This window comes from Hyperoodon ampullatus (assembly GCF_949752795.1).
Source record: "Hyperoodon ampullatus genome assembly, chromosome: 10".
In the NCBI taxonomy this organism is placed as follows: domain Eukaryota; kingdom Metazoa; phylum Chordata; class Mammalia; order Artiodactyla; family Ziphiidae; genus Hyperoodon; species Hyperoodon ampullatus.
This window is the reverse complement of record NC_136923.1, coordinates 100,368,911-100,513,089: the sequence shown is the minus strand read 5'-3', so window position 1 is coordinate 100,513,089 and position 144,179 is coordinate 100,368,911. Positions and strand designations below refer to the sequence as shown.

The window sequence follows — 144,179 nt, the reverse complement described above, 5'->3', positions numbered from 1 at the left end:
GGAGAGAGGACAGCCTGGTAGGTGTAAGTGATGTGAGGCAGGGAGATGACAACAAAATCCAAGACACAGTGGAAATGAGTTTAATGCCTCTGTGAATCAAGAAGGATCTGTTCTAGTGTAACCCACCCATCCTAGAGAGGAGAGAGCACCCAGCTGCAGAGCCAGGGCGGGGCTAAACAAACTGAGAGGGCCTTGAATCAAAAGAAATTGTCTGGAATCATTGGTGTCTCCGGACTTATGAGCTCACCTTACATGGCTTTGGTAACCGCTGCCTTTCCAGTTTCTAGAGGACTCATTGTTCTCAAGGTGAAGGTGGAATGTGGTCCTCACAGTTGCATCAGCTGGTGCAGTGCCTGGAACAACCACCAGGCACACCCATCCGTCTCCAGCTTTTATTTTGTGGTCACCACCCTGGTCAAGGCCCTTGTGACCCCACACCTGGAATGACTGAATTAGCCTCTCATCTGACCTCCCTGCCTCCAGCCTCACCTCTGCTCCGAGCCACAAGGCAAGCCAGCGCCTTCTAATGTGCTTGCAACAGTATCAACCACCAGGCATTCCTTTGCTCCAGTGTCTTAGAGCTTGAGCTGGACTTCTCTCTCCAGTGCTCAAGGCCCTCCATGATCTTTCCTACTGTAAGTGTCCCACTAACTTCCCACCGTTTCCGCAAACAAAGCAAACACAATTTGCTTCACTCATTCAGTTTTTCAACCATTTTCTCAACATTTATTACACTTCAGGTGTAGGCAGTGTGGTGGGCTGAACTGTATCCCTTCAAAATTCATATAGTAAAGTCTTAACCCCCAGGACCTCAGAATGTGACTGTATTTGGAATTAGGGTCTTTAGAGAGGTAAGTAAGTTGAAACGAGGTCAGTAGGAGAGACTCTAATCCAATAAGACTGGTGTCTGTAGAAGAAGAGGAAGTGAGGTCAGGACACAGACACACACAGAGGGAAGAGGCCTCAGGGGAAACCAACCCTGCCCACACCTTGACCTTGGACTTCCAGCCCCCGGAACTGTGAGAAAATACTTTCCTGTTGTTAAAGCCACCAAGTCTGAGGTACTTTATTACGGCAGCCCCCGTAGACTAACACGGGCACCTTTGCCAGGCCTTGGTCAATGGCAGCCACCTCCCCTCACACGCTCACTCCCCCCGATTCCCTCATGCATCTGCTCCTCCAGCCTGACCCACTCAGCCTTTTGTGCCTCTTCTCTGACCATCCAGCCGTCAGGATTCTCTCTCTTCCAATTATGACGTCTAGGCCAATTATTCACTAATCTGCTTTTGTGCATTGTCATGTTTCCCCAGATCATAAGACTTTTTAAAATAAATTTATTTATTTTATTTATGTATTTTTGGCTGCTTTGGGTCTTCCTTGCTGCACACGGGCTTTCTCTAGTTGTGGTGAGTGGGGGCTACTCTTCATTGCAGTGTGCGGACTTCGCATTGCAGTGGCTTCTCTTGTTGCAGAGCACGGGCTCTAGGCACATGGGCTTCAGTAGTTGTGTCTCATGGGCCCAGTAGTTGTGGCTCGCGGGCTCTAGAGCGCAGGCTCAGTAGTTGTGGCACACGGGATTAGTTGCTCCACGGCATGTGGGATCCTCCCCGACCAGGGCTTGAACCCGCGTCCCCTGCATTGGCAGGTGGATTCTTAACCACTGTGCCACCAGGGAAGCCCCATAAGACTTCTCAAGAGCGAATTCCATGTGGCTTCTCCCCTGTGTCCTGTGAAGAGAGGGAGGTAAGGTGTGAAGGAAAAGAAGGAACCAGGATGACTGATCCTTGTGTTTTTTGCCTTGAGCAGCTGAGTAGATTGTGGTGCATAGTGAGATGGGAAAGACTGAGAGAGAAGATCTGGGTATGTATAGGCATGTGCACACATTGTTTTCTTGTAAAAAATGATATTGTACTATACAAATGGTTTTGAAACTCAGTTTATTTAACTTAGCAATACTCATGGGACATCTTCCATGTCAGTATTTATAAATCTACTGCATTCTTTTTAACACATACATAGTATTATTATTCCATGTACTTCCCTCAGTCTTTTTAACAGAAAAACATTAATGACATTAATTTTATTAAAACTCCTAGAATCTATAATGTGAGTGAATATAGGTTGCCTTCAGAAAGTGAAGATGGGTTGGAACTCACACTTTCTTTTTTTTTTTTTTTTTTTTTTTTTTTGTGGTATGCGGGCCTCTCACTGTTGTGGCCTCTCCCGTTGCGGAGCACAGGCTCCGGATGCGCAGGCTCAGCAGCCATGGCTCACGGGCCCAGCCGCTCCGCGGCATATGGGATCCTCCCAGACCGGGGCACGAACCCGTATCCCCTGCATCGGCAGGCGGACTCTCAACCACTGCGCCACCAGGGAGGCCCTGGAACTCACACTTTCTATGGGAAGGACCACAGAAGGCTCCTCCTGGAACTCCCAGATTTTAGAGACGCAAAAACAAAGGCCTGGGGACTTCCCTAGTGGCGCAGCGGATAAGACTCCATGCTCCCAATGCAGGGGGCCTGGGTTTGATCCCTGGTCAGGGAACTAGGTCCCACATGCATGCTGCAACTAAGAGATCGCATGCCACAACTAAGTTGTTGGTGAGCTGCAACTAAGGAGTCCACCTGCCGCAACTAAGGAGCCCATGTGCTGCAACTAAGGAGCCCATGTCCTGCAACTAAGGAGCTGGTAAGGCTCAACTAAAAGAGCCTGTGAGCCGCAACTAAGGAGCTGACCTATTGCAACTAAGAAGACCTGGTGCAACCAAATAAATAAGTAAATAAATAAATAAATAAACAAAGGCCTGGAGGATTTAATGACCCCTAAGATCATTCCCAAGGTAAATGCTCAAACCAGCAGAAGAATCCAAACCTCCAGGGTCATCCCCACTCTATCTCAGTGCCGCTGAAATGGAGGGACCAGCATACCCTCCCCGGGGATTCCTATATGGGTTCTCTTCCATCAGCCTATCTAACAGTCATTTTTATAAATAAGGAATCAAAAAACAGAACTAAATATGACTTTAGAGGTCAGTTGATCTAACCTTATCTTACAGATGAGAAAACCGAGGACCCGCATTGACTGGGTAGAGTTCTCATTGTAATCAATATTTCATGTAAATGGAATCACACTACATGTGGCCTTTTGTGTCTGGCTTTTTATAAAACATCAGTCCAATCGTATTCATCTCCTTCAGCCCGTATCACACTTGCAGTGATGACCACACCCCTTCCCACAGCTGAAAGCCCCTTCCCAGCTGCCCCTGCAGCTCATCTTATTCTCCCCCTGCTCACTGTGCTTCTGCCACCCTGTCCTCTGTGCTGTTCCTTAAACAGCCAGATTTTTTTTGTTTTAAATTTATTTTTATCATTAGTGCATACAAATTATTTCAGTTTAGTTTATTGAGGTATATAGTTGATTTACAATGATTCTGCTGTACAGCAAAGTGATTCAGCTGTACATACAAATATGTATCTATTTTTTTCAGATTCTTTTCCATTATAGGTTATTACAAGATATTGAACATAGTTCCCTGTGCTATACAGTAGGTCCTTGTTGTTTATTTTACATACAGTACTGTGTATCTGTTAATCCCAAATTCTCAGTTCATCCCTCTCCACCTTTCCCCTTTAGTAACCATAAGTTTCTTTTCTATGTCAGACAGCCAGATATTGATTGAAAATCTATTCCACGTAAAACCAACTGGCAGATGTTAGAAGAAATTTAACCTTGGTCTTTGATGTGCTTATAATATATTGCGGGGGGCGGTGAGTAGGATTCATTCTTTCAGTCAGTCATTCAATACAATATTCTTATCCATGGATACATTTTCGGTCCCAAGCTGGGCACTGGGGACACCAAGTCCAGCAAGACCATGACCTTGGGTCCAGCAGGGAGGGCAGCCACGTAAGGCAGTAGTAAAAGAGCAATCACTATGTGCTGGGGCGACTGGACATCTGAGGAGAGGTCCTTAACGCTCCAAGGAGGCTTCTCAGAGGAGGTGACAGCTGAGCCGTGTCTTGAAGAACTATTGGGAGTTAGTAGGTCGACGTAGGAGGCAGTGGGGTTTGGGGGGGCGGCGCGGGTGGACCGGGAGGATTAGAGGCCTGAGAACAGCACGTGCAAGGCTTGGGCGAGTGCGCATGCGCCGGCGAGTGCGCATGCGCAGGTGTCTGCATTTGGCGGGCTGCTCGCTGTTCTATCCTGGAGGTATATCTTAGCGGTAGGAGGTGCAGCTGGGCCTCGGCCTGCATGGCCTTACAAGCTTAAAAAAAAAATTATTCTGAGAGTTATTGGCTTTAAACGAAAAGTTCTATGTGGGAACATGTGTGTCTTTTATAAGCCCATTGGTGGCATAGTGAGCACTGGATTTTCTTCTTTTCTTTCTTTTTTTTTTTTTTTTTGCGGTACGCGGGCCTCTCGCTGTTGTGGCCTCTCCCGTTGCGGAGCACAGGCTCCGGACGCGCAGGCTCAGCGGCCATGGCTCACGGGCCCAGCCGCTCCGTGGCATGTGGGATCCTCCCAGACAGGGGCACAAACCCGTGTCCCCTGCATCGGCAGGCGGACTCCCAACCACTGCACCACCAGGGAAGCCCCAATGTTTATTTTATATAGTGGTGTGTATCTGTTAATCCCAAACTCCTAATTTATCCCCCCTCCGCCTTTCCCCTTCGGTAACCACAAATCTGTTTTCTATGTCTGTACACCTGTTTCTGTTTTGTAAGTAAGTTCATTTGTATCATTTTTTTAGATTTGACATATAAGTGATATATGATATTTGTCTTTGTCTGACTTACTTCACTTAGTATGTTTATCTCTAGGTCCATCCATGTTGCTTCAAATGGCATTATTTCATCCTTTTATGGCTGAGTAGTATTCCATTGTATATATGTGCCACATCTTCTTTATCCATTCATCTGTCGATGGACTTTTAGGTTGCTTCCATGTCTTGGCTACTGTAAATAGTGGTGCTGTGAACATAGGGGTGCATGTATCTTTTCAAATTTGAATTTTGTCCAGATACATGCCCAGGGGTAGGATCGCTGGAACATATGGTAACTCTATTTTTAGTTTTTTAAGGATGCTGCATGCTGTTCTCTACAGTGGCTGCACCAATTTCTTTCCCAACAACCAACTGTGGGTGATTTTTCACTTGTCGGCATACACCTAAGCCTGATTGACTGCACTTGCTGAGCACATTAAGCCCATCGGCATCCTGATTACAGCTGGCTTTGGTCCAGGTTGGGAGTGGTCCTCCGTCTTGAGCGAGCAGCTCTGGTCAGGAGAGCTTTGAACAATAATTTGCTCTGAAACTGTCGCGGCTTCTGAGCTGGGAGCTTGGGTCCTGATTCTCCACGAGTCATTCTGGAGCTGCTGCTGCCTTCCCTGGAGTGGTCAGAGGGGCTGTGATTCATCACCATGTTTTTCCAGCCCCAGCTTCCCAGGAAGCCTGGAAGCAAGGAAGGCCTGGGAGGCTGAAGCCGGGAGAGGGAAGACGGGGAGGAGGACAGCACGGCACGCCCAGGGTGGAGCCCCCGCCACTGAGAGGTGAGCCGGTGTGAGTCACACTCCTGTCCGCCTGGGAGCCACACCCTCTGCCCAGGTTCTGAAGAGCGGGCGGAGAATTTGCCTACACCAAGCTCCCGTGATCAAGTCCGAGCAGGTTTCCTGAATTAGCATTCCCATTCAAATGAATGGAATTAAAATAGGCTGATCTCTCCTGAAACATGATTTATTTTCTTTTCTAAATGTTTCCGGAGTGTTTACAGAGAATCCTGAGAGTGTAGAAAAGAGAAAAGAGGAGGAAGCATACTTTGACATCAAGGAGGCTGGGGGCTAGAGCAAGGGGGAGACTTTATATGATTCCATGCTGCCAACCTAAAGAGACCAAGCTGAGGGCAGAGAGGGATGGAATGGGCGTGGATCCTCACGCATTCCTGCATCGTGATCAAGATCTTTCCGTTGTGTGTGTGCTACTGCTACTGAATTAAGAAGAAAAGTTCTAGAAGGGAAAGACTTGGTATAGGTTTCAGGGACACACCTCACATCCATCAGGAGGGCTGCTATCAAAAAAATCCCAAACCCCAAAACAAGTATTGGCAGGCATGTGGATAATTGGAACCCCGGCGCACTGTTAGTGGGAGTGTAAAATGGTTCAGCCCCTGCGGAAAACAGTATGGCGGTTCCTCAAAAACTTAAACATGGGGGGCTTCCCTGGTGGCGCAGTGGTTGAGAGTCCGCCTGCCGATGCAGGGGACACGGATTCGTGCCCCGGTCCGGGAGGATCCCACATGCCGCGGAGCGGCTGGGCCTGTGAGCCATGGCCGCTGAGCCTGCGCGTCCGGAACCTGTGCTCCGCAACGGGAGAGGCCACAGCAGTGAGAGGCCCGCGTACAGCAAAAAAAAAAAAGAAAAACAAACAAACAAACAAAATTAAACATGGAATTACCGTATGACCCAACAATTCCATTGCTGGATATATACCCCAAAGAAAGCAGGATCTCAAAGAGAGATTTGTACTCCCATGCTCACAGCAGCATTATTCACAATAGCCAAAAGGTGGATGTATCCCAAGTGGCCATCACTAGGTGAATGGATAAACAAAATGTGGTCTATATGTACTATGGAATATTATTTGGCCTTAAAAAGGAAGGACATTCTGACACAGGCCACAACACAGATGGGCCTTGACAACATTCCTCTAAGTGAAGTAAACCAGTCACAAAAAGATAAATACTGCATGATTCCATTTTTTTTTTTTTTTTTTTTTTTTTTTTGTGGTACGCGGGCCTCTCACTGTTGTGGCCTCTCCCGTTGCGGAGCACAGGCTCCGGATGTGCAAGCTCAGCGGCCATGGCTCACGGGCCCAGCCACTCCACGGCATGTGGGATCTTCCCAGACCAGGGCACGAACCCGTGTCCCCTGCATCGGCAGGCGGACTCTCAACCACTGCGCCGCCAAGGAAGCCCTGCATGATTCCATTTATATGAAGTGTCCAGAGTAGTCAAAGTCACAGAGACAGAAAGAAGAAGGGCTGGGGGAGGGAGAGCGGGAGTTAGTGTTTAAAGGGGACAGAGGTTCAGTTCGGGAAGATGAAGAAGTTCTGGAGAGGATGGTGGTGACGGCTGCACAACAGTGTGAAGGTACTTGTTGCTGCTGAACTGGACACTTAGGAACGGTTAAAGTGGACAATTTTATGATATCTGTGTTTTACCATAATTAATCTATTCGCACACACACTCACACACACACACAAACCTTGGGGACAGACCTATGGGTCTGAATCCCTGTTTCATGGTTTGCCAGAAATATGAGCATGGTCAAATTACTTGACCAGCGTGAGGTTTTGTCATCTGTAAAATGGAGTTGATAATGACGCACTTCTAGGGCTGCTGGAAGGTTTGAATGAGACAACTCAGGTAGGGCACTTGGCACAGAATTTGGCGGATACTAAGTGCTCAATAGTGGTAGCTATTGTATTGTTGAAGCTTCGGGCATCATGGTGGAAGGTCAACTAGAAGCTGGCCATGGGCAGTCTTGTTTAACGTGTCCTTTTTAACTTGATCTCAAAAATAAAACAATAATTGCCCACCACACGTATTTACATTCGTAAATACACGCACCATTAAGACCCACGTGGAGTACAGACAAGCTGACATCTCTAGTCAGCATATTTATTTCATGTATTCTAAATTTGTCTTTTCTGTTAATATATCGGAGTCTTGCTTTACCCTCAGGCAGACTGCGTTTAAGGCAGAGATGTTTTGCGTTCACTGACACCGTCAGACATTTGTTTTCTATGAGGAACTGCTGGAATCGCGTCGGAGGTGTTACAGTGGTGTCCACGTGAGCCTCAGAGCAAGGCCTGCAGGAGTGAGTCAGGTCTGTAGTTAGGGCAGCAGCAACGGCAGAGCCCCTCCAGCCCCACACCCCACGAATCACAGGAACCCTCTAAGTCCGTCCTGTGCTCCCTGCTGCAGCCGCCCGCATGCTGCCCCCTGTGGAGTGCCTGGGAAGTGATCTCACGAAGGCCCAGGAAGGCAAGGGCAAGGAGAAAAGCAGGTGAAAATGCTGGGAAGAGCTACCCTGGAGGCTTGAGATCTTTGAGATGGTATTTAGGGATGAAGTATGGCAAAATATGCGTGTGTGGTATTGCAGTTCCAGCGAATAGTTCCAGAATAGTTGTTCTTAATGGGGGGGGGCGGTGAGGTGGGGATTTAACCCTTCTGCTCTGCACCCCCAGGGGACGTGCAACCACATCTGAAAACATTTCTGTTTGTCACAGTTGGTGCCAGGGTGTTGGGGGTGTACAGGAGGGTGGAGGTGCTACCGGCATCTGGTGGGTAGACCAGGGATGCTGCTAAACATCCTACAATGTTCAGGACAGCCTCACCACAAAGGGTTCTCCAGGCTAAAATGTCAACAGGGCCAAGGCTGGGAAATCCTGCTCCAGAATAGCCAGAAGGGGTTAAAAGAAATCATTTCCTAGCTGAGAGGAGGAGGAAAGAAAAGAGCCATTAAGAGTGGATGGTCATAGGGACTTCCCTGGTGGTCCAGTGGTTAGGACTCCGTGCTTTCACTGCCGAGGACCGGGGTTCAATCCCTGGTCAGGGAACTAAGATCCTACAAGCCGCGTGGTGCAGCCAAAAAAAAAAAAGTATGGTTATAGAGGAAGCCCAGAGAAGAAGGATGCCTTTTGTATACAATTTGGCATTTTTAAACATTCTTACCTTTAACTTTACACACACACACTGCTGACTAGAAGCTACATCTATTACATTTATCTTCTTTTTTGTAATAGAGATATTAACATGTAAAATTGCATTTCGTTAGGAGGGGAAAGTTTCTTTATAAACCATTCAAGGCTTCTTTATTTACACCTTCACCATATTAGTCAGAACTTGTTTCTTATCTTGTTCAACCTTCAAAAGAAATTTGCCCAAACATGAAATCCTTTTAAACTTCACAACGAGTTATACCTGGGAAACAGCTTTATAAGCCACAGATTGAAGTGTGAAAAAGGTTCAGAAAAAGATGCACTCAATTATCGGTGGAAAATTCTGACAGAATGAGAGGCTCCCCCATGTGCTGGGATCCTAAGCCATGTCATCACATGGCTTAGAACAAGAACAAACACCGCCCTCCACAGAACAAACAGCAGAACAGTTACTAGCAGGTTCTGAGTCTGACTGCCTGGGTTTCCATCCTGTGGTCAGGAGACAAACTGGGTGACCCTGGGTAAGTTACTGAACTTCTTTGTGCTGCTAGTTTCTCATCAAAAAGTAGGGATAACAATAGAATGTACCTCGAGACTTCCCTGGTGGTCCAGTGGTTAGGACTACGCGCTTCCACTGCAGGGGGCACAGGCTCCACCCCTGGTCCGGGAACTAAGATCCCGCATGCCTGCGGTGAGGCCAAAAATTAACAGAAACAAAGACAAAAAACAAAACACAGTAGAACGTGCCTCATAGTGCTGTTGGGTAGATTAACTGAGATGATTAACACAGTTAATACACGGAGCACAGTGCCAGGGACATTGCAAGCCCTCTGTTAGCTGTTACAGTTAGGATGAGAAAACAGGACACTGATACATTTATAAAGGCTAAAGGACAGAATAGAGTTCCTTTTAAATACAATCAGCTTTTGATGTCTCTGTGGCTCAAAATAATCCTTAAGTTGTTTTTTTCTAACTGTTCATTTTATTTTATTTTATTGAAGTACGGTTGATTTACAATGTTGTGTTAATTTCAGGTGTACAGCCCAGTGATTCAGTTTTATATATATATGTGTATGTATGTATATATATATATATATATATATATATACACATACATACACATATATAGAGAGAGATTCTTTTCCCTTATAGGCTATTACAAAATACTGAGTATAGCTCCCTGTGCCATACAGTAGGTCCTTGTTGGTTATCTATTTTATATATAGTAGTGTGTATATATGCTTAAGTTGTTTTAAAACTGGACAAAACATAATTAATTTTCTTTTCCTGTTGCAGGAAATAATAACCCATAGTTATAGTGGCACCAATGAATGCTTACAAAATTAGAAAAGAGGATTCAGGGACTTCCCTGGTGGTGCAGTGGTTAAGAATCCGCTTGCCAAAGCAGGCGGCACAGGTTCGAGCCCTGGTCTGGGAAGATCCCACATGCCGCGGAGCAACTAAGCCTGTGTGCCACAACTACTGAGCCTGCACTCTAGAGCCCACGAGCCACAACTATTGAGCCCACGTGCCTAGAGCTTGTGCTCCACAACAAGGAGAAGCCCCCGCAGTGAGAAGCCCGCACACAGCAACAAAGAGTAGCCCCCGCTCGCTGCAACTAGAGAAAGCCCCTGCACAGCAATGAAGATCCAATGCAGCCAATAAACAAATACATAAATTTATTTTTTAAAAAAAGAGGATTCATGAAGAATGAGCCCAAGAAAGAGCATTTAGATAATTTACTACAGAAGGAAGTTTAAGAACAGGTTTTGTGTTTATGCAAATTCTAGATGCTCAATAAACATGTATTGACAAAGGAAACTAGGAGGTATTTTCTGGAAGAGGAAAAGTAATACGATAAGGGAAGGTTGAGTAGAGAAATCACTGTGTAGGTGAGACACTGGCTTACAAAATACTGCAGGAGTTTTGAAGCTCTCAAGCAAGGATGCTGAGCAAATGGTTCTTATCCCTGGCTGCACACTGGGGGCATTTTTAAGAATCCTGGTTCTCAGACTGATTAAATCAGACTCTTGGGGGCTGGAACCCAGGCATCTGTATTTTGGAGTCCCCATTGATTCCTGAAGTGCAGCCAAGGTTGAGGGACGATGCTCTAGACCAATTCTTCTCAAAATTGAACGGCATGAGAGTTGCCTGGGGATTTTATTAAAACTGATTCAGGGGCTTCCCTGGTGGCGCGGTGGTTGAGAGTCCACCTGCCGATGCAGGGGACACGGGTTCGTGCCCCGGTCCGCGAAGATCCCACATGCTGCGGAGCGGCTGGGCCCGTGAGCCATGGCCGCTGAGTCTGCGCGTCCGGAGCCTGTGCTCCGCAACGGGAGAGGCCACAACAGTGAGAGGCCCGCGTACCGCAAAAAAAAAAAAAAAAAAACTGACTCAGTGGGGTGTGTGTAGGGGGAGGGAACAGAGGGAGGAAGCAGGAGGCTAAGATACTGAATTTCTAAGAAATTCCCAGGAGATGTCAGTTCTGCCGTTCTGGGGATCCCATTTGGAGCTGCAAGTTTCACATGCTTTGAAAATGGCTCCATGTAAATAAACATATGTTATCGTTATAAAGTGCTACCGTTCTTCTTTGAGAGGAAATTCACTTGTTCATCAAATGTATAAAAACCTACTATAGGGGACTTCCCTGGTGGTGCAGTGGTTGAGAATCTGCCTTCCAATGCAGGGGACGTGGGTTCAATCCCTGGTCAGGCAACTAAGATCCCACATGCCATGGGGCAACTAAGCCCATGTGCCACAACTAGAGAGAAGCCCGCGCACCACAACAAAAGATCCCTCATGCTGCAGCGAAGATCGCACATGCTGCAACTAAGAACTGATGCAGCCAAAAATAAATAAGTAAATATTTTTTTAAAAGAGTAATACTTGTACTTGATAAAACATTTAGGAAAGATAGAAAAATATAAAGGAGACAATAAAAATCACCATAGTCCCTCCATGCCAAGATAGGCCCTGTTAATATAGGCTGATAAATGTCTTCCCCACCATGTTTATTCCAGATGTGGCTTGTGCAGCCTGGACAGCTCTGCTAGCCTACTTGCTCACTTATCATTCTTGCTAAATAACGTTTAATGGAGAAATCAGTTTTCTTAGTCATTCAGGAAAATAGCTCTTCTATGGTATGAATTCCCATTGGTGGGTCATATCCTTCATTATAACATCCTTTGTTGCTCACCTATGGGGCACAGCATCTGGTAAATGAATTATCCTGTTCTCCAGAGCCTTGTGGCAGGATTGCCATTAGACTCGGTCGAGAGTGATTCTGTCTGTGATAGGAATTAGTTAAGGTAGGTAGAATTTGCTCATTTCCACTCGAAATATCCTCGGAAATAAGGAGATGCCAGGCTTTGGAGAGTAGCCTTTACTGCCCCCAAAAGTGCCACCTGTGCGTTTGTAAAATAACGTCTTAATATTTGCTTGACTGACTACATCATCTACCCTCGGGACCTTTTCATACTAAATGCTCGTTATTTCTTAAGCTTGCCCTTTCCTTCTCACCTGTCCATTAACATCGAGCCTCCTTAGACAAGTCCATCAGAAAGCCTTTATTGTGCTTTGACAGCTCTGGAATTTTAGGAATGGAAATGATCAGGTCCCTAAAGCTTCCTTGGGAGATAACTTAGACTAGAGCTTCATGGTTCAAGGAGCCCATGAGCACTGGTTCTCGTCCCTGGCTACACGATGGAGTCACCTGCTTTTGTGCAGAGGCTGAGCCTCAGACTAGGTGAATCAGCCTCTCTGAAGATGGGACTCAGGCATGTAGCTTTTAAAGCTCCCCCGAGTGACTCCAGTGGGTGCCCAGGGTGGAGAACCAGAGCCATGGAGCACTGATTTTCATCTAATCAGCTGCACCTGAGGACGTTTCTTTAAAAATTAAAATGCCTGGGCCCCACCCGAGAACGAATGAGTCAGATTCTCCGGAAAAGGAGTCCGAGAAACTGTATTTTTTTCAGAGCTCCTTCAGATGACCTGATACACAGTTTGGGTTGGGAATCATTGCCATCGGCAATCTAGCGAATGAGAAAATCTAGATTTGAACCCATTTTTGGCTCTTTGGCTTTGCAAGCCATACATGACTGTACGATGATGAGTTGCCTCAAGGAGACCATGTGGGGTAGTGGACACAACCCTGGGCTGGGCGGGAAGGACCCTGAAAGCATGACTCATGTCTTGCTCTGTGATGTCAGACAAGTTACAGAACCTCTCTGGGTCAGGAGCCCCTATCTCTCTACCTGTGATTTCTACCAGGCCTTGTGTTTTCAGACTTTCTTTCCTCTTTAATTGATGTTTTACTGGTTTTCATTTGGTGATCAGTATATACACATGATGATCAATTTTTATACAGTTCTTAATGCAAGCACTGAAAAATTTAAAAGCTATATAATTTTTTTCCAAACAGTTATTCTATTGACTTTCCAGCTTAAAATTTGGAGACAAATTGTTCTTAAAAAGAGGTTCTGCAAAGACTTTGAGGGCATTCTGCTAAGTGCAATAAGTCAGACAGACAAATATTGTATCATCTCACTTATTGTGGAATCTTAAAAAAACAGACTTATAGAAACAGAGCAGAGAGGTGATTACCAGGGGCTAAGGAGTGGGGGTAATGGGGAGATGTTAGTCAAAGAGTACAAACTGCAGTTATAAGATGAATACGTTCTGGGGATGTAATGTACACATAGTGACTATAGTTAACAATACTGTATTGTATACTTGAAAGTTAAGAGACTAGATCTTCAGTGTTCTTACCACACACACACACACACACACACAATTATACGAAGTGATAGAGGTGTTAACTAACCCTACTGTGATAATCATTTTGATACATATGCATGTATCAAATCACCACATTGTACACCTTAAACTCACACAGTGTTATCCCTCAGTTATATCTCAATACAGCTGGAAAAATATAGACCATGATTTTAAAACATTGATAACTTGTTAACTAAAATTCTACTAGGTCATCATTTACACTACATGCTCAAAATTTTCCAATTTTTCACAGCACTTTAATAGCATTATTAGGAAAAGCTGGGCTACTGAGAACAAAGTTGTCACAGAGAGCGCCCAATTCTATTAGGAAGAGCAAGGATCAGGGAACAGTTTTATAAATAATTCTACCAAAAGACAACAGGGAGATAAAGTAAGTCATAGAAAATGTTTACAACAAGTTAAATGCATGATTATGACTTCAAATTGCCATTTGGCTGTGCTTCTTGTTACATTAAAAACTGCCAACACACTCTCCCTCCAGCCCCAGCCTATGATCAAAGCCTCCTTTAAATTGATATTTCATTAATTTTTGGTGGTACTGAAAACAACCAACCAGCCGATGAACTCACTTCTTAAAAAATGTATTTATACTTATAAAAAAAATTTTAAGGCATAGAGTGGGTATCCTCCTTCTTAAAAGTGTATTTCTAGAACAATTAAAATCTTGCATTTACAAAATAGTTGATAGAACAATTCCTCTGGACTGTACAAGAAGGGGGGCACCAGGACAGCTGGTGAGACTCCCTTTATGTTGATCAGATTTGGCTTCTTTCTCCCCTGCTCCACAGAGGCTGGCCTTTCCTTAGCAGCTGTATTTCTGCAGGTGCGTCTTCTTTCATTTCCTGGTTGGTCACTTTGGCTCGTTTTCCTTTTGCATCCCCTTTTCCTTTTGTCTGCATGATTTTTTTTTTTTTTTCACATCACCGTTTGCAGGATCAGATTTGGATGACATTTGGTGGGTCTTTCCTTGGGCTCGGTATCAGGGAGATTCATTCCAGGACCCCTGGAGGTGCCAAAACCCACAGATGCTCAAGTCCCTTATGTAAAGTGGTATAGTATTTGCATATAACCTACGCATATCCCCCCCGTATACTTTAAATCATTTCTAGATGACTTTTTTTTTTTTTTTTTTTTTTTTGTCGTACGCAGGCCTCTCACTGTTGTGGCCTCTCCCGTTGCGGAGCACAGGCTCCGGACGCGCAGGCTCAGCGGCCGTGGCTCATGGGCCCAGCCGCTCCGCGGCATGTGGGATCTTCCCGGACCGGGGCACGAACCCGTGTCCCCTGCATCGGCAGGCGGACTCTCAACCACTGCGCCACCAGGGAAGCCCGATTTGCATATATTGAAGCATCCTTGCATTCCTGGGTTAAACCCCAGTTGGTCATGGTGTATTATCCTTTTAATGTGCTGCTGGATTCTGTTTGCTAGTATTTTGTTGAGGATTTTTGCATCTATGTTCATCAGTGATATTGGCCTGTAGTTTTCTTTCTTTGTGACATCTTTGTCTGGTTTTGGTATCATGGTGATGGTGGCCTCGTAGAATGTGTTTGGGAGTGTTCCTCCCTCTGCTATATTTTGGAAGAGTTTGAGAAGGATAGGTGTTAGCTCTTCTCTAAATATTTGATAGAATTCGCCTGTGAAGCCATCTGGTCCTGGGCTTTTGTTTGTTGGAAGATTTTAAATCACAGTTTCAATTTCAGTGCTTGTGATTGGTCTGTTTATATTTTCTATTTCTTCCTGGTTCAGTCTTGGAAGGTTGTGCTTTTCTAAGAATTTGTCAATTTCTTCCAGGTTGTCCATTTTATTGGCATAGAGTTGCTTATAGTAATCTCTCATGATCCTTTGTATTTCTGTAGTGTCAGTTGTTACTTCTCCTTTTTCATTTCTAATTCTATTGATTTTAGTCTTTTCCCTTTTTTTCTTGATGAGTCTGGCTAACGGTTTATCAATTTTGTTTATCTTCTCAAAGAACCAGCTTTTAGTTTTATTGATCTTTGCTATTATTTCCTCCATTTCTTTTTCATTTATTTCTGATCTGATCTTTATGATTTCTTTCCTTCTACTAACTTTGGGGTTTTTTTGTTCTTCTTTCTCTAATTGCTTTAGGGGTAAGGTTAGGTTGTTTATTTGAGATGTTTCTTGTTTCTTGAGGTAGGATTGTATTCCTATAAACTTCCTTCTTAGAACTGCTCTTGCTGCATCCCATAGGTTTTGGGTCGTCGTGTTTCCATTGTCATTTGTTTCTAGGTATTTTTTGATTTCCTCTTTGATTTCTTCAGTGATCTCTTGGTTATTTAGTAGTGTATTGTTTAGCCTCCATCGTTTGTATTTTTTACAGTTTTTTTCCTGTAATTGATATCTAGTCTCATAGCATTGTGGTTGGAAAATTTACTCAATACAATTTCAATTTTCTTAAGTTTACCAAGACTTGATTTGTGACCCAAGGTATGATCTATCCTGGAGAATGTTCCATGAGCACTTGAGAAGAAAGTGTATTCTGTTGTTTTTGGATGGAATGTCCTATAAATATCAATTAAGTCCATCTTGTTTAATGTGTCATTTAAAGCTTGTGTTTCCTTATTTATTTTCATTTTGGTTGATCTGTCCACTGGTGAAAGTGGGGTGTTAAAGTCCCCTACTGTTATTGTGTTACTGTCGATTTCCCCTTTTATGGTAAGATGTATTTAACATTAAGTCCCTCTTATAAGCCAAGTCCCTCTGTAGTTAAAAAGAGGTTTAAAAACCCTCCTTTTGTGTATTACATTTTTTCTCAGAGATACATTAAATAGGAATACTGATTTTTGTTTTAAGAGCACAGTAATTCCAGTTTTAACTCGTTAAATTTTTTTTTTCCTTATTCAGTAAAGAAAAATAAAAACTTGTTTAGAGATGATAGCTGACATCTCTTCTGAGTGCCTGGGTGGGAAAAGACTCCAGAGGCTTTCCTAGATTCTACCTGGAGCCAAACTGCTAAGCAGTTACAACTCCCAGGGGCCGTCAGGCAGGTTTAACGAGAATAGAGAATAACGTGTAGCTCTCCACACCCACCTCCGCAAGACAGAACAGCTTCAGCGTTTGCTGAAACTGCTTCGGAACTGTGCTGTAACTTTTTCCTGAATGTGAAACGTTTCTGGCTGATGTCAGCAAGGTTTAAATGTTTCAGTTTAAATTCTGCAAATCATTAAAAAAAAAAAAACACGCAAGAATCAAATCAAGTTAGATTTGTTGTCAAAGGCATTGATTTACGGCAGAAGAAACAATCCTCTATACTCTCCTCTTGGTTTTGCATGACTTTTTCTTGAACCCAGCTCTTGCTAAAGGGAAGCTAAGGCTAAGGAAGGATCGCTGGGAAGACCCTACAAGGACTTGCCTGCACGCTTTGAGGCAGGACTGTTTTCGTAAACACCGTTTGGTGATGGTTGTAGCTGCCTTCCGTGAAGGATTGCTCCCCCCGCTCCAGCCCTGCCTCGCCCTCACCCACTTGTTTCCCATCCACAGGGGCTGCTGTTTGCCATTAATGTGAAAATTCTAGAAGAGGGGTGGATTGCTTGTATGGAAACCTCCAGCATCTGCCCCTTGCCACTTTCACAAAGCCTTTTTAAAAAAACAAACAAAAAAACCCTAAAAAACAAACAAAACAACAAAAAAGTATGCTTTTTTTGTGTGTGTGTGGTACGCGGGCCTCTCACTGTTGTGGCCTCTCCCGTTGCGGAGCACAGGCTCCGGACGCGCAGGCTCAGCGGCCATGGCTCACGGGCCCAGCCCCTCCACGGCATGTGGGATCTTCCCGGACTGGGGCACGAACCCGTGTCCCCTGCATCGGCAGGCTGACTCTCAACCACTGCGCCACCAGGGTGCAGTATGCATTTTTTTTTTTTTTTTTTTTTTTTTGTTTTTTTTTTTTTTTTTTTTTTTTTTTTTGTGGTACGCGGGCCTCTCACCGTTGTGGCCTCTCCCGTTGCGGAGCACAGGCTCCGGACGCGCAGGCTCAGCAGCCATGGCTCACGGGCCCAGCCGCTCCGCGGCATATGGGATCCTCCCAGACCGGGGCACGAACCCGTATCCCCTGCATCGGCAGGCGGACTCTCAACCACCGCGCCACCAGGGAGGCCCCAGTATGCATTTTTTAAAGCAAAGCTAACAAGACCTTTTAAATGGGGTTGGAAAATACTCATGACATAATGCTAAATTAAGACGCTGGATACGGATCTGTATAGAGAGTCTGACATCAGTTAGGTGAAAAATTCATTGGAAAAAAAAAAAAACTGGAAGGAAATCTACAAAAAATGCTTAGTGTTAGTGCTCTTGTTTGGATGGTATATTATAGATAAAATTTTCTTACCTGTTTCTTACATTCCCTTCTACCTTTTCTGAGTATCCTACAGCAAACATACATACTTTTATAATCGGTTGGGGGGCAGACCCCAACTTTAGACTCATCCTTCTAAGCAAGTCTCCTACTTGATTTGCTAGCAAACTTTCAGCTCTAATTTAGGTTTGCCTCACAGGCTGAGACCTGGACAAGAAATGCAAATTCTCATGGCCTGTTTTCTCTGTGTACGGTGAGGAGTTTGAATAGTTTCTTCCTGTTGATCTGTAATCTTACCAAGTCTCTGACAAAATTAAACTATTGCAACCTTAGATTAGGAGAGTCAGTTGAAGCTGAGGATGGTTTTGTCATTTTTTCTCTCCTAGCTCCTGCTCTATTTAGATGCTCACTTTTTGTGTTTTTGTAACACTGCAAGTTGATTTATGTTTCATATTTTGTCTCCTGCTTTAGATGTCAACATAACTGAAGACAGGAGCTTATTCTTTAAACTCCCTTATGTGGACACTTCTCTCTGCATCAGGGAAACAATGTATGTGCAATAAATCTAATAAATCTTTCATGATGATAAAATGGCAATCTTATTTCTACCTTACTCTTCCATTTGTATAGAAGAGTATTTGTATGGAACTTGTTATTGCCTGTGAATGTCTACAATTTTGAAGGATGGTCACTTCAGACACTAGGTGACATTTGGTTTGCACTGCACTCTACCCAAAGTTAGATGTCAGATCACTTATGGCTTAATTTCCATTCTGATTTTATGTTGTTTGTATATGAATCTCTAGTTTCACTTTTTCTAAATGATGGAGGCTATATTAAAAACAAAATAAAACAAACAACCAAACCAAAACAAAAACATGCCCTGTGATTTGAGAATGCCAAGAAAGACAATCACCTCACCTATAGAAATATGGTTAAAAATAATAAGAGTAGTTTTTTTTGATGTACCTTCTGCAAAGCATGCTGATTACTTTATACTCACTGTGTTTCCAGACATCCTATGTGTCTAGTGTAGATAAATAACAATTGATCAGATAGTTTCTTGGTTTCAAGTTAATACCAACCATTAACTCAGGGAAGTTTATTAACCTTTGTGGGACTCGCTATTTTCTTTTATTAAAATGTGGCTTTTGGTTTATACGGCTCTTCCGTCAGGGAAATGCTCCAGAGCCTAGGTGCAGAGGGTGGGGACTGGGCTCCCAGCAGGGTACAACCAGTCTGCCCCCCGCCCCCCCATGATCTGTTTTAGCTACTGGGTTTCATTGGTAGAAGGAGTTCCAAGACCCTCAATGTTTTGAAAACAATTCGTATAAAAGTTCTTGAAGGCAGCTTTTGTTTCTGAAATTCTTTATGGAATATAAATTTTTAATTCTTTTGGTAAAGGATGAATAGCACTTCATAATTTTCTTCATGGAGCTCTTAGCACAATATACGTCCATGTGGTATTGGCTGGTAACAGGGTTTACCAGCAGTGATGTGTATCTGACTTCGTAGAAATTTGCGTACGTGTTCCAATCCCAACACGGTAGAAGGACAATCTACTCACAATGACAGTCCCTCACAAGCATAAGCTTAAAAAATTCCTTTGAGAGTATATTTTAAAGGCTAGCTTATTTGGCTCCTGTATTCTATTCAGTGACTGTGTGCTTGCCCAACAAAATTAAGGTGAGTTATTGTTTAGCTTGGTGGGTTAGAAGTCACTTGGCTAAGGGTGTAGGTGTCTTCTGTGTAGCCCATACCTATGCATGCCATGATCCACGCCCTTAACTTCCAGCCTCCCTCTCTTGCAAACTTGGGCTCTTAATGAAAAAGAAGATCTGGCAGGAAAGTATAGATGAATCTCCAATATCTATGCTATCCAATTAAATGTAGTCAAAAAACATACTCAAAACACAAAGGATGGGGCCTCCCTGGTGGCGCAGTGGTTGAGAATCTGCCTGCTAATGCAGGGGACACGGGTTCGAGCCCTGGTCTGGGAGGATCCCACATGCCATGGGGCAACTAGGCCCGTGAGCCACAACTACTGAGCCTGCACGTCTGGAGCCTGTGCTCCGCAACAAGAGAGGCCGCGATAGTGAGAGGCCCGCGCACCGCGATGAAGAGTGGCCCCCGCTTGCCACAACTAGAGAAAGCCCTTGCACAGAAACGAAGACCCAACACAGAAAAATTAATAAATAAATTAATAAACTACCCCCAACATCTTCTTAAAAAAAAAACACACACAAAGGATGGACTTCCCTGGTGGTGCAGTAGTTAAGAATCTGCCTGCCAATGCACATGTTGGAGCCCTGGTCCAGGAAGATCCCACATGCCGTGGAGCAACTAAGCCCGTGCGCCACAACTACTGAGCCCACGCACCGCAGCTACTGAAGCCCACTGTCTAGAGCCCGTGCTCTGCAACAAAGAGAAGCCACCGCAATGGGAAGCCAGTGCACCTCAACCAACGGCAGTCCCTGCTCGCGGCAACTAGAGAAAGTCTGCACGCAGCAACGAAGACCCAACTCAGCCAAAAATAAATTAAAAAAAAATTTTTTAAGTCTATTAAAAAAAAAAAAAAACAACGAAACACCACAGGGCTTCCCTGGTGGTGCAGTGGTTGAGAATCTGCCTGCCAATGCAGGGGACACGGGTTCGAGCCCTGGTCTGGGAAGATCCCACATGCCGCGGAGCCACTGGGCCCGTGAGCCACAACGACTGAGCCTGCGCGTCTGGAGCCTGTGCTCCGCAACAAGAGAGGCCGCGATAGTGAGGGGCCCGTGCACCGCGATGAAGAGTGGCCCCCGCTTGCCGCAACTAGAGAAAGCCCTCGCACAGAAACGAAGACCCAACACAGCAAAAATAAATATAAAAATAAATTAATTTAAAAAAAAAACAAAAACAAACAAAAAAAAACAACGAAACACCACAGGGCTTCCCTGGTGGTGCAGTGGTTGAGAATCCACCTGCCAATGCAGGGGACATGGGTTCGAGCCCTGGTCTGGGAAGATCCCACATGCCACGGAGCAACTAAGCCCGTGTGCCACAACTACTGAGCCTGTGCTCTAGAGCCCACGAGCCACAACTACTGAGCCCACGTGCCTCAACTGCTGAAGCCCACGCACCTAGAGCCCCTTCATGCTCCACAATGAGAAGCCACCACAATGAGAAGACCGCACACTGCAACGAAGGGTAGCCCCCACTCGCCGCAACTAGAGAAAGCCCGTGCGCAGCAGCAAAGACCCAACACAGCCGAAAATAAATAAATAAAATAAATAAATTTATTAAAAAAGAGAAAGAAAAAACCCCAAACAACTAACCACCCCATATTTAAAAAAACAAAAACAAAACAAAACCCACAAAGGATAGCATGATTTATTGGATATTATCTTTGCCGAAACAATGGGACAACTCATCAGTACAGAAACAGAAAATGTATTTGAGATGTTTCTCTCAGCTATTCAATTTCTGAAAAGTTAATCACCCTTCTCTGGCAAAAATGGAAAACTACTACAAACAGAAATTCTTCTGTCCCTGAAGGACACTTGAACCAAGGAAAATAAGGAGAGTTCTGGGCTAATGTATATATTTCACAAACACTTTCCCATTTCTGAAATGGAATTTCTGTGGTTTATGAAACTGCTTTCTTCATTCAAAGCTTTGAATAGTTTCAACAACTTTAGGAGAGATCAATCTTATTTTTATAATGTTGAGAACACAGATTTTATGATTTCTGGAAGATTCTAATTTATTCATACAAATGGAAAAATAAGGAAGTAAAAAATATATATATTTATTTATTTTTACAATTCCAATCCTAGTGTCTGTAGTTCTGATTTGTTAAAATACTACTTCCCTGGGAATTCCCTGGCAGTCCAGCGGTTAGAATTCGGCGCTTTCACTGCTGGGGCCTGTGTTCGATCCCTTAGTCGGGGAACTAAGATCCCGCAAGCTGCACGGTGAGGCCAAAAAAAAAAAGGTAAAAAAAAAAAAAAAATACTGGTTCCCTGGCAGGCAGAACAGATATTTTAGCTCATGGGCTGTAAATCTTTTCTATGGTAAAGCATTATCATTTACCAACAAAGCGATAGGAGAGAGTTCCCATAGGATTTTGAGCAAGTAAATGGTTCTTAATCTCACTGAAATCAAGGTGCTGTTTCATTTAAAAAATATGTTCAGGATACAACTGATGCCTCTTTCCTCACTGCAAGGTCATTTTTAAGTTCAGCCAGAGAGAAAGTGACTTGTCAGTGGTGTGGCTCTAAAAGTACAAGGGCAGGTATCTACAAGTGGTAGGGAAAAAATAGCTGACCTTAGGTCAGCTAGCGAGGACTTTGCCAGACCTTGCACTCTAAACTGTAGAAACCTAGTTGTAAGAAAAAAGCTACTTTTCAGCCCCTCTGCTGTGCCCCACAACTCTGAAGACCTACCTTTATAACAGCAGACCTAACATTATATTGCAATTATTTGTTTTCCTACAGATATCCTACAGAGAGTGACCAGCAGTGAGCCTGCTGTGTGACACAGTAGATGCTTAATAACTGCTTGAATGAATGTTAAATGTCTCCAAGGGGGAGTTATACTGAGTCACATGTGGGGTAAAGACAGAAGCACTAGAGCTAAAAATTTCACACCCAGCAAAGAGCTTTTGGTTTAATGAGTGGTGCCATTGCTTTATATGTTTCCAAGAATGTTCACATACTTTATCTCACTTGATCCTCACTGTAGGTCTGGAAAGTTGGCAGGACAAGTATTATTTCCATCTAGCACCTGAGGAGATGGAGCTCTTCCCAAGTAAATTGCAGCACTCATATCAGAGGATGGTCTTCTGATCCCCAGCCTTCACTGGGGGGCCTCTTGTGAGACAGTCAATTTAGACAACGAATGCATGTATGTCTGGATTCCATCTGTCATGTCGACCTTTTATTTCATCCTCCTATCTTCCCTAGAGAAAGGCAAATGAAAGTCATTGTCTTCCCAGACCCAGCATGTTTGGCTAGCTGGAAGTCGGTTCCCTTCTTGGGAACGTCTTAAGGAGAACAGGAAGCAGTAAGGTAGGCCGGGAAGCAACGGGCAGCCAGAAATGTGTAATCGGTGGGCTGTGTTCTTCACCTCTACCCCTGTTTTGTAAACAGCTCTGCGAGTCTGGGTGATGTTTAGGTCTGTGAGTAGCTGGGCTCCTGACTACCCAGTGGGAGCTCTCAGAGGGACCCCTTGGCTGAGCACAGCTTTCGCCACCACTGGGAGGTGGCTCATAGATGTGTGCTGTGTTTAAGGAGAATTCTACTGTGCAATTGTATGACCTTCTATTTACACATCAGTGGACTGAAGGAATCCCTGAATTTTTAAAATTGAAGTTTTACTATAATGTTTTCAAGGACATTCTGTGTATATTCCAAAGTCTAGCATTGGTCCTTCTGTATAGGAGGTTATAACTACTTGCTGAACAAATGAGTTGCATAGAAGTATTTTGCACATTATGGACTGACACCCCAAAAGACTTCCCCTCTGCCGACCCATGAATATCTGGGCCACTTGTGCTGATGCTGACTTCCAGCCATTGATTCAATTTCAGAAGAAACACCATTCTTGTCTATACATCAGTGTTTGTTGAAATCATTTGAACACTTTATCACATTTGCCTTTACTAGAAGAGGAAACTGAGAAAATGATGGGAATTATTGAGTGCTAACAGTGGTAAACTTTCATCTCATGCTATCTTTGACTCCTTGGATTTAGGCTGGTCAACTCTGTGGACCATTGTAGAGAAAAAGGACATTTTGTCAAAGATTTCTGCTTAAAATTTGAGGTGTAACTTGGGGTGCTATAATCTGGGACCTTTTAGAGAACTCCCTCCACTCCCTTTACAACATGCAAATATAGTTTGATTTTTGTTCTTTTCAGTTTATAAACATTTCAGAAATATACTGTATAAGAAAGTGAGTTAACTGTCATTGTTTAGGGAGATGACAAATGTTTATTATAAAGATCTTTAAATGGTGTTTATTAAAGAGTAATTGAACAGTTTTTCCAAATTATCAAAACAGCTTTTTACGGATGTTGTGACTGGGTCTGGATCTAAGCCCGAGTCACAGAGACTGTGGTGTTGTTTGCAGGCAGCCACTAATTGGGAGGGGCCCTAGATCAGGTGGCTGGAATGTTCTGGCTCTGAGTGACTCAGCTGTACCCAGTGGATGATCTCTGTTCAGGGTTCTCTGCTGCTCTCAGGTAGACTGAAGTCCCAGGAAGGCCACCACCACTGACTTTTGGGAAAAGCTGTTTCAAAGGGATGGGGCCGGGGAGAAGGTGCTCAGGGGCACGCAGAGAGGAGTGGTCCTAAGGTTTTTAAATAAAATTTGGAAGCGGTCTGGGGTGGAAGTCTTTGCCATTTCTCGTTTAAAATGACTGACCATCACCAGGCAAAATAAAAGACACTGCAATTTATAGTTTCATGGTACCCTATGGAAACTGACTGTAGTGGATTCCTCTTTCTCTTCATGCTAAAGAAATTAGTTATTTACGGTGAAGACTCCTCCAGAAAGCGGTGGTTCTGGGTAAAAATCGTTTTACACGTCGGAAAACATACTTCTGAGGCAATTTTCTGAATTACCGGAATAAAAGAAAATTCAGAAAGAGTCTCCGAAAACCTCATCATCTAAGCATTCTCTCCTCAACTGTTTCTAGCCAAAGCTTGGCTGGCACCGTTTTCAGGGATAAGCAGAAGTAAAAGTTTAATAAGTAACTGTCCAATGGAATGACTTATTTTTTAGCCTATTTCCACCCGGGGGCCGTAGAAATCCTCAAAAGCGGGGGCCCTGCTTTCCCGGCTACTGCGGCGACGCGCGGAGCGCACATCCACCCCTCGGCCGGCCGCGCGCTGGGGGCGCGCGGGTCCCGGGCCTCCGCCCCTTGCGCGTTACTCAGGCCCCGGCGCGGAGGGCGGAGCCGCGGGCCGGTGGCGCAGGTGGGGAGGAGCGGCCGGTGCGCGTCGGTGACACCCGATGGGGCGGGGAGGCGCGGCGGCCGCACCCCGCCCTGGGAAGAAACCGGCCAGGTGTGGCCTCGGCAGCGTCGGGTGCCAGCGGGGAGGAGACTCGAGCCCCCGCCGACCAACACCACCACCCCGCCACGGCCCTGCTCCTCTGCGCCCTCGCCGCCCTGAGAGCCGCAGCCCTCGCTCCCGCTTCCACTCCCGGCCCGTCGCTGTCCCCGGCGCCCGACGCCCGCCCGCCGTGCCGCGCTCGCAGTGTCCAGAACGGCCTCGGTGGAGAGGAGCGTCCTCGCGATCCTTCTGCGCCCCCAGCCCAGTACCCCGTTTGGGCCTTTCCTGGGAGCCCCTCGCCCTCTCCGAGCCGGCCCGCCCTCGCGTCCGCCTCGGCGCTGAGCGGCGCTCCGAGTGCCAACCAACATGAGCTGCAACGGAGGCTCCAACCCGCGGATCAACACGCTGGGCCGCATGACCCGCGCCGAGTCCGGCCCCGACCTGCGCTGCGAGATGACCGGCGGCGGGGGTGGTGGCGGCAGCAGCGGCGGCGGGGGCACCGGCAGGATGTACTACCGGCGCTGCACGGCCACCGACCAGAACTCGGACGGCTACTGGTGGGTACCGGGCCGACCCGGAGCGCGCGGTGTGCGTGGGCCGGTGGGCCGGTGCGGCGGGGTCTCTACACTCCCCTAGTACCCTGGGACCGGGAGGAACCGTCGACCTCTGACCGAGAGGAAGCTCAGGTCCAGAAAGGGGACAGTCTCTTTGTCCGAGGTCATGCACGCATTTCCTGTTCGCGCTGGGGCAAGACCGAGTGTCCCGGCGCACCGCGCAGACCGGGTGGGCACGTGCGCCAACCCGCAGAGGAGCGTCTCCTTCGCTGCCGGCGGGGACTCGGGCCCCCCTTCTCGCTTCCCGCGTGCCGGGGCCCGAGGCCAGCCAGCGAGGGTGCAGGCAGGGCGTGCTGGACGGCGGGGGTCCCGGCTGTACCCGGAACTGTCCCCAGCGAGGCATCGCCTTTGTCCCGGGCCGCAGGTGGGAGGTCAGGCGGGCGTGGCTGCGACCACTAAACCCAACCTCTCGAACTGTAACCAAAAGTAAAACAGCGAGGGGAGCGGGGGGGCTCCGGCCTGTCGGGTGGCCAGGGTGAACTCGGCTCTCGGCTGTGGCTAGTGGCTCATCGCAAGCTCGTGGTCACCCCGAGACCACGTCCGCAGCGGCGCCTGGGCTGCTCGGCCATCCGGGGGCTTTTGTGCGGAGGCTGCGCGTCCCGGCAGCTCGGGGTCGCGGGTCGAGAAGGCCCCGCCTCGGCCTCGCCTGCTACCCAAACCAGGTTTCCCGGCGGGGTTGGCCGCCTGTCCCCCCAGCCCGGATCAGCCGCGCGGCAGCCCCCGCCAGCGAGCACACCTGTGGCCCTGCGCCTGCGCCCTTTGTTTCCCGGTTTTTAAAAAGCATCCGAGGAACGGCCTCAGTGTCTCGGTGGCGGAGCGCGGGCGCAGGGTCTTGCGCTCTGAGCGGGATAGCGCGGGCAGGGGCCCGTGGAGGGGAGGCTCCGCGTACCATCCCGGCCGGCCCGCGATGCTGGGGGCGCCCTGGGAGGAGGGCGGGGTCTGCCTCTCCGAATCATCCGGGAAACCCAGCTTGGGGAGGGGGAGGTCAATCGGGTCCGGGTGGAGAAAGATAATCAACGTACGTTTACCCGGTCCCCGGAGCCGGACTCTCCCACGTGAGCCGTGAGAATTCTGCGGCTCTCACCCCCCTTTCCCGCCCCCTGCAAGTCCTTCCCTTGCAGGGCTTCGGGGGAAGAGGCCTGAGTTCCAGAACTTTGTCGATCTAGCCTTGTGGCCTTAGGCTGGGGAGGAACAAACTGAATACACTCCAGGGGGGGTTTGTTTTGCCAGCGGTTTTGGAGGCCGGGACGGACTACTCGAGTTGCAACCTGCTTTCTGCTTCGATTTATTCATTTCTTTATCTTCCCGGAGCACCTTGAAAATTTATTTTCTCTTTTTGAGCTAGCAAAGAATTTGTCTCAATCTTGGAGCTCTTTCTTTAATGAACAAAATGCACCTGGGGGTTTCCAGGAAAAAATATGCCGAACCATTAGGGAGACTGGGGAGAAATTTTGCTCATTTACACTTTGGTTTTTAAGTTTGTTTGAAAAGTTGGCCAACCGTTTAAATCCGAAACTTTACTTTTCCCTCCCAGTCTTGCAGTATTTGGAAAGCACATGCTTTTGAATCCACACATTTAAATCCAAGTCAGAATTTGCAAGGTTGCTTCTTTCCTGCATTTATGAACCAAGCGGTTTTTTGGGGTTTTTGTTCCTTTTTTATTGAATATGCTTCTGTTATCTTAGCGTCCCTATGTTTTAAGTTGACAGTAAACATGGCTGTTAATGGAATATTTCACTCCCTTGGCTTCTTGTAGAAGTAAATTTGTAATTAATATCTGGGTTAATGAACTGCATAAAGATACCCGGTTTATAAGGATTCTTCACCGAACGTTAAATTTGGGCGAGGCTCGATGTTTTCTCCTGGTATAGCATCATTTCTTGTGTTCGGTTTTTCCAACCTAAAGGCTGTTGATAAACCTGTCAAGTTTTAACATCTCCCCGGGAAGGGGAAAGAGACTCAAGTGAAAAGTGACCTGACTTGGAGGGAGGTTGTTTTTCTGCGCGTTGCTATCGCGCTGCCAGGGCCGCGGGGCGGCGGGCGGAGGGCTTGAGTCAGCGTGTGGCCGGCGTTCCTTCCGGATCCAGGTACTGGAGCTTCCTCAGGCCTGTCCCGGCTTGCGCTGGTGCTACTTGCCCTTAGACGCGAAGCGTTAGCACAATACACAGTAGCCCGCAAACGCTGAGGTCTGCATTGTAAAATAAAGGCGACTGACTGGAGACAGTCAGGGCCCGCACCGCACCTATTTTCCTGGAGTTTTTAGCGTCTTGTGCTGAAGGATTTGTTTGGCCCTGGCACGCACTTTGCAGAAGCAGGATGGCAGCTCTGACTCGACTGCCCTCTGCTAAGTGAATGATGATGAAGGATTTTAAAAGCACTTTTCTGACCGAAAGTTTTTCTAAATAGAGGTGTTTTGTTTTTAAAGCGACAAAACAAAACAAAAAAACCCCCTAAAAAACCAGTATGAGAGCGACTGGTTGCATCTAAACTCCTTTATTTCTAAAACTCCCACTTTATTGGCTGAATCAGATTGGCGATTTTTTTTAATGATCAATGTGTGTATTTAGCCCTTCCCCAAATAAGCTAATTTGAGTGTGTACAGAGCCCAAAGCTTATTTTTCCTTTGAAAGTGACTTTACAGCCTCTTGCCTTTGTCTGTCCTTTATTTAGTAACACTTATCACTGTTTAGGACCTGATATTTCTCACTCTGATTATCCCTCCTTCCCCCACCTGTCTTTTGTGTCTTTGTTTTACCCTGCATGGAATCTGCAACGACTTTATTTACCTTCATCCGCTGCTTTTCTTAATATTTTAAAGTTTGGTACATGTTACCTGCTTGATCATTTAAGATGTCTATTTTTGAAAATTTAAACTTTGGATTTTTCTTGTATAAGATGCTATATTCTTTTCAATGATGGCAGAATTACACTAGTCTTATTCCTGTAGTTAAAAGAAATGACAAATCTGTAGTGAAATTTGGTGGCCAAGTGACAAAGTCCCCCAGTTGGATCTTCCGCTGATCAAAGTGTGGAATTTGTAGGAGGATTACAAGCCAAATACAGTCACTAAGCCTCAGAAATATGTGCATAAAATGGTAATGCTTACATTTCTCCAGAACTCATGATTTCCAAAGCGAAATATAGTGATCACTATTTGATACCTATTTTAAAGTTTGCTTTAAACTACCTTTTAAAGAAGCCTGTTTCTCAGCATGAAGTTAAACAGGCGCATTTACATTTAATTTTAGAGCGGAAGGGGGTCCTGAGGGGGACAGAAACCTCACTTTTCCACTTTAGAGACAAATTAAGACTTGCCCCAAATCCCGGAGTCCACCATGGCCGAGCTGGCATGAGAATCAGGGGCTCCTCCCCCTGCCCTCTGGCATCCTGTGCGTTTACACCATGTACTTGTGTATGAGACTGGACAGCCCTGTACTTACAGGATGAAAGTACCTCAAGTCCATGTATTCATTCATTCATTCAGCCAGTATATCCTGAGCATCTGCTGTGTGTTAGATGTCGGGAAGATTCAAAGGTGAAAATACAAAGACTTCTGGAAGGGGGCAGATGCTCTTTAGAGGAAGATAAGTACATGAGTACTATAATACAAACAGGATAATGCACAGGAGCGGTGCCCATGACTCAGAGGCTTTGTAAGGGGACAAGATAACATCTGTAGTGGCGGCACTAGTAAGACTTTATTATAAAGGAAGTGGTGTTGACTTGGACTTGGGAGAATTTCAGTTGGTAAGGAGAGTGGGCAGAGAGTGCACCTGGAGGAGAGAAGAGCATGAGAAAAGTGTGAGAAGTGGAAAAACAGGTGCAGCTTCAAGGCCTAGAGAGTGGTCTCCTTTTGGAGCATTCGCTTAAGTGGGGAAACAGTAAGATAGAAGGAGGAAGGACGGGCTGGGGCCAGAACCTGGGAGACCTCGAATCCACGGTGGTGGGTTAGGGTTAGGCGGTGGGTTAGGGTTAGGCACAGGGGAACCCTTGCAGGTCTCATCCGAGCCAGTGAAGTTCTCCTTTGAAGGAGCAGAGAGATAAGACCGTCGCAGGGAGCCATAGGATTATTGCTGTGGCCAGCAGTGTGTGGGAGGGGTTGCCTTAAGGAAGCAGTTGTACCAGTGAAGGAGGGAGGTGATGAAAGTCTGGTCGAGGTTGGTGGCAGTGGGACAGGAGGTAGATGTGATGGAGTGACAGCTTCAGCCCAGAACTGGATCAGAGAAGCAAGGGAGAGTGAGAAAACAGGCTTAGAGTTGGCTGACTCAGAATGGTTATTCTAAATATTTTTCTGGGAAAGGATGGCAAAGTAAGATTCAGTGTAGCTTAATATATGGCAGATAGTAACACCTACATAGTGATTAAGTTTGAGTAGGTTACATATTTTATACAAACATCAGATCAGTGGTTAATAATAGTTACCATTGCCTGGCAGACACCCACCATGTGCCAGGTATATTGTTATCTCAAGCCTCACGACAAACTTCCCATTTCACAGGTGGGAAACTGAGGTTAAAGGAGTTTCATGACTTGGCTTAGGTCAAGCTGCTAAGTTAGTAATTGAGCTGCATTTGAAACCAGTATACCACGATGGTGCAAGAAAACATCTAACTTTAGTTATTAGAATTCACGTCTTCTTGTAAACTCTTCTATCCAATAGGAGTTTTTACTTCTTTTTAAATTGTTGCATTCCTGGGAAATATTTATTTCATAACCATTGTGTTCTTGCATTCACACCTCCTGTAGAGTTTCCATCTGCTGAGGAATGCAGCACAGTGTGATGCTGCGTTAAGCCCACTGAATGTCAGGCACATCTACAGAGCAGCTTTCAACAAGTAGTTAATCTTTTCTGTAAACATGGGCGTAATCTCATTGTTGTCCAGGTGCCTGAAAAGTCCTGGGAAAGACAAAAAAGTGCTGATGCCTCCACGCTGACTTCTTCGGGTGGAGCTGAGGAGGGATTGGGTGTGTCTTGGGGAGTCTTAACTCAGCCCTCGGCCAGCCAGTCTTTCCAGACTTTTCAAAGGTTCTGGAAGAAGTGCCTCAGTCCCGAGGCCTTGGTGCCTGGGGCCCTGCCGCCCCGCCCTTTGCTTTTCTCCGTCTCCCTCTGGCCCTCCTGGGAAAATGGGCAGGGGTGGTTCTGATGTTGAAGCCACTGCCCCATGGACCCCAAGCCTCAGCCTGCCTTAAAATGCCAGGGCAGCCCCATCACGTGCACCTTACCACCAACACCTTGGGCTGGGAGGGTCCAGGACCTTCAGAGACCTCAGGAATGTGAAATCTACATTTCATGAAAATGAGGACACCAGAGTGAGAGGCTGTAGGCCATAGGTCTGAGTTTTTGCCTGGAATTCAAATGTGTGACATGCAAATGTAATATCCCTTGCTTCATAAGTTACCTGAAAAAAATTTAAAAGGAGTTTGCCTCTTGGTGAATAACCAGGTAACTTGTAAACGATTTTTTTTAGGCATCAGAATGAATGTAAGTTTTCACATAGGGAAGGAATTCAAAACAGAAATCGCTATTTTGGCCTTGAATTTGTAAGGGTCAAATATTCATCCCCATTTAATAAAGGAAAGGAAAGCATCTTTTTCTGAATTTTCTTATCCTTCAAAAGATGTCTTTCGTGCAGTTAAAATGTCTCTCTGTCTTTGAATTGTCTCAAACCTTATTTTAGGTCTCGTAGATAATTTTAGGAATTAAAAATTACCTGAGAAAGTCTCAAATGCCTCACACCTAATACCCAGTCATCATTTCTTCTTCTTTCCTTTTTTTTCGCTTCTCACTCCACCTCCAGTGTGCTGCAGGATATCCTTAAAATTATGAACTGGGTGAACTGCAAAATCATGAACTGGGGCAAAAAACACAAAATGAAAAATAAAAGCAAAATCTAAGAATCATGTCACAACAGCAGTTTCCCCTGTACGAACGATCTCGCAGCGAGGATTTAGTTTCTGCCGGGCTTTACAGACCTCACTGGCTTCTCCTCTGAACATCAGGCCAGCCCCGGAGGTGACTGTGTTCCTGCAGAAACCCTAGGCCCCGCGAGTCTACTAACTTGCTCCAAGTCACAGGCTGTCCAGCCGCAAGTGGCTGAGAACGGGGTGGACCCCAAACTCTTTATGAAGTTAATGATCTGTGATCAGGTTGCCCTTCCCGGCCCCCCACCCCCAGCCACCAAAAACTGTGAAAATAGCAAACATGGAAAGGCAGTGGAACTTTATTAGAGTACCGCTTCCAAAGCTCCTGGGTGAGGACAAGATGAAGGCCCAGGGGAGGCCTTCTTCCTAAAATTGATAGAAAAAACCTTTTTTTTTTTTTTTGCCCACTGTTGGTGGGGAATTGGGGTGCAGTAGATGCACTACCTGACTGAGCTTTGGAAGTCAGGGTAATGAGTAGTAATATCTTCATATCAGTCTTTGATTTGCCTTTGTTTTTCTTCTACTTTCCTAAACCAAACAAACATACGTTAAGGACCTTCTGGGTGAGGAACTCTGTGTTGTTAGGTGCATGTAGGAGTCGAAAGTGACTAAGATGTGGGACTTTGCTCTCCAGGTGTGGGCAGACAGGTGTGTAAATAATTCGTGCAGAAGGAGGGCAGAGATGTGCCAGGAAAACTCTGTGGAGGCGAAAGCACTTGGTGTGTAACTTCTGATACGTGACATTTCCACTGATGTGTTTAGTGAGTCTTGGAGGTAGGGTATTGTCCTTAAATGAAGAAGTAAATTTTTTTTTTTTTTTTTTTTTTTACAAACTCCATGGATGTTTTTCTTTTTACTTAAGATCTTTTAAAGAAACTCAAAATAACGTATGGAACATGTTTTAAACATTGTAAGGAGCTCAACAGATAGGTTTTAGATCAATATGAATGCAAATAAGTTTTAAGATCAATATTAATGCGTTACATAATTATCATCATTTCCATCAAATCTTCATTGAGTTTTTCCAAGGTCATTATTCCATGAATCCGAATACACGTGAGACATAATTTCCGGCACACATCCAGGACCTTATGTTGATGGAATGCACAAAAAGAAGAGAAAGAGAGTGGGGGAGAGAGAGAGAGAGAGAAGGGACAAAGGAAAGAGGAAGGAAGGAAAGAAGGAACCCAATGGGAGAGAAAGTATTGGATTGGCCAAAAAGTTCGTTTGGGTTTTTCCGTAGGCTCTTACGAACTTTTTGGCCAACCCAGTGTATATACAAAAAGAAATCCAGAGTTACGTGGCACCAGCCAAGTGTCTAATAAACAGAATAGATGATTGTAAAATGACTTTTATAAAACAAGGAGAGTAACTATTTAAAAATATCTTGTAATGCTTCAAGACTCTCTTCAAAGTATTTGTCTTGTATTTTTGTCTATAATATTCTTGGGAAAAGTGTGAAACTAGTGGCTTCACAGTTAATTTTGAGGTCTTATTTTTTTAAGAAAAGGCTGTTATTTGGAGGTAGTAAAATAAAACATTGAAAGTTCTTTAATACTGTTCACACGTTCATGTGGCCCAGACCATGTTTTCCTTTTAGCCTCTGATGAAGGGATCTTTATGTAAACTCTTGGAACCCTTACTTGTTTAAACAAGTTTTAGAATGAATTTTCAAAAAAAGTGTAGGCAGGTTCTTTGTTGTACGAATAATTTGTCTTTGTAAGTTTGAAAATAAAAGAGGATTTCAGAAAAGTTAAAGACTTTTAAGGACAAATGTTATTTTTTTCAAGGCCAGCTATTAATTTTAGTTTAGAAGTCAATATTTTTTGATTGATTTGACCCAAATGAGCTTTCTTTTCTTTCTTTCTTCTTCTTTTTTTTTTTTTTTTTGCATGACTTCTTTCATCTTCCGTGACACGGAAATGGGACTTAAAAATTGAACTCTGACCTCATTAGTTCAATTCCTAACATGGTTTAAAATCTCTGCACCCCTAATACCAATACGTACCAGTGTTGAAAATGTCTTTGAGGCTAGGGATTTTTAAAGTCCTTATACGCTTGTTAAATAAGTATTTATTTTAAAATGATTTCTTCCTATATGATGGAATTTTGCATTTTCCCAAAATGCACTGTATGAAGAGGAAACTTCATTACCTTTACACAGAACATAGACTTTTGGATTATTTTCAACAGGAGGAATGAGTTTGGTGGTCTCATAAAATAAAGTTACAGAACAAAGGAGCTAAGGAAATCTTAGATAGCACCTAGCCCAAAAGATGAGAAAACTGAGATCTAGAATATTTCTGAGGTAAAAGACAAAAGACCTAAAATTATGTGGAAAAATATGATTTTTGACTTAAAAAGTTCTGAATGACACACAAAATGCCCGTGTTCCCTGAAGCAAGCTCTCCTGGCTCTCCTGCTGAAGGGTCCAGCACAGCATCTGAGTGAGTGTCTAGTGAGTCGAAATCCTCTCCACGGACACTTCCTCCTTGATTTAAGTACAGTCAGTTCTGTGTGGATCCCTCACTGGGCGGGGACAAGCAAGCTAAAATGTGAAGGTGGATTCTCTTTTCTCGTCAATAAACCTCAGGAGCCTGAGTTGTCCTTCCACCTGCTCGATTTGATGGTCTCTTTCCCAAGGATGTTCAGACTCAAGTGAGATTCTTACAGATGACAACCGGGATCTGTAGATCTTGCTTTAAGGACCAGACACAGTCTTGAAAAGTTGTGCCTAAGGAAATTTGGTTAATTAGGTCATACTTTCTCTACAGACAAATCACAATACCAAAGATTCTTCATTACATTGTTCTAACACTTTAGCGTTTCTTTCTTTTTACTTTCTTTTGACTTTTAAAAAGATTAGATTTTTGTGCAGACAGTTGTTAATCTATTCCTAAAATGCCAAGGCAAACACATAGGATTTTAGTGGCTATCAAGGGCGTGAACATATGGTGAACATAGGCAGGCCTTTTGGTGAAGCATGAATAATTCTTTTCAGTATCATTAACAGCATATGAAGTTACCGTTTTGGTGTTTTTTTGTTTTTGTTTTTTTACCTTTCTGTTTTTTAAGTGCAAGTCCACCAATATTTTAAGCCAGCGTTTAATTGCCTCACCTCTTTTTCCTTAGTTCATTTCTAAGTGTCATGTAACCGACTACTCTAGTAGCTGGGTAAAAAGAGCTGAAGAGTTTCATATTTTGTTGGCAAATGAATTTAGTGTCATAAATTCATTTTTAAAAGACTTGTATATACACTTTGGAACTTTCATTCACAAGTGAGTTTGGCCTCTCTGCTTCTTTTTTATTTTTTGTACATTTTTATCCTGGAATAATTTTAGGATTATAGAAAAGCTGCAGAGATAGAGGGAGTTCTCATACACCCTCACCCAGTTTCCCCATCTCCCTCTGTCTTAGTACTCACTGTGTTAGTTTTTACAGTAGCACACGTTATTAAATCATTTCAGAAACTCTTGACTTTCCACTGTGCTAAGAGAGAGCCCTTTCCTTTGTATGCAAGGGACTGGCATTATCTGTGGGAATCACCCTCTGAACCCAACTGCTGACCAGAATTACTAAATGTTTCAGAAGAAAGGGCCTCTCATGCCCCTTCCTTAAAGAAAACAAATCTAATTCCACAGGACCTCCCTAATTACTTACCCATCCTAGACTTCTCAGTGATGTTTCTGTATTTCTTCATTTCTCCCTTTGTCTCTCTTTTTTCTTTTTTTCCCTTTGTCTCTTGAATTTCTTTCCTCCCTGTTATAATGGGTGCATTTTGGAAAGTGTTCTAAGTCAAGTGGAATTTTGCACAAGTTTTGACAACGGATGGAGTCCTGTTAACATCTCAGCAATCCGAGAAGTGTGCCAGGTTTCCTGTCTGATTCTGAGTGGCAGGCAGAGAAGGGTAGCATTCACGCGGGGTGAGGGTGCAGTGCCCTGGTGTTGATGGGTGGGCAGTGCCAGGGCCTGCCTGGAGGAGCTGAGGCCTCCTCTGGCACTGGTTCCCAGGAGAGCTGGTTTCTCACCCACATACTTTCAGCCAGGGCTGGCTTGTAGGGAAGCCTGGCCGGCAGAGAGAGAAAGCGCCTCTCCGATGTGAAATGAGGCAGACTCAAGGGGCGGTGGGAGAGTTTCCCACATTCTTGTGATTTTACCCTATCTCTGCCTAGCACAGCCTGTGCTTTTCAAACACTTTTTTTAAACAGTGAAATTCTTTCTTCATTATTTATTTATTTAAAAAATTTATTAATTAATTTATTTATTTTTGGCTGCTTTGGGTCTTCGTTGCTGTGCGCGGGCTTTCTCTAGCTGTGGAGCACAGGCTCGGTAGTTGTGGCTCGCGGGCTCTAGAGCACAGGCTCAGTAGTTGTGGTGCACAGGTTTAGTTGCTCCGCCGCATGTGGGATCTTTCTGGACCAGGGCTCGAAGACCCCCAGGACCCGTGTCTCCTGCATTGGCAGGCAGATTCTTAACCACTGCGCCACCAGGGAAGTCTGGAAATTCTTTCTTTAAAACGCACACAAGACACCCTTCCCAACACAGACACACATAAAAGAAAGTTCAGTACGTTGAACAGGCGTCTGTTTTATCTGAAAGCTCAAGCCGGCCTGGCTGGTAGCTCAGAAGCCCTGGAGGAACTCAGGTTTCTTGTAGGACATTCATAAGGCCTTTCCTGAACGTTAATAATTTAATGTACTTTAAATCTCTCTTAAACTAAGCTGTAGCGGGCTGTGCTGTAGCATAATGTATCCTGGCAAATTAAAAAGTAAGACTTGTTTTATGATAGATTACTCTTTTTACTTGTATCTGGAGCAAACTGAATTTCTATAATCTCTTTCTTTAAAATGTAGAATATCTACAACATTCTTCTTAAATACCACCGTCGTTTTAAGGTTTCTGCTACCTGTCTTCCAGAATAGTGCTGCATTTGAAATACACATGTGGATGAGCATCATTGTACAGGATAATATTCTGGGGTCATCCTGAAAGGAAAAGTGGCTTCTTTTTGCATTAAAGATATTTAAATTTCCCATCACTTTCTTTACCCCATTCTTCCTTTACTATTATCAGCTTTTTCTGGTTGCAGAAAATATTTTTGCAGAATAAGCTTTTCTTTTGTCTCCTACAATTGTCCACAACCAGACTGGTCAATGAAACCCTGCAGCTCTGGGTCTGATGCCACCTTTCCCAGAAGGACTGGTGATGGCATTGATGTGGGATGAAGGGAGAGGGGTGACAGAGAAGATGCTGGAAATGTGTTTTCACAACTCAAAATAATATTTCTGGATTAGATTTTACACCAGAAAAAAAAAAAAAAAAACCTTGGTGTGAAGGTTAGTACAATTTGAAAAAGTTCTGTAGATTAGAAAATAGTATTCCATCATTTTTAAATGTCTTGATTTTGGTAATTGTACTGTGGTTATATAATGGAATGGCTTTGTTCTTAGGAAATACATGCTGGAATATTTTGGGATAAAGAAGGATAATTGCTCTCAAATGGCTCAGAAAAATGTATATATACTATAAATAGATATACACACATACAGGGGGGAGGGGAACAAAGAGACATGACCAATGTGAACAATTGGGCAGTTTGGGTGAAGGGCCTACAGAAGTGTTTTTGTCTCGTTTTTGCAGCTTTTTTGAAAGTTTAAAATTAGTTCAAAATTGAAAAAAATTTTTCATGTTCTCTTTCTTTGTGTTTGCTCATCAGTCCAACCGGAACGATGTCCAGGCAGAACCAGAACACCATCCAGGAGCTTCTGCAGAACTGCTCGGATTTTTTGATGCGGGCCGAGCTGATCGTGCAGCCGGTAAGCTTTCTTTTTCTCCTAAAGGACTGTCCACACCTGGTTTTGTACCTGGTTTTGCTCCTGGTTAACTTAGACTCATAGCCCTGACCTGTGCATTCTCATCCCCTGCCCTCCTAGTGTTTAGAGATGCTTTTTCTCAAAATAGACAAGAGCGGGATGTCTATCTTCCTAACCTACTTGCAATGTTGGCTTAACAATGGGAACCAGTTTTCACATAGTTTTTTTCCCAACAAATATTTACACTACGGATTGCCACCCTTTTACAGTTGCAACAACCTGTTGTCATTTCTCTGATTTTGTAATGCTTTCTTTTCCTAGAGATGCAACCTGACATGTTTATGTCACTGGATTGTCATGGGTTGTGATGTACACCATCAATTTAATGTCTTTCTTCAGGAAAAGTTACCATCTTGTGAGAACAATTCTACATGAGAAACATTACAAAATATGGATAAATAAGCAATTGAAAATTGAGGGAAAATGGTAACATTCGTGAAAGCCTCACAGTATTTCTTGATGTTACAGAGATAACTTAGGATCTTATTGAAACAGGCTTAGAAGGCACGAGATCCATGATATTTCCCGAGTACCCATCACCCAGCTCCCCCCAAAGGTGGCCGTCTCACTAAGTATCACCCATCATCAAAACCAGGAAATTGATTGGCCCAATACAATTAACTAGACAACTTTCTTTTTAAGAACCAAAAAGTTATCTCCCACAATTGCAGGAAGAGCTCAGTTTATGTGTAAAAAAGACCTCAGCTGGTACAGCATTCTTATCACCGTGAAGTTACAGTTAGATGAGTGTCCTGTGAAAATAAGAAAGATAGGTATTTAACACTGAAGCAAGGGAAAGGTCAGCACTCTGTGAATATGCTTTTAAAGGCGTCTGAAAATTTAAAATATAGTCTACAAATTTTGCTTCATGAATCTCCCTAATTTACCTTCCTATTTCAAATTAATAAGACAATTTTCAGTTAAAGATTTTTTGCACTTACGTGGAACGGGGTAGGGGACTTATAATATTTAAGTTTATAGCAGAAGCTTTTGCTTCTAGTAATATGCATGAAGCTTTTCTTTCCAGTATTATGTGTTTCCTTCATGTGACTTCTTTCTTGTAGGAACTGAAGTATGGAGATGGGATACAGCTGGCTCAGAGCAGAGAACTGGATGAGTGTTTTGCCCAGGCCAATGATCAGATGGAAATTATCGATAGCTTGATTAGAGAGATGCGGCAGATGGGCCAGCCCTGTGATATTTATCAGAAAAGGTATTGCCCGCAGAGCGAGCGTGGTGCCCGCAGGCCTCGTGGAGTTGCACTCAATCCCCTGACCCAGGTCTTCCCTGAAGAAAGCACAGATATTCCCCAGAAAGGGCTCCCTTGCTTGGTATTTTGCAGCTTTATGTGTCTCTAATACGAATTGACTAAACCCACTACCTTCATCTTTTGTGGAATCACAAAGCTACCATGCGAAGAACTAAACAGACCTGCCCGAGAGGGCGTGCTTCTTTTGAAGAGTTGAGTTTGCTGTGAGATGTTCAGTGTGCTTCCACTTAGGGGACAGCAAAGACCTTTGGCACAGCAATTGACTTTGAAGAGTCTAAAATTAAGTCCAGCTCAGTTTAATGCATACAGAAATGAGACTCACAGAGTTGAAAATGCCATTTAAAGCAGAGGTGTGTAGTCTGATTTTGAGATCACACTATCCAGGGCGCATGGTCCTAGGAAATTCCCAGGGTGGAGCTTGTGAGAAAGTACAGGATGCTGCCAGGTTGGGCAGAGGCATTTACACTTGCTGTGATGCTTCAGGCTTGGAGCGTCAGAATATTTAAGGCTTTGCATGTGATCAAGAATAAAAAATCTATGAGTGAAACATTGGTGATCTCTGTACTGACACAGAGGGGGCCGTTTGCCCAGGACATGTTTCATGGGCTGTTTTCCTGCAGTGGTGTGATTGTTTTCCTTTCCTTTCAGACTGCTGCAGCTCCAGGAGCAAATGCGAGCCCTTTACAAAGCCATCAGTATCCCTCGAGTCCGAAGGGCCAGCTCCAAGGGAGGTGGAGGGTACTCCTGCCAGAGTGGCTCCGGGTGGGATGAATTCACCAAGCACCTCACCAGCGAATGTCTGGGGTGGATGCGGCAGCAGAGGGTAAGCAGCTTCTGGTGGGAGGAGGTTGGTTCTCAGAGATCCTGGCCAGGTGTGCAGACCTGGCAGGATGGGGGTCGGGACGTCAGCTGGCAGCAACCACTTGCTGTTTTCGGCATTTCCTCATATTCTTTTACTTTGAAATAAGTGAAAAGTCAGGGATTTTTTTCTTCCCCGTGTGGCTTAGGGAACCAGCCTCATTGCTTTGTAGTCATACTTTATCACACAGGTAATATTTAACACGTATCACTGAATTGGTAGACTGTGAAAATCTAGTTCTTACCGTTCACAGCTGGAAGATCTGTTATGGGAGTTTATGCGCTAAAAAACTTCATCACTGGGGCTTCCCTGGTGGTGCAGTGGTTGAGAGTCCGCCTGCTGATGCAGGGGACACGGGTTCGTGCCCTAGTCCGGGAAGATCCCACATGCCGCGGAGCGGCTGGGCCCGTGAGCCACGGCCGCTGGGCCTGCTCATCCGGAGCCTGTGCTCCGCAACGGGAGAGGCCACAGCAGTGAGAGGCCCGCGTAAAAAAAAAAAAAAAAAAAAAATTCATCGCTGAGCTCCTCAGGTGTTACTGAGAGGTACTTAAGAGAAAAAAAGGGACCATTGTGGGGGTTCATTTAAAATTTTAACAAATTGGAGGAGCTGGACACGCAGTAAAACCGGATCTTCTGGTTTGGGCTCGTTGGTTGCCTAACGTTATATTTTTGAAGTGTCAGTTGTCTTGTGCAATCATGACATCACTGATGTGGGAGTGAAGTGAAATACTGGCACCAGAGGTGCTGAGCCTTTCCCTAGAACTGGAGTTTCTACAAAGGATGTTTCAGTGCTAATTATTGTTTTGTTGTTTTGTGTAGTAATTATGTGCTGTAATGAATGTAGAGGGGAATTTTGTAATGAAAACTCGATCCTGATGAGCTGTCCTTCTCGTGAGGAGGTGGGCGTGGTAGAATGATCAGTTGTGCAGAGATGCAGTTGTCGTTGTTGGAGATAGTGGTTTTATTACTTGTTGTTGGACCAATTTAGCAGCGGTTCTGAAGTTTCTCAGCCACTTACAGATTTTTGTAGGTGTTCTTTGGCAAGTGTGAGGGCGTATGCAACTGAACATACAGGTGTGCATTCATTCATTCAGTTAACCTTTTCTCCCACGTATTATAAAGACTTTATAACACTTACAAGAAGGTGGGGCTTATAGAGGAGGAGAGTCCGTTGTAATCCCAGAAACCTAAATACAAACCGATTTGCATGTTTCCCAAGTCCCTTCTAATCTTTGAACACACATTCCTGGAACAGTTACTATGTTTTGGCACCATGCCAGAAAATGAGGTTCAAAGCTTATGTCCCATAGCCCTGAAAAGGAATATTATTGAAGAAAACAAGATACGTACAGCCAAATGCCAAATTTTTCTGCATGAACTGTACTAAAACCCTGCTCAGATGGGAGTGGGGGAGGGCTGGCACTCCCATCCCTGTGGAATGGAGCCAGCAGACAAGGCTGGGCCAGGCTCATGAGGCTTGAACTGCGTGGGGAAGGGTCAGTGACCAGTGACAGACGTTAGGTGAAACAGCCTTTGAACCAGATTACTTACGAAATGGCAAATTCCCTCATTTCTTCTTAGTCACTCTGACAGTTCTATAACGTGACAGCTCATAATTTGTCATTTTCTGTATTCATGTCGGGTGTAGCTTTGTAAGAATCTTTTGTAGCTCAGCATTTTAAAATTTTGGAAAACGGCATTATCACGTGGACTCAGTTTTCTGTCATGGCAGGTGGTCGGGGAGAGGGAGTGGGGTGCACCCCTCTTATAGATGCAACTGATGAGCGTTGCTTTTCAGATCAGGCAGCCCCCAGGGCTTCAAAGGGATTAAAAGCAGTTTTATCACTGGCTGCTGGTTTGCTCTGGGGTTCTCTTATCCTTTCCTCTTATCCCTTCTTCCCCTAAGCATAGCCTGCATTCTTCCTCTCACTCCCAGGGGACTGAGCTGTAGGGCCAGCTGATAAGGGAGAAGTGTCCCCAGAGGCACAATCGTACGCAGTCACACAGCTCCTGGGCCAGGGTTGTGTTTCCCTGATTTGTGTTTCTGCTGATGGATGGGGCAGATACTGTACACCTGGCTGGTAATGAGGGGTGGGATCGGGAGCCTGGTCATCTCATTAATTTCCCAGCGCACTCGCTTGTTTCTGCTTTAAAGTTGCAATGAGCCACAGGAGAGAAAGGTCAGAGTCCTGGGTAACTTACAGTTGTCTGATGGCTGCCCTTTCTGAAGGCTCGCCAAGTACATGAGAACATGGATGTGGCTGGGAACAATGTGTGTTATGTTCTTGCTGCAATACCAGTCTCTGGAATGTTTGCCCTCAGCATGTCCGAGAGATGACACAGGTGATCTGGAAATTTACATGAGCTCATGCAAAAGAAAGACAATAGACTCGCCGCAGTATGAATCTTGTGAAATAATATGTTTGATTCTTACTATGTGGCATTCTTAAATTGAAGTAGTGGAGACTCAAATTAGAAAGTTAGATTTAATTTTTAAAAAGCTAACATAAATCCACAATCTTCATATTGCCATATTGATACTTTCAAACTTCATTGAAATGAAGGCATTGGGTATATATTGTAACTTCTCTTTGAAATGGGTCATAGGGAGTTTTGCATCCCGAAAGGCAATGCTAAATTCTGGATTTAAAGAGTCAAAAATTACATTGCTCAAAACAATGTAAAGAAATAAACAATGAAAAATTTTCTTGGGTCAACTGTTTAGCTTGGGAAGTAGTACCTGACTGAGCTTAATGAACTATTATTAATGCACATTTAAAAATAACTGAATATTGAAACTTCTATCCGTATCTTATAACATTGTATCATACGTAGGTGTGCACCCACAGCTGTATATACACACAGGCCATGTGCACAGGTAGGTATTTTTTCTTTAGAGGACATGATCTAGGTTTTAAGGATCTCATTTTGGCATCATCTCTCCTCGGCCCATCTTGAGCTAGGGACAAATAAGTTGAGGGGACCCCCAACTTACTGTGTTGGGCAGCCCTCACTAGCTTTTTGGGAATTCCAAGCCTTTACAAGTTTTTTTTTCATTTCAAAAATATTGACTGTTTACAGCTTCAGTTGTATCTGAGTGGAAGCTGTGTATGTCCCTGTGTACGTACCTGACCCCTGATGATGCTGTAGGTGAGGGGCGTCAGAAATGAAGGGCCCACTCTCTCTCCCTTGGCAGGCGGAGATGGACATGATAACCTGGGGCGTGGACCTGGCCTCGGTGGAGCAGCACATCAGCAGTCACAGGAGCATCCACAATGCCATCGGGGACTACCGCTGGCAGCTGGACAAGATTAAAGCCGACCTGGTATTTTGGAACATTTCATTGTAGAGTCTTCCAAGAGTGTACTGAAGGATGCTGTAGTTAGTTGATCCCAGGCAGTGTGGGCTGAAACATGAGTCTGTGATTTCTTCCCCAACAGACTGGAAAATTTTTTTTTTAATCTTGGCATTTTTTTTTAATTGAAGTGTAGTTGATTTACAGTGTTGTCTTAGTTTCAGGTGTACAGCAAAATGATTCAGTTATACATACATATATATCTGTTCTTTTTCAGATTCTTTTCCCTTATAGGTTACAAAATATTCAGCATAGTTCCCTGTGCTATACTGTAGGTCCTTGTTGGTTATCTCTTTTATATCTAGTAGTGTGTATCTGTTAATCCCAAACTGCTAATTTATCCTTCCCTGGAAATTTTTTAAAATCCCATTTCATAAATGGGGATGTGGAATCAGAAAGACCTACTAGGGATCGTGCTAACCCTCCAGGACTAAGGGCACACACACACACACACTCGTTTATGCCACTGGTAAATGCATGTTTTGAGGGGTGGTAGTTCTTTTCTGCAGGAAGCAGACCATCTCTTCAAATAGAGAAAATGTGACAGTCCTATAGTTTTATTTTGGTGAATCCTTGGTGAAGTCCTTGGTGAAGCCTTTCCTATGTGGTAATTAAACTGTATTTCTAATAAGGAAATCGTGTCTCGTCCTGACATTTTTCCTTTGCTGAAAGGACAGACTTGAAGCTGGGTCCAAGATTACAGCCTAAAATATTCATCTGATTTTAAGTACCTGGTTTCCACCCGATCTCTACAGTTTAAATCACTGACTTTTAAAAAATTGAAGTATAGTTGATTTACAATGTTGGGTTAATTTCTGCTGTACAGCAAAGTGACTCAGTTACACATATATATACATTCTTTTCCATTACAGTTTATCACAAGATGTTGAATATAGTTCCCTGTGCTCTATAGTAGGACCTTGTTTATCCATGCTGTATATACTAGTTTGCATCTGCTAATCCCAACTCCCCCTCCAGCCCTCCTCCACCCCTCTCCCTCTTGGCAACCACAAATCTGTTCTCTATGTCTGAGTCTGTTTCAGTTTCGTTGATAAGTTCATTTGTGCCATTTAAATCACTGACTTTTGTACATGGCCCGGAGATGCTCATCCTCACTTTTTCCACCTTTTTTTTTTTTTGCCTACTTTTGTATACCTGAGTATCTGATCAGATCTCTCCCTCTTTTCTCTAAGATCTGAGGAGTCCTAAATGATATTTTCAAACTTTTAAAAGTTTGTTTAACAGTGATTCTTTAAGTGACAGTGATGAGCCCTTTCCTTTTAGAGATGCCACCACCAGGCCAGTGAGGTTTGCCTCCAAATCAACTGAGAAAGGTCCCTGTGGGTGAAAGATTTCATAGAGCAAATTCTTCTTTCCACCAGGGAATCTGAAGTTAGTATGTATTTGACAGAAGGAGATTTAGAAGGGCTGTTCTTTCTATATAAACCCTCAAGGGGAATTAAATAATTACTCACTGTTGGTCTTCTTCTAGCGTGAGAAATCTGCAATCTACCAGTTGGAGGAGGAGTATGAAAACCTGCTGGTAAGACGACTTATTTCTGAAGGCTCCGTGCTCAGTGCAATTTGGTTGTATAAATGTGGACCCGGGGATAAAGCACCTGCTTGGCGTTATCCCTAAGGACCCAGGAAGTGCCTGGAAGTATACCAAGGGGCTTATAGATGCTAATTTTATTTCTACTGCTGTGTTCCCTTTAGAAGGAAATTTGAAAAGAATTTTTTCTGAAGACAGTACTTAGTTTTTGCAAGTTTAAGTGTCACATAATTAGCACTTGTTAAATACTTGCAGTTAAAGCCATAAAGCTTTTCCACTTGTGAACTGTAGCCTTTTTAGGAAGTATAAGCAAAAATAAGACTTGTTTTCCTTAGAGAGAGGTTTATCAGACCATCATCACCATTTTATGACAAACTGAATCAATTACTTGACTCATAAGAAGAGATATTTCCATTCTTCTGACTATTTGTGTCACCCTGTCTTCACTTTCTCAGTATTTCCTTGTTGGCAGTGATACTATTTAAATAACATGGCCAGTGGTGACACAACTATTTTCCAAGGTGATGGCACCTTGAATTTTGGGGATGTGGGAGAGGGCAGAAAAAGCTTGATTTATCTTTTTTAATAATCTATTTTCTCTATATAGTCTAAAACTAATTATTGAAGCCAAACACCAGTGTCTGAATCAAGACCCTTCTGGATTAGGCTATTTCTTTGAATCTAAAGTTGACCCCTTATTCATCCTAAGTTTGGGTGGGTCCTTTTCACCTACCAGCTGATCAGTGAATGCAAAAGATTAACATTTGACTGATTCTTGGGATTTTTGTTGGTAAAAGGGATCACCGAGGGTTTATCTGTGAAATCTGCTGGGAGCACCATTCATTTGCATATTGTTGTCCTAACGCTGCTTTGACCTTCCTGTGCAGAAAACATCCTTTGAGAGGATGGACCACCTGCGACAGCTGCAGAACATCATTCAGGCCACATCCCAAGAGATCATGTGGATCAATGATTGTGAAGAGGAGGAGCTGCTGTACGATTGGAGCGACAGGAACACCAACATCGCTCAGAAGCAGGAGACCTTCTCTGTAAGCCCCTGGGAGTCGTGCGGTGCTGATGAAAGCATTTGTGATCATTTAATTGGCCATCTGTGATGCAGCCTCAGTGGGGTGGTCATGAAAAACCATTCCTTTCTGAAAGCTTTTCCGTGACTTAAGAGAAGCAGTGCAGGGCTTAGCATCTCAGAAGACAGCAGACAGGGTGAGATGGGTTCGGTAAGACATCCTTGAGTGTGTGTACCGCAGAGTGTGGTGGCTTAGAACCGAGAATTCGAAAATCTCACTATGTGTTGTAGCTCGTCCCTCCACCTGGGTGAATTCAGACAAGCCGTGTCACCAGTCCGGCCTCAGCTGCTTACTGGATGATCTCAGACGTCCTTTCTGGTCTTAAAAATGCTAGAATTCTTGAGGAACACATAATACAATTCTTTGACATTGTTCATTTCCAAAATGCAGTTTTGTGTTTGACTTCCTTTAACAACGGTGGGAGGGATGGAAGGCTGCCGGTGACTTGTTTTACGGGACTTGTTTTTCTTTTATTTGCAGATACGCATGAGTCAGCTGGAAGTTAAGGAAAAAGAGCTCAATAAGCTGAAACAAGAAAGTGACCAACTTGTCCTCAGTCAGCATCCAGCTTCAGACAAAATTGAGGTGGGCTTCATGAGATTTATATTCTTATCAGGGGAAAAAAGGGGACACTTTTCAAAAAATAAGATTATACAGATGAGTGGTTCTTATCCACCATAAAGCCATGACAAGTTTATTTTATCAATACCCTAGACCAGGGGTTGGCAAGCTTTTTCTGGAAAGGACCAAATAATAAATATTTTAGACTGGCAGGCCATTTGGTCTCTGTTGAAATTAACGCTGCCATTGTAGTGTGAAAGCAACCATAGCAACATGTAGATGAACGGTTGTGGCCATGCACCAGTGAAACTTTATAAATGGAGGTGGTGGCCCTTGGGCTGTAGTTTGCTGACCTCTGCCCTAGACTGCCATCTGTGGACTGTGCTCAAGGCTGACATTAGCTGGTAGCACTGATATGACCATTTTGATTGTTGAAAGAAATCCAGCTTTTTCCGTATCAGTTGGTAAGCATTCACTGCCTTCGTCCCCCACAGGCCCTCTTCATGGCAGGTAACTTTGTAACTGAAAGTAGGGGCGGTCCAGCTGTTTGCTGCTCAAAAGCTAACAAAGGGGCTTCCCTGGTGGCGCAGTGGTTGAGAGTCCGCCTGCCGATGCAGGGGACAGGAGTTCGTGCCCCGGTCCGGGAAGATCCCACATGCCGCGGAGCGGCTGGGCCCGTGAGCCATGGCCGCTGAGCCTGTGCGTCCGGAGCTTGTGCTCCGCAACGGGAGAGGCCACAACAGTGAGAAGCCCGCGTACCCTAAAAAAAAAAAAAAAAGCTGACAAAGAGGCAAGGTCGGTGGAAAGGAAAGTGTCCTTTATTTTGGATGCCGGCAACCTGTCCAAAGGCCACCTCCCAAGAGCTTTTATCGATGGGGGTAGGGGGCTACCTGTAGAAACAGCACAGTCAGCTCTGACAGTCATCTTGAAATTAGTCATGCCGTGGTCTGATCAGCGTCATCTTGATTGTTTTAAGTGCAGTTAGTCTTTAGTTCCAGGGTCGGTTTGTCCCCATTTCTTTGAGGCCAGTTCTTAGAACTGTGGCAGCTTATGTCATGGCTACAGTCTGGTCATCATGTAGTTCACTTCTTCCACCTGGTGTGGGTTTCAGTATCTATTAGACAGCTCACAGGATATTGTTCAGAATATTATCTATAGCCCTTGAGGAGGAACTAAAGGTCCTTGACTTTGCTTAATGAATAAACTATTGTTATTTAGTCTTGTTGGAGTGTTCCTTTGTGTCTGCATTTTCTCACTTCTCTGATTAAACTTATGCTTTGGCTAAAGTTTTTCCACAGACAAAAGGCAGGTTGAGGACATGGGGGGCAAGGACCATTGTGTCCTGCTCTGTTTCACCTTGGACCTCCGCATGGTCTAGCAGTGGTACAGGAACAGGGCTTCATGCCCCAGGGCTGTCCCTGTTCTGATTGGTCTGTTTTGATTGGTCAGTAGCCATGCCATTTGGATGAATATTTTGACTAATACTCCTAATTATATCCATTTGTTAAAGTTGTTTTGGGGGGTTTTTTCTGTTTTTTTGGCCACCCAGCTTGCAGGATCTTAGTTCCCCGACCAGGGATTGAACCCGGGGCCACGGCAGTGAAAGCGCTGAGTCCTAACCACTGGACCACCAGGGAATTCCCAAAATTGGTTTTAAAATTTAATTTCTACCATACCAAGAGTTCCCTGTGGGGAAATTCTGGTTTCAATTTTTAGAAAAAAGTTTGCTTGATTTGGAATTAGATAAAAAATGCTTTATGGTTTTCATTCAGGTTCACCTATCTATGAAATAATGGATGCCTCTCTATGGCTGAATGGTAGAGAGACAGCTGCTGTTTTCTTGTTTCAGGCATATATGGATACTCTCCAGACACAGTGGAGCTGGATTCTTCAGATCACCAAATGCATTGATGTTCATCTCAAAGAAAATGCTGCCTACTTTCAGGTTTTTATACCTAGTAATCATTTAATTGTCTTTTGGGTCTTCACAGCTTCTCTTCCAAATGTGTTTGAAAAAGCACTGAAAACAATCTTCACGCTATGGCGTGAATACTATTTATTGGTTTTTAGTTTAGAGGAGCACAGATTGGTCACCGATCATTCAAGTAGCCTCTTGCTCTCACATAAGTTAATATACTTTCTGCCCAAATTCTTTCCTTTAACCACCTATCAGATAGACGCGTAGGGAAGATAATCCTTGAAGTTGAAATACTAGGTGATGCTGCGTATTGAGTTGCTTTTAATTGACACGGGGTTACCCGCATCCTTAACAGTTTTTTGAAGAGGCCCAGTCGACGGAAGCCTACCTGAAGGGCCTCCAAGACAGCGTCAGGAAGAAGTACCTGTGTGACAAGACCATGCCCCTGCAGGGTCTGCTGGAGCAGATCAAGGTGTTGGAGGTACTGTCTCAGACCCAGGCCCTTACCCGGGAATAAAACAAATGCGCCCACCGACTCAATTCAGATTATCTGCATTTGCATTGCTCTATAGAGCAACGAGTGCCCAAAGCTCAAGCAAGCATTGTCTTCATTTTCAGTGGCTTTTCTCAAAATACATCTCTTTGCACGATCAGCTGCTGTGGCACATTACTTCTGCTTCAGTAGTTATGGGTGCTCAGAACAAAACCAGAGAGAACACTGATGACTTAACGTGAAAATCCCTTCAGAAAAGCGTACTTCACATGTTGTCAGCATAGCCTTTTTGCAAAGTGATATTCTTTCCCGCCCACCTAATTCATGGCTGTGTTGCCTCTGTAGTGGCTTCTTATGAAAGGTACCTGTGGTCCCTGCAGACAGATGAATTGGTGGCTTTTTACAGCTAATGCAGCTACAGCGGTATCTAATTTGTAATGTCATGATAGCTATAGTAATGCCATCTGAAGGTCTTATCTCACTTTCAGAGAGTATCTGTGTTCGAGTATGATTTTATTTGCAATTGCAGAAAGATTGGGAGAAAATCCTTGAAAACAAGCGCCAGGTGCAGAACTTGGTAAACAAGTCCAAGAGGATTGTGCAGCTGAAGCCTCGGAACCCGGACTACAGAAGCAATAAACCCATTATTGTCAGGGCCCTCTGTGACTACAAACAGGACCAGGTGTGTACTCGGCTCGTCAGAATGCTGCCAAAGTTTTCCCTTTCTTTACCGATGGATTTTTGTCCAGGGCAGAATTTCATTTAGGTTTCAGTGAGCACCCTAGTAAATGTCTTTCTTTTGTATACAAAGTGGCAAGCTGTTGAAAAAATGCAGTGATTTTTGTTCTGAGTTGTTTCATAGTTGCAAATAAGTAGGACAATAGTTATTTTTAAACTATTCTAATTCTATTTTAAGACTTAAGCCTTCTTTTCTTCCAATATGCAATTAGCATCTGTGATCCCTCTTTAAATTTCTGAAACTAAAAAAAAAAAGAGAAACGTGGCCATTATGTAAAGGAAATGTCATTGCAGATTTTATGCATTAAATGAGCCACATCAGATCTGTAGGTTCAGTGGTAAATACAAACATTTATGTAGAAAGATGACTTGTTTTTAGTCATTATTCATGTAATTCCCACAGCTCTATTTTCTTATAAAAATTATGGAGGACTTAAGAAATAAAAAATGTGATGAGTTGGTAAGATGGATGTTATAAAACAATGGAGTTTATTCTACCATGCAGAAATGGTTTTAGAACTTGGGTGGAGAGAAGTAAGAAATCTAAAGGGAGATTGAAATACCTCCATGTCGAACTTGTTACATTTTAGTAGTTAAGATAGTTGGCATATTTTAAATACCCTTTTTTTTTTTTTTTTTTTTTTTGCGGTACACGGGCCTCTCACTGTTGTGGCCTCTCCCGTTGCGGAGCACAGGCTCTGGACGCGCAGGCTCAGCGGCCATGGCTCACGGGCCCAGCCGCTCCGCGGCATGTGGGATCTTCCCAGACCGGGGCACGAACCCGTGTCCCCTGCATCGCCAGGCAGACTCTCAACCACTGCGCCACCAAGGAAGCCCTAAATACCCATTTTAAGAAGCTATATAGAGTTAATTTAGAAAAGAAGCTATTTAGATGCTGGAGTTAATTTAGGAAGTTATTTTTCTGGGGGCCTGATACCAAAATTTTTTTGTTTTTATTTAACAATTTTAAGAGCAAATGAATGAGACAAGTGACTCCCACGCACTGAAATCTACGATATAAAACACAAATTCACAAAAATAGAAAAGCCAGGGGGTGAGTTTTTGCTTTACTGAAGGATTGCTCACTTCACCGGGGGACTCCCTTGGCTGTCCCCTGGAAAGTCACTCTACCTAATTTCCTTCAGACACACCTTGTAGGCTCACCTGTCTTATTTAAAGCATCAGTCATGTTGGGTTGTGTCAAGGTCAGCTTCAACTGAGGCAGAAAATACTAAGAGCAAAGCTGAAACAGCACATCATCACTGCTGCTGCTTCTGTTCTTGAGCAAAAAAGATAAAAATGTGGGCTTGTGGATAAAGCCAAAACACAGTGCTGTTTGCCTTGCAGAAAATCGTCCACAAAGGGGACGAGTGTATCCTGAAGGACAATAACGAACGGAGCAAGTGGCACGTGACTGGCCCAGGGGGCGTGGACATGATCGTGCCCTCCGTGGGCCTCATCATTCCTCCGCCCAACCCTCTGGCCGTGGACCTCTCAAGCAAGTACGTCTTGAACTTCCTTCTGGCCATGACATGAACACGGGTGGGGAGAAAATAGGGCAGACGCTGATACAAGACACTTAGACACACCGCTGCCTACTGCTGTCACCGCCCCCCAGAGGGGGACCCAGTGAAGGTCCCTTTGCATTGTCTTGAGGTTTTCTGTTGCAGATACTGTGGTTATCATGGGAAAATGAAAAAGAGTGTCTGACAGTAGAGGAGCTCCTTCTGGCCATGCACTTTAAAGACGTTGTTTTGAAATTCTTCTGCCTTTTAGACCATCAGTAGTTTGGCCTGTAGCCACAAATAGAAAATGCACTTAGCATCAGTATTTGACCATCAGTAGGTGGCACATTCATTTGACAGATTGTCCAGGGCACATTCTTCCAAATCTTTTATGATGGAAGTCTTCAGCCCGCTCGGGGTGGGGGTGAGAGTAGCCCAATGAGCCCGTGTCCAAGCTCCAGCAGGCGTTCTGTGACCCGAGACCCATTTCTCACTGTTGCCTGCACGGCGCCAGACCTCCGTCAATTAAAACGTTGTTGACAAACAACCCAACAACCACAAATTGTACTGCCTGTTTTGACCAAAATGATTCCAATGTATCGAAACCCATGTCGGTCGTTGAGGATGTACTTTTGGGTATTAGTCTAAATCCACTGAAATGTTGAATGTTTTGCAAATGCTCCATTCACCCATTGCTCTGTTAGTTCTCCTTTGAGTTTTCTGTGCCACTGGGGGAGCGTGGCCAGCTTTCCCGTTTGCGATGAACTTGCAGAGCCGGGCTAGCATGCTTTCCCTCTGCGCCTCCTAGGATCGAGCAGTACTATGAAGCCATCCTGGCCCTGTGGAACCAGCTCTACATCAACATGAAGAGCCTGGTGTCCTGGCACTACTGCATGATCGACATCGAGAAGATCAAGACCATGACCGTCGCCAAGGTACGTCCTCAGGAACCCCCGCTGCCTGGAGGGGCCCCCCGGCTGCTCCCTGAAGTGTAGTTTCTACCAGGCAAGCCTAGCTGTGCAGCTGATGCTTTTGTGTGTCAACAAGAGAGTCGGCTGAGCCTTCCCTAGAGGTTCTAGTCCGTCCAACACAGGATGGGAGAGATTCGCACCCGGCCGGTTAAGAGACAAACAAAAGTACTAATTAAAGTTACCGGACAAGCCAGAAGTCCCTGTGGAAAAGGCATGAGGTCCTGTGATGCTCAGGGAAGTGAGGGCATAGTTATTGAGTGGATAGCACAGAAGTAAAAGGTGGGGTTGAATTCTTGGAAGCATTAGTTACCCTCGATCAGTGGTTTTCAGGTAGTGGCCCAAGAATCCAGGTGAGGGAGTCCTTTGGGATGACAGGGACAGCAGGGAGGAGAGGGGCAGGGAATGGGTACGTTTGGGGCTTCCCTTTACCCCTTTAACTCTTTTCAGTCAGAGCAGCTTTGCTGTGATCTGCTTGACATTTGGGGCTTCTGAGTCCTATTTCCTTTGAGGAAGAAAATTCCATAGGAAGAAGAAAATTGACAACCCACTGCTATGGTTCTTAGGCGCAAGCTCTAAATCATCAAAGACCTTTTCTGTCTTAATGGGTCTCTGAGGGGCGTTGCCTCAAGCGCCACCAGAGTAGTGCATTTCCCGGGAAGCTTTCTTGGCCACGCTCTGGGGCCAAGAAAACACTCCCCGCCTGGTTTATTTCCAGCTGAAGACCATGCGGCCGGAAGATTACGTGAAGACAATCTCTGACCTTGAGTTACGTTACCAAGACTTCATCAGAGACAGCCAAGGCTCGGAGATGTTTGGAGATGAAGACAAGAGGACAATACAGACCCAGTTCACGGACGCCCAGAAACACTACCAGACGCTGGTCATACAGCTCCCCGGCTGCTCCCAGCACCAGACAGGTAGGTTTAGAGCCACCTGTAGGTTTGCAGCCACCATACATGCCGTTTTCAAAAGAAAGTATGTCGTTTGCCAAAAACTAGTTGCAGAATCACTTCTTTGAAAGATCGTACATCAAAAGTCATTGAGATGCTAGGTTTCAGAACCAAATTCAAAGGAAGTAGCGACACTTCCATGCAGCATGGATGTGTTTTTGAGGCCTTGCGCCCTTGTAGCCAAGAAGTCTCTGATTTTTGTGGTCCTAACATTTTTGCAGTAACCACAACTGAAATCACGCATCTTGGTCCCTGCCAAGCTGCCAACCATAATAAAGTAATTGAAACCAACAGAGAAAATGACAAGCAGGAAACGTTGTTGCTGATGGAGCTCCAGAAGATTCGCAGGCAGATGGAGCTCTGTGAGAGCAAAATGACCCTTAAAAACGTCCTTCTGGCAGATCAAGGGTCTGCGCACCACATCACAGTGAAAATAAACGAGCTAAAGGTAGGTATCTGTTAATGTTTTGCTTGATTCTAGGTATATTTATATTGAACTGTGCAGTAGTAAAAAAAGACTTCCTGGTTTAAATATTTATAGGCAAGAAACCTTCATTTTCAAGAAAAGAGGCTTATGGCACAATTACCTTTTTTCTTTCCCATGCTGCCGAATCTGTGGAAAGATACCAGGCTGGGGATTAAACCACCTTTGCTGTTAGTTTGTGGGCCACTCAGTCTGGCTGTAGTGTTTTTCCTTTTCTGCAATGTAGTGCTTTGTAGATTTCAAAAGTTTTCACAAACATTAATTTGGCTTCTTCCTGAAACAACCTATGATGTGGGCTAGACAGGTAGAATGATCTTACTTGTAGACAGTAAGGGGTGGGCTAAGAGCTGCAAGCCATCTGCCAAGCTGGGACTGCAGCCCAGGTGTTTCAGTGTCAAGCTCAGTGATCTCTTCCGCTCAGCCAGGCCTGGGCACTGCACTGGAATCTCCGAGATATATATTCTAAGGAGGAGGGTCACATTTACCCAGTGCTGGTAAGGCCTCCCTGATGAAGGACATGAAAGGTCAACTCTCACTGGAGTCGTTCACATTTTGTGGGCCTTTTGAGGACATGAATGACGGTGAGGAGCATACAGCTAAATCAAAAGCGTTTCCCTTCTTTTTGGACAGGGCTTAGAGAATGATTCTCAAGCAATCGCTCAAGTTCTCAACCAGGTGAAGGACATGCTAGCTAACTTCAGAGGTTCGGAAAAATATTGCTATTTGCAGAATGAGGTATTTGGATTGTTTCAGAAACTGGAAAATATCAATGGCGTTACAGACGGCTACTTAAATAGGTAAATGCGACTGACACTGACCTCAGATATTTGGCTTTTCTCAAGCTTCGTTTTGTGAGACTTCATTTGCTTTACGTGCTGGTTGCTGGAGCTCTTGCCTTATGGTTCCTCTTTTCATTGGAGCCTCACTCACGTTCTTCTGTGCTTTTGAGAGAGGGTCCTCCAGCCTAGGGCGCCAATCCCATTGTTCTGAACTCCACTGTCTCTTCCAGCCAAGGCAGCCCCTAAAGGCCAGAACTTAGAATTCTTCCATTGATGCAAGATGGTGTTCTGAGTCATGAAAGAGGGAAAAAATGTATTGCTCCGTAACTTATAAAATAAGCAGAGTAAATTTTTATCTGCTTTCATATCGTTCCCTTTTATGAAGAGAGGCAAGAGCCTGAGAGAGTTTCCAAGTCTAATTATGTCGCCGACAATTTTATTTGCCTCTTTGGCCCCTGACAGCTTGTGTGTGTTGAGAGCACTCCTGCAGGCCATTCTCCAGGCAGAAGACATGCTGAAGGTTTACGAAGCCAAGCTTACTGAAGAGGAGACTGTTTGCCTGGATCTGGATAAAGTGGAAGCTTACCGCTGTGGACTGAAGGTAAGGAGAAGGGTTGAACAGCGAGCCGCCCGGTTGATGGGAAAGAATACAGGACTACCCAGTCCCCGGTGGTGGAGCTTCACTAAATCTTCATGAGTTTGGAGGATTACTGGATTTCGTTGGCCACACGTGGTTGACATCAGCCGTTATCTCTAGAGCACTGTTGTCCAGGGCGTGTTGGCAGGACGTACGTGAGAAAGTCGTTTGTGGTGAGATTAGTCTGGGGAACGCGAGTTGAACACAGTTAAGCTGGTACTGTAGTACTTCTCAGAACCTTTAATAGGTTAATAGATTTTATAATTTTTCAGGAACGGAATGGAGTATGATATGTAGCATTTCTTAAACTAATGTACACATCGAATCCTTTTTTAAAAAAAATTTTTTTAACCTAGTTGACGCAAGGAACTAGGTCACTGGCACAGACACAGGGAGATGCAATCAGTAGATACATTTTCCTTGCGGTGTAGCATCAAGTGGGAATGAGGTTAATTTGTACTTTTTCTTTTTTTTTTTCCTCCTGTGACAGAAAATTAAAAACGACTTGAACTTGAAGAAGTCCTTGTTGGCCACCATGAAGACAGAACTGCAGAAAGCCCAGCACATCTACTCCCAGACCTCACAGCAGTATCCACTGTACGACCTGGACCTGGGCAAGTTCAGTGAAAAAGTCACACAGCTGACAGATCGCTGGCAAAGAATCGATAAGCAGATAGACTACAGGTGTGCCAACCTCCTTCCACACTTTCTTCCCATTTGGTTGTTCTCAAGATAATGTCACTTGAAGTCTATCACTGTAAAAAACAGTGGTTTTGTTTTGTGTGTAAGTTCAGCATCCTGGGAACTCTCTTCACGCACTGGCAGCTTTGTTGACGACAGGAAGAGAGTACATCCAGTAGCCGAGCTTGAACCAACCTGTGTCAGAGGCACTTCAGGTTCTTAGGGAAATAATGGAAGCCATTGATCAAGTTCTTTCGTGCCCTGTAAACTCCTATTATGACTGTTGGAAGGAGTAGCTCCTTTGAGGGAGCATTTTCCAAAAGTTTGTGAAAATTAAATCTTACACCGAAGAAATGCCTTACTGCAAATGAGGGTTTAAAAACATCTCCTGAATCTTGCTTATAGTTTATTTTACTAGCAGTGCTTCTTAAAAACATCTCTATTGATATATAATTCACATGCTCTGTAACTCACCCGCCAAAAGTGTCCAAGTCACTGGTTTTTAGTATATTCAGAATGTGTAACCATCACCACAATCTAAGTTTAGAACACTTTCATCACCCTAAAAAAAGAAACCCCATATCCACTGGCAGGCCCTCCCCATTTCCTCCCAACCCTCCAACCCCAAACAGCCACCATTCTACTTGCTGTCTCTATAGATTTGCCATTTATTCTGGACATTTCCTATAAATAGAAAGATACAATATGTGGTCCTTTGTGAATGTTTTTTTTCACTTAACATAATGTTTTCCAGGTTTATCCATGGTGTAGCACGTGTCAGTACTTCATTTCTTTTTATGACTGTATAATATTCCATTGTATGGCTATACCACCTTTTGTTTATTCTTTCGTCAACTGATGGATATTTGGGTTGTTCCCAGTTTTTGGCTATCGTGAAAAATGTTGCTACCAACATTCATGTATAATTTTTTGTGTGGATATATGTTTTCAGTTCTCTTGAGTACGTGCCAGGTGGAATTGCTGGGTCATTGGGTAACGCTGTGTTAAATACTTTTGCAGAGCAATAGTAATATTTAATAATTTTATTATCTCTGTTTGCCCCAGATTATGGGACCTGGAGAAACAAATCAAGCAACTGAGGAATTACCGTGATAACTATCAGACTTTCTGCAAATGGCTCTGTGAGGCCAAACGCTGCCAGGATAACTTAGAATCCATGAAGTTTGGAGATTCCACCGTGGTCATACGATTTTTGAATGAGCAGAAGGTATAAGGCAATTTGTCATTGCATAGATGTCACTGGGTGTAAGCTGTGTCTTCCTCTGGTTTTTGTAGCAGTACTCAGGTTTAAAATGATAAAGTTTTAAAAAACTTTATTGAAGTATAGTTGATTTACAGTGTTGTGTTAGTTTCAGGTGTACAGCAAAGTGATTCAGTTATACATATATATACATTCTTTCTCATATTCTTTTCCATTATGGTTTATCACAGGATATTGAATATAGTTCCCTGTGCTACACACTAGGACCTTGTTGTTTGTCCATTCTGTGTATAATAGTTTACGTCTGCTAACCCCAAACCCCCAGTCCATCCTTTCCCCCTGCCACCCTTGGCAACCACAAGTCTGTTCTTGCTGTCTGTGAGTCTGTTTCTGCTTCATAGGTAAGTTCATTTGTGTCATATTTTAGATTCCACAGATAAATGATATTATATGGTATTTGTCTTTGTCTTTCTGACTTACTGCCCTTAGTATGATATTCTCTAGGTCCATCTATGTTGCTGCGAGTGGCATTATTTCATTCTTTTTTATGGCTGAGTAGTATTCCAGCTGTGTCTATATACCACATCTTCTTTATCCGTTCATCTGTCAATGGACATTTAGGTTGTTTCCATTTCTTGGCTATTGTAAATACTGCCACTGTGAACATGGGGATGCATGTATCTTTTCATGAAATGATAAATAATTACTATTACTAGTCCATTTTGTGAATGCTTAAATAGTGTCCAAAGGAAAAGCAATTGAGATATTTACAAAGAAATGCAGTTGTGAACATGGAAATAATGTAACGACCATCATAGTAAAGTATCTTTATAAATTGAGGTGATAGGACCAGAAAAGAGTGCCGGCCAGATAGTAACCTCTTAGATCATAAGAAGTTGAAGATCTTTCTTCTATTTTCTGAATAGAAAACATGCTCATCTCCTAAGGTTTAACTGTGAGACTATGGGGTCTGAACATGTAGTCATAAACTGAGGGAAAAAAAAACAAGTAACAGTGGTTAAAGAGTGAAAAAAACATTTATTTTAAATATGTGTACATTTTAACGTTTGTAAATATTTCCTTTTCTGTATAGAACTTGCACAGTGATATAAGTGGCAAACGAGACAAATCAGAAGAAGTACAAAAAATTGCCCAACTTTGTGCAAATTCAATTAAGGTATGTTCGTTTCACAAAGAATGTTGGTGTTTCATCAAGAATATTATTAACCGTGTTTGCTTCGGCAGCACGTATATTAAAACGAATGATACAGAGATTATCAGGCTGCCCTTGTGCAAGGATGACGCGCAAATTCATGAAGGGTTCCATACTTTTTTTATAAAAGAATATTATTAACTACATTATTTTCTGATTCACTTTAAAGATTACAAACTTCATGAGGACAACGATTATGGTTTTTATATAATCTCTCGTGAACAAACTGTAAATGCTGTTATCCATTAGCTTGAATTGATTATACATTGGCAATATCTACGGGGTTGGGCCGGTCTTCATCCTTTAGACTGGTGGTGTGTGCAGAGATCTCCATTTTGCATATAAAGTGGTGCTGCTTGGTTGAATAATGTCATATGATGCTTGGACACTAGCAGCACGTGACGGCCTTTGGGGTTGTACATTAGAAGTACAGCTTGGTGATTTAAAGCTTGGGAAGTGTAGCCATCAGTGACTCCTTTTAAGTCAATTAAGTATGTTTTTCTGAAACGTCATTATTCTGCAGGATTATGAACTGCAGCTGGCGTCCTACACCTCAGGACTGGAAACTCTACTGAACATACCTATCAAGAGAACCATCGTTCAGTCTCCTTCTGGGATGATTCTGCAAGAGGTAGATATGTCATGACCCACCTCTTAGAGCTCGCCCCTCCCTCTGCATCTGCTCTTTTCCCTGTCCCCTTCCAGTCTTCCCTACCCTCCCTGAATTCATCTCTTGCTATAGGGTATCCATTCAAAAACGTTTAATAGGTTATCCTCTCTCTAGTGTAAGTCATCGGCATAATGCATTTTAGGAAATGATCAGTGAGAAGTCTGGGTCTGTTGCTCATATATTAGAATCTTTGCAGAAACTGGGCTTAAATTCTGGGTTTCGTGAGGGGGACATTTAAAGAGTGGAGAATATCCCGTCGATTTCTAAAAGACAACTTCTTTCAAAGGTGTCAGAGAACATCACCCATCAGATGGTTTAGGGGGAGCACCCTGGAGTGATGAGGATGCAGTGTAAGGTTTTTGGCCCTTTGTTTTCTTGTACTTTATTCTTTTATTGGGTTTTGGAATTAGCACAGGTGAAAGAAGGGAATTCACTCTTTAAGATATAATTGCACTATTGGATTGTTTTAGAAAACAGAATTGGTCAGCTTGCATAGGACTTCTTTTGAATGCAGTACCTTTGATGTTTCCTTGCACTTCTTTTCTCCAAGGCTGCAGATATGCATGCTCGGTACATAGAACTTCTTACAAGGTCTGGAGACTATTACAGATTCTTAAGTGAGATGCTGAAGAGTTTGGAAGATCTGAAGGTAATTTACTTTATTTCCTTGGAGGATCAAAAAAGAAAATAGAATGGAACGTAATTATTACTGCCTCGTTATAACATGAATTTGGACATACTCATTGGTAAAACTGTCTTTCCTCTAAACAGTTAGTATAATATAGTTTATTCATAAATCAGGTGTCAGTCCTTTTCTCCAGTACACTGCTCGGAATGCACTCAGGTAATATTTTCAAAATGATAGCTATTTTACCTTGCCGTAACCCCCAGTAATTTCATTTCATGTTTGGTCAAGGAATTTGCTTTCTTTCTTTCTTTGTGTTAAATTAAGAAGAACACCCAGGACTAGCTGGAATTGAATTTTCCATGTCGAGTGATTGTTTAATTTACTCCTCATTTCTAATATTCGAATTGAGTTTATATGGAAACTTACTTGATACCTGGAAATAAAGGAAACATAATTTAGGAAATCATAAGCTTTTGGTCTTGGAAGAAGTTCCCTCATTCACAGATGAGGAAGCTGAAACTCAGAGAGGGTAGATCCCTTACTAAGATCATGCAAGCAGTTGACGGAAGAATTATGACAAGAATACAGATGTCTTGAATTTTTTGTCTAGTAGCGTTTGCCTTGTATCAGGGTCTACGTGTGTGCTTGTGTGTGCCTGCTTGTCTGTGTGTGTGCAGGTGTGTAACAGGAAGTGAGAAAGCACGCTAGTCTGGGGGGGAGGAAGTACCACTTCTTTCTTATGATGTGAGGCGTCTTTCTTTCAACACGCTTTCTGATTTCCCTTCCACAGCTGAAAAATACCAAGATCGAAGTTTTGGAAGAGGAGCTCAGGCTGGCCCGAGACGCCAACTCTGAAAACTGCAATAAGAACAAATTCCTGGATCAGAACCTGCAGAAATACCAGGCGGAGTGTTCCCAGTTCAAAGCAAAGCTCGTGAGCCTGGAGGAGCTGAAGAGACAGGCTGAGCTGGATGGCAAGTCAGCCAAGCAAAATCTAGACAAGTGCTACAGCCAAATCAAAGAGCTCAATGAGAAGATCACCCGGCTGACTTACGAGATTGAGCATGAAAAGCGAAGCAGAAAAACCGTGGAAGACAGGTTTGATCAACAGAAGAACGACTATGACCAGCTGCAGAAAGCGAGGCAGAGTGAGAAGGAGAGCCTTGGCTGGCAGAAGATAGAGTCTGAGAAAGCCATCAAGGAGAAGGAGTTCGAGATAGAGAGGTTGAGGGCTCTTCTGCAGGAGGAGGGTACCCGGAAGAGAGAATATGAAAGTGAGCTGGCAAAGGTAAGAAACCACTATAATGAGGAAATGAGTAATTTAAGGAACAAGTACGAAACAGAGATTAACATCACAAAGACTACCATCAAGGAGATATCCATGCAAAAAGAGGATGATTCCAAAAACTTCCAAAACAAGCTCGACAGGTTCTCGAAGGAGAATCGAGATCTGAAGGATGAGATTGTCCGGCTCACCGAAAGCATCCTGCAGACCACAGAGCAGCGGAGGCGGGCAGAAGAGGATGCCCTGCAGCAGAAGGCCTGTGGCTCCGAGATGCTGCAGAAGAAGCAGCATCTGGAAATGGAGCTGAAGCAGGTCATCCAGCAGCGCTCCGAGGACAGCACCAGGCACAAGCAGTCCCTGGAGGAGGCTGCCAAGACCATCCAGGACAAAAACAAGGAGATCGAAAGACTCAAAGCTGAGTTTCAGGGGGAGGCCAAGCGCCGCCGGGAATATGAGAATGAACTGGCTAAGGTAAGGAACAATTACGATGAGGAAATCATTAGCTTAAAGAACCAGTTCGAGACGGAGATCAACATCACCAAGACGACCGTCCACCAGCTCACCCTGCAGAAGGAGGAGGACACCAGTGGCTACCGAGCCCAGATAGACACCCTCACCAGGGAAAACCAGAGCCTCTTGGAAGAAGTAACAAAGCTGAAGAACGCTCTAGCCCAGACCATGGAGAAACTCAGAAGGGTCGAAGAGAACGTCCAGCAGCAAAAGGCTGCGGGCTTGGAGATGTCGCAGCGGAAACAGCAGCTGGAGGTGGAGCTGAAGCAGGTCACACAGGTGCGGGTGGAAGAGAGCACACGGTACAGGCAGTCTTTGGATGATGCCGCCAAGACGATCCAGGATAAAAACAAGGAGATAGAGAGGCTAAAGCAGCTGACAGAGACGGAAGCAAAGCAACGCAAGTGTCTGGAGGACGAGAATGCCAAGTGGCAGAGGGCGCAGTGTGAGCTGCAGAAGGCCTACAGCAGCGCCACGGAGACGATCAGCAAACTGAAGGTGCAGGAACAGGAGCTGATGTGCCTGAGGACGGACTACGAGCGGGTGTCCCAGGAGAGGACCGTCAGGGACCAGGACATCGCCCGCTTCCAGAGCTCCCTGAAGGAGCTGCAGCTGCAGAAGCAGAAGGCAGAGGAGGAGCTAGTGTGGCTGAAGCAGGCGGCCTCCGAGGACTCCTGCAGGAGGAAGAAGCTAGAGGACGAGCTGGAGGCCCTGCGGGGGTCCCTGAAGGAGCAGGCAATCCAGGTCACCAGCCTGACCCAGCAGCTGGAGCAGGCGTCCGTCGTCAAACAGAGGAGCGAGGACGAGCTGCGGCAGCAGCGGGACGCGCTGGACGGCCACCTGCGGGAGAAGCAGCGGACCCAGGACGAGCTGCGCAGGCTGGCCTCCCAGGTCGAGGCCCTGCAGCGGCAGCTGCCGCAGGAGCAGGAGAACGCCAGGCAGGCACAGCTGCGGAGCGAGCACTTCCAGAAGGCCATTGAGGACAAGAGCAGGAGCCTGAACGAGAGCAGGCTCGAAATCGAGAGGCTGCAGTCGCTGACCGAGAACCTCACCAAGGAGCACCTGCTGCTTGAGGGGGAACTGCGGAACCTCCGGCTGGAGTATGATGACCTCCGGCAGAGGCGCAGCGAGGCTGAGCACGACAAAGACGCCACCATCTCGGAGCTCCAGAGCCAGCTGCAGATCAGCAACACCCGGACCCTGGAGCTGCAGGGCCTGATTAATGATTTACAGAGAGAGAGGGAAAATTTGAGACAGGAAATTGAGAAATTCCAAAAGCAGGCGTTAGAGGTATTCACAAATATTTGATCGCTGCTTCACTTCCTCTCAACTAATTCCCTCCACGGTCCTCCCAGCTGAGCTGTGCTCTTGCTGCTGGGCTGGATGCTTGCACACGTCTCGCTTTTCTTTTTGATGCTGTGCTGCTGTCTGCCCTAATCCGCACGCGGCTTCAGGGTAATTTCAGTGCCGTTTGCCCTTCCCTTCTACTCCCACGTCCAGTGCCCATCCCTGTCCCTGTGTAACCCGCACTTGGCTCTGCTTTTCCAGCTTTGGCTGGGGTGTAACATCTGAGGTCACTTCCTCTCAGTGTTCCACTCTCTTTTCTAGAAGGTGGCTCTTTGTGAGCTGTGACATAACATTTGTAATTAAAGTTTTCCTAAATAAAAGCCACATTAAATGGGTTTTCTGTGCAGTTTTAAAATCACTTTCTTGCTTGCTTATGTGACTTTTCTGCATGCATTATTCTCTGCTCTTTTCATCGTGGCCCTAATATGCTTCTTTTTGTTTGACTTTTCTTCTTTAAACCCCTAATTAAAACACTTAACCTCTTTGACTTCTAATACGTTTGACTTCTGTAGACAATATTTGTGTGGGGCTGGGTGAGGGGTGTGTGTATGTCCGTAGATTTGTATTGCTTTATTAAACATGTGAGTATAGCTGTAACAGGTGAAATGTAGGTACAGCAGGTGGGATAACCTGGAATAAAACTCCCCATATCTGTTCAAACCATAATTACTATTAAGAGTAAGCCAGGTGTACAACTGCTCCTATTTCCTTCTGTGGAAAAATATAGAAAGTACAGAAGCCATTTATCAAAGTGGCAACATGTATCTACAGAATTTTTTTCAGGAACTTGTAAGATAACAAAATTAACAGTATACTCAAGGGAAAGAAAAGGGCGGATAAGTAAATATACTTTTTTAAAAAATATAGGAAAAGAAGTTAAATGATAATGGTCCTGTGATATGATCACATCATTATTTTTTCCCATTTCGTTCTTTTTTTGCATTCTAGGCATCTAATAGGATTCAGGAATCCAAGAATCAGTGCTCGCAGGTGGTGCAGGAGAGAGAGAGCCTCCTGGTGAAAATCAAAGTTCTGGAGCAAGACAAGGTCAGGCTGCAGAGGCTGGAGGATGAGCTGAATCACGCCAAAGTGACCCTCGAGGCAGAAAGCAGGGTGAAACAGCGCCTGGAGTGTGAAAAACAGCAGATCCAGAATGACCTGAACCAGTGGAAAACGCAGTGTTCCCGCAAAGAGGAGACCGTTAGGAAGGTAGAGTCCGAAAGAGAAAAGAGCGAGAGAGAGAAGAACAGCCTTAGGAGTGAGATTGAAAGACTCCAGGCGGAGATCAAGAGGATCGAGGAGAGGTGCCAGCGGAAGCTGGAGGATTCCAGCAGGGAGACCCAGTCCCAGCTGGAGACAGAGCGCTCCCGGCTTCAGAGGGAAATCGACAAACTCAAGCAGCGCCCGTATGGGTCCCACCGCGAGACCCAGACTGAGTACGAGTGGTCCGTTGACTCCTCGAAGCTGGTGTTTGACGGACTGAGGAAGAAGGTGACGGCGTTGCAGCTGTACGAGTGCCAGCTGATTGACAAAACCACCCTGGACAAACTGCTGCAGGGGAAAAAGTCAGTGGAAGAAGTTTCTTCTGAGATCCAGCCTTTCCTTCGGGCAGCAGGAGCTATCGCTGGAGCTTCCATTTCCCCTAAGGAGAAATACTCTTTGGTAGAGGCCAAGAGAAAGAAATTGATCACCCCAGAATCCACAGTCATGCTTCTGGAGGCCCAGGCAGCCACTGGTGGTATAATTGATCCCCACAGGAACGAGAAGCTGACTGTGGACAGTGCCATAGCTCGGGACCTCATCGACTTCGATGACCGCCAGCAGATATACACAGCAGAGAAAGCTGTCACTGGGTTTGATGACCCATTTTCAGGCAAGACGGTATCTGTGTACGAAGCCATCAAGAAAAATTTGATCGATCGGGAAATGGGAATGCGTCTGCTGGAAGCCCAGATTGCTTCAGGGGGTGTGGTGGACCCTGTGAACAGCGTCTTTTTGCCGAAAGATGTAGCCTTGGCTCGTGGGCTGATTGACAGAGATCTGTATCGGGCCCTGAACGATCCCCGAGACAGTCAGAAGAACTTCGTGGATCCGGTCACGAAAAAGAAGGTCGGTTACATGCAGCTGAAGGAAAGGTGCAGAATCGAACCGCACACCGGTCTGCTGCTGCTGTCAGTACAGAAGAGAAGTATGTCCTTCCAGGGAATCAGACAACCCGTGCCCATCTCCGAGCTGGTTGATTCCGGTATATTGAGACCATCCACTGTCAATGAACTGGAATCAGGTCAGATTTCTTATGATGAGGTTGGTGAGAGAATTAAGGAATTCCTTCAGGGTTCAAGCTGCATCGCAGGCATCTACAGTGAGACCACAAAACAGAAGCTTGGCATTTACGAGGCCATGAAAATTGGCTTGGTCCGACCCGGTACTGCTCTGGAGCTCCTGGAAGCGCAAGCAGCTACTGGCTTCATGGTGGATCCTGTTAAAAACTTGAGGTTACCGGTGGAGGAAGCCTACAAAAGAGGTCTGGTGGGCATCGAGTTCAAGGAGAAGCTCCTGTCTGCGGAACGAGCTGTCACCGGCTACAACGACCCTGAAACAGGAAACACCATCTCCTTGTTCCAAGCCATGAACAAGGAACTCATCGAAAAGGGCCACGGCATTCGCTTGTTGGAAGCACAGATTGCGACCGGTGGGATCATCGACCCGAAGGAAAGCCACCGCCTGCCCGTGGACATCGCGTACAAGAGGGGCTACTTCAATCAGGAGCTCAATGAGATTCTCTCGGATCCAAGCGATGATACGAAAGGATTCTTTGACCCAAACACCGAAGAAAACCTTACGTATCTGCAACTGAAAGAAAGGTGCATTAAGGATGAGGAAACGGGGCTGTGTCTTCTGCCCCTGAAAGACAAGAAGAAACAGGTGCAGACGTCACAAAAGAATACCCTCAGGAAGCGCAGAGTGGTCATAGTTGACCCGGAAACCAACAAGGAGATGTCTGTCCAGGAGGCCTACAAGAAGGGCCTCATAGATTATGAAACCTTCAAAGAACTGTGTGAGCAGGAGTGCGAGTGGGAAGAAATAACCATCACTGGATCGGATGGCTCCACCCGGGTGGTCCTGGTAGACAGGAAGATGGGCAGTCAGTATGATGTTCAAGATGCAATTGACAGGGGCCTCATTGACAGGAAGTTCTTTGACCAGTACCAGTCCGGCAGCCTCAGCCTCACTCAGTTTGCTGATATGATCTCCTTGAAGAATGGTGTCGGCAACAGCAGTGGCACCGGGTGTGGCGTCAGCGATGATGTCTTCAGCAGCTCGCGACATGAGTCCTTAAGCAAGATTTCCAGCGTCAGGAATTTAACCATAAAGAGCAGGTCTCTGTCCGAACCCCTGGAAGAATCAAGCCCCATCGCGGCCATCTTCGACACGGAAAACCTGGAGAAGATCTCCATTACAGAAGGGATAGAGCGGGGTATTGTTGACAGCATCACTGGGCAGAGGCTTCTGGAGGCTCAGGCCTGCACGGGCGGCATCATCCACCCAACCACTGGGCAGAAGCTGCCCCTCCAGGATGCCGTCTCCCAGGGCGTGATCGACCAGGATATGGCCACCAGGCTGAAACCTGCTCAGAAAGCCTTCCTCGGCTTTGAAGGAGTGAAGGGAAAGAAGAAGATGTCGGCAGCAGAGGCAGTGAAAGAAAAGTGGCTCCCCTATGAGGCTGGCCAGCGCTTCCTGGAGTTCCAGTACCTCACGGGGGGCCTGATAGACCCCGAGGTGCAAGGGAGGATAAGCATGGAAGAAGCCATCAGAAAGGGGTACATCGACGGCCGGGCAGCGCAGAGGCTGCAAGACCCCAGCAGCTTCGGCAAGATCCTGACCTGCCCCAAAACCAAGTTGAAAATATCCTATAAGGATGCCATGAATCGCTCCATGGTGGAAGACATCACCGGCCTGCACCTTCTGGAGGCTGCCTCGGTCTCCTCCAAGGGCCTGCCCAGCCCTTATAACATGTCTTCTGCCCCAGGCTCCCGCTCTGGCTCCCGATCCGGCTCCCGATCCGGTTCCTGCAGTGGGTCCCGGAGAGGAAGCTTCGATGCAACGGGGAATACTTCCTACACCTACACCTGCTCCTTTAGCAACAGCTCTATTGGGCACTAGTAGTCGGTTGGAAATGGTTGCTAGACCTTGGCTTTCATTTATATGAATTTTCACTTTACTAAATAATAGAAAAAGAAAACCTTGTGCTTGTAGGATAGTGATAGAACTTTCTAGGCTTAAGAAAACGTAGCCATGGGGGGAATCAAATGGTAAAGGCTGTTCTGGCTTTTTATCTTCTTAGCTTACCTGAACTAATGTCATACACTGGATGTAGTGTATAGGAAGTAGTAATCAGCTGTAAGGAAAACACAAATTGAATCTAGAGTTTGTTTCTTCTCTTCTGTCTTTAGAGTTTTGAGTGATGCTTCTTGAACTTCTTATGGCCTATAATCCAGATTTCTGTTCTTGGAGATAAAAATTAAATTGACCTTGTAGTCATCAGTCTGTGTCTCATCTAAATATTTCCATTTTCTGTTTGAGGAGAAAATTACCCTACCCCCCCCACCCCGCTCCCCCCCCACAAAAAGAATCCCCCTCAAAGCCAAGCATTTTGGAATGAGTCTCCTTGGATTGCATGACCCATATACTCTTAAGTGTACCTGTTTGGTTTGGTATTAATTTGACTGTATGTGCATGATAGTAGCAATCTTTGCTGTACTTTGGTCAAAGTTTTCTGTTTATTTTGCTTGTTATTTTCTATGTACTTTCAAAGGTGTCTTTATGAAGTTTGCTATTCTGGCAATAAAGTTTTAGACATTTGAAGTTTTTGCGTTTTGATTTAATAATATGTTCATACACACAAGGACATTTAGCAGAAGCTTTTTGTTTATTGTAAAATGTGTCTGAAACTGTTTACTAAATATCTATTAAGAAAGACCATTTAAAAACTGTTCTAGTTCTGAATTCTTTTTAGAAGTTGATCTTCTGAAGGTAGTTTTTTCAACATTTATGTACCAGGTAGAGTCCTTGAAAGAAGCCTGTGTAAGGAGGCCAGGCAAGAGGTCAATACCCACTTCTGGCGTATTCTGGACAGTGAATAGCATGGGGAGAAGTCACTGTCATACCCTTTAAAAAACATGAAGTGGCTAAGATCCCATTTTGGGTAGCCTTAAACTACATGGTTGCATTTTTGTCCCCAAAGAGGAGGGAATTGACCTTGAATCTATGAAACTGATTCCTGAAGAGTTCTTGGTTCTCTGCTGAAGGACAACGAAATATAAGCCTATTCGTTGGATCAAAGAAAACTTTTGAAATTCAGCCATTTGTTATTAAATTAATAATACTTTACTGAATGCCTGGTATGTCTAGTAGTGGGCTGGGTACAATGAGGATTCAGTAGAGTTTATAAGACCCTGACTTCAAGGCACGTACAGTCTGGATGGGTACAGAAGACACATGTAAAACAATGAGTGGGACAACTTTCATATATCAGAAGCATATATTAATACAATCAGACACATTTGATGGTACAATAGAAACTAGGAAGACAAATGAAATGCTAATTGTGTAGAACAAAAACGATCATGCTCTAGATAATCCTTAACTTATTGGGGGGGCTTTTGGTACTTAGGGTGAAAACAGCACTCGTTTCTTCCTTACCTCGTCTCTCTTTTTCTTCCTCTTGGCCCCCTCCCAATTTGGAGGATTTGTTATTAATTTCATTCACTGAATATTGAGTTCTGTGTGCCACACATGGTCCAGAAGCTGTGGATCTAATGGGAGAAGTACCTGGTACAAAAATAGCCCTTGTAGTTTAAAAGGAAGGAAAGTGCATGGGAAATGCTATGTTGAAGGAAATGAAGGAGGGTCCTTACGCCATAGCTGGGGGGCTGCATTAGCTCGGGCTGCTGTGATGAGATACCACAGAGCCGGTGGCTTAAACAAACATTGATTTTCTTATAGTTCTGGAGGTCGGAAGTCCAAGGTCAAGGTAGATGCCACCAGGGTTGGTTTCTGGTGAAAGCTCTCTTCCGGGCTAACAGGCAGTGAAGGAGCTCTGGCATCTCTTCCTCAACTTAGAAGGACACTAGTTCTGTCACGTGAGGGCCCCACCCTTATGACCTCATTTAACCTTAATTACCTCTCCAAATACAGTCACATTGGGGGTTTGGACTTTGAATTTTGGAGGGGACAGAATTCAGCCCAGAATAGAGGTCTAACCTAGAACGGGGGTCAGGAGACCTCTTTAGGAAAATGGTGATTGGACAGATTAACATGAATCGATGGAAAGGAGTTCTTCAGGTTGATCTGGTACACCCCCTCCAAGCTGCTGCCAGAGTGGTCATTAAGCTGTGAAATGAGAGGGCTGGATCCTGGAGAGAGGGCATACTTGACCTGGGCTGAGTTTTGATCTGGTTCACGTATACTGTACATCCACAGAAAAGGGAACTGTATATGGAAATTTTCAAAAACAGTCATCACTTCACGCCCAAAAATAGACTCACATTTTCCAGGAGGCTTAACAAACTATGTAATTGCAAACAAAAAGTAAGGATGCTGTGGGCAGAGTATGAATAGACTGCTTCTCGCCACACATTCACTTGTAGCTACTGGCCTGTTTCCATATTATCACCTTTATTTGTGTGTGTGTGTGAGAACTGCTATTTGCCTTTGAGAATAGTTGTTCACAAAAGTATACTCCACTGTATACTGCCTGATGGAAGCAAGTGCAAAGGAAAGCAAAGATTTGGCATCAGGCTTGAAAAAAAAAAAAAAAGAGGGATTAGATTCTGGTAGTTAAAACCATTTGGGGAACCAAAAGGGCTAGTTCCGGGTCTTGGGTAGGAAATGTACAGAGTAAACTTGGGTTAATCAAAGCAGGGAAGTACTTGAGGACTAACAGGAATGTGTCAAAGAGACACAGGTGGTTATAGTGGTTTCCAGTGGTCAAACTTGGGACCATTTGAGCATCAACAAGAATTACGATGGTTAAAAAAAAAAATTAAGTCCAGGATACAGGATGGAAATGGACATTGATTATTAATGGGCTGAATCCATATAACAAATACTCATAGTCTTTAGTAAATGCCTCTTGCATTGTTCACTTTGTGTTGACAGCATCATTATGGCTATGTCAAATACCAATGATCTTACTATTCAGAAGAAGTCCATGGAACCATGGAAAAATTTTTATTATTGATTTGATCCAATTCAATTTTCTCAAAAATATCAGTATTTTGTATTCACTTTATAATTTCTGCAAACACATTTTCTGCTCATAAAAAAGCAAGAATTATGATGGTAATGGAGTATGTAATAACGAATTAAAAAATCTTTAATAATGATTTAAAAAACCAAACTGTGATTCCATAGTGAAACAAACAATAGAAAAAATGAAGGCATGGTAAGAATGGCAGCTAATAAACGTGGGAGCATGACAGAGTTACAGAATCATCGGGTACATAATCAGTAATGTAATCACAGATTCAGTGAAGGATTGTGTGAGTTTGCTGGGAGCAGGATGTTCACATGGCCTCAAAGTAGCATCCCTCAGATTACTTACCAAATACCAAGAGGAAAATGTACAGTTACAATGGAGCCATGCAGTCACCGTCTTTACCGAGTGATCAAATTTAGCATTACTGACAGCAGGATAATCTAAGATATGTGTCCTCTATGAGGTGTGATAAAGAGGTACACACGTCTTGCAAAAAATGCTTACACTGAATCTAGTCGTAAGGGGAAGATCTAACAAGTCCAGAAGGAGGAACATTCTACCAGACAACGGGCGGGGAGTCGGGACAAAATTCAATGACAAGTTACAGAGGAGAGTGGAGGAGACTGTTCTGCATTAAAAGAGCCGATTATAGCTCATGGGTTGAAAAAAATAATAAAACGGCTATCAAAGGAATTTCGGGGGCAGCTCGGGAAATTTGAATACGAATTATGTTAGATGATACTATGAAATCATTAATTTTCTAGGTTTGATCATATATTGTGCTTATGTCGGGCTATGTCCTTATTCTTAGGAGATGCATACAGACGTCTGTGGGGGTGAAGTATCCGCAACTTTCAAATAATTCGTCAAAAATCAGTGTGCGGGGCTGTGTGTATGGAGACGGTGGGAGAGAGGCCAAATGTTAAGCAGTTAATGAACTGGAGGACGGCTATGCGAATGCTCATTGTACTACTCTTTAAACTTTTCTATAGATATAAGCCTTTTTTTTTTTTTTTTAAATTGGGGCGGAGCGGGGAACGCCGTTCAGGGAAGGCCAAGTGCAAAGGCGTCGACGAGCCTTACAAAGGCAGCGACGTCGGGAAGGGACAGAAGAGGCTTCTCAACAGAACAGCTTCCGCCCTTCCCGGGGCCCTTCCCTGTTGGCGGATCCAGTCACGTGGCAGTGTGGCCCCGCCCACCGCTCCCAGAGGCCCGCGCGCGCCGCCGGCAGTTGGGCCGTTCCTTCCGGGCCGGCAGGCGGGTTAGCGGCCGTGTGGCGGCCATGGAGGGCGATCCTCCGCCGGTGGAGGAGCGGCGGCGGCTGCGGCAGGAGCTGAGCGAGTTTGTGGAGAGCTGCTGCCGGACGCTGGAGGAGGTGACGGCGTCGCTGGGCTGGAGCCTGGACCGGCTGGAGCCCGGGGAGGAGGAGGCGGCCGAGGTGAGGGGCGCGGGGTCCTCCCAGGGGCCGTCAGCCTGCGGAGCCCCGGGCGGCGGGCGCGGCCCCGCGTCTGCAGGGCCGTGGCCGTGGGAGGCGCGGGATCCGGCCTGCAGCGCCTGACGCCCCCGGGATGCTCTCACCCACCCCCGGGCTGCGCACCCCTGCGGAACCTCGCCCTAAGGAGCCGAGGGATCGCGGCGGGTGCAGAGCGGAGCGGATAGCCGGGCTGGGGTGTGACTGGGAGATAAGCGGGCGGGTCTTGGGGTGCTGCTCGCGGAGGCGGCGGCGGTTTGCCCTGTCATCTGTCGCGTGGATTCCGCAGTTGCACCAGACTCGGTGTCGGGAGGGCTTGGGAGTGCAGGTCACCTTTCTCTGCCTCCAGACTGTGCACCGATTCCAGGATTATTAAAGGATGTCAACCTAGAGTCGGCACTAGCAGCTCTCCTGGACGTTAGGAAGAGAGGCAGGCAAGAGTATTGGGGTGAACAATCCTGATTTTTTTTTTTAATGGGATGGGAGGAAGGGAAGTGCTCCAGTGTGGCATCATTATTCATGCGGCCGACTATTCTTTCTGGGTTTACCATTTAAAAAAAAACACTTTTGGGAATTCCCTGGCGGTCCAGGGGTTAGGATTCCGCGCTTCCGCTGCAGGGGGCCCGGGTTCAATTCAATCCCAGGCCTGGGAACTAAGATCCCGCGTGCTGCCCGGCCAGAGGAGAAAACAGCAGCAACACTTTAATTATTTGTTTAGAAGTATATTTGAAGCTGCGAATTCCATTGAGTGGGGCCTGCCAAGCCTTTCCACACCACTGTTTACCCAGCGATTTAGTAAATTTAGATTTCTTTTATTTACAGTTAAATAGAGCTTTGTATATGCCACTTACTATAATTAGCTCCTTTAATATTTATAGTTACCCTATGAGGTAGGTACCGTTAGCCATTTTTTACAGATGAGGAAACAAACCAGAAGAGGTGATACTTTGTTCCAGGACACATCGCTGAGAGGTGGTGGTTAGGATTTGAACCCCCAGGCATTCTGCTCTGAGAGTCCTTGGGCCTAATTGGTATGCAGCCGCTCTAAAACTCCTCTCTGAAATTCCAAAATTCGGGCAATCGGCTGTGGGTGTGTATCTGACCTTTTCAAGACCAGTGTCTGATATTCAGGAGAGGGACTGGCTTTAACATCCTGGTAAGTGACATTCATACTTCCTAGACCAGGTGCAGTCCAGATAGGCAGTGAATCTTCACTTTTCTGCTGGAGTGTTTTCATACTGAAGTTGAGTGAACAGCGTCGCAGTTCCCATCCTCACAGAGCTCAACGGCTGGCGGTGGTGATGAGGGGGAATACAGAGAGATCAGCCCCTACATTGGAATGTGATAAAGTCCATGAAGGCTGGGTTGGAATTGCTGTAGTGCCAGTTATTGTAGGCCGTGAGGGGATGGCCAGGACTTCCTGGGTAAAGTGAATTCTAAGCTGATAAATGAAAGTGAGCTGAATTAGCTAGTGAAGCGTAGAGAAAGCATCAACAGCATGTGTAGAAATCCAGAGACAAGGGTGTGAGCAGATCAGGAAACCTCCGGTAGTTAAGGGTAGCTAAGAGCATAGGCTATGGGGAAGGAGGGGAATGATGGTCAGTAGGGGCCAGAGCTTAAAGGTCCTTGTGTCAGCTGTGTTAAAGAATCTGGATTTATTTATTTTTTTTCTTAATGAGAACAGTGGGGGAGGCATGGAAGTTTTGTTTTTTTCTTTAATTTATTTATTTTTGGCTGCGTCGGGTCTCTGTTGCTCCACATGGATTTTCTCTAGTTGCGGCGAGCAGGGGCTACTCTTCGTTGCTGTGCGCAGGCTTCTCATTGCGGTGGCTTCTCTTGTTGTGGAGCACAGGCTCTAGGCACATGGGCTTCAGTAGTTGTGGCTCGCGGGCTCAGTAGTTGCTGCATGTGGGCTCTAGAGCACAGGCTCAGTAGTTGTGGCGCACGGGCTTAGTTGCTCCGCGGCATGTGGGATCTTCCCAGACCAGGGCTCGAACCCGCATCCCCTGCATTGGCAGGAGGATTCTTAACCACTGCGCCACCAGGGAAGCCCCCGCATGGAAGTATTTTAAGCCAAGACATATCATGATTATACTTGCCTTTTAATAAAATAATAATTGCTTATATTTATTGAATGCTTACTATTTACCAGGCCCTGTCCAAATTGCTTTATGTGTATAAACTCATAGCTTTGTGAGAGAGGTCCTGCTGTTACACCCCTTTAATAGATGAGGAAACTGAGGCAAATTAAGGTTCAGTACCTTGACTAAGTTCATACAGTCAGGAAGTGGCAGGCCTGGGATTCAAGCTAGCTGCAGTGTGGAGAATGGAGAACAGCCAGACCGGAAGTAGAGAGAGCAGTTAGGCAGTGGCCCTTGTAACCTAGGAGGGAGGTGATGATCTCCTGCATGGGGACATGGCAGTGGGCATGGATTATGTGGAAGGATTTCAGAGTTCGTTAGGAGGAGAAAAGACTAGCTGATTGGTAGGTGAGGTTGTCCAGGCAGCGAGTGTAAACACATCTTTCAAGAGTTGGGCTTTGATGGGTTGAAGGGGGGCAGAGGCTGTAAGGGGGAGAGAGAATGAGGGAGGTTTTTTTTTTTTTTTTTCCTGTGTATATACACTCACACAGGGGCGTTGGGAGAGGCCTACAGAAGAGGATATAAAAACATTCAATGGTATAAATATTTCCTTAAAAATTATGTACCGTTTTTCTTTGCTTCTGTTTGATCTTTATAGGATGAAGTTGCCATATGCCCTTATGATTCCAATCATCACATGCCTAAGTCGTCTTTAGCAAAGCACATGGTATCTTGTAGATTGAGGAAACTGGGCTATACCAAAGAAGAAGAGGTACCATATATCTATTATGTGTATGTTGTGTAATTCATGCCTTAGTAAGTTCACAGTATTTGGAAGGTACAGTGTGATGTTTTCTGACAAAATAATAGTCATTTGAGGGGTGCAATGGTACTTGCCTCATTTTGCAAATTATTGCAAGAAATGTTTAAATGATATTAATCTATTGTTGGTTTATCTCAAATCTTAAAATAGTCATATGATACTGAAAAACACTAAGATTTTGTTTTTTTTTATTGTTTAGGATAAAATGTATAATTCTGACTTTTTCTATGAGAATGCGAAGATACCTTCAGTTACCTTGAGTAAGTATTAATATAATTTTAAAATATTTTAGTGTAGCTGTACCTGTATAGGTATTGGTATTTTTATTTATTTTTGGCTGCGTTGGGTCTTCGTTGCTGCACACGGGCTTTCTCTAGCTGTGGCAAGCGGGGACTACTCTTCATTGCGGTGCATGGGCTTCTCGTCACAGTGGCTTACCTAGTTGTGGAGCACGGGCTCTAGGCGTGTGGGCTTCAGTAGTTGCAGCTCGTGGGCTCTAGAGTGCTCCGTAGTTGTGGTGCACTGGCTTAGTTGCTCCTTGTCATGTGGGATCTTCCCAGTCTAGGGACTGAACCCGTGTGCCCTGCATTGGTAGGCGGATTCTTAACACTGCGCCACCAGGGAAGTCCTGATGTTTCATTTTTGAATTATCAAAAGAATGGACTTTATAAGTATGCTTATGGTTGATTAAGAAGGATATTTCTTTTTTTTTTTAAAGAATTTTTTTTTGATGTGGAACGTTTTTTAAAGTCTTTATTGAATTTGTTAAAATATTGCTTCTGTTTTATGTTTTTTTGGTTTTTTGGCTGCGAGGCATGTGGGATCTTAGCTCCCCAACCAGGAATCAAACCTGCACCCCCTGTATTGGAAGGCGAAGTCTTAACCACTGGACTGCCAGGGAAGTCCCAAGAAGGATATTTCCTATAGTGACACTAGTTTGCTCAATCTGAAATGTAGAGACCAGGCTTATAATAGGCAATGAAAATCCTCCAAAGCTTTGTACAATAGGACAGATGCCTTCCTTCTTGATTATAACAAAAATCTGGCCACACACATAACTTGACGATAGAACTGAGGATGGAAATGTGTTCCAAGTGTTCACAGCATACATAGAGGTTAAAGTCTTGGACTTTGGAATCAGAATGCCCTGAGACAACTAATTTTGTCACTAATAGTTGTGTGACTTTCAGTAAGGTAATTAACCTGTTTGTTGCCTAAATTTCTTTATAAAATGCGGATGATGATAATAGCACCCTTGTGAGGATTAAATGATGTAATGATATATGTAATATGGTTAGAATACTGCCTGACACTTAGCTGGGGTTCAAGAAATGTTAGATATTATATTGGTTGATAAAATTTGTAGCAGCTACTGCTGCATGCTTGACTATAGTGTTTTCTGAATTGCTTGAAGTCTGGTTACTTACTGGATTCTAGGTAGATCTGAAAGAATTCTGCATTCAGAGTACCTTGGCAACACTGTGGGTGTTAAGATTCTGGAAGGTTTCTCAATGTGCCCAAGGAGCTTGGATTGGAACCCAGTTAATTTCATTGTGGACACTGATGATTCATATTGTATTTATGGATTTTTTTGACAGATAAGGACTCACAATTCCACATAATTAAACAAGCTAGAGATGCAGTTGGAAACGATGGTGATTATTATAATCAAAGTAAGTGGCATCAAAGTTTGAACTAATTAGTAAAACTGTTTTTCTTCTATAGCACATGTTACTAATTTTCAAGAGAAATCTTACGAGAACAGTTATGAGAAAGGCTAAGTTTTATATTTGACATTAGACTCAGTGCTTGGTGTCAGCTTCATTTGTTAGATATATTCCACTGAGATACACCAGTCTCACCAGGACACTGTTTTAGCTAGGGATTCATGCTTTGGAATTACCTAATAGGTGAGATTGCCTCGTAGATAATTTTTTTTTAATTATGATTATTTAGTAAATAAATCCCATTGAGTAGACTGTCTCACCCTGACATTTCCCCTCTCTCTTGAGAATTAGCCCAGTGTTAAATGTAGGAATGTCGAAATGCAATGTAAGAGGAAAGGCTCGGGCTAATCTCTCTCCACAGCTACTCCTCAGTGAAGCACAAACAACAGTTTTATATACAATTTCAGAGGGTTTGTGGATCCCTGCATGCCCAGCTTTGGAAGGCTGGCTTAAGAGTTTCTGCCTGGGACTTAACTTCAGCAGAGACTAGGTTAGAATTTTTAAGTTTGAGCTTCTAGGAAATTGAAAGAAACCTTAATCCTTCAAAATGATAGAAGAAAACAAGTAAATGGAGTTAACAGATTTCTGGCTCTAGGTAGACCATCCAGCCAAAGCTTACTGGCTCTGATAAGAATTCTCAGTTGACTTCTTTAAGCCTCCTGAAGGTAGCTTTTTCTGGACATCTTACCTTTTTCTCCCTCACTCTTCTTTTTAGCTGAATGATACTCACCAGCCCATAGTTACGATTTCTTTTCTCCTGTGTTGATGTTCAGGGTCTTAATCCCATTGTTCTAAGCCAGTATCTGGGCTTCATTTCTCCCTCAGTTGCCCTATGGCTGCAGAAGGAAGAAGTCTTCTTAGTCTGCATTACATTGGTTCCTTGTAACAGCCAGAAGCATATTTCTTGTATTTCCTGTTTTGAAGATCCCATTTAGTACTTTTTGTGCTAAATTGCAGGTTTTATTCTTTGAGGGAGACATTTGACTCTCATCTTATTTGAAGAGATTACTGAGCTATAGTCAGTCAAGCCTTTTTTGACCCCTGTTCAGTTAGTGAACCAATTAAAAAAGTAAAGGATTTTGGTTTTGTTTTTTGGAGGGGTTACTAGTTAAAGGAATTTTTTTGACCTTAGCTAGTTAGATAGATTTACTGAATTTATTTTAGAGTTGAAAGAGAACTTGGAGATCATCTAATCCAGCTTCTGCTTTTTACAGATCAGGAAACAAATCCTGTCTGATAGAGATAAAGTTCTGGGGTGCTTGTTCTAAAGGTCCTCAGTGCTTTTATATTTTAGAAGAGATTTTTATTTTTTTTCAAAGCTCTCTTATGCATTTCATTTCCCTTTGACAACAAACTTGTGATAGGTTGAACAAGTATTTGCCCTTTCATTTTAGATGAAGAAAAAGAGGCACACAGAAGTGAATTAGCACCCCTTTGCTATAATATAGGAAAGCTGGATTGAGAGCCAAGTTCTGAATTTTGCAGATTTGCACATTGAGTTTAATTCTTTACAAAAGCAAATAATTACTTTGAATGAATAGTTCTTTCAATAGATAGTTAAGAGGAACTTCTATTTGATTTTGAATTTTTGTATTGTCTTAAATTAAGACTTATTTGTTAAGAATAACATGTTATATGATCTGTAATCCTCTTTTTAAAACTTTTTTCACCTGTGTAGAGTTCTGCAATTTCTCAATAGAGATTAATTTTTGTGGCGCACATCTCTTACACATCTAAAATTTTTTACCCCAGGACAAAAATCTCTTTAATACTTTCTTATTGATGTTTACTTTGAAGGAAGAGTGTCTAACATGAATAGTTTTACATTTTCCATTTCATTAATATTTTGTTATGTACTAAATTGTAAGTTTTTTATGTTTTCATTTCATCAGTCACATCAGGTCTAAACTCAAGGTATAGGGTTCTCAATTCGTTAATCTTTGTCAAAGCTTAAACAGCCATTAGACCTACTTATTTATTTTCAGATATAGTTACTTTGGTTAATTTTATAACCAAGATACTAATTTCAGTCATAAACAATCATTTATAATTCGTGGTTTATCTTTTTCCTTCAATATTAAAAATTCAAATTGCTGTACTTCAGTTTCATGGCATCTGTTTGGGTGGTGGCCATGATTTGAACATCAGTGTACTACGCTAAAGAACCCCAAAGAGACAGGAGATTATGGTTCTAGACCTGATCTGTTCCTACCACTTGTGAGATGTTGGCAAATCGTTTTACTTCCAAGGGCCTCATTTCTTCATCTCCAGTGTTAGGAAATTGACTCTATGAATTCTTCGCAAAATTCTGAATTTGTACCTTTAACATGAGTTAATGTTTAATATTGTTAAATATATTATTATTTAATATTAATATTATTAATATTTAATATTGTATCTCACACGTTTGAGATGCCCTGTGTTGGCAGAAAGGACTAACACAGAAGAATGAGAGTTCAAGTTATTGAAAAAGTAGATTAGAGTTTCAGTTTGGGATGATGAAAAAGTTCTGGAGATGGATAGAAGTGATGGTCGCACAACAGTATGAATGTACTAAGTGCCACTGAACTGTACACCTGAAAATGGTTAAAATGGTAAATTTCATGTGTATATTTTACCACAGTTTTTAAAAACTACTATAAAAAAAAGTAGATAGAGGGTCACAGAATTAGTATGATTATAGCTCATTCAGATATACCTCTAAATTGTATAGAAACTTGCGTTTGAACTTTCACATTTTGTGGAAATGTAAGCTTATTTAAGTGTGTTTATTTTTTTTTTTTTGTCAGAAATATCTATGTTCTGAATGATTTGAATGCAGTTTGTTGTTTAACTTTTCCTGTACTTTTTCTTTTTCAGTAATTGGGGTGAGTATAAAGAGGAATTAGGAACCTGAATGTACTCCTTATTTAAAGATATGCAGTATCCTTTTTGCAAATGATATCCTTTTAAAAGTATCACTCAAATTTCTAAACTTTATCTTAATCATTGTCACAACATTATAGTCTTGATTTGGAATTTTAGTTGAATTTGAAAGAATTTAACTATCAGTCTTGACCATACAGAAATTTAAGGTGAATAAAGAAAACTCCAAAATATTTTAAGGAGGAAATTATACTTCTTTGTTTAAAAAGAACAGAGAGAGGTTTATATGGAGCTTGTTTATAATACATCAGTGTTTTCTAATCTTTTGTATTTTTCTCCCAGAATATATAACCTATATTCAGATAAATTAGGTTTATCAAAGCCATCTCATTTTTATATTATAAAATTAAATGTTTTAACATCTGGCTTTCCCTAGCTTATACCAGAACTAGAGTAAGATTGAAAAGGAGGGAACCCTCCTTCCGCACTAATTCAGAAGCCTTCTGCTAGTACAGATGGTTATCTATAGCTGTTACACCACGGACTCAGATTCAGTGTAGCTCTCCTCTTAATTTGTAGACAAATGTAAAGTCATCTCTTTTCTTGTGTTGTAATGCTTAGTTCATAGGGTGCTCTCATTTGAATTTTTGTTTTGCCTCTTTACCTAGGAAGTCAGTGAGATTAAACTTTAGCAAATATAAGTATTTGAGAAGAGCTACTGATTTTACATTGTTCTGTGAACCTAAGTTATTACTTTAGGGTAACTAGCAAACATTAAAAGGATTCCTTTAGTAGCTCATGTTCTTTGTTTGCATTCGTGAATAATGAAGTCTAGAAAGAATCGTTTTAAATTGCTTTATTTACAGTTACAGTAATTTTTTTGTTTCTTTGAGAAAATTTGAATCTCAAAACAAATTTTCTTCAATGTTTAATACATCATATCCAGGTATTGTATTTACTTTTTTTCATTAATGAGCAGATTTTAGAAAGTTCTGTGACTTTGGGGGTGGTGGTATTGTTAACGTTTTTCAGTTAATTTGGTGAAGTCAATATGCTGCTGCTTCCGAAAATTAAATCAGGGTTAGTCTCAGTCTGTCTTTCTCTGGTCTTTCTTGGGATTTCTGCTAGTTAACTGTTTCTTGGTCCCTAGCTCTAAGTCATTGCACAAATGGGTTGTATTTTGACTATGGAACATCTAGCTTGAATCATGTCTCTCATAAAAAATTATATTTTTTACACATTTTTCATATTTCTATAATTTATCTTCAAAGGGACTGTAATGTGTATAACCTATTAAAAACATTTTTTTTCCCAGCTTTTATGGGGAAAAGCACATAGAAAGAAAGTTAATATCTACTTTTACAGTATGGGTAGCCTTTTAAAAGATTTTTTTCTTAGCAAATTGTCTCATGGTTATTATTGCCTGCCTTCATGGGATCTGTCTTAACATTGTTGGAAAGAATAGCAAACATCCACAACAGCAAACGTTCTGTGGATGTAGCATTCAGGATAGAGTCAGTGTTGACCGTTATCACACAGATTGATGTTTTGTATGTTTAGGGATTACTATGAAAACAGATTGGTTGTGTTAATTTAATGTTGCATTATTACAGTGCGTGTTTAAAGATAAGTATAGTAGATCATAAATCCACAAAGCTTCATGTATTGTTTATTCTTGTGATTTTATTTTTACTCTAGGGATGTATTCTTCATTGCCTGTTGAAGTTCCTCTGAATCACAAACGGTTTGTTTGTGATCTAACCCAAGCCGATCGTCTTGCCCTCTATGATTTTGTAATCGAGGAGACAAAGAAAAAGCGCTCAGATTCTCAAATTATTGAAAATGACAGCGATCTCTTTGTAGACTTGGCTGCCAAAGTCAATCAAGGTTTGAGACGAATGTCATAGTTTTCTATTTCTTAATTGTCATTCCATCCTTTGAGTGTTACTAAGATGACTTGTCAGGCCGCTTGGAGTTGGATGGTTTTGTATCATCTGTTATTTACATATACATTAAGATGTTTACTTAGTACTTGAAATTTTGCTCTCTGATTGTTACATTAAGCATACCTTACTTCTGTAAGAATGTTCCTTGAGCTGGGATGTTACTTTAATCTCTGTACCTAAGCACTCTTATGTTCAATTAATGGTTAGAGAAAAGGAGTGATATAAAACTTAGTCCATTTGTATAACAGAATTTTTAGAATATTTTTGAGTGCTATATTATTACAATACATTAAAGCATGTTGAAATATCAGATGATTATGGTGTTCCTTCCCACTAATTCATAAGAATTTATAGCTTCTGAGGATGTAATAATTTTATTTTGTTCTTTTATTAGATAATAGTCGAAAAAGTCCAAAATCTTACCTTGAAATCCTGGCAGAAGTGAGAGATTATAAAAGAAGACGCCAGTCCTATAGAGCTAAGAATGTTCACATAACCAAGAAATCATATACTGAGGTATGTTTTACATAATTGTATAGAGCTTTGGTGAACACAGAGATTTCCCTTAGATAGTTGTCCTCTGTCCCGTGGATTTCCACGGTTCCTTAGAGGTTTTGTGAGAGGAAGTGGCTCCACGGTGGCCACACCTGCTTTGTATTTGCTCCATCACTCTCAGACCCACCCTTTACCAGACAAAGCCTTTTCAGGGTACAAAGCCCTTCTATAAAGAGGTTGTGCAGGGCTTCCCTGGTGGCACAGTGGTTGAGAGTCCGCCTGCCGATGCAGGGGACACAGGTTCGTGTCCAGGTCTGGGAGGATCCCACATGCCGCGGAGCGGCTGGGCCCGTGAGCCATGGCCACTGAGCCTGCGCGTCCGGAGCCTGTGCTCCGCAACGGGAGAGGCCACAACAGTGAGAGGCCTGCATACCGCAAAAAAAAAAAAAAAAAAAAAAAAAAAAAAAAAGGTTGTGCAGTCTTACAAAAAACACTGCTTTTGAGAAAGTGGTATTACATCATGATGAGAACATAGATTTTGGTTTTAGACAGACCTGGGCTTGAGTTTTGATTCTGCAGTTTATCATTGGCTGTTTGACTTGGGCAAATTATTTGGGCTTTTTAAGATTCAGATTTTTTCATTTTATAGTAATACAGACTGCAGGGTTATTGCGAGAAGTAATTGAAATAATGCTTATGGACAAAGAAATTGTTCAGTAAAATAGTTATCTTTCTTGGCAGAAATTTTAGTGCACGTTTATGTACTTTACTAAACATTTGGGCTTAAGAAATGTCTTGGTATAAATTATTTATAATTTATATTATAAAATAATTTTATGTATATTATAAAATTTAAGTACATTAACCTCTTGATGTATATCTAGACTTATTTTCAGATGTCATTTAGTGGGTAGAGTTGATGAATTTTTGGTACACGAATCACCTTGCCTAAATGCTGTAAATAATTTCCTCATTGAATCTCTAATTGTTCCCATGTTATTTCTTCTTTCCTTTTATGATTTCAGAGACCTTCCATAATCTGGCCTCATTTTACCAAGCGTTTTCTTTTGCTTTAGTCAAGCATGTCTGTTAAACTGTATCTGATCACACGTATTTATTCTTACCTTGGTATCCTAATACATGTCTCATCTGCGGTGCCTTTTGTTTTGCTGTTTAGAAACTTGATGCCCACTCACTGTTTCCATGAGGTGTCGATGGCCCTGAGCCATCTGCCGGCTTACTGCACTCATGCTCTGTACCGACGGCTTAGCACTTAGTTTTATGCTGTGCTTTTTACAATTAAAGTACATGTTTTAGACTTACCTTATTCGGGCATTGCCCTAGTGAGTCTTACAGTCCCTCAAATCCTTGGTGGTTCAACACTTGTTTCTTCTCTGGTCTCATAATCTTGAACTCAAGTGTAAGTGTCGTTGCTAAGTGTTCTTTACAATTTTATGGTTAACCTTTTTTTAAAATTTTATTTATTTAATTTTTGGCTGCGTTGGGTCTTCGTAGCTGCGCACGGGCTTTCTCTAGTTGCGGCGAGCAGGGGCTACTCTTCATTGCAGTGCATGGGCTCCTCATTGCGGCGGCTTCTCTTGTTGCAGAGCACGGGCTCTAGGTGCACGGGCTTCAGTAATTGTGGCACGTGGGCTCAGTAGTTGTGGCACACGGGCTTAGTTGCTCCTCTGCATGTGGGATCTTCCCGGACCAGGGCTCGAACCCGTGTCCCCTGCATTGGCAGGCGGATTCTTAACCACCACGCCACCAGGGAAGTCCCTGAGCAGCTCTCTTATCTGAAATTCGGTACTTAATTCTCCGTAGGTGATTCGGGATGTGATCAATGTGCACATGGAGGAACTCAGCAGCCAGTGGCAGGAGGAGCAGGAGAAAGCAGAGGACGATGCGGAGAAGTATGTCAGTGCGTCAGTTGGTGAAAAGAGTTCTCTTTTTATTCCGTCACCTGTAATTGTTCAACTGAATTTTAGCACCTCCAAGACCATTAGTAGCACGCTGTAATTCATCAGAACGCTTACTGTTCTTTATTTTACCACAGTTGTGAAACATACCATTAAGAGCTAAGTTTCTTTGCCTGCCCTCTTATCTGGAGTGCAAGGTTATACGTGTTTAGTCTCTATCTGTCACTGGTCTGATACAGAATATTGAGCTTTAGGCTGGTCTGTACTGGAGACCATAGTTAAAACTAACTGTTTAATGTTCTTTCTGTTTCAGGAATGAAGAAAGGCGGTCGGCTTCAGTAGACTCACGGCAGTCTGGGGGAAGCTATCTGGATGCAGAGTGTTCACGACATAGAAGGGACCGGAGTAGGAGCCCCCATAAACACAAAAGGAGCAAAGATAAGGACAAACACTGGGACTCAAGAAGAAGGAAAGAGAGGTAAGCCCAACACTGCGTCATTCGCTGTCGAATTGTTGATGTTTGAGAAGCAAAAGGTCCTTCTGTCATAGGCCATGCTGAGAAAATGGCTTGTAAGTAAATTAAGGTGAGGAGAGAAACAATTGATGAAGATTCTTAACATTCATCCTGTTTCAGTTCAAATATCCACAGCTCTATCTGCCTGCTTGGTGCGGTTTCCCTTTTTTATTACTTGTTTCCTCACCAGGAGATGGGAAAGTAATGTCTAGGTAGAAAGTTAACCAGGTTAAAAAGGTGTTTGCCTAGATCTTTCTTCAGTCCTTTCTGTGTCCCTCCCTCCCTTTCTTGTTTCTCTTTCTCATCCTTTCTTTCTCTTGCTAATTCATCAGATAAAGGATGTTATAAAGTCAGAGAGAAGGTCTAAGCTTTAACGGCAGGCAGTTTTGCCCTTGTTGGTATTCCTGATAAAATTGTGAAAGCTGGGGAGATATAAAGTAATACTGAAATAATGAATTCAGATGGACCGAGGTCTGTTCCTGTATCCAGCTGCTTACTGGGCATCTACGTGGATCTCAAATTTGTCAGGTCTACGCCTGAACTTGACTTTTTCTTGGTCTGCTCCTCTTCCGCCAGTACTGCTGTCCTGGTTAATGGACGGCCATCATGTGTTCACGTAAGCCAGCAGTCAAGGACTCACGTTAGAAGCTCCTTTTTACTCCTTACCATCTGGTCCTAATCGCCAGTTGTGTGTGAAGATACCTCACACGCTCCTCCTCCTCTCTGTCCTTAAGGCTGTCATCTGGAAAACGATGGCTGTTCTCCTCATTGTTCCCCCTGTAGGCTTGTCCCATATGGATCCATCCCTGCCCTGCTGCCAGAGTGAACTTCCACCTCTTAAAACTCCTCGGTGGTAGAGTCCACATTCTTCAGAACAGCTCTCAAGACCTCCAGGAGCAGGGCACCTGCCTACCTACTTTGTAGTTTGCCCCTCCCCCGTGAAATACATAACTTCTGCTCTAGCCAGCCCGGGTTACTCACAGTTCCTCATCCGCACTGTGCCTCATCCACGCCTTTCCACCTCATGTTCTGCTGCCTGGTTTTTTTGGTTTTTTAAAAAAATATTTATTTATTTATTTGTTTGGTAGCGCTGAGTCTTAGTTTCGGCACGTGGGCTCCTTAGTTGCAGCTCACTGCCATTTGAACTCTTAGTGGCAGCATGCATGTGGGATCTAGTTCCCTGACCAGGGACTGAACCTGGGCCCCCTGCATTGGGAGCACGGAGTCTTAACCACTGCGCCACTGGGGAGTCCTTTAAGCCTTCGGTAAACTCCTCCTCATCCTTTAGGACCCAGCTTAGTCATTTCCACGAAGCCTTTTTCACTCATTCAGACAGAGCTGATCTTTCCCATTTTGTTACCACTCTACCCGCCACCTACTTTTTACTGAACGTAAGTTATTTCTTTCTCTACTAGACTGAGCTCGTTGAAAGCGGGTCCATGTCTTATTTAGTATTATTTGCACAGTGCTTGTCTAGCAATAGGCTTTTTTTTTTTTTTTTTTTGTGGTACATGGGCCTCTCACTGTTGTGGCCTCTCACTGTTGTGGCCTCTCCCGTTGCAGAGCACAGGCTCTGGACGCGCAGGCTCAGCGGCCATGGCTCACGGGCCCAGCCGCTCCGCGGCATGTGGGATCTTCCCGGACCGGGGCACGAACCCACGTCCCCTGCATCGGCAGGCGGACTCTCAACCACTGCGCCACCAGGGAAGCCCTAGCATAGGCTTTTAAATGATACCTCTCCAGGGCTGGTGGCAATCAGGAATTAGTAAGACTTACTGGTTTAATAATTTTGCTCATCTTATCATTCAGTTCATAGAGTTAAAGCTAGCTATGATTTAGTCCTTCTCTTATAACAATGAAATATTTGCTTAGTAAACCCTTTTGATTCATTTAATGCATGATAATGTGTGATAATTATGCACACATTAACTTTTTTAAAATAAATTTATTATATTTATTTATTTTTGGCTGCATTGGGTCTTCGTTGCTGCGAGCGGGGGCTACTCTTCATTGCGGTGCGCAGGCTTCTCACTGTGGTGGCTTCTCTTGTTGCAGAGCACGGGCTCCAGGCGCACGGGCTTCAGTAGTTGTGCGGGCTCAGTAGTTGTGGCTCGCGGGCTCTAGAGCACAGGCTCAGTAGTTGCAGCACACAGGTGTAGCTGCTCCGCGGCATGTGGGATCTTCCCAGACCAGGGCTCGAACCCGTGTGCCCTGCATTGGCAGGCGGATTCTTGACCACTGTGCCCCCAGGGAAGCCCCTGCACATGTTAACTCTTGATTAGCTATCAGAAATTGTGCTGTCTCACTTCTTCTGGTTGTCAGTGCTTCTTCCACTTAAGTAATTTTTGCCATGTCCAGTCAGTCCCTATTGACTTACATATGTTAGATAACCTCACAATCTAAACATGAGTAATCTTCCTTTAGAGAGGATAAACTGAGTATTAGCAGGAAACACTTCTCAGTAGGATAGTCTTTGAGGGCCACCCCTGAGAGGGAATGAATTGTGGGAGCTGAGATGGGGGCCAGGGTGAAGAGATCAGACATCTGATCTCCTCCTATGACTCCAGCATCCTGTTTGCAATGAACTCTCAGGTCATCAACCGGGTACATATAGTCAGAGTTCATTTTAAAGTGTAACTCCAAAGCGCAGGTAAAAAATCCGTTTTCCTTATCCCCATCTCAATTTTGTCCTGTAGTTTTAATGATGGATTTTTTATATCTACTCCTAAAAAATGTCACTGTTCAGTTTTAAGGGCATGTTTTAACTTGTTCTGGTTTGTATCTGATGTCAGTATATTACTGCGAATTATTATTTTAAAGCTTTGATATTAAAGTGCCTGTCATTTATAATTTTTTTTTCACCCCTTTCATTTCAGGGATGGGGAAAGACATCATAGTCATAAAAGAAGAAAGCAAAAAACATAAACGAAGTATTTGTGCATGTGTTAATCATGCTTATGCCATGGTAACCAATATGCTGATATTTTTATCATAATTGCTTTGAGTAGGAGAATGTGCTTATATGGACTGTTTAGTGCTCAGATCATTATTTTTCAACCAATACTTACATGTCAAACCATGAATACATTGATTATGCCCTAGAACTTTGTTTTCCTTATATTTTAATGGATGATTGCCTCCTATTACTGATTTTGTTTCATTCTTTTTTTGATAATTTATGTATCAGAAAATTCTTTAATTAAAGTGAATATTTAAACTATATAACTAATACATAAATGCATTCTTACTGTAAAAAATTAAACCTTGGGCTTCCCTGGTGGCGCAGTGGTTGAGAGTCCGCCTGCTGATGCAGGGGACACGGGTTCGTGCCCCAGTCCGGGAAGATCCCACATGCTGCAGAGCGGCTGGACCCGTGAGCCATGGCCGCTGAGCCTACGTGTCTGGAGCCTGTGCTCCGCAACGGGAGAGGCCACAATAGTGAGAGGCCCACATACCGCAGAAAAAAACAAAATTAAACATTACAGATAAGGCTAAAGAACGCTTGGAGCACCATCTGTGATCCCTGTGGCCACCTCAGGGGGTAACCACGGGTGAACTGTAAAAGGGAAAAACAACCCAAGTATTTATCAGAAGGGGAAAGGCCTGGCGAAATAAAATGTGGTATAGTCACATGATAGATTACTATATTGGATTTAAAGAAATAAACTATATTATCATGAATAGATCTCAGAGACATGCTAAATGAAAATAAGTTTCAGAAATGTGTACAAGTTATATCTATGTACAAAACAATACTGTACATCTTCTTGGGCTGTATATGTATGTAAATATATTTTTAAAGGTTCAGAAGAACTCATCCCAAACTCCCAGCAGTGATTATTTGAGGGAGGAGGTATAAATGGGAGAGAGAAAGGACGGAAACCAGGATTGGGAGGGTGGTCAAAGGGAACTTAAGCTTTATCCATTATGCATTAATTTTTTAAAAATAAGGTAGTGTTTGTGTTTCACTTGTTAATTAAAAATATACTGTTTTGTTTTTTGTAAATAAAGTTGATTGAGGTACTGTTTACATACAGTAAAATACATTCATTTTAAGTGTACATTTCATTGAGTTTTGACAAACTTACACCCCCCTACCATGTATCCTTCATCTCAGTCAAGATAGAGAACATTTCCGTCTCCCTCAGAAGTTCCCTTATACCTCTTTTCCCAATCAGTTTCTCTACCACCAGCCCTAAACAACCACAGATCTTCTTTTTGTTACTGTTGATTAGATACATCTTTTCTAGAATTCATGTAAGTGGAATGCTACAACACAGTACTTGCCTCTTCACAGACTGATCCATTGGTTTTCCTTCTCGCTGCTGGTAGTATAGTCTATTCTATTGTATGCCAGATTGTTCAGTTGAAGCTTTGGCATTAAATGTTAAACATCTCATGTCTGAAGAGCAGTATCTGCGAAACCCAGGTTAAGGATTCCAAGGTGGGTTCCAAATAGAAAGGAAACCTTGATTATGTGAGTAAGGAACTGACAGTGCCAGAAAGGTTGACTGGTTTTAGATCAGATTGGCTGCTAGGTTCAGGTGTGGAAGAAGCTCTCCAATTTATAAGGTGAGAATCAACAGGTCACTTGCCAGTATAAAGCCCTATTAGTGCCGTGGTACTTAATTTCTAAGTATATAAAATTCATATTGAAAAGTCTTAAAAACAAGGACCTTGGAGTTACCATAATGTTGAGCCATATGAAATTGCTGCTTTTGTAGGTCAAATCCATTTGAATGATCAGCAGTTTCATATAGTATAACTTAATTTATAATATTGTTTTTCATTATGATTTCAATGACTTTACTAACTAGAAGATGTACTTGGGCTTTTAGTAGGAGAGAGAGAAGGGGAAAGGAATAGGATGGTGGGATTGGGGAAAAATAGGATAGTGTTTCTTTAATGTCTTGCTAGATTCACTTGTTTGCAAAAATTTGCCAAATTTTTGTTAAGGTGTCTCCATTCATGAGGTATATTGGTCTGTAGTTTACTTGTCTGTCTGGTTTTTGGTATCAAGATAATGATGGCTGGGAAAGTTTCCTTCCTCTTTTATTATCTGGAATTGTGAATAATTGATACTATTCCTTTTTAGGTTTTTGGTAGAATTTACCAGTGAAGCCATCTGGGACTGGAGTGTTCTCTGTGGGAAGGTTTTTATCTATGAATTTAATACAGTGAATCTATTTCAAGGTGTCTGTTTCTTCTTGAGTAAACTTAGATAGAAGAAGATTGAATTAAGCCCACATTAAGCAGAAGGAAGAAAACAATAAAGAACATAAATCAGTGAAATAGAAAACTGGAAAGCAATAGAGTAAAAGAAAGCAAAAACTAGTTTTGCAGAAAGGTGAATAAACTTGATAAGCCTCTAGGCAGATGACTCTAGCCAGGAGGAAAAAAAGAAAGTAATTAGTATCAAGAATGAATGTGGAGGTGTTGCTAAAGATTCTACAGACTTTAAAATGACAGAAAGGGAATATTATGCCAGTACATTCAACAATTTAGATGAAATGGGTAAATTCCTTGAAATACACAAATTACCTAAGTTTACTCAAGAAGAAACATACCTCAGTCAATGTAATTTACCATATTGATGTGCTAAAGAGAAACCATATGATCCTCCATAGATGCAGAGAAAGCATGATAAAAGTTCAATACCTATTTAGGGCTTAAAAAAGACAAAACACTCTCGGCAGACTAGAAATGGAAGGGAACCGCCTCACCTTGCAAAGCGACATCTACAAAACATTGTGGATGTTTTATAGTGAAGGATTGAATAATTTTTCCTATGACTGGGAGCAAAAGGCAAAGATGTCTGCCCTTGCCACTTGTGTTCAACATTGTACTGAGGTCCTAACTGGTATAATAATGCAATAGAAAGAAAGAATGTATATAGGTTGGAAAGGATGAAGTAATAATTGTCTTAATTCACAGATGACATAATCACCTATGTAGAGATTTACCCAAAAAAACCCTACTAGAACTCATAAATTTAGCAAGGTCAATTCATAAAAATCTATTATAACTTTTATATGCTAGTAATGAAAATTGGAAATAGCATCAATAAGCATAAAATACATAGGAAGAAATTTAATAAAGTATGTGTGAGACCTGCATGCTGAAAACCACAAATCTTCCTGAAAGACATAAATGAAGAGGTGCTGAAACTGAGGGTAGTCATCAGTTAGACCCATTAAACTGTAGCTTGCTTAAAAAATAATGAACTGTAACTGCCTTCACTGATCAAGCTGGCTTTAACTTTTTAAGAAAAACTCCCTGCCTTCCAAGCATCAAGTAGCCTGAACAGTAAGATGTTTGCCCGAGTTGGTTTTCAGGAACTTGGTGTCAGCTGCATCCAGTTCAAGTTTGAGCTGGTTAAGATGGGTTGGGACCCTTGAGACCCTCCAGCTGGACTTGGGTGAATGTCCAATCGGTGACCTTTTGACGTCAGAGAGCTGAAAACTCCATCCTCAGAGCGTGTAGATGCCGCAGTTTTCTGAGTGTGAGTCCCATGGAGAAGCCTGTAGCTTCGTGGCACCTGCGCAGAGCCATGATGACCTCACCTTTTTCTTCTTGCCAGTCACCTTTCCCACGCTCCCCATGCCTCAGCTTTATCCCGTGAGTATCCCAAGCCCTGGCCTTCGGGGAGGTGGATTTGAATTGTTCTCCCGGCCCCTCGTGAATAAACCCCTTCTCCACTGCAGACCTCAGCATCTCACCGTTTGGCTGGCTGCGAGTCGGGCAAACAAACCTGGTTTGGTAACAGCACCATGCTCACAGGTGAGAAGATAACATGTTTAAGGTACCCGTTCTCTCTAGATTGAACAAGTTTCAATGCAATTGCGGTACATTCCCAACAGGCTTTTTTTTTTCTTTAAAGCATAATGCATTTTTAAAACTGTGATAAAATATACATAACATAAAATATATCATTTTAAACAGTGTTGAGTGCACAGTTCAGTGACAGTAAGTACATTCACATTGTTGTGCACCCGTCACCTCCATCCATCGCTAGAACTTTTCCAGCTTCCCAAACTGAGACTCTGTCTCCATTAAACACTCCCTCCCCATCCCTCCCCTCCCCAGCCCCTGGCAACTGTCATTCTCCTTTCCCTCGCTATGAATCTGACTATTCCAGGGACCTCACATAAGTGGAATCATACAATGTGTGTCCCTTTGTGTTTGGCTTATTTCACTTGTCAACAAAAAAATCTCGTGAGAGTTGTGCGTTGTTTTATTTGGGGCAAAATGAAGACATAGCCTGAGAGCATCTCAGAGAGCTCTGAGAAACTGCTCCAAAGAGGCAGGGGGAGAGGTCAGCGTTATCTGTGATTTCAGTGAAGGGGACGCTGTGCAGTCACACGTGTTGGCAGATGCTGGCTGCTGGCCACAAGGAGCAGATGTCACCATGAATGACTTCAGTGCTTTTCCAAATATAAGGACATGCAAGAATTGGGCTCATATAATCTCCTGAAAATATCTAACTATCTGAAGGCCTGTTTGCCAGTTTCCCCAGAGCACAGAGGGCTTCATTCCTGATCTCCACCCTGAACTCCTTTCGGGGTGTGTTGAAGGTCAGTGGCTGCAGTTGCTTGTGACCTAATCCTTGTAGAGGCAGACGGCAAGTGCCGATTTTTAGCTGGCATGCTTCACCTCAAAGTTCACCCAATGTTGTAGTATGTCAGCAGGATTTTTTTTTAATAGAAATTGACTTAAAAATTTATACGGACATGCAGTGGATCTGAAAGAGAACAGTTTAGGGAGGAAAAAGAACAAAGCTGGAACACTTATACTACTTGATTTCAAGATTTATTACAAAGTTACAGTAACTAAGACCGAGTGGTACTGGCACCAGGGTAGCCATGTCGATGACTAGAACAGAAAAAAAAAATCTAGAAATAGATACACAGATACGTGATCAGTTGGTTTTCGACAAGCCACTGAGGTAATTGAACGAGGAAAGGGTAGTTCTACCAGCAAACGATGCTGGGACAACAGGACATCCACGTGGAGCACAGTGAGCCTTGGATTCCTCCTACAGCGATATACAAACAGCCTGAAGTGAACCCTAAACTTACATGTAAGAGCTAAAGTATAACATTTCTAAGAGAGAACATAGCAGAAATTCTCTGTGACCTTGGGTTAGGCAAAGATTTCTTAAATAGGACACAGAAAGCGTAAACCATAAAAGAGAAAATCCCTCGGTTGGATTTTATCAAATTAAACTTTTGCTCCTCAAAAGACACTGTTAAGAAAATGAACAGCAATTCCAGTTTCCTTTAGGGAAGGAACTTAACACTGAGGCTTTCCTATTAACAAGTCATGGCAGGCTTTCCTGTCTCACTTTTTTCCATCTGGAAGGACTCTGGGTTCTTCTTTGACTCTGTAAGGCAGTTTAAAGCACCTGTGTGGGTTTTTTTGTTTGTTTGTTTTTAAATTTATTTTTATTTTTATTTTTGGCTGTGTTGGGTCTTGGTTGCTGCACGTGGGCTTTCTCTCTAGTTGCGGTGAGCGGGGGCTACTCTTCGTTGTGGTGCGTGGGCTTCTCGTTGCGGTGGCTTCTCATTGCAGAGCACGGGCTCTAGGCACGTGGGCTTCAGTAGTTGTGGCACGCGGGCTCAGTAGCTGTGGCTCATGGGCTCTAGAGTGCAGGTTCAGTAGTTGTGGCGCACGGGCTTAGTTGCTCCGCGGCATGTGGGTTCTTCCGAGACCAGGGATCGAACCCGTGTCCCCTGCATTGGCAGGCGGATTCCTAACCACTGCGCCATGGGGGAAGCCTGGGAAGCCCCTAAAGCACCTGTGTTTTAACTGGAATACACAGTGTGCCCAGCCTGGTTTGGGGGATTGAAAAGAAACACAGTTTAGAGCAATCACTGAGGGAATAAAAACCTACACTTGAGAAACACTGTAAAGTTGATAGTAATTGGGGATAAATAGACTAAATATGGAAAATTTGGTTATTGCATGTGAAGAGTTGTTTGTGGGCATATTCCTGCAGATCCTGGGTTTTGAGTCTGCTGGAGGTGAAGTACCAAACCTAGTAGTTCTGGTAATAATCCCAAAGAAGCAGAAAGAGAAGAACTCTGAGGGCAACAGGAACGGGGTAGCACTGGAGATGGAGGTTGAGTCGTGGGGACTCAAATTGTACGGGGACGTCCAATTTGAAAAACAACCACAACGCCAACCCCCCTCCCATAAAACATTGCTGTGGGTATAGAGTTTATTTGATTTCTTTGGAGAAAAGGTACAATTTGGAGGCAAGGAGGCAAAATGATAGCTTTGTTGAATTATGATTTTTATCAAGAATAGATACATTTCCCATAACTTTTTTGCCAGGTTCGAATGTGACTATTTAGCCAAGGCAGTTATTCCATGGGGTTTATGAAAAAAGGTTCTGCCTCTTCATTTTATTAGAGGTGATCATTAAAAAGGACTAGGCAGGCTGTAGACTGGAGTGTGGAGGGGCTGTCTGGGAACTCTCTGTACTTCCTCTCGATTTTGCTGTGAACCTAAAACTGTTCCCCTCCAAATAAAGTCTATTTTTAAAATATTAACAAAAGTGGCTTTGTTTGACAGGAGAAGAATTAAGATTTGGAATTTTCAAAAAATTCTAGAAGGTCAGAGGTTTCAGGATAATATGTAAACACAAATGAAACAATTTGTCATGTTTTTCTGGCTTCTTTGGATGAAATCACGTTAAAAGTCAAAATGGAGAAACAAGTCTAAATCTCAGAGCCTTAGGCCTTCAGAATTGGGAAAAGTTGGTGAGTTGGATTCTCTGCTAAAGGAAATCATTGCTCCCCAGGGGCACTCACCTTGCCCTTCTCAGCCTGGCATCCCTGTCACCCCTGGAAAGGGGTGACTTAAGGACCAGGGCACGGACCTGATGTCACCCCGTGCTCCCGACACGCTTCCCATAGGACACGTACCAGAAGGACAGGCCGCCGTTCCCCTTTAACTTGGAGATGTTGGTTACACGAGTCCCTTGAGTTCTCGCTCTTCTGAAGAAACAAATTTCATGAGTTTTAGGATTTTTCATGGGAAGCAAGAAGTAAAACATTTCAGAACATTTCTGAAACGTCTAGGGCTTTACTAGCTTAATCATTAAGAAGGAACTTGCAGGGAAAAAGTTTTGCAATGAATATGCTATGGGGGCAAGAGAGGCAGCTGTCTTAGGTGAAGAGAGCATTCTTTTACTGCTTTATTGAGGAATTTCACTTTCTCAACTACTTTGCAAATGGCTACTTCAAAAAAACCATCTGTGTTATTGCTGAGTAGATAACCGTGGGAGACATTTCTGCTTGGGGACAAAAGTCACTCAGGAGAAAAGAAACAGGCTAGCTTTTCCCTTTTGTGTTTTTCTTAAGCTGAGCAGGAGAAGGTGAAACATTTTTCATATTGTTTGCTTTAGCTGGAAATTCACCAGGCATGTCACAGGGGACAGGCATGGTGCTGGTTTTTTACATAATTGCCCAGGGTGGTCGTGGTGGATTGGCACTCATTCTATGCTCCATGGCACGCAGCATCCTCCTGGACCACGACTCAAACCGTCATCCCCTGCACCGGCAGGCAGACTCCCAACCACTGCACCACCAGGGAAGCCTTGGGAGTTATTTCTGAAAGCCCAGCTTAGCGCCTGCTCAGTCCTGCAGCCCTTTCGGTGATTTTGTAGGCACCCGACCCCTCAGTTAATAACATGTGTCGGGGCTTCTCTGGTGGCGTAGTGGTTAAGAACCCACCTGCCAGTGCAGGGGACATGAGTTCGAGCCCTGGTCAGGGAACTAGATCCCACATGCTGCGGAGCAGCCAAGCCCGTGCACCCCAACTGCTGAGCCTGTGCACCACAACTACTGAGCCTACGCTCTAGAGCTCGCGAGCCACAACTACTGAGCCCGTGCACCACAACTACTGAAGCCCACACACCTAGAGCCTGCACTCCACAAGAAGAGAAGCCACTGCAATGAGAAGCCCAGCACCGCAACGAGGAGTAGCCCCCACTCGCTGCAACTAGAGAAAGCCCGCGCACAGCAACGAAGACCCAACGCAGCCAAAAATAAATAAAATAAATAAATTTGTTAAAAAACCCCCAAACATGCTTTGTCTTAGCCCATTCAGGCTGCTAGAACAGAATATCATAGAGTGGGGGGCTTAAAAAACAAGCATTTATCTCTCACAGTTCTGGAGGCTGGCAAGTCCAAGATCAAGGCACAGGCAGATTCAGTGTCTGGTGAGGGGTCATAGACAGATGGCTATCTTCTCACTGTGCCCTCACATGGTGGAAGGGGTGCAGGAGCTCTCTCAGATCTTTCTCTGTAATCCCATTCATGGGGCCTCCACCCTTATGACCTCCCAAAGGCCCCACCTCCAAATACCATCACCCTGGGGATTGGGTCTCAACGTACGAGTTCTGGGGGGACACAAACATTCAGTCTATAGCATGCATCATATGATTGATACCTCTTAGACTCGAAATATGAGAGCTTCTCTTTATTGAGTACTTTGCATGGATGTCTTAGATTAAGTTTCCTGGGAAATAGACTACTGAAAAGAGCGAAAGTGGTTTCCTCTGTCAGCACCTGCACAGTAGTTGATGCCCTGGTACATTTGATCATCTCGCCACCCTAAGATGCAGGCATCGCTGGTCCCAGTTCACAGCTGAAGAAATGGGACTTGGGGGACTCAAGTGACTTGCCCAAGGTCACCAGCTTCTCAGTGAGGATGCAGGTTGCAAACCCAGGTACATTCCCTCCCCACTCTGTCTCCTTATCTGGAAACCTGGCATAGGTTACATGGTCACCTGGATTTTTGCTCATCCTGTGTGTTTCTGGTACAACATACTTGTGAGGAGAAAACAACATAGTAAATCCTTCTTCCAAATTTATTTTATGCTTTCATTTGAAAAGTATCTTTTAAATGTCATTTCTTCTTATAGTTTTCTGCTATAAGCAGTCTGGCCTCTTGACTTTTTCACCAATACATTCGATTCATTTCCTCCTGACTTAAATTTCTTCTTTCCTTTAAAGGAAATCCTGTTCATCCTTTCAGTCCCATCTGGAAATCTTCCTGGTTACTCCACCTCTCACTTCTTATGGAAACCTTAAAACACCACCTCTATGTATGCCTCTTCTTATAAGGACACTAATCCTATCAGATCAGAGCCCCACCCTTATGACCTCATTTATCCTTAATTACCTCCTTATAGGCCTTATCTCCAAATACAGTCACACTGGGGGCTAGGGTTTCAACATACGCATTTTGGAGAGGACACAATTCAATCCATAGCACTAGCTGGTGCATAGCAGAACCTGGTCTAGAATCCAAGCTTCCTAACTCTTATTCCCAATCCCCTTTCTGAATACTCATAAATATTGCTCCTCTTGACCCTGCTATTGAAATGACACACTTACAGATTTGAGGGAGTATCAGAGGCTTCTTTAGTTTTCCATACTGAATCTACTATACTCTAAAGCAGGGGTTGGCAAGCTACAGTCCACAGGTCAAGTCCAGCTGGCCACCTGTTTTTGCTCAGCTGCTGAGTTAATCGTTTTTACATTTTTAAATGGTTGGGCAAAAAAAAAGAATATTTCATGACACATGAAAATCATATCAAATCCAAATTTCAGCACTTATAAAAAATGTTTCTTAGAGCACAGTCATGCCCATTTGTTTACATATTGTCTGTGACCAGGTTGGAGCTACAAGGGCAGAGCTGAGTAGTTGTGGCTGAGATGCTATGGTCTCCAAAGCCTAAAACGTGTACTATCTGCCACTTTACGTAAAATAATTTACCCACCCCTGATCAAAAAGCCTCGGTTTTGTTCTCTTTTCTAAAAGAATGATAAGTCGTGTGTGTATTTTAAGATGAGTGACAGCATCCTGCAGCTTTTATTTTGACAAATTTTTGGATGTCCTAGTACCATGCAGCATAGTCCTATAACCTGGGGGCTCTTATGGGGTGCTTCTCATATGTCACACTCAGGTCTGTGCTCAGAAGGGATCCTGGGCTTGGGATCCAATGCTCTGCTTTTGCCGTCTTGGAATTCTTAATGATTTATCTTTGAATTTGTGTCTTGGGAGTGCAGTCAGGTGAGATAATGGAGCACGTGATGGGGCGAAGCATCTCCTCCTCCCACCTCCCACCTCTCAGGGATGGTCGTTAGTCCCCACTCCTCATCCCTGCTCGGCGGGGGGAGCTTGGGCACATTTACCCCAGGGGACGGGGTGTCTGGTGGGTGTCCAACATTCCATCTGTGACCCTCCTCATGCCTGTCGGAGCGTGACATTAAAAACAAATAAAACCCACCATGACAGGTCAGGAGAGATCATGGAAGAAAGGAAAAGCCTTTTTTGTTTTCCTGCTTTTTGAGTGAGGGGCCCTGCATTTTTATTTTGTTCAGGGCCCTGTGAATTATGTAGCTGCTCTGCTCTTGTGACTCATAGCCTGGTGGTTTTATTGAATAACTCTACGGACCTATTTGTCTGCATTAGAGAGTGTTGTTAGCACATAAAAAGGGAGCTAGATGGCACTTGTCTTTGCTCTTTTATTTTCACTCCCAGTATTAGCATTTTAAGATAATCACTCTTTTGATGTACGAACATTCTTTAATATCTATTTGGCAAGGAAACCAGGCATTCGTTCCGGAATTAAAGGCTAACATGGTCAAAAGTTATGAATTTTCCATTTGGTGCAGAGTTTAGCCATATTACAGATACTTAGTGAATGTTTCTTTTTATGGTCTTTCCATTTAAGGATGGCCAAGTGTTAGAGGAATGTACTATTCTGAGGAAAAAATACATAAAGTTTTTAAAAAGTCAGTTTTGCTGAGACAAACTATGCATCCCTTGAAGGGCAATTGTTTTTTAATAACAATTTTGATATATTACAGATCAAAGGGAGTGCCCCAAACAGGAGCACAGCACATTTATACATGTAGATACTAGGCCCCCCCAGTCTCATTGTCACGGAGCCCCCAGGTGATTCTGATGAAGCCGGCCTGGTCCTAGTTCATGGCCTTGGAGAACTCCCGCCCCATCCATTGGCTTAAAGCAGTCAGGGTTTAATACATTTCACCCTCCTTCAAGGGTCTTAAGAAATTCTGATCTTTGAGGCAATTGTTTGATCAGTGGTTTGGGGAACATGAGGATGGAATTGTCCAGAAGAAATTTTATTTCATTTATTTCTTAGAGGGGAAGGGGTATATAATGAGGAGAAAGGATTTCTTTTGATGAAAGACCTACGTGAATAAAATGGTAGGTTTCTGCTTTTAAAAACATGTTTAGATGAGTTCATTTCTGAATTATTTTGATATTGAGTTTTACTCTTATGTTAGAAGTTCATATCTTCCTTTATTCATTGGTCTTGCAGGGAAGAAGGCAATGATATATGAGGATTCTTGGTTATTCTTGATTATTAGGCAGTTGGGCAATCATTCTTGGTTATTAGGCAATTCAAGACCTTATTAGTCAATTTACAGTTGATATACATTTCCTGCCTCTCCCCCCAGAGCCCATTTCACTCTCCTAAACATCTCCTCCATAAGCAGGAGCAAGGGATTAGAAATGAAATACAAGCACATGCAGTGTTGCTGTGATCTGCTCAATGTATAATTTGGGGATGCACTGAATGTACTCAGTGCCCTTGTGGTTGTTAATGCTCTCTGACTTTAAAATGAAATGCAAACAAAACCCAAAATCAGATAGCAGTCAATCACTCTAATGAGAGTTTGCATAAATATATTCCCTCTGCCGGGTTTTGAAATTGTGAAACATATCTCTCATAGAATGAAAGGATTTGTTTACCTTAAAGGAATTGAAAGTCTCAGAATGCAGATGATGGGGAAGGGATTTTTTTTTTGAGGGGGATTTTCTGATATCCCAGTAATCATACTACCCTTGTTTAGTCTGGCTCTGAGCCTGCTTTGTCATTCTAGGGTTGGAGCAGGGACTGAGGTTTCTTCTCTCAGTCATCTCTCTGCCTCCATGAAAAGACCGGGATGGAAGTTGGGGGCTGGAACATCAGGAAGTAAAGAGGTCTTCTCAGAGCCAGCTGGGGCCTGGTACTTGCCCTACCTGAGCACGGAGGTCCCCTCCCTCCCCCATGATTCCGCAGCTTTAGGAAACCACTGTGAATCCAACCTTCTATCCTCCCTGAAGCTGAGCCTGGATCTTTTCCCCACCCTGTGCCTGAGGGTGGGGAGAGTGCCTTACTTGGCTTGAAGGCCAGTTAGGGCTGGAGGATGGAGGGCTGGAACCAAATGTGACCAAGAGAAGCTTAACTTTGGGCTCTGGAGGTAGGTTTCTAGGGAACTCTGGATTGGAGGAGTTGAACCCCTCAAAAAATGTGCTTTCACTCCATGGCATTAAGAGATATTATGGTTGGGACTTCCCTGGTGGTCCAGTGGTTAGGACTTGGCGCTTTCACTGCCGTGGGCCCTGAGTTGATCGCAGGTCGGTGAACTAAGGTCCCACAAGCCGCGTGGCTCGGCCAAAAAACAGAGAGAGATGTTATGGTTGACTGTGAAGTCCACATTTCAAAAAAGAAGACTCAGGATTTAATCGCAACTCTTTCACCAACCAGCTGTGGCTTTAGGCAAGTAATGTGACTTCTGAGTCTTAGTTTCCTTATCTGTTAAAAAAAGGGGACTTTCTAAGGTCCTTCCCAGTAATATGTCTTGGGTCTCTGATCCTATTAGGAAAACAGTCATTGTCACCACTGATTAGAAACACTGTAAAATTAACAGAGCATGAAGAGAAAAATTGAAGATATAGTTTTGTTTGTGTGCTGTAGTAACGCATATACCTGGTTTTTGTCCTCAGTTTCTGGCAAAGCCTCAAAAATGCTTGGAATTTCCTGAGAGACAAGAGTTCTTTGTTATGCTAACGAGGTGACTGAGGTGGGCCCCTAGAAAGCTTCAGGATGGGGTCTGGTCACCAGAAAGACCACATGGTTAGAAGGTTGGAACTTTGGGCCACCCTGACCTCCAGGAAGTGGGGATGGGGTAGAGATTGAGTTCAGTCATGTGGCCATTGACTTAATCAATCATGCATAGTAATGAGACTCCAATAAAAGCTCTGGAGACCGGTTTTGGTGGAGCTTCCTTGTTGGTGAACACACTCATGTGGCTGGGAGGGTGGTATGACCAGATTCCACAAGGAGGCGCCATGGAAGCTCTGCTTTCCCCCAGACCCCCCAGACCCTGCCCTGTGCATCTCTTCATCTGGTTCTTTCTGAATTTTATCCTTTATATTATAATATACTGTAATCACAAGTAAAGTTTTAAATGATCTCTGTGAGTCATTCTAGCAAATTATTGAAACTGAGGGGGTTGTGGGAACACCCCAAATGCATATAGCTGGTTGATCAGATGTGCAGGTGGCCTGGGGACCCCACTTGTGGCTGGTGTCTGAAGTGAGGGTTGTATTGTGGACTCAGCCCTGACGCCTGTGGAGTATGATGCTCACCCCAGGTGGTCAGCGTCAGAACTGTGCTGCAGGACACCCAGATGGTGTCAGAGACTTGGTTTCAGAACCCTGTTTGCCTAGAATTAATATGAGTTATAATTATATGGACTGCCCACCCTTTATGCCTTATTACTATGGAGCCAAATGCTAATTGTATTTGTGATTGAATATGTCAACTTATTTAATATACAATTATTTGACTACAGTCCTAGACTCTGTTCATGGATACCGCAACTTCACAGTTTGCTGCTCATTTCTTTTGGTCATCTACTCACATGGTATGTTCGTGACTTGAAAAAAACAACATGCAAATGAAACTGAAGGAGTTCTTTCATTCATTCATTCATTCTTGTTTCTTTTCTCTTTTTTTGCTTTAAAAATTATTAAGTCGGGCTTCCCTGGTGGCGCAGTGGTTGAGAGTCCGCCTGCCGATGCAGGGGACGCAAGTTCGTGCCTCGGTCCGAGAAGATCCCACATGCCGCGGAGCGGCTGGGCCCATGAGCCATGGCCGCTGAGCCTGCGCATCCGGAGCCTGTGCTCCGCAACGGGAGGGGCCACAACAGTGAGGGGCCCGCGTACCGCAAAAAAAAAAAAAATTATTAAGTCATCAGGTATAAATACAAAATCATTGATAATTCAAATGGCAGATCTCAATGTAGACATTTGATCTTAGCTGAAAGGCTGATTGGCAAAAAAAAGCTAAAAGGCAATTCAGTTGTCAGTGTAGAACTAGAACCTAGAAATGCTCAGGTAAAGTGTCCAGATTCTGATGATGAGAGAAGGAAAGTGTATACGATAGAAAGTGTGTATGATGTCTATGCTCATCACACAGGATTTTCCTCTGCTTCCTGGGCATGTGGGAAGACTCCCCCGATAGCTCACAGTTTTGCTAGTGCCATATCACCAGTTCTGGCCAATGGGCTGTAAGCAGAAGGAACAAGTGTCACTTCCAATCAGAGGCACTTATGAGCAGGTGTGAATATTCCATGTCCCATTAAACGCTGAAGCTATGTTAATATGGTGGCATCACAAGATGGTACAGTCTCCGTCAGCCTGGGTTCCTGAGTGACTGCAGAGCCTTCTACTGAACCACATTGGATGTGCCCCATGAGGAAGAACTAAGTCTTCATTATGTTAAGCTACTGATAATTCAGGATTAATTTGTTACCACAGCCCATCCTGGGTTACCCTATTTAGTGACTCTGTGTCCTTTTTTAGTATAGAGCTAAGTACCAGTCCTGGGCTGGGCTCCTGAATGAATCTGATGACTTTGAAATTCTTGGTGGAAGATCTAAGCCTTGTGTAAAGAGAGAAATCCTCTGACATCTTACATTAGAAATAAGGAACAGTACTTAGCCAGGATTTCATGTTGCTTTTTCACATAGTGACTGGGTGTTGGAGCTGCAAAGACCCTTAGAGATCATTAAGGTCACTTAGCAGACCCCATTGGTTGCATATCTAAATCCATCCCTTACCCTTTCTGTCTTGCTTACAGAGCCCATGTGCTCAGGGATAGGGTCTCCCTGAGCTCAGAGGTAAATCCTCATTGGTCTAAGCTAGTCATGTGATCTCATCCCTCTTTCCAGTGATTGGTTTAGGACTGAAAATGTGACACAGGTTCTGGCCAACGGTACATGAGAGTCAGTCCCCTGGGGGCTTCCTGGGAAAGGCTTTCCTTGCTTCTAAAAAGAGATATCTTGGGGGGAAAAATCCACTTTTTACCTCAACACATGGCTGTGTGAAGTGTGATGCTTGGCTCTGGTAACCATTTCTGATCACGAGTGGAATCAACAGAAGAGGAACCAACAGGCTGAAGACTGCAGGGTGGGGAGAACTTTGGTTCCTGATGACGTTGTTGAGACTGAATAAACTAACCCTGGGAGCGCCCCACACCTGGACTTCTTAATACGTGAGATAAAATGTCCTTATTTCTATAAGATGTTACGGAAAAACCCGAATGAACTTTTTGGTCAACCCGACACTTAAAAATTTTTTAATTTAAAAATTAAAAAAATATTTTACCAGCTCTATTGAGGTATAATTGACATATAACGTTGTGTAAGTTTAAGGTGTACAGTGTGTTGATTTGATACATTTATGTATTGCAAAAGGATACCACCATAGCGCTGGCTCATACCGCCATCCCCTCACATAATTACCATTTCGTTTCTGTAGGGAGAGCATTTAACATGTACTCTTTTAGCGCATTTCACGTGTATTTCAGTGTTATTGGCTATGATCACACGGCTGCACATTAGATCCCCAGACCCTGTTAATCCGATAACTGGAAGCTTGTGCCCTTTGACCACTATCTCCCCATTTCCCCCACCCTCTCGCCCTTGGTAACCTTCACTCCACTCTCTGTTTTTCTACCTGAAGCTGAACTGTTTTTCTGCTAATTATACGTTCCCTTTTGTTTGAACCTATGTTGTACTATATAATCTTTAAAAAATTTCTTACCATCCTGTCTCAGCTATGCTAAGAGTAAGCAAGGATCTGGGTGGTCTAGGAGCAGCAGACACTAGTGGTGGAGGCATTGATACTTGAAGCAAAAGATCTCCAAGGAGCAGCTGAAACTCACAGGAGTTGGAGTTGCTCAGTCACCTGACCCAGGTATTCTTTCAGAAGTTCCTGGGTTATTAGAACAGCGGAATTCCCATATGCACATATAAAGCATTTGTTAAAAACAATGGGTTTTGGACAAATTAGTGTACACTCATTTCTTCCAATGCCCAGACATCCTGCCAGGCTGGCTGGAGAGCTGTAGAACACAACAGTCTTTGGGGCAGCTCACGTTGTGCGAACTTCTAGGGTACCCATTGGCTGTGTGGTAACTCGTGGTACTTCAATTCCTCATCCACTGGTCCAGCATCAAATGAAACAGGGATCACCTATTTTAAAAACATATTGTCAATGAACCATGGCGGGCTGCTCGCCCACTTAGAGTGATGTAGCATATTTGGCTGATGAAATAGTCATTAACCGAGAATGGTAATGGTTGGCTATTTTCAGCAATACTGAGATCGGTTTGTGGGAAGAGTAATCTGTCTCCTAATTATTTAAAAACAGGCCAATCACCAGCAGGGTCTTAGAAGGCTTGGTTCTTCTCTGCCAGCTGCCTTCTTGTCTCCCTGATCCCAGCACCTCCAAGATTGCTGCGCCACAAATGGCAAAGGAAAGGCAGGAAGGAAACAAACCTTCCAGCTTTTTTCATTTGATAAGAGATGAATATAGGGCTTCCCTGGTGGCGCAGTGGCTGAGAGTCCGCCTGCCGATGCAGGGGACACGCGTTCGTGCCCCGGTCCAGGAAGATCCCACATGCCGCGGAGCGGCTGGGCCCGTGAGCCACGGCCGCTGAGCCTGCGCGTCCGGAGCCTGTGCTCCGCAACGAGAGAGGCCACGATGGTGAGAGGCCCGCGTACCGCCAAAAAAAAAAAAAAAAAAAAAAAAAAAGAATATATATGTATAACTGAATCACTTTGCTTTATAGTAGAAATTAACACAACACTGTAAATCAACTATACTTCAATAAAATAAAATTTTTTTAAAAAGCTTTTTCCCATGTAAAAGTGAAACAACATGTAAAACATTGCCCAGCTTAAACTGTTTTTGGCTCCTTAAATAGGTTGATTAATCAAACCTTGAGTTATTTTAGAGACAGCACTGCACATGTGAAGACGGGAACTCAGGAACCAAGAACCTTCAGTCCCTGGAACTCAAAGGAAAGAAGCGTTGCCCCTGGAGCCCGTTACAAAGCAAGAGGTCCTTCAATAAGGAAAACCTGGCTTCCAACAGCACGAGTACCTTATATGGAATGATTGAAAACTAACCAATCAGCTTCCAAGTTTGAAATTCCCCTATCTCCTTAAATTTCGCCCCAAGCCCTGGGCCACGGAGACAGGTTTGAGAGCTTTGTCGGCCGAGCTTACAAGAAGGCTCTTTTCTCAAGAGCGGGCGCCATAGTGTTGGCTTTTATGCAAGTCGGACAGGGAGCCTTTGCTCCGTTAGGAAAAGTGGTAAGTGCTCAGATTTTATCTTAGATGTATTCAAAACAGAGAAAAAAGAGACTTCCAGTTCAGTAAAGATGATAACGTTGATTTTATATCTAAAGAAATTGATCAGGTTGTAAATCTGTGGCTTCTTTTGTGCTTCTTAAAAGGATTGAGTGCCTTAGAAGGAAAATTTTATTGTATTTTTGAGGCACTGAACGCTAAAAGGAGCTAAAAGGGAATCCCGTCACTGGAGCGCTATGGAATCAGATGGAACCATCGGCGCTGATGGCTTTTGGCTCCCTCGCTGTGAGAAGCATCCAGAGTGACTGAGCTGTGTTGGTGGTTCACGCCAGTGGGGCAGCCCCTTTATCCAGGGCACTCCAACTCCTGCGGCTGTGGAAACTCAGGACCATCTTGGTGGAACTAACCAAGGCCCATGCCGGGTGGGGGAGAGAGGACGCCAAACAGAGATGATAGGTAAGAGCGGCGTTCGTCAGGCTCCGCGGAGATGACTCTAAATAACGCTTCCCACCACAGCCTGGCTCTCGTAAAGGGACCCACAAGGCCTCCGTCACTCCCCTTGACGCATCCCTTATTTGGTGTTTCCCATTGGCCTCAGAGCCGCCTACCTATGTACAGGGTCCATGTTTCCATCCTTTTGGAGCAGTTGGGATATTTGATGTCATTGTGTGGTTAGTGCTGATGGGAATTGGCAGTTATATGAAATTTGCTTTTTAAAAATGGGGGGAAAAACCACACCCCATGATTTGGAAGCAGCTAATGTAATTGAGCAGCTCTGCTCAGGCCGGTGAATCTCTTGACAAGTGAGGAGTCCTGGGATCCACAGTGAAATGGAGGTGGTGGCCCAGCCACAAGAGCAGATTTGAGATTGCTGTTCAGAAACTGGAAGCCTGCTTGGGGAGAGCTTCCAAACGTCCTTTTACACGAAAAACACTGGAAGACATTTTCCTTCTCTTGTTGTACGCCATCTTTCATTAAGCTCATAAGCCCCCCCCATGTGATCTTGGTTAAGGCTCTACTAGGTTTAGCACCTGGCCTCAGAACCCTCTTGGGAGGCACGGAAGCCTTTCCTCTGAGCTCCCACAGCATTTGGGCTACGCTTTTAACAGTTTTTTATTAATTGTGGTAACATATAAAAGTTACTGTTTTAACCAGTTTTAAGTGTACCGTGCAGTGGCATAAGTGTATTCACAATCCTGGGCAACCCTAGCGCCATCCATCTTCACTGTTTTCATCTTGCAAGGCTGAGACTCTATACGCGTTAACAGTAACTCCCCATGCCCCCTCCTCTCACTCCCTGACAACCACCATTCTGCTTTCTGTCTTTGAATTTGACTACTCTGGGTCCCTAATTTAAGTGGAAACATACAGTGTTTATCCCTTGGGTCTGGCTCGTTTAGCATAATGTCCTCAAGGTTCTTCTGTGTTGTGGCATCTGTTGGAATTCCTGTCCTTTCTAAGGCCAAATCATACCCCATTATATGTGGGTACTACTATATATTTTGGCCTATATGTTTAATCTGGCACTTATTAGCTGCTGTCGCTTAGTTTATAAGCTGCATGGGGACAAAAAGACATGAAGGATTCATACTTTAAATCCATTCACCTTGGCCTGTGGCAGAGTATCCAGCCTACCATAAATACTTATTATTCAAATAGGCCTGTCAATGCTAACTTCACACACACTCCCCAAAGTCAGAGTAGGGGCCATGATTGGCTGTTACTGTGAGTGAGTAAGAAGGGATAGCCTGGCCCGAGTCATAGACTAATTGCTTGACAGATTGGCTGATTAAATAATTCATTCACCCAGCAGATACTTTATGTGCTCCTGTCATATGTCAGGCAGTTTGATAATGACTGAGGCCACAAGGCAGATATAGTACTTGCCTTCACGGAGTTTTTTTTTTTTTAATTGACGTATAGTTGATATACAATGTGTTAATTCCCGGTGTACAGCGCAGCGATTCAGTTATATACATATATATTCTTTTTCAGATTCTTTTCCCTTATAAGCTATTACAAAATACTGAGTATAGTTCCCTGTGCTATGCAGTAGGTCCTTGTGGAGTTTCTGATGGAGAAATTAAAACATAACTTCCCAAATACATACATATAATAAATATAAGCTGTGATAAGGGCTGGAAAGGAAAATGATAGATAGGCTTGTTGTGATACAACAGAAACATATACTTCTTCTAATGAGATTTTAAAACAAAAGAACGTTCATTGGATTTCTGACCTTTGGACTTCCCTCTGTCGGTTTCAATCAATCTTTTTTTTTTTTTTTTTTTTTTTTGCGGTACGCGGGCCTCTCATTCTTGTGGCCTCTCCCGTTGCGGAGTACAGGCTCTGGACGCGCAGGCTCAGCAGCCATGGCTCACGGGCCCAGCCACTCCGCGGCATGTGGGATTTTCTCGGACTGGGGCAGGGACCCGTGTCCCCTGTATCGGCAGGCAGACTATCAACCACTGCGCCACCAGGGAAGCCATCAATCAATCTTAAAACCTTCCTCTAAAACCTAGTAGTGTGAACAACCAAAGGATAATAAGAGTCCGCAAAAATCCCCAGCTGCAATAAACAAAGGAAAGAGCTGATTGTTAATCGAGGTAAGAAATGAGTATCCAAGACCCAGCTGAGCAGCTCTGTCCTATCGCCCAGCAACGCCTAACTCCGCCCTCCCAGAAACAGTATCTGGGAGGAATGAGCGCATGAGACCCGGACAGATCCTACAGGTGATATCCAAACTGTACAGCTGCGGAAGAGAGGCTGCTCAGGAGGAGACGGTGCCTCCAGCAGGTGACCTACACACGAGACTGTCAGGACAGTGGAGGGGGAGGGCTGAGCTGGACAGACACCACCACTGAGAGGTCTGGTAGGGGTGGGAGCCAGCAAGGGAGAAGAGTGGCCAGAGACAAGGCAGAAAACCGGTGATATCACGAAGCCAGGAGAAGAGGGTGTGCTAGGAGGAAGGACGCATCTGCTGGGATGAGCTGGTGAGCCCCTGGGTGATTCTGGGGGGTGAGCTTAGGGCACTGTCACTGGATGTGGCAAAATGGAGGTGATGGTTCCCTCACCACGAGCAGTTTGAGTGGAGTCAGATGCTCCAGCGAATGACACCCAGCACTTTGGCCAGGGGAGGTCCCACTGCCATCCATCCACAACGCTTGGCAGAGATACGTAGTGACTATCCGTTGAGATAGTCTCACCAGCATGAGTCCCAGTCATCACCGTGAGCGTGGAGTTGGATCAGCCTCCTGCACCGCACGACGCAGCCTCACCATCCTGGTACCTGTAGTCTCCTCATCGTCTCCATCTGAGTCTGGCTTCTACTCTCTGTTGCATGAAAAAGCTGAACATCTGAGATTAAAAGGGCGTGTCTATTGAGAGAAGCCCCGTAGCCCCACCCAGTCTGCTGTGGCCGTGGACATGACCCCACCCCGCTCTGAGGAGGGGCTGCCTGCCTTCACCTCCCACCTCGGCTTCCACCAGGCCTGGTTGAGGAAGCTGGCTGATTCTGGGGGAGCGATCTGAAGGCCACTCGGGGGGGCACGGGGTCTCCTAAAACGTGTCTTCATCTCAAAGGCAGAATGTGAGAAAAACGTTAATCCTTTTTCATTTGGTAACAGTACTTCTAGTAGTTTTGTGTGTTCATTTTGTCATCTTTTAAAAGCAGGAAGTACTATGAACCATGTTAACAAACGATACTCTGGCAGGATGTTTTGTAGTATTTGTTTTCCTTCCTTGTGGCTTTCTTTCTCCTCTCCAAGTAGCTAGAGGTTACTTGGGTGGAAAGGAGACCTGATCGCCCAGAATTTTTCTTTCTGCTTTTTATTTACAAACCTCTTTGGGACCTGTGTCCTGCGCTCAGGGGTGGCAACGTCTCAGAGAGGAACAGGGTACAGTATCCCCAGCCTTGTCAAATGTCCCTGTGCCCCAAGAATTTCGTAGGCGTATTAGGGCGCTTGACATTTGGAATCTGCTTAGACCAACAGGGGCTTCCTGTCGTCAGTCCTCTAAGATTGGCAAAAATAGCCTAGTGACTCTCCAGTGCAGTCAAGTGACCTGAGGACTGGTCACTAGCTGTCCCAGAGGTGCTGGTGACCAAGGACTATAGGACCCATCCCTTTGCCTTGGTCCAGCGAAGACCTGCCACCTTTTCACTTCCCTGTAGATGGGAAGAGTGCCGTACTAGGGATAGAGGTCAAGTTCCCCTCCAGCCCAGGGAATGTGGGCACCAAGTCAAAATTAATTTGATCTAAAGAAAGCCTTCAAAATCCATTTTCTCTGGTGTACTTGAATTTGAGGTCTGAGAGTAGTCATACCATCTCGCATTATGTTAATTTGCAGAAATCAAGGTACAATCAGCTCTGGATTTTGTGATCCCTGGAAAGGAATAGCACATAGAAGACCCCACTGTTAATCCCAAACTGCTTTTCCTCCTTTAAAGCCTTTTGGGGGGCTTGATCTTTACTAAACAATAGCAAGATATATCTCTTCTTTTCCCCCTTCCTCTTGTTGTAAGTTAAAAATCATATACAACCACTTTGGAAACACAGTCTGGCGGTTTCTTACAAAGTTAAATATACACTTACCACATGATCCAGCAATCCCACTTCTAGGGTATTTACCCCAAAGACTGAAAACGTATGTCCAGGCAAAGGCCTGTACTTGACTGCTCAGAGTAACTTTACGCAATAGACAAAAATTGGAAACAATCCAAATGTGCCACTCACTGGTAAATGGCGCCCAAATTTAGTGTATCTATACACTGGAACACCACTCAGCAAACTGAATGAAGAATTGATACAAGCAACAATATGGATGAAGCTCAAACATATAATGCTAAGTGAAAGCAGCTTAGGTGGAAAAGAGTACGTACTGTATGATTCCACTATATGAAATTCTCTACAAAGCAAAACTACAGTAACAGAAAGCAGAGTGCTTGCCAGGAGTGGGGTGGGGATTGACTGCAAAGGGGCACGAGGGAGCTTTTGGGAGAGCTGGAAACGTTCTGTGGCATGAGTGTGGTGATTGGTACTATGGGTGTGTACATTTGTCAAAACTCATCACACTGGATACTTCAAATTGATGAATTTTATTGTATAGAAATTATATCTCAAAGAAGCTGACAAAAATCATGAGGGAGAAAGAAAGAAAGATGAAAGTAGGGACTTGCCCAGTGGCGCAGTGGTTAAGAATCCGCCTGCCAATTCAGAGGACACGGGTTTGAGCCCTGGTCCGGGAAGATCCCACATGCTGCAAAGCAACTAAGCCCATGCGCCACAACTACTGAGCCTGTGCTTTAGAGCCCGCGAGCCACAACTACAGAGCCCACGTGCCACAACTACCGAGCCTGCTCTCTAGAGCCCATGTGCTGCAACTACTGAGCCCACGTGCCACAACTACTGAAGCCTGTGCTCTGCAACAAGAGAAGCCATCATTGCAGAAGCTAGGCTGTCTGGGTCTTAGTCCAACATGAGCCGACGGGAGCCGTTTCCCCGCAAGTCCTCCCCTGAGGCAGGGGAGCTGCACATGCTGAACTTTCCCTTTCGTGTCTGCCTCTCACTCTCACAGCTTTATTGCTGACCTTGGGCAATATTTATGACCTGTGTGCTGTCAGGGTGCTCAGGCTAGATAACAGAAACAGACCACTAGGAGGGAGGTATAATATGAGAGAGAGAGAGATATTTATTTATTTTAAGGAATTGGCTTCTACAAGTTTTTGATGCTAGCAAGTCTGAAAGCTGCTGGGCAGGCCGGCTGGAAATGCACAAGAGTGGATGCAGTCTTGAGTCTGAAGGCTAGAAACTCAGAATTTCTCTGTTGCAGTCTAGAGGCAGCTTCTAGGGAACCTTAGTCTTTGCTCTTAAGACCTTCAACTGATTAGAAGAGGCCCACCCACATTATGGAGGGTAATCTGCTTTATCCAAAGTCTACTTATGTAAAATTTTTTTTTTGGCTGTGCCACATGGCTTGCAGGATTTTAGTTCCCTGACCAGGGATTGAACCCAGGCCACTGCAGTGAAAGTGTGAGTCCTAACCACTGGACCGCCAGGGAATTCCCCAAAGTCTACTAATTTAAATGTAAGTCACATCTAAAAAAAAAAAAAACCCTTTATGGCAACATCTCAACTGGTGTTTGACCAAACAAATGGATACCTTAGCCTAGCCAAGTTGACACGTAAAACTAACCTTCACAAATGGATACACACATCTTCATTAGCCTCTTTCCTACCATTTAAAGGCATTAAAAATCTGGGTTTGGACCCTAGCTCTGCCATTTGCTACCTGTGTTACCTTGGGAGAGTTCCTTGTCTCTCTGGGGCCCCATTTCCCCCAATATAAGCCAGGGGCAACAGTAGAATTGTTAATAAGGATGAAATGAGTTAATATAGTGGATTCAAAGAACCTAGAAGAGTACTCGGCACTTATAACCTAATTACTTTATGCCAGGCACTATTCTAAATTTTACAAATATTAACTAATTTTCAAGAAAAATTTCTAACCATCTTAAAATTACATTTATTGGTTAAGAAACTCCCCAATCATGGCCAATGAATGACTTGAATTCAGGAAAGTGGAGGGAAACCATATGTTTGAAGTAAATTGGACAAGATAAAGATAAATTGGGTTTCAAATTCAAATGTTCAGGGCTTCCCTGGTGGCGCAGTGGTTGGGAATCCGCCTGCTGATTCAGGGGACACGGGTTTGGGACCCGGTCCGGGAAGATCCCACATGCCGCAGAGCGGCTGGGCCTGTGAGCCATGGCCGCTGAGCCTGCGCATCTGGAGCCTGTGCTCCGCAACGGGAGAGGCCACAGCAGTGAGAGGCCTGCGCACCACACACACACAAAAAAATTCAAATGTTCAAAACCAAAATGCTCCAGAATCTTCTCCGACTTACTTCCTAATTGACATTTTCAAGTCCTACCCTTTAAGATAATTTTTAAAAACTTCTTAGTGATATTCTTGTTTTGCTGTTTCATTTAATCATTAGTATGGCAGAAAGCCTTAGATATTTCTTTTTTTGGTAGTTTATAAAAAGCATCTTTTCATACATTATACTTTAAACATACATTTGTGGGCTGGTGGGAACCCAGTCACTACCAATCACATTTCCATGGGAAAATGTATTCTAAGATCTAAGCAAATGACTTACAAAGTTTTAGTAAATAAACTGTCTCATATCTGCTGTCTATTTTAAATACAGTCAATATAATGAAGTGGGTAAGGACGAGGGTTTTGGAGCTTTCAAACAGCTTTGAGACCCAGCCAGGCCATCTGAAGTGGTGTCTTTGTGGGCAAATTGCTTAAACTCCCAAAGCCTTAGTTCCTTAACTTGTTAATGAAGTTAACAAACACTACCTCATAGATTTGTTGTGAGGATTAAAATGAATTTTTCTAGCACATAAAAAATGCTCAATAAATGAAATTATTCTACTCTAGAGATCATAGTGTTCATAATATTTCAATTATTTGGTACCCAATATCCTTATATCAATACCTTGCTTCCCAAATGAAAGAAGTGGGCAGAGATATTAATAGTTCCTCTTCCAAACTCTCTAGGGATATGCCTTTATCCACTTTTCTCTAAAGAGTATTTGTTTCCATTGAAGAACTTCCCATAACCCACTGTCATCTGGTTTTAGCAAGCACCACTGAGGTCAACCGTGATTTCTGCATCAACAAACCCAAAAGACACTATGCATCTTTAAATTACCGGGTCTCTGTGCTGTGTTTGACTCTATCATATCCACTGTGATGGTCTGAATTGTGTCCCCCCGAATTCATATATTGAAGTACTAACCCTTAGTGCTTCAGGTTGTGACTATTATTTCTTTGGACACAAGAACTTTTAAGAGGCATTTAAAAAAGAGTGGATATATGTGTATGTATAACTGATTCACTTCACTGTACACCAGAAAATAACACAACCTTGTAAATCAACTATACTCCAATAGAAATTTTTTAAAAAATTTTAAAAAAGGGGGTCATGAAGGTGAGCCTTAACCCAAGATGACTGGTGTCTTTATAAGAAAAGGAAATTAGGATGCAGACACAGAGGGAAGACCATGTAAAGACATAGGGAGAAGGAGACCATCTACAAGCTAAGGAGAGAGGCCTCAGATGAAACCAACTCTGCCATCCACTGATTTTGGACTTCTAGCTTCCAGAAACATGAGAAAATAAATTGCTATTGTTTTAGCCACCCAGTGTGTGGTACTTTGTTATGGCAGCCCTAGCAGACTAATGCAGCCTCCCTTATTGAAACGCACTACGGCCTGGATTCCCCCTCCACATTCTCCTTCTGGAGAGTTTTTCATCCTCTGCTCATCGTTAAATATTGATGGTTCTCAGTGTTGATGTTCTTTCTCATTACAGAGGCTCTGCCCAACAGATGTCACTTATTCTTAGGTTTTAACGATGTTGACAGTAACCAGTTCTCTTGTATTTTAACTATGTTCACAATAATTACTGAGATCTGCCTAGCCCTCTCTTCCAGGCACCGTGTTTATGTGTAAAATTGCATCTTCCCTGAATACTCTCCACATGTTTCAGACCCCACTGTCCAAAACCATGGCCGTCACTTTTCCTCGAAATTGGCTCTCCCTCCCCGGTTCTGGTCGTCTGCATTCGGTTCACCCCCAATAGAGACCTGAGAGCCAGTCTCCAGGTGTCCCTTTCCTATTACCTCCTAAGTATGTGTTAAGCCCTCCTGTCCTTTCTATATTTACCACCCTGCTCCAGTCCCAGGGGTGGGGTGGAGGGTGGGCAAGCGTCTCTTGGCTGGATTCCTGCCGCCATCCTACTCTTTCTGCCCTCAGCCTGGTTCTCAAATCAGTCCCAGTTGTAGTTGCCTGAGTAACCACCTGGCAGTTACCCTCCCCCATGCTCTTCCCCGGAGAGCACCACACATCCTTTGGGTCTGATTGGGTATCACCTCCTCCAGAAAGCCTTGTGGACCTACTTAGGGCGAGATTGGACAGGGAAGGACTGACCGAGAAGATGCTATTTAAGACGAAGCTGGAAGGCTGGAGGGCAGTGTGGTCCTTCAGAGCGAGTCTTAAATTTTTTTTTTTAGTTGACTTCAGCTTTTGCCATTTTCCCAGAGGTGTTCTTTAAGGCTCGTTGGGTTTATACGAAGCTGTCTACTGCCACCTGATGGCAAAAAGTTGAAAAGAAACTCCCAGGCATCTCCGCTGTTGCAGGAGAGGAATTATTCTGGGCTCAAAATAAGAACACTACCTCTTGCTGTGCGCTGAAACTCTCCTCTCTCACTCACCCAGAGACAGTGTTGGGAATAGTTCCCTCTGTCTGCCACCTGTCATTTCTTCTCTCTCTATTAAGTCATTTATCATCCATCTTAAAACAAAACAAAACCAAGGAAAAACCAAATACCTTACATTAACACTAGACCTCTCTCTAGTTACCACCCCATTTCTTTGCCCTCCTTGGTGGCGAACCTCTTCAAAAGAGTCTTCTATACTTGCTGTCCTCACTCCTCTTTTCTTGTCCTCTCTTGGGTCTCTTTCCAATCAGGTTTTTGCCTCTAACACTCCATCTAAACTGCTGGGTCGGGGCCACAAGTGACTTTCACTCTCCAAATCCAATGGCCAAGTCTCAGTCTTCATCTTGACCAAGTGTGGTTGACATCGTTGCTGAGTCCCTTCTTGAAACATGTTCCCCACTTCCAAGACCCTGCTCTCCCCTGGTTCTCCCTTCTATGTCACAGGCCACCCCTTCCCAGGGTGCACTGCCTGTTCTTCCCTTTATCTCTGAGCTCTAAGCACTAGGATGCCCATGGCTCACTCTTCCCCGTCGACATCCACTCCCTCGGCCATCTCATCAGTCTCTCCATGTTCAGTACCATTTATATGCTGACCACTCCAAACCACTCCAGCCGTTTCCCCTGAATTCCAGACTTGACGTCACCCCGGCATGTCTAATAGGGATCTCGAATCAAGCACAGTTAAAATCAAACTTTTGGTTTCTTCCCAACTCCCCATCCCAACCAGCCCTTCTCTGGTTTTCCTCATCTCGGTAAATTGCCACATCATCTTTCCAAAGGCTCATCCTTCACTCTCTTTCTCGTACTCACATCCAACCCACTGGCAAATCCTCATGACTTTATCTAGCGTTTTACCAATTCTCACTACCACCACTACCATCAGCCTCGTCCAAGCCAACATCACCCTCAGACTATTGGAAAAAAACTTCTCACTAAGGTCTCCATATTTCTAACTTGCCCCCTTAAGGCTTATTTCTCCACGTAGGAGCCAGGGGCCAGCATGGTCCTTTTATTTTTTAATTTGTTTTACACCTTTATTGGAGTATAGTTGCTTTACAATGGTGTGTTAGTTTCTGCTTTATAACAAAGTGAATCAGTTATACATATACATATGTTCCCATATCTCTTCCCTCTTGTGTCTCCCTCCCACCCTCCCTATCCCACCCCTCTAGGTGGTCACAAAGCACCGATCTGATCTCCCTGTGCTATGCGGCTGCTTCTCACTAGCTATCTATCCTACGCAGCATGGTCCTTTTAAAATGGAAGCAAGACCATATCATTTCCCTGCTCAAACCATCCAGTGTCTCCCCATACGACACAGAGTAAAATACAAAGTTCTCACATCAAGGCCCTGCATGTTCTGTGCCCACCCCAAACTTCTGATCTCGCCTCCCGTCACTGTGGCCCTCCCTCACCCTGCTCCAGCCTCCTTAAGCTCACTCTGTGGGGTCCTGCCCTCTGCCCTCTCTGCTCCTTCCACCTGAAAAGCTTTCCTTCCATCCTCCAGGTCTCTACTCAAAAGTCATCTTATGAGAGAGCCCTTCCCAGACCACCCTATGGACCACTGGGCTCTTCGCTCCCTCCCAGACTCTGATATTTTCCTCTGTTGTGCTTCATGACCTCACAGAGCTAATGAGAATGTAAGTTTCACAAGCGCAGTGGTCTTGGTTTATTTGCTCGCTGCTGCATCCCCAGTGCTTAGAGCAGTGCCTGCCACATAGTAGTCATGCAGTAACTACTTGTGAGTTGCATGAATGAGGACCATTGTCCAAGGTAAATCTAATTTTGAAAGAAGAAATATACTCTCTCTAACCCATCTACTTCTGCTTGAATAAAGCAATGGCAATGGTATCTTTACTAATCAGTCATTTATTTATTTAAAACATTTCAAGATTTTATTTTTTTAGAGCAATCTTAGGTTCACAGCAAAATTGAGAAGGTGCAGAGATTTCCCCTAGACCCCCTGCCCCCCACACAGGCACAGTCTCCCCCATAGCCCACCAGAGTGGTAAGTCTCCTATAATGAGGAGCCTATGTTGATACGTCATCATCACCCAAAGGCCACTGCTCACATTAGGGTTCCCTCTTGATGTTGTACATTCTAAGGCCTTGAACAAATGGACAGAAAACGGTCCTTGACTTACAGTGGGGTTATGTCCCAATAAATCCATTTTAAGTTGAAAATATAGTAAAGTTGAAAATGCACTTAATACCCCTAACCTACCGAACACCACAGCTTAGCCTCACCTACCTTAAATTCGCTCAGAACACTTACATTAGCCTACAGTTGGGCAAAATAATCTACCACAAAGCCTATACTATAACAAAGCATTGAATTTCTCAAGTCATGTGTTGGGTGCTGTACTGAAAGTGAAAAACAGAATGGTTGGGTTCAGAATGGTCTAAATGTACCGGTTTGGTCGTTTACCCTCGTGATCGCATGGCCGATGGGGAGCTGCTGCTGCCTGGCAGCATGAAGGAGGATCGCACTGCATATCCCTAGCCCAGAAAAAGTCAAAATTCAAAATCTGAAGTATGGTTTCTACTGAATGTGTATTGCTTTTGCGCCATCGTAAAGTTGAAAAACCGTGGCGAACCATCGTAAGTCAGGGAGCATCTGTATGATGACATGCATCCATCATTATCATATACGGTACTTTGACATCCCTAAAAATCCTCTATGCTCTACCTAATCATCCCTCTCCTCTAACCTTTAGCAACCACTGATCCTTTTACTGTCTCCATAGTTTTGCCTTTTCCATGTGTTATATAATTGGAATTATATAATATGTGGCCATTTCAGATTGGCTTCTTTCACTTAGGAATAGGCATTTAAGGTTCTTCCATATCTTTTCACAGCTTGATAGCTCGATTCTTTTTAGTGCAAAATGATATTCCATTATCTGGATGTACCGTAGTTTTTTTATCCATTCACCTATGGAAGGACACCTTGGTTGCTTCCAGGTTTTGGCAAATATGAATAAAGCTGCTATAAACATCATATGCAGGTTTTTCAAGTCCTTTAGGTAACCACCAAGGAGCATGATTGCCGGATTGTATATTAAGACTATGTGAGTTTGTAAGAAATTACCAAACTGACTTCTAAAGCGGCTGTACTCTTTTGCATTCCCACCAGCAATGGATGAGAGTTCCTGTTGCTCCACATCATCACCAGCGTTTGGTGTCGTCAGTGTTCTGGATTGTGGCTGTTCTAAAAGGTATGCAGTGGTATCTCACTGTTGTTTTAATTTGCATTTCCCTGCAAAGTAAACAGTGTAATGTGGAGCATCTTTTCATGTGCTTATTTGCCATCTGTATATCTTCTTTGGTGAGGTGTCTGTTCAGGTCTTTGGCCCATCTTTTAGTTGTGGTGTTTATTATTGTTGAGTTTTAATCAATTTTTAGTTTAGTGGGTTTTTTTTCCCCGTGGAGAGAGGCTGCCATTGCCAGTTATTTTTCTGCCCTGTGGAGGTGGGGCAGACCTTTGTGGCGACTCGGTTGAGGCCACCCATCCCTCTCTTCACCAAACTATAGGAAGATAAACAACTTCCCTTGCGGAAAGCAACGGAAACTCTAGTCTTTTCCCTTTTGAGGTTGAATGTAATTTGGATCTTTACCGATTGAGAAGGTTCCTGAGTCAGGTCAACGGAGAGCTCCCTCCAAGGCCTTCCTCAGCCCCCAGCCACGAGGAGAAGGGGACCTGGACTCAATGGGATGATCTAGGGTGTCCTGGGGAGAAGATGGTCCTGAAGTAGTGTTGGGTGGGGACACCTCACTGCCAGCTACAGAGTGTGTGTTTGCAGTGGGACCTTGGGGGTCTGGGCTGGTTTGGGGTAGATTTATCCTTGGAAAGTGGGATTCCGCTTGAAGAATTGCTGCATCTTGAAACCCACAGTAGCATCAATGATTTCTGTGAATCAGACAAGATGAGTTATTTGCTTGTAGCTCTTGTGATCCCCGCTGCCTGTCCGGGCTGCTAATTCTGGAACAGCTGCATTCTGGGGGTGACTGTGGTTTCCTTCAGCCCCAAGGGCATTTGTCTGGATTTTGCTTCATGACTGGATGGGACTGGCCTTGGAGACACTAATAAGCCCATGCGCTTTTGGACAATGATAGGAGGTTGGTGGGAAACCGCAAGCCGGGGATATTTAACTTTCTACTAATCTGGTGTGTTAGAGCCTGAGGCGGGTTCAGTTTGAAAAATACAAGTGATGCTGCCCTCCTTGTGCCCTGAGCCATGGGGAGGCCCCTTCTAGTTATGTAACAGCCTGGTGTCCTCTATGGCATCAGGCCGGGCACCGCACTCCTGTGTCTGCTTCTTCTGTCACATGGCCATGTTATCACCCAGGTCCCTGGATCCTACAACCTTCCATGACACCCAGGTGGAACCCAGCTGGGACTAACCCAGGTCTTCCTTCTGCTCCTACGCTGTGCCCTGGAGAGCATCACAAGACCCCAGCCCAGGGCTGCTAGGGGTGTATGGACCCCAGTCACTACCATCCATCCCGTTCACTTCCCTCTTTCTTCACATCTTCTTTGCTTCCCTCGAAATGACAGCCTGACCATTGCCCCTTTCACTCTGAAAACAGAAACCAGCCGACAGAAACTCCTGCCACCAAAGTTGTTCCCTTATCAGCATCTGAAATGGAAAACAGCTGATTGGTACTGAGAGCTTATAGCCCCTCAGGCTGCCTTAACCCCTTCACTTGCTGACCCATTTCATCCAGTGTTTGTCTTGTTTTACGATGAAGTAACTTGGCTGAGGTCACACAGCTAATTAGGGGCAGACCTGGGATGTGAACTCAGGCCAGTTGACTCCAGAGGCCCAGCACCTGTTACAGTGCCTGGACACATGGGTGCTGAGTGAAAATGTGTTGAGTGAATCAGCACATGAATAAATGCATCTGCAAAAACAGGGGCGTTGAACTCCAGCTTGAGTTTACAATGCAGGTCACCTCAATATCAAACGCAAGTAGAAAATGACAATGATTTGGGGGACAGAAAGCAGTGAAACCCAGTAAGTTTATATTTATTTATTTGTTTATTTTTAATAAATTTATTTATTTTATGTATTTATTTTTGGCTGCGTTGGGTCTTCATTGTTACATGTGGGCTTTCTCTAGTTGTGGCGAGCAGGGGCTACTCTTCGTTGCGGTGCCTGGGCTTTTCACTGTGGTGGCTTCTCATTGTGGAGCATGGGCTCTAGGTGCGCGGGCTTCAGTAGTTGTGGTGCACGGGCTCAGTAGTTGTGGCTCGCGGGCTCTAGAGCGCTGGCTCAGTATTTGTGGTGCACGGGCTTAGTTGCTCTGTGGCATGTGGGATCTTCCTGGACCAGGGCTCCAACCCATGTCCCCTGCATTGGCAGGCAGATTCTTAACCACCCTGCCTCCAGCAAAGTCCTAAGTTTATATTTAAATTTTATTTTTCCAACACAAAAATGACATCTACTAATTGAAGAATATATGGAAAATTCACAGAAGTATGAGGAAGAAAATAAAACCACTAGGAAAACCAGTAAAAGTTGTTCCTTTGGGAATTCAGATATCTCTGGGAAAAAAAAGATTTTGTTTTTCCAGAAGATAATTTACACCTTTTTTTTTTTTTTTTTTTTTTTTTTGCGGTACGCGGGTCTCTCACTGTTGTGGCCTCTCCCGTTGAGGAGCACAGGCTCCAGACGCGCAGGCTCAGCGGCCATGGCTCACGGGCCCAGCCGCTCTGCAGCATGTGGGATCTTCCCGGACCGGGGCACGAACCCGTGTCTCCTGCATCGGCAGGCGGACTCTCAACCACTGCGCCACCAGGGAAGCCCCATTTATACTTTTGACTGGATGAATTTCAGATCCCTTTTAAACTGACTGTGATGAATGTTGAAGGTTAAGGGTGCCAACTGCTGGTCCCTTTCCCCTCTCTATTTGACAGAGAACAGACTTAAGGGGTCCAAATGGGGTCTAAGCATTGATTTTATTAATGGTAACAAAGCAAGTACCCAGTGACCTCAAAGTGCCTGGCCCTGAAATGCCAGGTCAGATAATGTTCTGGACCTCCCACTTCCTGCCCCGAATTGAACCTGTGTGGATGGACAGGAAGGCCAGGCCTGGTTTACCCATGGGATCAGTCAGGGCTCTCCAGAGGAGCGGAGCCAATAGGATGTGTGTAGAGAGATACACATCGAGATATCTATGTAGAGAGGCGTATTGTATTTTAAGGCATTGACTGACACCATGATGGAGGCTGGCAAATCCAGAATCTGCAGGATGGGCTGGCAGGCAGGACCCCCAGGGAGGAGATGAGGCTGCAGTTCAAGTTCAAGGGCGTCTGCTGGCAGAATTACTTCTTGCTCAGGGGAGGAAGGCATTTGTTCTATGTGGGCCTTTAATGAGATGAGGGCCGTCCACACTAGGAAGGGCAATCTGCTTTCCTGAAACTCTATGAATTTAAATGGTAAACTGACCCACAAAACACCCTCACAGAAACATCCAGAATAATGTCTGACCAAGTGTCTGGGTACCACAGCCCAGCCAAGCTGACACACAAGATGAATCATCACACCCACCTGGCCTCAGTCATCAGTGGGGGAACGACCCCCCTTCCCCAACAAGGGGTCTGGTTGGCAGGGAGGGGCCTGCCCTGTGGGGGAGAAGGGGTGGAGAGCTCACTGTCCTTTGAACTCAACAGGTCTAAAGGGGTGAGAGGCAAGCGCCCTACCGGACGGGGCAGGTACTACCTGGAATGTATTAAAGAGAACTGGCAGCAGATTCCATGTTTTTGGAGCCCTCTTTAAGAAAAAAATGCAAAACCTGGTACCAGGCTGCAGAAGAGGCCCTGAAGCCATGCTTCCTTTCCACACAGTGAATCACCTCGAGGACAGCGCGGGTGGGACAGGAGGGCACAGAGGCCACTTGCCCAGCGTCCCTGGGGAGGGCAGACGGATTTGCACTGCAGTTGGTGGCTGAGGGAATGAGACTTTAATGGTGATGTTGGGTGATCGTGGGAAGGAGATCTGGCCACTGGGGCTTGTCCCGCCTCTGCCTCATGACTCACTGCCTCCGTGGATGAACAGTTATCTGAGCTGGTCTGGCTCCAGATGTCTTTCCTCTAAATCAGGGATTGGCAACCTTTTTCCGTCAAAGGCCAGAGGGTAAATATTTTTGGCTTTGTGGGCCACACGGTTTCTGTCTCTACTCCCCTCAGCTCTTGGAGCATGAAGCAGTCATGGGCGATGGATGCACGAACACGGCTGGGTTCCGATTTAATTTTATTTATAAAAATAGAGGATGGGCCAGATTGGGTCCCCAGGCTGACCCCTGCTCTAGATCACAGGTTTTTAATCTTTAAAAGCAATCTTTTCTTTCAATAACATCTTGAATCACACCCCAAATGTAAACCTGATAAAAGCAGCTGCTCCCATCAAAGTCCGGGTAGGTGGGGGGCAGCCCAGAGCCCGGCTCTTCTTGTGGTGGCCTCGTGGAAACCTTCCTGGAGCCTCTGGGACCCCACGGAACCCAGTGTGAATCCACCACCCCAAACTCACACACTCAGGAGCGACCCTCACGGCCTTTGCTGTAATGTTACCTGTTCTCCAACTGTATTGGAATATCGTTGAGAGCATGGACCATGCTCTTTTTTTTAAAAAAAAAGATTTATTTATTTGTTTGTTTGTTTATTTATTTATTTATTTTTGGCTGCGTTGGGTCTTCGTTGCTGCGCGCGGGCTTTCTCTAGTTGCAGTGAGCGGGGGCTGCTCTTCGTTGCGGTGCGCGGGCTTCTCATTGCGGTGGCTTCTCTTGTTGCAGAGCACAGGCTCTAGGCGCGCGGACTTCAATAGTTGTGGTGTGTGGGCTCAGTAGGTGTGGCTCATGGGCTCTAGAGCGCAGCATAAGTAGTTGTGGCACACGGGCTTAGTTGCTCCGCGGCATGTGGGATCTTCCCGGACCAGGGCTCGAACCCGTGTCCCCTGCATTGGCAGGAGGATTCTTAACCACAGCGCCACCAGGGAAGCCCTGGGCCATGGTCTTTTCATCTTCCTCCCTCACCATAGTGTCTGGTATTGTCAGAGGCTCTGAAACAGTTGTTTCACACAATATACTGGGGAGCTTGGGCTAACACAAGTCAGTCCTGGCTCAAGACAGCCCGATGCTGAGTTATGGAGTTCTAGAGCTGGAAGACAGCAGGGTCTGTCTTCTTCCCAGCTTGATGCCATCCACCATTTGTCAGGTGAGAGGATGAGGCCATGTGTTCCTTACATCATTCACTTCTGAACTTTCCTCTTGCCCAGACCAGGGTTTAACTTTCTCACAGGTGTTCATTTTGGTTTATCCCTGATGTTTCTGGAAACAATCTTTGGAGGTTCTCATGGGAACGATTAGGAGGAAGTGGGCCAGGTGGTATTGGTGTATGTGTGTGTGTATGTGAAGGGGATGGAGGGGGGAGGTTAAGGGAGTAGTTGTTCAGTGTGTCCTATTCTTCAGTAGAAAAGGGGATAAATGCTGCAGCTATAGGAAATACAACTGCCAAAGATGTTGCGATGGGTAATTTTCCGTGTCAACCTGACTGGGCCATGGGATGCCCAGATAGCTGGTTAAACATCATGTCTGGGTGTGCCTGTGAGGGTGTTTCCAGGAGAGGTTAGCACTGGAATCAGGGGACTGAGTAAAGCCGGTGGTCCTCCCCATGTCGGGGGCATCACCCAACCTGTGAGGGCCTGAGTAGAACACTTAGGCGGAAGAAGGGAGAATTCACTCTTTCTGCCTGACTGCAGGGCTGGGACGTGTGTCTTCTCCTTCCCTCCGACTGGGGCTCGCACCTTTCAGACCCAGACTGGAAATCCACCACTGGCTTTCCTGGGCCTCCAGTTTACATAGAACAGATCAGGGGACTTCTCAGCTTCCATAATCACATGAACCAACTTCTCATAATAAATATATTTATATTTAATATAAATATTATATGTATCTTATTGGTTCAGTTTCTTTGGACAACCCTAACACAGTACCTTATTCACTGTGTCTAAAATAGTGCTCAGCACACACACTCAATATTGGGTGAATTAAATGGCATGGCTGGCTAAGGAGTCCTCAATGTCCCAGGACTCATGATCTGAGTTCCTGAAGTTACAGAGTTCCCCAGAAAGCAAAACTATACACATGCTGAAAATAGTAAGTAATGAATTGGCCACAGTAAAATCTTCCTCTGCTCAAACATCTGTCCCAGATACCAAAGATCTCTGATTAGAGTCTGGTGTTATAAACAGTCAAAACTTTCGTGCCCAAATAAACAGACTGCATAATGACGATGCAAATCTGGCCAAAGAGGTAGAATTTTTCATGAAGTTGGTGAAAATGTTGGCAGCTCACTGCTCAGATCTCGTGCAAAGCTGTCAGCAAACAAGACTCTGGAAGCATGGAACCAGTTAAGGAAAGAAGACAGGGAAGTTTACAAGAAAATCAGGATAGATTCTTCAAAATGGGATGATTTAGACATGAAAGGATGCAGAGAACCCTTTGGGAGAGTTGATGACACCTGCAAATAGTTTTGTAAAAATGACCGTTCTGTAAAAAATGGAAACTATGTTACACAATAATAGAATTTTATCTGAAAAATTATTCCCCTCTGTAAAAGCTTGATTTATTTCTAGTTCATTTTGAAAACTAGCTGAAGTTGAAATTGTAATGGAAATGTTGCTAGATATAATATAAAAACAATTATTTAATTTCATTTTTTTTCCAGATAAAATCTCAACCCAAACCTTTTTTCATTATTTCCTTGGTACGAATTATCCTCCAGCAATGAGGACTGTTTTCCATGATGTTAGGGTGGGAAAAACCTTTCTAAGCAAGACACAAAGTGCCAAAGGAAAAGATTTTCAGAATTGACCGCCAAAAATTTGATACTTTTGCATGACAAACTAATAATAGGCAGATGACTTACTGGGTGAAAAACCTTTGTAACATATATAATCACAAATGGCTAATAGCCATGATATAGAGAAAGCAACTACAAATCAATAAGAAAAAGAAAAGTAATGCAGTGACGAAACAGGCAAAAACCATGGCTCGTGGATTCACAGAAGAAGAAAAAGGGGACGGGGTGGGACAAATTTGTGAAACAAATCTGTGAAAGGATTCTCATCCTTAATGGTAACCAGCAAAGTGCAACTAAATCATCACAACACCACTTCAACCCATGGGTTGCCAAAGTCTCAGAGATGACACCCACCCAGTACTGGTGCAGGTGCAAATAAATACACACTATCACACATATCTTCTCCCTTTTGGAGATACAGTTTAGTAGGGTTGAGCAAAATTAATATGTGTATGCTTTTTAATATAGCAATTCCACTTCTAGGAAGAGAAATCTATCCCATAGAAATACTCACACGGAACTGTCTACAAGTTGTTTGCTAAAATATTATCATTGCAAAATTGGAAATATAGCTATTACTGTGAATAATGGCTAATACTTATACAAGACCTTCTGTGGGCTGTTACTTTTCTAGGCACTTTACATAAATGAACTCACTTAATGTTCTGTGACACCCCTGTCCGTGCTTTTATTATCCCTATTACACAGATGAAGGGCCTGAGACACACAGGGTGAAGAAGCAGTTTATTTGAGGTCCCACAGCTACCAGAAGGTGGAATTGTGATGTGATCTGACTCCCGGTGGGCTGGCGAGAGTGTGCTCTATACCACTTGCTCTACAACCTGCATTCAGAATAGGACTGATTAAAAATCAGTAAATCATAGGACATCCTTACAAGGAACGCCAAGACATATTGTAAGATGAAATGAATAGGTGGCAGTGTAATCCCACTTATGAAATATACAAACTGTGCGTGTGTTGTTGTGTTGTGTATGTGTGGGGTGTGTGTGCGTGTGTGTGGGGTGTGTGTTTATGTGCAGTGTGTGTGTGTTTATGTCGTGTGTATGTAAATGCATGGATGAGGACAAACTGGAAGAAATGCACAGACCCTTCTTAGAGGTCGCATCTGCTAAGGGACATGTGACTGGGGTGCAGGTGTAGGGAGACTTTTCATTTCTACTCTATAAACTTTGAATTGTTGATTTTGTAGGAGAATGTATGTGTGACTTGGATAATTTTTAAATGTAGAAACCAGACACTGAGGGGTTGCAGGTACTTCTGACCTGGTGTGTGAGTAGCTGAGTCTGAGACTCAGTGATCGTTGGCCAGTTTTAGCAGGGGGTGAAGGGTGGCCTGCAGGCAGGGGAGCCTCAGGGGTGGGGGGAGAGGCCCGATGGGTGAGAGCTGTGGGCTGGCAGCTCCCCCTTCACTGGATTCTCCCAGCCCAGGTCATGGGGATGAGAGAGAAAATGGGGTTATTTCTCACCTGTCACATACACATCACCATTTATGCACGGTCTGTTTCTAATTGTAATATTCTGGTCTCTTTCTGTTCGGGTCCCCTTGCTCCTCTAGGGAAGCCCTTTTAGGGCAGGATCTAAGACAGTCCCTCCCCAGCTTGATCTCATGGCCCATCCTTTGCCCATTACACATCCTTTGCGAGGTTGCTAAGACCAAACCCAGCAGCAGCCTGTTCTTGCCTCTGCCCGCAGTTCAGGAACCACCCAGTCCTGTCCTGTTTAGACTTATCAGGCATGAGTCAGACATTGGTCCTCTGGGTACCCCAAGCAGGGGACACACATGATGTTTTCTACGTGGTTCCACTAAAGCCCTTTCCCCTAGGCTTACAGTGAGGGAAATGCAGTGAGGGGAAATGTCCCCGGCCTGAGATCTGCCTGTCTTCTGTCTGCACATCAGCTCCATCTGTGATGGAGCAAAAGAAGATTCAAGTCTATGTGTGTGGACACTCTAGGCCTCATTCCTAAGCTCTTCCTCAGAATCCCCCAAACAGTTGCCCCTGGGCCACCTCCCAGGTCTAGGCTTCATGTCCTGGAGGTTCAGCCTGCCCTTGGGAGAACAGACCCCAGACAAGAGGGTGTGCAGACTCTAGAAGTGATCTTGGGGCCATTTGGGCAGGGATTCCAGGATCCTGGGTGCCTGGAGCGTGGAAGACCATGGTCTCCGGGTGAGGATATTCCCTTGGGCCTGGGGACACTTCGCCCTATGAGATGAAACACACCTAGAAAGCTAAAGCAGAACCCCTAAAACATGGGGCTCAAGGCAGGGGTCTTCTTCCATGAGTCTAATGGCCATTCTTGACTGGGGAGTCCCTAAAGGAAGCCATATTTCTAGGAAGGATATCTTGGCTACTGAGAAAAAAAGATCAACAATGGGTGAGAAGGAAGGCTGGAAGAGTTGACAGGTTGAGTGGCACAGTTCGACTGACCAAGGTACAGTGGTTCCAGTTCACCTTATAGGGTGAGGCTGTGCTTGACCAGTTCTCCACCTAGTGGTTCCCCCTCCAGCAGCCCTCACCCCAGCTTCCGGTGCCTGTGCATGCCGGGAAGAAAAGGGCTGTAATATAAAGAAAACAACTGTATCCAATTTAGGAGCTCAGCAGTTCTGGTGTGGGAAGTCTGTCTGAGGGTGGACTGGTCTTGAGGATCAGGAAGCATTTCCCCAAGATCTGAGAAGGACATCCACAGAGGCTGGAGGTGTGGAAGGCTTTTGCAAAGTAGGAGGTGAGGGCTTCCAAGATCAGTGGCACTCGGGGCTGGGGAGGCAGAGACATCGCAGTGGGGGATGCCCCCGTGGTGGAGCAGAAGGATGGAGAGGGCAGTGGACCCTGGATGGGAGGGTCTGGAGAGCGCGAGCAGCAGCCCTGACTCTAGGTGAGCTCACCTGGACCCCAGAGAGCAAGCCTAGGGAACAATCTGGTTACGTGCATAATTCTCATGAGGACCTTGAGGACTACTGGAGAAGGTGATCCTGGGAAAAGACACACCTTCCTGTGATTCAAGAAATGAGGAAGCAAATCAGAATCAGAGCATCTAGACATGGAGGGAATAGAACATGATTAACTTGAACATGCAAGTCAGGAAGGCCTGTGGTCATCTGGTTCCAGATGCTTTTGGGAAAATTTTTTCCTTTCAAAAGCAACTTAGAGAATTAACTTACGTTTCAAAAATAGGAGCCTGGGCGCATTATGTACTTGTGGTATGTTCTTAGTTACAGTTCATGAAATACTGGGGTGCATGAAAGGAGATGCTTCCTGCACCCAGGAGATGCTCCCACCTTCAGCATGAGGCAATTAAAATGAACTTTGCCATCTCATCCTCAGTTGTAATCTTTTTCCTGTTAGTTCTCAGGAAGACAGATGTTTCCAATTTAGCCTTGAAAAGTAAACAGTAATAAAATAATCTTCAAATTAGCATGGCGGTAGGGCCTAGTGTTTACAGTCCATTTTGAAAAAAGGCTCTGTCTTTGCCTGTTTGCGTTTCCGTCAGGAAGATGGGGTTGCCAAGTGAGCATTGTCATGTCATCTTTCGAACTTTTATGTTCAGATTCTGACTTAGACATAACATTCTTTCTTTGAAGCTCTCTGCAGAAGCTGACCCAATATTTAAATATTTTTCAAACATGAAGTTCCTTCTTCTCTTTTTTTTTTTTTTTGTGGTCAGAAAAATCTGCCTTTCTAATGAGACCTCATTAAATCTTTTTTGAATATTTGTGAAGCTTTTTAGAAGACACTAGAGACTTGTTCCACTGGTTAAGCCTCTAAAGGATGAAAGACTCCAGGAGAGAGCCATGATTTAACTCAGAGAAAATCTGAATGAGCAGTGGAAAATGACAGATGCAGCACAAGGATAAGATCTGGCTGATCATTTATTTTTTATTATTTTTAATTTTTAATTAAAGTATAGTTGATTTACAATGATTCAGGTGTACAGCAAAGTGATTCAGATAGATAGATAGATTCTTTTCCACTATAGGTTATTACAAGATATTGAGTATACTTCCTTATGCTATACAGTAGGCCTTTGTTGTTTATCTATTTTATATATAGTAGTATGTATCTGTTAATTCAAAATTCCTGGGCTTCCCTGGTGGCGCAGTGGTTGAGAGTCCGCCTGCCGATGCAAGGGACACGGGTTCGTGCCCCAGTCTGGGAAGATCCCACATGCCGCGGAGCGGCTGGGCCCGTGAGCCATGGCCGCTGAGCCTGCACGTCCAGAGCCTGTGCTCCACAGCGGGAGAGGCCACAGCAGTGAGAGGCCCGCGTACCGCAAAAAAAAAAAAAAAATTAAAATTCCTAATTTATCCCTCCCCGGCTTTTCCCTTTGGTAACCATAATTTTGTTTTCTGTGCGAGTCTACTTCTGTTTTGTAAATAAGTTCATTTGTACCATTTTTTTAGATTCCACATATAAGTGATATCATATGATATTTGTCTTTCTCTGTCTAACTTACTTCACTTTGTATGACAATCTCTAGATCCATCCATGTTGCTGCAAATGGCATATTTCATTCTTTCTTATGGCTGAGTATTATTCCATTGTGAGTGTGTGTGTGTGTGTGTGTGTGTACGCCATATATATATATATCTCACATCTTCTTTATCCATTTATCTGTAGATGGACACTTAGGCTGCTTCCACGTCTTGGCTATTGTAAATAGTGCCTCAGTGAACATTGGGGTGCATGTATCTTTTTGAATTAAAGTTTTAGTCTTTTCCAGATATATGTTTAGGAGTGGGATTGCTGGGTCTTATGGTAGTTCTATTTTTAGTTTTTTAAGGAACTTCCATACTCTTCTCCACAGTAGCTGCACCAACTTATATTCCCACCAACAGTGTGGGAGGGTTCCCTTTTCTCCACATCCTCTCCACTTACCATCTGTAGACTTTTCGATGATGGCCATTCTGACCGGTGCGAGGTGGTACCTCACTGTAGTTTTAATTGTTTAGACTATCCCAGTGAGATCCACAGACGTGGGCTCTGGCCGAGGCCAACCACCCTGGCTTCTCAGGAGTGAGATCTAGCTCAGTTTTCATTCCATCATGGGTAACCTTGAGCTAAGATTTGCTCGGTGCCTCAGTCTTCATACAGCTCCAAGTCTTGCTCAGCGGAGGGCGAGTATTGTGATGGCTGCCATTTCTTTGGGGCCTCTATTGAGAGGCACAATCTCCTTCCCCTCTCCTTGAATCTGGGCTGCCCTGCGGCTGCTCCCACAACCGAGTACGATAGGGAACCACGGCAACTCCCAGGTCTAGGCTTTGGGAGTATTGCAGCTTCCACTCTGGTCTCTTAGAGGGCTGAGCTGCCAGGGAAGAAGTCCCACCAGCCTGTAGGAAGGACCACATGGAAAGGCCCTGGGACTCCATGCAGAGGGAGAGGGATCCAGCTGAGCCCAGGCTTCCAGATTTTTCTATCAAGACACCAGGCATATGAGAGAAGCCTTCTTAGACTCTCCAGACCAGCCACCAGCTGAACAGCCGCTAGTGACCCCAGGCAACAGCGCAAGGAGCAAAAGAATTGTCCAGCTGAATCCTCTGCCCAAACGCCTGACTCACAAAACTGTGAGTGATAATTGAGGTTTTGAGCCACTACATTTTGGATGGTTTATTTATATGGCAACAAATAGCTGGGACAGGCATGGCTGACACCCAGGAAACAGGCAGAGAATTCAGGCATTGTCCTGATGCATCTGGATGAAATCCATTCCTGTGGATTGCACTGTAAGAAAAACCCAGAAAGAAGGATTCCTGTAAACATTTCTCCTCTCTCCAGAAGGGAGTCATAGACACCTCCGAGAGGCCCAGATTTGACTAGTGCCAGGTTACCTGTCTGCCTAAGTCTCTGTGCCTTTTGCTAAGTCTCAGTCCCCCTGCAAATACATTTTCAAGGGACAGGCGCTACCAGTCCATTAACTGTGCATGTCTGAATCTTCCTGGTCATGCAGCCTTGGCTCAAGCCAGGACCTGCTGCCAAAACAGTATCTTACTTGTACCCCAGGCCCCGTCTCTTTCCGTCCCGTGCTCCCCATCGATCACATGGCTCCTTCTCCATTACAGTGTTGCCAAAAGAGTGATGGGTGAGGCTGGCCTCCCATCAAATGTAAGCCTAATCCATATCACAATTGTCTTTAACTGGGAGTTTTCGCCATGAGAATTCTCATAACAAGTACAGCTATAGTTGGGGGAAAGAAAAGAACACAGTAGAATGCAGCTTTGTAAATAGGATAAAAAATAGCTTAAGTTACACAATTCACCAGCTGCTCAAGCCTTAGTATACAGCACACAGACAATAAAATAAACAAAATCAACATTATTTAGTCAGCATGAATAACTCCTGGCTCTAGAACCATGGGCATATCATTGAATTTCAGCTGCCTTTAGCTGGATTGTGTTTGCCAGGTGATCCTCTGAATGTAATGGCTTATTATGAAACTGTGAAAAAATCTAAAGGGCCAGTATTATTTCCTCTCTCACTAAGGAAAATGGTGTTGAATTGATTAATATAACAAACTCTATTTAAGGATTATAACAACTCTTTTTCCATTGGTAGATGTAGCATGAAACTGGATTTTCTATCAATCAGTCTTTTGAAGTTCATTTTTTGAGGCTTTTTCTGTTCTGAATGGTGACATTTTGATTTAAGGGATTTCTGGATAGAAATTTAAAAACTCAACTGGTTTAATTTCCCTAGAAACGATTTCAAATCACATTTGTTATGCTCCTTCATTCAGTAGGAATGTCCTGGATGTGTACTGAATTGACATTTTGGTTTCTGTTAGAGCCATGTGTGTATTCTAGGAGACTCATGAGTTCTCGATGAAGATTTTCTATTTTCTATTTTAATTTCTATGACATTATAAGCATATATGCATATATGTGTTAGCATATCCTAGATCAAGCACTGACACAAAATTTCAGTGCCTCTGCTTGTTCAAATTTAATTTATAAACTTGTTTTCAACTTATAGTTGCATAAGAACTATAAATTATAAACTTGCATCACTATAAACTTGCATCACTTTAGTCCTAGCTTTATGTTTACATATATATTACTTTATTAAGCACGTTTCTTTGGGCCAAGCACTCATCAAAAAACTGCAAGAATTATTGCCTTTGCTCCCCACAAATCAGTGAAGAAGTTACTACTATTATCTCCATATTGTATATGAGGAAACTGAGGCACAGAAAGGTAAAGCTTAAGTAACAGAAGGCTCAACTCAAAATTTCTTAAATAACAATAGAGATTTGTCAGCTCACATAATTGAAAAGTCCAGAGGTAGCGTGAGCTTCAGGTATGGTTTGGTTAGGGCTCTGGCTCAGCGTCTCTGTAATTACTTTGGCTCAACCCTTTCTGTGTGTCAGCTTCATTTGCTGGTTGGCTTCTGTCAGGATCACAAGAGGGCTGCCGTCTTCTGCCAGGGCCACATGTTTCCTCATTTGCATTTGGGGAGAAAGAATCACTTTCACCACTTCTGCTGGCTTTGCTGTGATTGGGTTGCTTCCAGCTGTGATTGGGTTGCTTCCAACTAATCTCTGTGGCCAGGCGAATCCTGCACTGATTGGTTTAGGCTTGAGGTAGTTACATGCTAGGGGATGCAATGATCACAATTGGCTCCATAGATCCACCAAAATCTACCCATGGAGCTGGGGGAGGTGTAGTTCCGCACAAACTCTGTGGTCGCTACACGATGGACGCCTGCTGACATGGAGATGAGGGCAGAAGTAATCACAATTGTCACCCTATTTAGTAAGTTGCCCAAGGTCCTGTGGTTAATTAGTGGCACCTAGATTTCTAGTCCAGCAGAACTGTCTCCAGGGTCAGTTGTTTTAACCCTTACGATACATAGCTAAGTACCTTTTTTTAAAAAAAATAAAATTATTTATTTATTTTTGGCTGCGTTGGGTCTTCGTTGCTGCGCGTGGGCTTTCTCTAGTTGCGGCGAGTGGGGGCTACTCTTCGTTGCGGTGCAGGGGCTTCTCACTGCGGTGGCTTCTCTTGTTGCGGAGCACAGGCTCTGGGTGTGCGAGTTTCGTAGTTGTGGCACACGGGCTCAGTAGTTGTGGCACAGGGCTCAGTAGTTGTGGCTCTCAGGCTCTAGAGTGCAGGCTCAGTAGTTGTGGTGCACGCAGGCCCAGTTGCTCCGCAGCATGTGGGCTCTTCTGGGACCAGGGCTCAAACCCATGTCCCCTGCACTGGAAGGCAGATTCTTAACCACTGTACCACCAGGGAAGCCCCTAAGTATCTTTCTAATAAAAATTACCTGAGTGAACATAAAGTCCATTCAATACTCAATTTTGAAAAAGACTAGGTGAGAGAATATTTTAAAAGGAGAAAGAGAAAAGATAAATAATTCTGTATCAGTTATCTATTGCAGTGTGACAAATCATCCCCAAATTCAGTGGCTTATCTTTTGTGGGTTCTGTGGGTCAGGAATTCAGGAAGGGATGGCCGGGTGATTCTGACTCCAGGCTCACAGATGGCTGGGGTCAGGCAGGGGCTGAAGCTGGAACAGCTGGGGCTGGCAAGACATCTCTCTTTGTTCACTCTCAGAGATGCTGTCTCTGGTAGCTCTGCATGGGCTAGTGTGGGCTTCCTTCTAGCATGGTGGCCTCAGAGCCGATAGACGGTTGACATGGTCACTCAGACCTCTGGAAGCAAGTGTCCCAAGGGAACCAGGGGGAGTCTTTACCACCTCTTATGACCTAGTCTCTGAAGTCACACAACATCCCTTTCACCAGAATGACGAACCTGCCCATGTTATGGGTTGGAAACATGGACCACCACCTCTCTGTGGGAGGAATGTCAAAGTCAATTGCAAGTAAATGGTGTGGGATGCAAGATACTGTTGTGACCATCTTTGGTAAATACAATCTGCACAATTTCCGCACCTCTGTTATCAATGGGTTCTCGAGATCTTTACAATAGAGTTAACCCCTAATAAGTAGCCTATGCGGGTGCTTGTGGAGCCCCCTAGCTGCCGCTGCTTCCACATTTCAATCGACCTCGTTAAAATATGGCTTCAGAGGAGAGGAGTAATTCCTTCCTTAGCACTATTGCATCACACAGGGGTTTACTACTGCGGACCATGTTTTCAGCTGCAAAAACTTTGTTCCTCGTGTTTATGAGTTAGAAAAGGACAAAACTGGGAAGCTGGGAGTCGAAAAGGAAGATAAAGTGAGTGAAAGATCAGGAAGTTTCCACTAAAACTTGGGAGGAAGAAAGGAAGATGAGGAACATGTAATTGGGACTTGAAACAAATTCTCCTGCCTTTGGGAGGGGGGAGCTGCGGTATTAATCAGAGCTGCTGACAGCTCCTGATTTGCCTTGAAAGGCTGCTGGGCAGGTCAAATTGTGTAACTCCAGGCAGCGGGACAGGATATGAAGAAACACCCACTCACCCATGCTGGGTGGGGAATGAGGGCCATACAAAGCTTCTCAAACATCCAAGTTACTCTCTGTCTGTAGAATCACAGCAAGAATGAAAAATTCCATGTTGTAACATTAGTTACAAAAAAGGAAAAAATCTTTGCATGCTCATTATCCATAATAAAGAAAACAAGTATTTTACTAAAACCAGAAGAAGGGAGATTGTGAAAGATTAAGAGCATGATAAATGAAACTTAAGAGTAGAAAAGCATAAATGAAGATGTCATATGTATACAATATCATTGGTAAGTTACAGACAGAACTACCTTATGATCCAGTGATCCCACTTCTGGTTATTTCTCCAAAAGAATTGAAATCAGGATCTGGGAAACATAGTTCATTCCCATGTTTATTACAGTATTATTTACAATAGCCAAGAGGTGGAAACAACATAAATGTCCATCTGCAGATGAATGGATAAAAAAAATTCTGGGGCTTCCCTGGTGGCACAGTGGTTGAGAGTCCACCTGCCGATGCAGGGGACACGGGTCCGTGTCCCGGTCTGGGAGGATCCCACATGCTGCGGAGCGGCTAGGCCCGTGAGCCATGGCTGCTGAGCCTGTGCGTCCAGAGCCTGTGCTCCACAACGGGAGAGGCCACAACAGTGAGAGGCCCGCGTACCGCAAAGAAAAAAAAAATTCCGGTGTATACCCACACTGGAATATTATTCAGCCTTGAAACGGAAGGAAATTCTGACACATGCTACAGCATGCGTGAACCTTGAGAACATTATGCTAAGTTAAATAAGCCAGTTACAAAAGGATAAATAGTGTGTGATTCCACTTATATGAATTCCTAAAGTAATAAAATTCAGAGACAGAACGTAGAATGGTGGTTTCCAGGGGCTGTGGAGAGAGGGAAATGGGAAGTTGCTGTTCAATGGGTACAGAGTTTCAGATTTGCAAAACAAAATGTTCTACAGATCTGCTGGACTACCATTTTGGCTGTAGTAAACAATATTGTACTGGGACTTCCCTGGCGGTCCAGTGGCTAAGACTTCGCCTTCCAATGTGGGCAAGGGGTTGGGGGGTACAGGTTTGATCCCTGGCTGGGGAGTGAAGATCCCACGTGCCTCGTAGCCAAAAAACCAAAGCATAAAACAGAAGCAATATTGTAACAAATTCTATAAAGACTTAAAAAAAATACTGTACTCTCCACTTAAAAATTGGTTAAGAGGGTAGATCTCATGTTATGTGTTTTTTTGCCACAATAAAAAATATCACTGGTAATTTATTTACTTCCTATGTTGTTGTTATGCTTACATTTTGTGAGTATAAAATATTATTATAATGGCATTCATATGTTTACTTGCAGTTTCTCCCTTCCCATCTTATTTTTGCCTTAACATTTCTCCAAATTAAATCACGCCCTAGGCTCTCAGAAAACTAGCTCTCATGGATGGGGATGGGACACTGCACTGATGCCAGCATCTTAGGGTAACTGTACATTGTTGTAATTTTTTAAATTAAGATTTAACTAATAGTGCATCTGAGTCTATAATGTGAGCAATTTTCTAAAAGTGTTTTACTGTAGGAAACGTGCAACTAAGTGGGAACTCTTTTAATGAATTACTTTCATGGTTCATTACCCCTCTGTTGCTTGTGTTTATAATCAATTTTCAGAAATAATTTTTGCACTTCAAAACGAGCACCAAGGTCAAGAGAGTGACTCAAGCTGTAAGCTAGCAGAGCAGGCTACCCATACCATTCTAATTATTTCGTGTCTTAAAAAAAAGATTTTTGACTAAAGTGATTTGTTCATGGTTTAGTACTTAATCCTTTTTTAAAAAAAATCAACCTCCCACTTCTCCACAATAGAATAAAAAACATCCTTTTGGTATATAAGGTAGTATTTTGACAGGTTCTGAAAAGGCCGGTGACCAGGAACTCTCTGAACTGGGAAGTTGTGGCTCTAATTTTACAGATTTTTCCTTTCCCATGAAAATGGATCTTGTCTATAGCAATGTTTCATATTAAAAAAAAATCTAACTGCTCAAGTTATTAGCTAGGTAAAGAATTATTAGGAAGGAGGCCACTGAGGACTCAAGGTTCTATACCAGATGTGTCTCAGGGTTCTATAAGGACCTTCCGAGGTTACCACATCCAGACCCTCCGGGACAATCCATTTCTATCTGTTTCCTTTCTGAAACAAAGAAGAGGGGGCATGTAGACTGGAGCCTTACCTGACAATGTGATAGCCTCCTGGAAATCCAGACTGGAAATTAGGAAACCTGGGACATGGGGTTGCAGTATCTGTGATCTCGGCCTCTGTGTTTATCAGTTCGGCTGCCAGAGCGAAGTCCCACAGATGGGTGGCTTAAACAACAGGTATTTATATCTTGCAGTTCTGGAGGCTGGAAGTCCAAAATCAAAGTGCCAGCCAATTCAGTTCCTGACGAGAACTCCCTTCTTGGCTTGCAGATGGCTGCCTTGTTGGGTTGTGCTTAGACTGCAGAAAGAGGGAGAGAGAGAGAGAGGGAGACAGAGATCTCTTCCTCTTCTTACAAGGGCACTAATCCCATCATGAGGGCTCCGCCCTCATAACCTCCTCTAACCATAATTACCTCCCAAAGGCCCGTTTCCAGACAGCATCATGTTGGGGGTCAGGGTTTCAACATACAAATTTGGGGAGGGGCATAACTCAATCCATAGTAGCCTCCCTTAGTTACCTTTCTTCTGTAATAGAATCTGAGCTCTGATTTCCTGGGAAACATTCAGGAAGAGATCGGTATCTTGGTTTTAATATTTGAAAGGTGATTCTTCTAAGCAACTTCTCAGGAATGTCAGGGTTTACTTAGATGATAATTCCATGTTGTAAAACTCCAAATCTATTCTGAAGCCTTAGATGTAAAAGTTAGCCTGAGGTATATTTTAATGATTATTATCATTTTTTGGAGAAATTATTACTATAAACACACATTTTTATTACCATTCAAAATTCCTTTTAACTTGTGGAGTTCACTTGATGTTGTAGAAAGAGTTCTAGTCTAGATGTCCCAAAGCTTGTGCTCTAGTTCCGGCTCTGGAACTTACAGACCTAAACTGTCAATTTTCCCATCTTTAAAAAATCTCTTCCCTTCATAATATTTGGGAAAGAGGGATGGATGTCTCCCGTCTGTTCCCAAGGTGTTCATCTGACTTCTTAAAGCTATATTGCCATCTTTTCTACTTTAGGCTCTAATTACTTCACCATTGGTCTCAGACACCCATTATCTGCAGTGTGCATGTGTATGTAAGCATGCATGTGTGCGTGTTGTGTAAAGGACACTGATTGAACAGGATCTTTGCTTTTAAGAGATAATTATCCAATACCAACCAGCCTAGGAAAAGGTGGAATACATTGACTCATATAAGCAAATGGTAGAAAGAGCAGGGATGCCCAGAACGAGGGCTCCCGCTTTCCCCTCCTTCTTCCTGCATCCCTTCATTCTTCTAAATTAGTCTTCTCCTTAGGGTTTGAATCATGGCTGCCGCTCTCACACACATCTTCCCCTCTTTTCCCTCTGAGAGGAAAGGGCTTCTTCTAGCTTCTGCTGATCAAAACTGGGTGAGATTTCTGATTGACCTGGCTTGCACCCTGGGCCAGAGCTCCCCTTGGACTCATGTGACATGGGAGTGGCACCCTGCAGCTCACATGTGGACCACCTGTTAGAGCAAAGCAACATTCCCAAAGAAGAAAGGAGGGCCAACATGATCACAGTGGGAATTGGGAGCTGGGCAGCCACCTCATTTCTCCATCTGTTTCTACTCTAGTAAGACAGGCCTCACACCCCTCTTTGTAGCTCTGTGGAGCTTCTCTTTACAGCCTTTCACACGTTGCTATCTGGGCAGATCAACTTTTATTGCAGGACTGGGGAAAACGAAAGGGAATGGCAACATATAGTGAAAAGACCTGCAAACAGTATGCTGATGTTGCCCATGGTCTAAGGACAAGCATGCAAGGTAGTCAGCATCTGGCAGGGGGCTCTGTTCTGAGGCCCCCAGTTTCTGCCCTCAGGCCCCCAGCCCTCTGTGCTCTGTGCCTCCTTCCTCCAAGCTCCACATCGACTCTCTGCCTGCTGTTTGGGAAACCCAATCACAGGGATTGTTATGCCCCAGAATACACCTTTCTCCTCCCAGCAGTACTTTCCCAAAGTCTTAGTAAGTCAGTCTAGAAATAGCATCCTAGGGGCTCTGGGTCTTTGCTACTCCAAGCCCCCAGACTTGCCCAGGCAATAGTCTTTGATACCATTGCTTCACAATATCCTGTGTCTTCTATGAGACAGTCCTGGCGGGCTCTCCAAGGCTGTTCTTCTTTTTGCCTTGCCACCGGTGTGAGTTGTGAAAGTGCATATTTATTTTCCTGATTGCCTAGCAGAAAGAGATTAATACTTTCCTCATGGTTCTGTAATTGCAAGGCCTACTTATTCACAAAGGAATAAGTTCGCTTTGGATTTCAAATTGTTTCCCAGGGAGTCTGCTGGGGATAATAAACAGGGCCATTACTCAGCCGTACTCAGGGGCTGCTCCCTTGGCTACTAAAAAGACCTTGCCAGTACGCTGAATTTTCTGCTTAGAGAGGCTGGATTAACTTCTTAGATAAGGATCATGCTTCCTAATCTCTGTCTGGGGAAAAGAGGTTTTTTTGTTTTGTTTGTTTTTTTCTCTCTCTCCATTATGCAAGTTATTTTCCTTTGAGTATTCACAGCAAGCTTGAAAATGTCTTTGAAGTGTATGGTTGATCTAAAAATGAATGTAAATTTTGCATTCTATTCCATTATACATCTGTTTATTATATAAGTCATGTTTTAAATTATTTTTTATTGAGCAAAATATATTTTATGAAAAGATGTGTCATATTCATATCTTGTTATCCTGTTATTCTCTAGCTTTGAGTAATTCTTGGCAGTAAGTTTGAGAAGTCGGGTAATATGGAATTACAGCCTTCCTTCTCCCCTCCCCTCCAATCTCCAATCTTCTGGAGCAATTTTGAGGAGCCCAAGCCTTTGTAAAACTGAATCTTAGGGACACATAACCTCACCCAGATCTCAGGGAGTGATGAGTGGAGAGGGCTCTCCAGACAAGCTCAGGATAGTTGGCAGGCTCTTTGGCATACGCAGTGCCCATACCTTCTTTCAACAACTTCCAGAATTGGGACTTGAACTTCCTGTACTTCCTGGCCTCTTAGGAATCACTGATTCAGATATTTCTCAGCTGGATGGAGCACCACCAATTCCTGGTCAACTCCTGGAGACCCTGGGTCGGATGTGTACATGAGTCAGGACATCCACACTCCTCTGGATCTGGTAGATGGGTTTTGCCGTTCAGTATCCATTCACTCTTCTCTGATAACCACACCCCAGTACTGCTCTGGGGAACCACCCGTAATCCACTTTCATTCCATCTACTTTTGGTGGTTTTGGCTCCTTTGAGGTCCAGAACATATGACTCAAGCCTGGCCAATCAGGGTGTCTCAGTTCCCTGGCCAGGGACCCAATATGACTCAATCAAAGTAAATAAAATGAAATCCTATTGGGCTGAAAGCCTGGAAGATATACAGTCTAGATCTTCTGTAGACATCTTGTGATCAGGAAGAGAGCGACTGTCTGAAAATAAGGCCAAAACACAGAATAGGCTACGGCCAGTAACTGTGTGATGAAGAGAAACTGGGTCCTGGCAACACTGTCTGGCATTTACATAAAGCTACGCTTGAGGCCAGTACTACCCCTGAACTTTTCAGTTATCTTAGCTAATAAATTACATTTTTTTTTGCGTTACGCCTATTTGGGTTGGATTTTTGGCCTTTTGGAACTGATTGAATTCTAACTATATATTCCATGTAAGCAGGCATCTTGTCTGCCTGATTTACCACCGTATCCGTAGAACTGAGAACAAATGGTTGGCACATAATAGGTACTCAAGAAATATTTGTTGAATAAATGAGCGATAGATAAATTAGTACCAGGAGTAAGAAGTAGCAAGTAGCAGGTCCTTGAACAGGGAATTGGCTGAGTTAATGTTGAGTGGAAGTCATAAGGAATCCTCTATCCCAGGTTGTAAAGGTGTCAGTACTTGTTAAGTGGTAGTGAATGCTGATCACGTTTTTGCCTGCTGTGTGCTGACCCTCACACCACGGACAACTAAGGGTAACACCAGGAGATTTGGTAGGAAGAGTTCCAGGTGTCGGAGTATGCTGGTTCCTTCTTGTGGTCTACAGTGAGGGCTTACAATAAAAATGCAAGCTTAGTCCAAGTACAATTTGTGATTGCTTAATTTTGAAGATACTCTCCAGACCTAAATTCATGTCACTAAGAAGTGAGTTGATAGGGTATAGCCTTTGAGTCAGGCTTTACCTCTTAAAACCTTCTCAGATGAGACTATGGACAGTAACAGGCAAGGAGATCTTCCAAGAGAGACAAAGCTCGAAAAAATATATGCACCCCAGTGTTCACAGCAGCACTATTCACAACAGCCAAGACATGGAAGCAATCTAAGTGTCCATCAAGAGACGAATGGATAAAGAAGGTGTGGTACATATACACAATGGAATATTACTCAGCCATAAAAAACAATGAAATAATGCCATTTGCAGCAACATGGACAGACCTAGAGGTTACCATATGAAGTGAAGTCAGATAGAGAAAGACAAATACCATATGATATCGCTTACTTGTGAAATCTAAAAAATGATACAAATGAACTTATTTACAAAACAGAAATAGACTCACAGACATAGAAAACAAACTTATGGTTACCAAGGGGATAGTAGGGGGTGGGGGGAGAGACAAATTAGGAGTTCAGGATTGACATACACACACTACTATACAGAAAATAGGTAAACAACAAGGACCTACTGTAGAGCACAGGGAAGTATATTCAATATCTTGTAATAACCTATAATGGAAAAGAATGTGAAAAAGAATATATATATGTATATGTATAACTGAATCACTTTGATATACACTTGACACTAACACAACATTGTAAATTAACTAGACTTCCATAAAAAAAAAAGGGAGAAAGCATGGGCCATGGAAGAAAATAAGTGAAGAAGGGTCTCCCAGGGCTATCCAGACTGGCTAACCGACGATCAAAGTCCAGTGCCAGGAAGGGAGCCTTGCTACCCCTGTCCAGCCGGACATGACATGTGCTTTAGATTGGTGAACACTGAGTTATTTCCAATTCTTGCCTCTCTCAAAGGGTGGTTTCACGGCAGTTATCTTGTTCTCTCCCCACCTTTGTATAGTATCGAGTGTGTCAGGGGTTGCTAAAATGATCATTTAGCTGTAGACTATCAGATTACGAGGCATGACAATTTGCCTTGACTGATAAGACTGCATATCTTCCAGAGATTCTAGGCTTGGTGCTAGATTAGATTTAGATGATCTTCTTTTGGAGAAGTGGTGAATGTATTTTAAGTAGACGTGGCGACTTTACAAAGTATGGGAGAAAGGGTGTGTGTGTGTGTGTGTGTGTGTGTGAGTGAGTGCGTGCGTGCGTGTGTGGGGCTATGCACACGCGCGCATTCTGGTCAGCCCAGAGGAGTGGACTGTAATGGATTTCAGTTGTTTTTTTGCCACTCAGCAACCATTTACCTTTATTCTGACAGCCATGTGTGATTTCCCTCTGGGAGGTCATCCCTTCCCCATTCCCTTGATTACATATCCACATGTAGAGTTGGGGCATCCAATTCCCCATCTGCACATGACCCAGGCAAAGCCAAAGAAACAGCGAGACTTCTGGAATCTCTGGGAAAGATATTCCTGCTGTTTCTAGCTGGAATTGAAACTTAAATAAGAGAAAGCCTGGAACTGCTATAGCCCCCTTCTGACCACAGAGGGAGAGTTTATTTGAGGATAAAGCCAACATACGGAGGACAGCAGAACACAGCAAAAAGATAGCGATTCTGTATCTTGATGTCATATTTTAAATCTCTACATCACGGTACCTGAAATCAACTCTAGCCTTAGATTTTTCAGGGAAATGAGCCAATACATTCCAATCTATCAAAATATACATTTTGGAGACTTCCCTCGTTGGGCAGTGGTTAAGAAGCCACCTGCCAATGCAGGCGACACGGGTTCGAGCCCTGGTCCAGGAAGATCTCACATGCTGCGGAGCAACTAAGCCCGTGCGCCACAACTACTGAGCCTGCGCTCTAGAGCCCTCAAGCCACAACTATGAGCCCGTGTGCCACAACTACTGAAGCCTGCATGCCTAGAGCCCGTGCTCTGCAACAAGAGAAGCCACCGCAATGAGAAACCCACTCACTGCAACGAAGAGTAGCCCCCGCTCGTTGCAATTAGAGAAAGCCTGTGTGCAGCAACAAAGACCCAACACAGCCGAAAATAAATAAATAACTTTATTTAAAAAGAACTATGTATATACATTCTGTTGGATTCCCTGCCAATTTCAACTGGAGGAGTCTCAACTGATACCCTGAACAAATGCCACACTCCTGGAGATGCCCTGGAGGTGATGCCCTGAAGAAGAACCAGAGCCACGGACTTGCTCGGGTGCACGTAGTTGATTCGGGAGGGGATTCCTGGAAGCAGAAGTGAGGGAGTGGGGAAAGTGAGACAGGAAGGGTCAATCCCACTGGGGACCTCTGAAGAACTGTGTGAAATGCAACTCAAAACTGTCCCACCAGGAGTTGGGGAGTCTGCGCCATTTATACGCTGGCCTTGGTTCCCAGTTATCTGAAGGCTGACCCTAGGAGTCTTAACTCCAGCATACATGTGGATTGCGAATAGCTGAAACTATTTTGGAGCAGATTTCCATAGTTTTAGAGAAAACTCAAAGCCAGCAAAGTAGAGGGGCTCTGAGAAATTGCACTGGATGTGGGATGTTGGCTGTATGCACAGACCCGTCCATCACAGATGTGCCAAAGCTAGGTGGACAAAGGATGTGGCATGGTGTGCCGCGAGTGTCTGCTACGCGACCCACTTCCCATTTTTTCCTTTCAAGTTCCTCCAATAACAGACCTCTTTAAATCAGTAGGAGGAAGAGAAGAACCTGCTTACCCCTACCTTGGGATTAGCCTCTTCCAAATCAGCGAATTGATGCCTCCAATACCACGGTGGTGCAGCACCTCTTCATAAGAGGACTCCGGAACAATTTCTGTCTGCTCCTACGCCTACTTTTGGTTTGACCAAGGTGAACTTGCCAGTGGGATGTGAGACCTTTCTAAATATCAAAGAAGTTTAAGCAGCCAAGATGCAAACTTGGATGGATCGAGAACTCAGTGAACATGTAACCTGACTACCCTCTTCTCAAGAACCTGAGACAAGCCAGGACAGCTAACGATTACAGTGGATGAGGTCAGTCTAATCCTTGACCTATCTGAATTCCAAATCGAATCTGTGCTAATATAGGCTGGAAACCGGGTCAAGAGGAGCCACATCAGAATGTAGGGACATAACCTGAGGACTTTTTCCTTAGGCTCCTTCCTCCAGGAAAACAACCATGTAATGGGTATCTCTTCTCAGAGTCTATAGATAATTGTGTATGCCTATGTGTAGAATCATTAACCAGTAAATTAAAAAAAATTTTTGGAGGCTAACTTGGCTGACAGTTGGCTTGCCAACCAGCTATATCTGTTGCTGTGTTTTCCTTGAGATAAGTGTGGGAGGGGAGTGGATGTGAAATCTGTTAACTGATGGGATCATTCCTCCAATTGTTTTGGGTCTTGAGGCATCTGAACTACAAGTCTGTGATAACTTAATTTTGCGTTGTAGAGACTGCCTTGGGTAAATGGCCAGTGGGACAGCAGACAGGAAGTAGACCGAGAGAGAGAAAGAGAGAGAGAGAGAGAGAGAGAGAGAGAGAGTGTGTGTGTGTGTGTGTGTATGTGTGTGTGTTAAAGCGAGATCTTCCCTTGTGCAGACCTACTGGGCTACCTCCTACCCAGATGACCTCTCACTGCTAGCCAAACCTTCCCAGATGCCACTGCTGAAGTAGTAGACACAGCCCCTTGGCTGTATCTTTGCTTAATTGTTTGAATATTTTTGCTTTTAAATGGCCTCAGTAAGAGTGAAAGCAACTACATCCTGCCATGAGAGATGTTTTGTCTTTAGTAAAACAAAAAAACAAACCTTGTCATGAAGTGGAAGTATATGGTATCTCCTGTAGCATTAGGTCACTCCCTTTCTGTCTTTGTCTGTCCCTTCTAAAGAGGGAGAAGAAAGGGGCCGAGGCCCCTTTAATCCAAGGCAGCCTGAACCCCCATCACCAATTTTAGGCATTTAACCAAACTATTTCAAGTCCTGAGAATATTCTTCTATTTCCCCCAAAGGATTCAGCATTTAGGAAGGCCTTGTTCTGCCAAAATAACCAGTTAACATATCCAGAAAAAGGAGAGCCCAAACTTCTGAGTTGCATTTCTGCTATGACCCTACTCTGCAAAATAGTGATCATGGTCTGCAGAGATTTCTGGAAGCTCTGTGTCTAGGATGATGCCTTTTGTTACAATAACTGTGACATTTTTACCCAGGACAATGGAAGACCCAGAGAGTCAGCTTCATTCCTGATTCCTGAATTCTGTTGGGAAACATGCACATGGACTCCATGCTGCTTCCTGGACCCACAGAGTATTCAGTAACATCAGACACTTCCAGAGATGGAAATGCCCTGTGCTGGGTCTCCATTCATTTCAGTCACAGCCTCTTGTACACAGATAATAGATTCTGCCTCATAGAGCATCCCAGCCATCTTATTATGGCCTGCAGTTTATATCCTGGTCCTGGAAAGTATTATCCAAATTCCACCATGTGCTCAAATATATCCTGGAAGAGTATTTCAACAGCTGTATTTATGATAGACACAGAGTCAGAAAGAGATTCTCTGTAACACAGAATCTCGTAGGCCAACCAAGAAGAGCTGAAGGACACCCTTTAGGGCACCAAGAAGCTGTTCAAAGCATAGGCACCAGAAAACAGGAGATGTTGCTGGCTTTCCTATGGACATACCTAAACCACCTGCCTTTGCTGAGAACTGGAAGACTGTTTCCAATGATGATTTGTATTATGGAAACAGTCAATCCACCTGCATCCTGCTTGGTCCATTCTCTCCTGTTTTCTGCCAGTCTGCTGTGTCGCTACCCATCCTCCATTCCTTATCCTTTTGTTCAGCTTGATGGAATCAGAATGCATGCTGGGAAAAAACCTCTAGTTCTATTGGCATCCTAGCATAGGTATGCAGGAGGGCTCAACAAATATGTGATTAATACATGAAGGTGTGTTTATTTACATATTTTGGGCAGACTTTTATAACATTCTTAGATTTCTAGTACTTTAGTCAAAATGCACCTCACCTCTTTACATTTGGGGCACTGCCTTAAAACCCAGAATTTAGCTGGGATTCTGGATTGTGTTTCTCACCTAAAGGCTGCCCTGGGGACATTCCTCATTTGTACCTGAACCAGGTGCAAACAATGTAGGATTCCAACAGAGGCAAGTCTCTCAAAAGCACTGCATCTCAAGACTTTCACTTCGGGTTGTATCTTCTTTTTTTGTTTGTTTTTGTTTTTGTTGTTTTTGTTTTGCGGTACGTGGGCCTCTCACTGTTGCGGCCTCTCCCGTTGCGGAGCACAGGCTCCGGACGCGCAGGCCCAGCAGCCATGGCTCACAGGCCTAGCCGCTCCGCAGCATGTGGGATCCTCCCAGACCGGGGCACGAACCCGTGTCCCCTGCATCGGCAGGCTGACTCTCAACCACTGTGCCACCAGGGAAGCCCTCGGGTTGTATCTTCTTGACAGCAATTCCATTTGATTTTATAGGCGCTCATTTTTATTTTTAGGTACAAACTGAAAGCACCAAAAAAACCAAGGACTTCTGTCTCATAAGCAGAACAATTTAATAACTATCAACCATAGAAGAGAACCTAGACCGATTTCCTTCATTACCAAAAGTATTTTTCATGTAAATAGTCGTTGTATTCAGTCATTTAATTCATCTGATAATTTTCCAGACTGTCTCCATTACATTTGCCTAGTGCTGGACTTGCTTTTGGTTTGATTTTCTTTTTGTTGGCATAGTTTTGCTGAAGCTAATTT

The 144,179-nt window shown here is 44.1% G+C and overlaps 2 protein-coding genes across 4 annotated transcripts; both read left to right on the top strand.

The window, feature by feature from the left end:
• The first annotated feature begins 25,149 nt into the window (after window positions 1–25,149).
• Window positions 25,150–66,849, top strand: DSP (desmoplakin). 3 transcript variants are annotated; one of them, XM_079712191.1, is made up of 24 exons: window positions 25,150–25,418; window positions 37,114–37,213; window positions 38,335–38,483; window positions 39,189–39,363; window positions 42,596–42,724; window positions 44,247–44,297; window positions 45,194–45,355; window positions 45,872–45,976; window positions 47,802–47,897; window positions 48,226–48,351; window positions 48,893–49,045; window positions 50,449–50,603; window positions 51,415–51,541; window positions 52,293–52,494; window positions 52,749–52,975; window positions 53,642–53,808; window positions 54,253–54,391; window positions 54,918–55,111; window positions 56,174–56,336; window positions 57,424–57,507; window positions 58,067–58,174; window positions 58,764–58,862; window positions 59,632–60,129; window positions 62,932–66,849. In XM_079712191.1, exons 1-24 carry the CDS (start codon window positions 25,228–25,230, stop codon window positions 66,145–66,147), a joined length of 6,816 nt encoding a protein of 2,271 aa, XP_079568317.1. In that variant the 5' UTR covers window positions 25,150–25,227; the 3' UTR covers window positions 66,148–66,849. The 3 variants fall into 3 exon arrangements, with proteins under 3 accessions (XP_079568317.1, XP_079568316.1, XP_079568315.1); XM_079712190.1 differs by having other exon boundaries at window positions 59,632–60,597; XM_079712189.1 differs by having other exon boundaries at window positions 59,632–61,926.
• Window positions 66,850–70,526: 3,677 nt separating this feature from the next.
• Window positions 70,527–86,296, top strand: SNRNP48 (small nuclear ribonucleoprotein U11/U12 subunit 48; the record flags this gene model as incomplete). The annotated part of the gene is made up of 9 exons (XM_079713292.1): window positions 70,527–70,682; window positions 73,455–73,568; window positions 73,819–73,879; window positions 75,218–75,292; window positions 79,910–80,098; window positions 80,552–80,673; window positions 82,477–82,565; window positions 82,885–83,049; window positions 85,962–86,296. 9 exons carry the CDS (start codon window positions 70,527–70,529, stop codon window positions 86,008–86,010), a joined length of 1,020 nt encoding a protein of 339 aa, XP_079569418.1. The 3' UTR covers window positions 86,011–86,296.
• Window positions 86,297–144,179: the final 57,883 nt, after the last annotated feature.

Excerpts from the sequence above, each read along its gene's own strand:
- DSP (XM_079712189.1), top strand. The coding sequence starts at position 25,228 with ATGAGCTGCAACGGAGGCTCCAACCCGCGGATCAACACGCTGGGCCGC. Across the intron at positions 52,976-53,641 it reads TGAAAATAAACGAGCTAAAG|GGCTTAGAGAATGATTCTCA; the intron begins GTAGGTATCTGT and ends CTTTTTGGACAG. Across the intron at positions 53,809-54,252 it reads ACAGACGGCTACTTAAATAG|CTTGTGTGTGTTGAGAGCAC; the intron begins GTAAATGCGACT and ends GGCCCCTGACAG.